At 40.6% G+C, this 110,120-nt stretch overlaps 2 protein-coding genes across 4 annotated transcripts; both read left to right on the top strand.

The window, feature by feature from the left end:
• The first annotated feature begins 8,593 nt into the window (after nt 1-8,593).
• LOC135269933 (putative G antigen family E member 3) lies at nt 8,594-62,287 on the top strand. Of its 3 annotated transcripts, XM_064364584.1 has the most exons (16): nt 8,594-8,677; nt 8,979-9,087; nt 9,838-9,963; nt 21,018-21,109; nt 21,411-21,519; nt 22,578-22,703; nt 33,754-33,845; nt 34,147-34,255; nt 35,313-35,438; nt 46,489-46,580; nt 46,882-46,990; nt 48,048-48,173; nt 59,225-59,316; nt 59,618-59,726; nt 60,785-60,910; nt 62,166-62,287. In XM_064364584.1, exons 1-16 carry the CDS (start codon nt 8,594-8,596, stop codon nt 62,207-62,209), a joined length of 1,671 nt encoding a protein of 556 aa, XP_064220654.1. In that variant the 3' UTR covers nt 62,210-62,287. The 3 variants fall into 3 exon arrangements, with proteins under 3 accessions (XP_064220654.1, XP_064220657.1, XP_064220655.1); XM_064364585.1 differs by lacking the exons at nt 8,594-8,677; nt 8,979-9,087; nt 9,838-9,963; ... (7 more) ...; nt 46,882-46,990; nt 48,048-48,173 and adding an exon at nt 58,226-58,314; XM_064364587.1 differs by lacking the exons at nt 21,018-21,109; nt 21,411-21,519; nt 22,578-22,703; ... (8 more) ...; nt 60,785-60,910; nt 62,166-62,287 and adding an exon at nt 11,219-11,281.
• Nucleotides 62,288-71,957: 9,670 nt separating this feature from the next.
• On the top strand, nt 71,958-74,648 carry LOC135269934 (putative G antigen family E member 3). The gene is made up of 4 exons (XM_064364588.1): nt 71,958-72,041; nt 72,343-72,451; nt 73,205-73,330; nt 74,586-74,648. The coding sequence occupies exons 1-4, from the start codon at nt 71,958-71,960 to the stop codon at nt 74,627-74,629; spliced, it is 363 nt and encodes a 120-aa protein (XP_064220658.1). The 3' UTR covers nt 74,630-74,648.
• The last annotated feature ends 35,472 nt before the right edge of the window (nt 74,649-110,120 follow it).

Here is a 110,120-nt window from a genome sequence, read left to right as displayed (position 1 = left end):
AAGAAGATGTTCAAGCTCTAATAGCCAGGACTCCTCGGGAAAACCAGGGACACCAGAGACCCCTTTCCTGGCCCTATTCTTCCAAGAGTTCCACCCTAAAACTAGTAATCCAATTAAGAAAATTAAAAACTGGCAAATGAAAAATCTTACAACTACTGTAGTAATCTTCTTCTGTCTTTCTGCTTAACTATATATGTGTTGTGTATAATGTTAATATAAAAGAGCTCTAATTAATTGGCTTGAACAAAAATAAGCACTTAAATCAAATATTTTAAAAGACAACAAAAACTGTAATGCCTTTTAGTTCAGGTAACTTTAGTAATCTTTGGGAAATAAAAACATCTTTAAAAATTATTGATGAAAACATTTAGTCTAAATTATTCCTGTCAGATACTGAGTTTGCTAAATGCCTTAAGGTCATAAATTGCTTCTTTAATTTTCAATAATTGTTCAACTTACCTACCTTAAAGCCATTAAATTCTAGATAAAGCCTGGGGACATGTGAAATTAGCCATGCCCCCTAGCTATACAAAGATGATTATAAAGAAAGCGATTTTATATAAGAAAGGATCTTGCATGGCAAATTATTATACTAAAGTAAAATGACTGTTTAAAAGGAGGGATGTGGCCAGGTGTGGTGGCTCACGCCTGTAATCCCAGTACTTTGGGAGGTTGAGACAGGCGGATCACAAGGTCAAGAGATGGAGACCATCATGGCCAACATGGTGAAAACCTGTGTCTACTAAAAATACAAAAATTAGCTGGTTGTGGTGGCATGCACCTGTAGTCCCAGCTACATGGGAGGCTTAGGCAGGAGAATTGCTTGAATCCGGGAGGTGGAGGTTGCAGTGAGAGGAGATTGCTCCACTGCAGTCCAGCCTGGCAACAGAGTGAGACTCCATCTCAGAAAAAAAAAAGGAGGGATGTTTGGGGCAAATCAGAAAGTCCAAAAATGTTTCAGATGGGTCACTGCACTCAAGCCTGGTGACAGAGCGAGACTCCATCTCAGAACAAAAAAAAAAAAGGAGGGATGTTTGGGGCAAGTCAGAAAGTCTGAAAATGTCTCAGATGGTCTGTGTAAGTTGTGAAAGTAAATGTGAAAGGGAATTTATGCAAGAATTGTACAATTCAAAGCTTGTTAGGCTTCCTAAATGCTTCATATAATACCACTATGACTCTTTTTTTGAGAGGGAGTTTCACTCTTGTTGCACAGGCTGGAGTTCAATGGCATGATCTCGGCTCACTGTGGCCTCCAGCTCCCAGGTTCAGGCAATTCTCCTGCCTCAGGCTCCCAAGTAGCTGGGATTACAGGCACCTGTCACCATGCCTGGTTAATTTTTGTATTTTTAGTACAGATGGGGTTTTGGCATGTTGGCCAGGCTAGCCTTGAACTCCTGACCTCAGGTGATCTGCCTGTCTCGGCCTTCCAAAATGCTGAGATTACAGCTGTGAGCCACTGCACCAAGCAGACTCTTACTCTACAACTTGCCTGCTTAAGTAGGATAAGGTCTGGGGAAATGTGGATTTAGCCATGTCCATTAGCTACACTGGAGACTCAGCTCTTATCTACACTTCTGCCTAGTGTGTCCTATGCTAGGCTCCACATCTAATACATAATTAAAATCTCAGATTTACCAAGGTTTTTACCAGAAATAGCAGTTGCTAAGAGTTAACATTGTGACACGTAGTTGAAACTACTGAAGAAGCAATTTTACGTGCAAGGTGTGTAAAGAAAGTAAAAAGTGTTTTTGGTGAAAGATTATAAGAAGTCATGGGAATGTGGATTTTTTTCTGCATAAAGTTTTAAAGGTTTGTTTTAAGTAAAAAAATGTTTAAATTATAACAAGTCATAGAAGATTTATAAAAATTAATTGTAAGCAATTCTGTGTGTGAATATATTGGGTAAAGTTAAAGGGGTATTATTCAGCTTTTCTGTAAATTAAACATTGGAATAAAAGCACAACAGGTTTTTCTCAGAGCACTGATCTGCTCTTTCACAAAAAAAATGTAAAGAGTTACAAAAGGTTTATAAGAATCTTACCTTATGGTTAAACATTAAAATTGGGATGATAGGTCTATAAGGTTTTATTAAAAATTGAGTTTAACATTAATAGTACATTAATGTAAAGATGAAATTTGGCTTATATGCTATAAAATCATACAGGAAGCATTATCAAATGTGAAATAGTGTTTTGCTTTCTTTGGACTAAATTTGCATAAATGTGTTATTGGTATATGTTCCAAAGTTATGGGAAACCCCCTATAATTCTAATATGACTTAGCATATGTCATTAGTGATTATAGTTGTTACATGAAATCATTGTATGCCACAGAGGTAACAAATTTCCTTATCAATTGTGGCTTTAATAATGGCTGTCCTAAAACTTTTTATCATACACATAAAATTGTTTTCTTGTTTTAATTTTCTTTAGAAGGTGGTTTACAATTAACTAGCAAGTGTTTTTAAATGCAGCTTTCTGATAACTTTGGAAATTGTAACATAAGAATACAGGAAACAACTTTCAGAATGCTCAGTAAGAGCTAAAATATTCAGGAATATCAAGCAAAACCAAAACAGGAGTTAACTAAATTCACTAAACTCATAAAAAACTGAAGTAATATTTTAACTTTGCTTAATATGCTACTGATCCTTTGTATTGTTTTTCAGAGTCAAGGAAACTTTTCTTTTGAGCTATTTACAGCTTGTAGAAATTGAGTAAAATATACTCCTGTGAACAAAATTTGGAGTGTATTTGTTTCTCACTATCCGATATCTCCAGAATTTGGAAAATAGTTGTGAGTATTCTTAACTTATGGCAATATAGTTATTTGCATAAGTTCAGTAAGAATCTGTTCTCTTTTGTTTAACAGGACACAGTTGGAGAAATTGGTTATTTTACCAAGGCTTCGACTGGAATGGTGTGTTTTCCTTTAGGGAATTAAAGTTGACTTATAGAACCAATAAAAGCCCCATGGGGCACTGACCTCATACTTTGCCTACAACAATCCCCGTGGTGAGGAAAGAATGTCACTTTCTGACAGGTCCAGAAGCTTCAAGTTATCTTGGGACCTCAAGAGGAAAAAATGTACCCAGCTTATAGGTATTTAAGGCTGCAAGCCTATGGTTGGGCTCGGCTTAAAAAAAAAGTCTTATCTGAAATTCCTTCTATGGAACAGAGTTCCATCAAAGGCAATTTAAAAAGAGTTTTTGTGAAAAATAATTATTCTTGCTGCACTTTATACAAATAACCATGCCAAGTATAATAACACAAATCTGTCTTACCATGATTTGTCTTTAGTAAAAATAGGAAACTGGGAAGAGAAATATTATGCTTTTAAAGCTATGGTATACTTGTTCTTAGATTCTAGTCTCATCAGTTGTTTTTAAGTTTGTTTCTGCAATTTAGGCTAACCCTGCTTATTCCTGTGAATGAACCAATGATCTCTGACTGCTGCTCAGAAGAAACAAGAGGGATGGGTAATGTAAAAAATGTATCAGTATTCTAATTCTGGGCACATCACAATCAGCTAACAATCCCATACCAGCTTAGTTTCCACAGTTGCCCAGTTCATGAAAAGCCTTCTAATTTAGTTTCCTTGGAATAATTTTACTTATTTTGCTTTAATCTTGTGGAATATATAGCTGTTATATTCTTTGTATATGAATACCAGACAAGCTTACTGAATGTTTTCTTAAACACTTATTAATCTTCCAGATATCACCTTTTGTCAAAACTCAAGAGTTATGAATGGACCTTGCCATACCGATGTTTTCTGACTGAGCTCCTCTCTACCTTGAATGCAAGAGACCCTCATTTTTAGGCAGGAATATCATAGCCTCTATTCAGCCTGAAGAAATTACAGAAGATGGACCTTCATCAGAGGTGTGTGAAGCAGAGCAACTCCATTTTAAATAGGAACTGGGTAAAATGAGTCTGAAACCTACTAGGCTGTATTCCCAGACAGCTAAGGCTTTCTAAGTCACAGGATGAGACAGGAGGTCAGCATAAAATACAGGTCATAAAGACCTTGCTGATAAAACAGGTTGCAGTTAAGGAGTGAGCCAAAACCCACCAACAGCAAAATGGCAATGAGAGCGACCTCTGGTCGTCCTTACTGCTACACACCCATAGGCTCCATGATAGTTTACAAATGCCATAGCAATGTCAGGAAGTCCCCCTATATGGTCTAAAAAGGGGAGGCATGAGTAATCCACCCCTTGTTTAGCATTTTAGCAAAAAATAACTATAAAAATGGGCAAGCGGTAGCTCTCGCGGCTGCACTGTCTGTGGAGTAGCCATTCTTTTATTCCTTTACTTTGTTAATAAACTTGTTTTCACTTTGAAAAAAAAATACAAGTGCAGAAACATACATATATGAGTACAACCATTAATTAGAAGAAAATAATCTTACATATTTAACATTATTACCATTTCTAGGGCTCTTAATTCCTTTGTTTAGATCAAAATTTCTACCTATTTTTATATTTGTTCTATAAAAAGGATGTCGCTTAACATTTCTTGTAATGTGATGTACTGGGCACTGTTCTTTTTTGTTTTTCTTTTTTCTTTTAAGTTCTGGGATACATGTGCAGAACACGCAGGTTTGTTACATAGGTATACATATGCCATGGTGGTTTACTGCACCTATCAACCTGTCATCTAGCTTTAATCCTCACATGCATTAGGTATCTGTCCTAATGCTCTCCCTCCCCTTGGACGGGGTTTTTGTGTCGGGATCCTTTTTGTTGATGTTGATATTATTGCTTTCTGTTTGTTAGTTCTTCTTCTAACAGGCCCCTCTTCTGCAGATCTGCTGCAGTTTGCTGGAGGTCCACTCAAAACTCTACTTGACTGGGTATCACCAGCAGAGGCTGCAGAACAGCAAAGATTCCTGACTGATTCTTCCTCTGAAAGTTTTGTCCCAGAGGGTCACTGGCCTGATGCCACCTGGAGCTCACCTACCTGTATGAGGTGTCTGTTGACCCCTGCTGGGTGGTCTCTCCCAGTCAGGAGGCAGGGGGGTCAGGGACCCACTTGAGGACTTGAGGAGGCAATCTGTCCCTTAACAGAGCTTGAGTGCTGTGCTGGGAGAAACTTCCTTTTGAGGATCCACTGCTCTCTTCAGAGCTGCTGAAGCTATGCCCAAAGCCGCCCCTTCCCCCAGGTGCTCTGTCCAAGGGAGATAAGAGTTTTGTTGATAAGAACCTGACTGAGGCTGCTAACTTTCTTTCACAGATGCCCTGCCCAGTGAGGAGGAAACTAGAGAGGCAGTCTGGCCACAGCCATTTTGCCATACTGTGGTGCATTCCACCCAGTCTGAACTTTCTGGCCTGCTTAACACTGTCAGGGGAAAACTGCCTACTCAAGCCTCAGTAGTGGCAGATGCCCCTCCCCCTACCAAGCTCCATAGTCCAGGGTTGACTTCAGACTGCTGTGCTAGCAGTGAGAAATTCAAAACAGTGTTTTACAGCTTGCTGGGCTCCATGGGAGTGGGACTCACTGAGTGAGACTACTTGACTCCCTGGCTTCAGCCCCCTTTCGTGGGGAGTGAACACTTCTGTCACGTTGGGGTTCCAGGAACCACTGGGGTACGAAAAAAAATTTTTTAAACCCCACAAACTCCTGCAGCTAGCTCAGTTTCTGCCAAACAGCCACTCAGATTTATGCTTGAAATCCAAGGCCCTGGTGGTGATGGCACATGAGGGAATCTTCTGGTCTGCAGATTGCAAAAACCATGGGAGAAGCATAGTATCTGGGCCATATAACAGTCCCTCATGGCTTCCCTTGGCTGGGGGAGGAAGATCCCTGGCTCCTTGCCCTTCCCAGGTGAGGTGATGCCCCACCCTATTTCTACTCGCCCTCCATGAGCTTCACCTGCTACCTAACCAGTCCGAATGAGATGAACTGGGTAACCTCAGATGGAACTGCAGAACCCCCCGCCCACCTTCTGCATTGGTCTAGCTGGGTGCTGCAGACTGCAGCTCTTCCTATTTGGCCATCTTGCCAGATCCGTCCCCCACCCCCACCCCCACATCCCTCACTGCCCCCGCAACCATCCCCTGTGAATTTGAAAATAGTTTTTTTCTAATTTTGTGAAGAATGTCATTGGTAGTTCAATAGGAATATCAATGAATCTATAAATTGCTTTGGTCACTTTGGCCATTTTATAATATTGCTTTTCCTGTTCATGAACATGAAATGTTTTTCCATTTGTTTTTGTCATCTCTGATTTATTTGAGCAGTGTTTTATAGTTCTCATAGTAGAGGTTTTTCTCCTCCCTAATTAGCTGTATTCCTAGCTATATTATTCTTTTTGTGGCAGTTGTGAATGGGATTGAGTTTCTGATTTGGATCTGAGCTTAGAAGGCTGTTGGTGTATAGAAATGCTCCTGGTTTTTACATTCATTTTGCATCCTGAAATTTCCTGAAGTTGTTGATCAGATCAAGGATCTTTTGGGCAGAGTGTCTGTGATTTTCTAGGTATAGAATCAAATTTTTTGTAAACAGAGTTTGACTTCTGTGAAAATCATAGTAGAGTGAAAGCAAACATCTGTCTGCAATTGAATAGAACAATAAAAATGCCCGAGAATAAATTTAATTTGAATGTGAACAACTAATATGAAGGAAATAACACAATCATAGCCAGGGATATGTTAAAAAGTCTTGAGGAATTGAGGAGTGGATATTTCTTAGAGAGATTCTAAAACAGAAAGATGGTTATTGTCCCTAAGTTAAGATGTAATTTAAAAGTAATAGCCAGTATCTCAACACTAGGAATATCTTAGCACCTGATGAAATGATTCTGAAGTTCATCTGAAAGACAAACGTGTCAGAAGAGATAGAAAAAGAGAAAGCAATGAGGGAGGGCAAGCATTATTTCACATTTCAAATATAATCAAGCTACAGCAATTAAAATATTACAGTAGTGGTACAGGAATAAGCAACTCAAGGGAAGAAAATTAAATGAAGAGAGTTTCATACAAAATTGAGTGGAGATGTAGGTGATGATGAATGAGTCATTTCAAAACAGTGAGTGAAACAGGGATTTCACAAATAATGTTGATTCCCTACCACTTAAATTTGTCCAGATGGATCAATGATTTTTGAATGTACAATAATGCAACAGAAAACCATGAATCTCTTATTGTACTGGAGTGGGTAAGATCATTGCAAGCATGACAGCAGAAAATGATTTTTGAAAGCATATATAAATTGGGTATTAAAATATTTGATATTTACTTCTATCATGATGAATTTTTCTGAAACACATTCTTCCCTTAGAGTAACCTGGGGCTCATATTCTCCAAAGCCACTGGAAGTGAAAGAAAGGTTGGGCGGGGGAAAAAGAAAAGTGCTTTGTAAGTTAGTTTTCGCTGTCAGGGGAGCTTGCGGTTTAGGTTCTCCACAGAGGTAGGAAAACTTCAGTCACGTGGTGAATGCCCCACTCCGTGCGCATGCTGCACAGACCTGTTTCCGCGCATGTCTGTCTGTTGCCGCGCATGTGTGTTGCCGCGCGTGTCTCTGTTGCTGCGCATGTCTGTTTGCCGCGCATGTCTGTTGTCGCGCATGCGCCTTGCAGCCCACCTTCTGTTCACGTAGAGCTCTGCGAGGAAGGGTCTTGTCTTCGTTCTTGCCGCCATCTTCATTCTTTCTCACTGACTGAGACTCAGCCGGTAGGTCCGCAGATGGGTCTTTCGGGGAATTTCGTTGTGAGTGTATGTGAAGAGGAGCCAGCGGGCTTCAGGCAGGTCCTGCCACACAGTCCGTGGCTTTTGAGGGAAAAGGGCCTCACCGTTGTTGTCCGGCTCCTCCCAGGTCTTGAGGCCGCCATGGGCCTTGTTGTGGCTGGGCTGGGACACGGGCGGAAGGTGAGCCACGGAGGGGAGAGCTCACAGGAAGATGGGGCGAGTGTTGGGAGTGCTGTTAGAGGTGTCTGAGTCCAGAAAACTTCTGGAACTCTCTGAGGGAGGACAGTTTCCAGACTCCTCGGTAGGGACGTCATGGGTGGTAAGGAAGGGGCTTGGTAACTGGGAATGCTGTGGGCTGGTGACTGTGGCCCCAAGGTCTGAGGAGTGCTTGGCCGAGGTGTCCGGTGAGGAGCATAACCTTCACTCTGTTTTACAACTTTGCACTTCTGCCATGGACGTCATGGGAGGGAATGGGCGAGACTGTGCATTCCAACAAAACTTGATTTTGGGAGTAGGTAGGTGCGGAGGGCGGGGGAGGGAATGGGCCTAGTAAATGAGAGTGGGACGAAAGCTGTGGTCACTTCAGTTTCAATTCTCAGCCCATATTTTCATAAACGTCTTCATGGTGGTGAGTCTAATTGTGAAACCAAAACTTAGGAAAGCCCTCTGTCTTTTACTATGGCATTAAGGTGATCTCTATACCCGTTAGACTATGATATAAAGAAATCTGTACTTAGTTTGATTGGAAAGTATCATACTTATTGCCCTGTGACTCATTTAGAAAATATTAAATCAAAAATTTAAAAGTACAAATTACTGTTTTGCCATGGAATGTTCATATATATATAGCTAAGTTCTTACACACATTTTCCATATAACGATATTCTATTTTCAGTGGGAAACATGAGTGAGCATGTAAGAACAAGATCCCAATCCTCAGAAAGAGAAAATGATGAAGAGTCTTCCCAGCCAGTTGAAGCTGTGACTGTGAGTCCTTCAACATTTGATGTTTTCTATTAACGATTTAGGTTTAAAAATATTTTTGAGCTAGTGTACATGAACTGATAAACGTCTTCCATGCTCATAAAAAATGATAATGGCATCTCATGAAGGAAACTTCGGTTGAGAACTATGATATTCTGGTGTTGTCTGTATTGATGTGGGTATGGATATTTTACTCTATATATAACTGTTGGAAAATGTCATTAGACTTATGATTAGATGCGCCTATGCATTGTGTGTATTCATATTATTGACTTTTTATTTGCACGTACACTTATACCCTTAGGTCCAGCAGCCCACTGAGGAAAAACGTCAAGGAGAGGAACCACCAACTGAAACTCAGGGTATTGCACCTAGTGGGGAGATCGAAAATGAAGGAGCCCCTGCTGTTCAAGGTGAAGGGAGAGTGAAGAATAATGATTATGGGCAGTGGAGGTGTATTTATGCATTATATTTTATGACATATCCGTAACAGGAGGAAAGAAAACTTTAGGAAGGAATCTTAAACATTTCCTACTGCTGCTGTGGGGAGGAGTGGGACAAGGGCGCATAAAAAGCCACAAAACTTTTCTACCGTTTTGACGGAGGCTTTTTATTGATTGGGTATTTGCATAGTTGCCAGAAACCTTTGCGTGTTTTCCAGAGCTCCTGTGTGGTTTGTTCAGTCAGTTTCTGGTTTTTTTTTTTTTTTTTTTTTTTTTTTTAATGTTTCTGTGAACGATTGGCAGCTTGCAGCTCCCTAGTCTGTCATTTGCTGACAGCTCATGTATTTTTTTAAGACACTTTTTTCACACATTTATTAATGCTTCCTCATGCCACATAATGTACTAAGTGCTGGAGATGTCAGTGCTAAATTTCTGCATAAAACTCGTAGTCTAGTAAGACTGACTCAAAGAAATCACTGATTTAATGTGCTGAGTATAACAAATGAGTACAAAATGGACAAGCAAGTTGTCTAGGGTCAACTTTGGGAAAGGAAAGGGCAATCTTTGAAAATCTCTGCTCTCCTGTTTTTCTGGCAACAGACTCCTGAAATAATTAGGTTACAGGTTTTTATTTCACAATGATGAGGGAATAAATAGTAGCATTTCCTCGCTCATAGTTTATGTTTTAATTTGTAAATTGGTGACCTTTTTATCTTTAAGAGCCTGATGTGGAAGCTATTCCACAGGAGCTAGCTCTGCTTAAGATAGAGGATGAGTCTGGAGATGGTCCAGATATCAGGATGGGGATTCTACCCACTTTTGATCTCACTACAGTGCTGGAAGCAGGTATGTTATTCAATAAGATGCAAATTATAGGGTTTCTATTTAATGTGACACAGAGATAAGATTACTAATATTTTAATATCATAACTTCACATATAAAGATTCTTCAAAGATATTTAAGACCCCAAATGCCTGCCTTACACACTATTGGAGATAGAGGGCCAGGTGTGGTGGCTCATGTTTTTAATCCCGGCGCTTTGGGAGGCCGAGGCAGAAGGATCACTTGAGGCCAGGAGTTCAAGAGCTAGAGAAAAATTGGGTCAAAGCTAATTATGATATGAAAGATAGGAAACATGGTAGGAGAGTAGATTTCGAGTGTCTTCACAGCTATTTGAAGTAATGCACATATTATTTAGCTTGACCGAGCCATCTCACAATGTATATATATTTTAATGCATCAAGTTGTACATGATAAATATATAAGATACGTGTCATTTTTAAAAGAAAGATATGAAAATGTTTCTGACTTTTGAATGTAAGGCGTTTAACCAACAGCCAATAATTTTCAGATTCTTCGTTTTGATTTTGATTTTCGGATTATTTATTTTGACCATGGCCTGTTTTTAACGAATATATAACATGTTTACAGTAAGCCATCAGTTTATATTATGTTCTTAACTGTGATGGTAATGGCTTAAAGCTAGCATGGATATTCAGTTTACTATATAAACTGAAATACTTTTAATCATGTCAAGAGGCAGGGAGTACTGGTGAAGAGAGTGACAAATGTTCACTCCACCTAAAGCAGCTATATAGTGGCTAAAGTAGTCCAAAGTACCATCTTTACACTTTTTCACAAGAGACGCAAAACAAATGTAATGCTGACTTCTCTGTTTACTTCACTTAGGCAGTTCTAAGCATATTCTATATGCAGAGTGTTACTTCATATCAACATATTTAAATGACACTTTAAAATACCTTTTTTTCTTAGGTTTTTGTTTGGTTGAAATTTTACTGAAAGTATATGTATTTTTTTGCTTTTCAGTTATAAAATAGGTTCACTTGACTTAATTCATTCTGAACTGGAACAGTCTCTCTGTTTCCTTACTGTACTAGAAAAAGTGGCATGAATTAAAAATTTGTTAATATGCCTGGAAGTCTACCTTTAGAGTTTATTCAAAGGCTAACTGGATGTAAGCTAAAGAGTCACCCTTAAGGTTCTGATTTTAACTAATCAACATTATAGTTGTATACCTCTAGTGTCATCTAAATGAAAATCTGCCGAGTAACATGCCCTGATTTTATATTTATATTATAGGTGAAGGGCAACCACAGGTTGAAATCAAAACAAATGAAGACTGAAACCAAGAATGTTGTTCTTACGCTGGAAATTTTACTGCTGACATTCTCTTAATAAAGTTTTACAGTCTTCTGCAAAGAGTGTTTGCATATTTTTGTTAAACTTATTTTTAGGTTTTTAATACTCTTGAGAATTGTGTCTATTTTGAAAGTTTAAATCCTGTGTTTGAGGTGGTATATAGAGGTAAAACGTTGGCACATTGATTTTCTATTATAGGTAGATAGTATGCTGGAAGCTTTCCTAGGGGGATGCCAGCGGCTGCATAGATAGAAAAGGCTACCTGGGGCCAGGCATGTCCACCGTGGGTGTTCCATCTCCCCTTTTTAGCGCATGCACAGTAAGAAAGAAATGAGGAACATGGAGTAGCTCAGGCTGAGGACCCGCCTGCATAATAAAAGATTAGGGTGGGGGCTGCCAGAGATTCACACCCTATGCAGATGGTACACCTGTTCCCAGCTGGTTGTTTGTACCCTGTGTAGATCGGATACTGGCTCCCCACTAGCTCTTGTGTAAAAATCCCTGCATTTTACTGCAGGATGGCATCCCTTTTTTCAGGACCCCTCTCTGTAGCAGAGAGCTCTTTTCTTTCTTTCTCCTATTAAATTTCTGCTCTAAGCCTCACTCTTGGTGGGCCCCTGTCCTTGATTTCCTTGGCTGTGAAACTAAGAACTCTTGTTGTTAACCCAGACCACGGGGCCACTTCAATACTAGCTCTGAGTCTGTCGTATATGGCTTTTCTTACATTGAAGTATGTTCTTTCTGTCCCAAGTGTCTTGAGGGTTTGTATCTTGATGACATGTTGAGTTTTATTAAATGCTTTTTCAGCATCAATTGAAAGGATTATATGGTTTTTATCCTTCATTCTGTTGATATGATTTATCGCATAAATTAATTTGCGTATGTTGAAACATCCTTGTATCCCAGGGATAAATCTCACCTGGTCATGATGAGTATTCTTTCTAATGTATTGTTGAATTTGATTTGCTGGTATTCTGTTGAGGATTTCTGCATCACTATTCATCAGCGATTCTGGCCCGTGGTTTTCTTTTTTTGGTGAGTCTTTGGTTCGGTATCAGGGTAATACTGGCCACATAGAATAAGTTTGAAAATATTTTGTCCTCCTCTAATTTTCAGAATAGTTTGAGTAGGATTAGCATTAGTTCTTTAAATGTTTGGTTGAATTCAGTAGTGAAGCCATAAGGTCCTGGGTTTCTCTTTACTGGAAGAACTTTTATTTTGGCTTGATCTCGTTTCTTGTTATTGGTCTGTTTAGGGTATGGATTTCTTCCTGGTTCAATCTTGAGAGGTTGTGTGCATCTAGGAATTAGTCCATTTGGTATAGATTTTCCAATTTATAGGCATGTAGTTGCTCACGGGAGCCAGTAATGAGCCTTTGAATTTCTGCAGCATCAGTTTTATACCTCCTTCTTCGTTTCTTTTTTTCTTTCTTTCTTTCTCCCTTTCTTTCTTTCCTTCCTTCCTTCCTTCCTTCTTCTTTCTTTCTTTCTTTTTTTTTTGTGGCAGAGTCTCGCTCTGTCACCCAGGATGGAGAATAGTGGCGCAATCTCAGCTCACTAGAACCTCCATCTCCTGGGTTCGAGCAGTTCTCTTGTCTCAGCCACCCTAGTAGCTGAGATTACAGGCACCTGTTACCACGCCCAGCTAATTTTTGTGTTTTTAGTAGACATAGGGTTTCATTATGTTGGCCAGGCTGGTCTCAAGCTCCTGGCCTCAAGTAATCCGCCTCCCTCAGTCTCTCAAATCCCTTTTCCATCTTGATTTTATTTATTTGGTTTTTTCTCTCTTTTTTCCTTAGTCTGGCTAATGGTTTGTCAGTTTTGGTTAACTTATTTTAAAACAACTTTCATTGCTCCTTTGTAGGGTTTTTTCATTTTAATTTCTTTTATTTCTGTTCTGATCTTTATTCTTCTACTGATTTTTGGTTTGGTTTGCTCGCTCTTTGCAGCTGTTTACGATGCATCATTAGATTGTTTATTTGAAGTTTTTACCTTTTTTGATGTAGACTCTTAGAACTCTAAACCCCTTTCTTAGTACTGCTTTTGCTGTATCCCAAAGTTTTTGGTATGTTGTGTCTCCATTATCATTTGTTTCAAGAAATTTTTCACTTTCCTTCCTAGCTTCTTCATTGACCCATTAATCATTCAGGAGCAGATTGTTGAGCTTTCGTGTATTTGTATGGTTTCTAAAATTCCTTTTGTTATTAATTTTTAGTTTTATTCCATTGTGGTCTGACACGAAGCTTGATACTATTTCAGTTTTTTAAAATGTTTTGTGACCTCACATACGGTCTGTCCTTGAGAATGATTCATGTGCTGAGGAAAAGAATGTGTATTCTCTAGCCGTGGGATGACATGTTCTGTAAATATCTATTAGAGCCATTTGGTCTATACCTCAGATTACGTCTGTTTTTTTGTTGTCATTGTTGAGTTTCTGTGTGGAAGATCTGTCCGATGCTGAATGTAGAGTTTTGAAATGTCCATCTACTCTTGTACTGGGGCCTATCTCTCTCTTTAGCTCCAGTAGTATTTGTTTTATATATCTGGGTGCTCCAGTGTTGGGTGCATATATTTTGAAAATTGTTACAGACTTTTGATGAATTGACCCCTTTATTATTATATAGTGACCTTTTTGTCTCATCTCAAAGTTTTTGTGTTTAAATCTATTTTTAATTCTTTCTTTATCTTTTAATTTCAGCATACATGTGTTGCAGGTTTGTTATACAGGTAAACGTGTGTCAGGGAGGTTTGTTGTACAGATTATTGTGCTTTCCAGGTATTAAGCCTGGTACTCAAGAAATATTTTTCCTGATCCTCTCCCTTGTCCCATCCTCCACTCTTTGGTAGGTGCCAGTGTCTGTTGTTCTCCTTTGTGTGTCCATTTTTGTCTCATATTTAGCTCCCACTTATAAGTGAGAGCACGCAGTGTTTAGTTTTCTGTTTCTACATTACTTTGCTAAGTATAATGACCTCCAGCTCCATCCATGTTCTGTAAGTGGATGTAATGTCATTTGTTTTTATGGCTGCATACTATTCCATGGTATGTATGTGCTACATTTTCTTTAGCCAGTCTACCATTGTTGGGCTTTTAGGTTGATTCCATGTCTTTGGTGGTGTTAATAGTGCTGCAGTGAACACACGCATGCATGTATCTTAATGATAGAACAATTTATGTTCCTTTGGCTATGTACCCTGTAATGGGATTGCTGGATTGAATGTTAGTTCTGTTTTTAGGTCTTTGGGGAATCACCACACTGTTTCCCACAATTGTTTATGGCATTTAGCGCTACAGATTTCTCTCTGAACGCTGCTTTAGCTGTGTCCCAGAGATACTGGTACGTTTTCTCTATGTTCTCATTAATTTCAAAGAACTTTGTTATTTCTGCCTTAATTTTGTTATTTATGTAGTTTTCAGTAACAAGCTGTTCAGTTTCCATGTCATTGTACAGTTTTGCGTGAGTTTCTCAACCTTGAGTTTTAATTTGTTTGAACTGTGGTCTAAGAGACTGTTTGTTATGATTTCCATTCTCTTGCATTTGCTGAGGAGTGTTTTACTTCCAATTATGTGGTCAATTTTAGAGCAAGTGCTATGTGGTGCTGACAAGAATGTATAATATTCTGTGGATTTGGGTGGAGAGTTCAGTAGATGTCTATTAGGTCCTCTTGGTCCAGAGCTGAGTTCAAGTCCTGAATGTGCTTGTTAATTCTCTGTCTTGTTGATTAGTCTAATATTGACAGTGGGGTGTTAAAGTCACCCGCTATTATCGTGCGGGAGTCTAAGTCTCTTTGTAGGTCTGTGTGAGCTTGTTTCATGAATCTGGATGCCCCTGTAGTGGGTGCATGTATATTTAGGATAATTAGCTCTTCTTGTTGCATTGATCCCTTTACCATTCCGTACTGCCTGTCTTTGTCTTTTCTGATCTTTGTTGGTTTGACGTCTGTTTTATCAGAAACTAGGATTGCAACCCCTGATATCTTTTGCTTTCCATCGCTTGGTAAATATTCCTCCATCCCTTTATTTCGAGGCTGTGTATGTCTTTGCACATGAGATGAGTCTCCTGAGTACAGCACACCGATGGGTCTTGACTCTTTATCCAATTTGCCATTCAGTGTCTTTTGATTAGAGCATTTAGCCCATTTACTTTTAAGGTTAATATTGTTATGTGTGAATTTGATCCTGTAATTATGATGCTAGCTGGTTATTTTGCACATTAGTTGATGCAGTTTCATCATTGTGTCATTGGTCCTTACATTTTGGTGTGTTTTTGCACTGGCTGGTACCACTTTTTCCTTTCCATATTTAGTGCTTCCTTCAGGAGCTCTTGTAAGGCCGGCCTGGTGGTGACAGAATCCCTTATCCCTTAGCTTGTCTGGAAAGGATTTTATTTCTCCTTTGCTTATGGAGCTTAGTTTGGCTGGATATGAAATTCTGGTTTGAAAATTCTTTTCTTTAAGAATGTTGAATATTGGCCCCTACTCTTTTCTGGTTTGTTGGGTTTCTGCAGAGTGATCCACTGTTACTCTGATGGGCTTCCCTTTGTAGGTACCCTGATCGTTGTCTCCGGCTGCCCTTAACAGTTTTCCCTCCATTTTAACCTTGGAGAATCTGAGGATTATGTGTGTCAGGGTTGCTCTTCTTGAGGAGTATTTTAGTAGTGTTCTGTATATTTCTTGAATTTGAATGTTGGCCTGTCTTGCTAGCTTGGGGAAGTTCTTCTGGGTAATATCCTGGTGTGTTTTCCAACTTGCTTCCATTCTCCCCGTCACTTTCAGATACAACAGTCGGTCGTAGGTTTGGTCTTTTCACATAGTCCCATATTTCTTGCAAGCTTTGTTCGTTTCTTTTCATTCTCTTTTCTCTAACCTTGTCTTTGTGCCTTATTTCAGTAAGTTGATCTTCAGTCTTTGCTATCCTTTCTTCCACTTGATCGATTCTGCTATTGATACTTGTATATGCTTCACGAAGTTTTCATGGTGTGTTTTTCACCTGCATCAGGTCTTTTATATTCCTCTCTAAACTGACTATTCTAGTTAGCCGTTCCTGTAACCTTTTATCAAGGTTCTTAGCTTCCTTGCATTGGGTTAGATCATGCTCCCTCACTTCAGAGGTGTTTTTTATTACCCACCTTCTTAAGCCTACTTCTGTTGATTTATCAATCTCATTCTCTGTCTAGTTTTGTGTCGTTGCTGGAGAGGAGCTGGGATCATTTGGAGGAGAAGGGGCATTTTGGTTTTTGGGATTTTCAACATTTTTGCTCTGGTTTTTCCTCATCTTTGTGGATTTATCTACCTTTGATCTTTGAGCCTGATGACCTTTGGATATGGTTTTGTGTGGGTGTCCTTTTTGTTGATGTTGATGTTCTTGCTTTCTGTTTTTTAGTTTTTCTTCTAATACTCCCCATTTCTGCCGGTCTGCTGGAGTTTGCTGGAGTTCCACTCCCGACCTTGTTCACCTTGGTATCACCAGTGGAGGCTGCAGAAGAGCAAAGATTGCTGCCTGCTTCTTCCTCTGGAAACTTTGTCTCAGAGGGGCACTGACCTTATGCCAGCCCGATCTCTCTTGTGTGAGGTGTCTGTTGACCCCTGTTGGGCAGTCTCTCCCAGTCAGGAGGCAGGAGGGTCAGGGACCCACTTGAGGAGGCAGTCTTTCCCTCAGCAGAGCTGGTGCATTGTGCTTGGAAAATCCCCCTTTTCAGGATCAGCTGCTGTCTTCAGAGCTGGCAGGCAAGAAAGAGTAAATCCACTGAAGCTGCACCCACAGCTGACCCTTCCCCCACGTGCTCTTGTCCCAGTGATATGGTAATTTCATCTGTAAGCCCTTGACTGGGGCTGCTGCGTTTCCTTCAGAGATGCCCTGCCCAGTGAGGAAGACTCTAGAGAAACAGTCTGGCCACAACTGCTTTGCTGTGCTGTGGTGACTTCCGCCCAGTCCAAACCTCCCAGCCTTCTTAGCACTGTCAGGGGAAAATGACCCACTAATGCCTCAGGGATGGCATATGCCCCTCCCCCCACCAAGCTCAATCATCCTCACACTTTAGACTGCTGTACTGGCAGTGAGAATTTCAAGCCAGTGTTTCTTAGCTTGCTGGGCTCTGTGGGAGTGGTACCTGCTGAGGAAGACCACCTGGCTCCCTGGCTTCAGCCTCCTTTCCAGGGGAGTGAACAGTTCCATGTCTCTGGGATTTCAGGTGCCACTGGGGTAAGAAAAACCTCTGGCAGCTAGCCCAGTGTCTCCCCAAACAGCTGCCTAGTTTTGTGCTTGAAAGCCAGGGCCCTGGTGGTTTAGGCACAGGAAGGAATCTCCTTATCTGTGGATTGCAAAAACTATGAGAAAAGTATAGTGACCAGTAGCAGTGTCCCTCACCGCTTCCTTGGCTGGGAGAGGGAGGTCCTCTGGCTCCTTGCACTTCCCGAGTGAGGCAATGCCCACCCTGCTGCTTCTTACCCTTCATGGGGTACACCCACTGCCTAACCAGTCGTAATGAGATGAACTGGGCACCCCAGTTGGAAATGCAGAAGTCCCCTGCCTTCTGCGTTGATCTCGCTGGGAGCTGTAGACTGGAACTGTTTCTATTCTGCCATCTTGGCCACTCCCTCAGTTTTATATTCAGAACTTTAAGGGTCTGTTGTCAGGATTGTCTAATAGTAATGAATTCCCTTTGCACTTGCTTGTATGAAAATGATTTTTTTTTTCTCCTTTGCTTATGAAGCTTAGTTTGGTGGCATATCAAATTCTTGGTTGGATTTTCTTTTCTTTAAGAATGCTGAAAACAAGGCCCAATCTCTCCTGACCCGTAAAGTTTCTGCTGAGTAAACCACTGTCGACCTGATGTGCTTTCCTTTGCATGTGATCTTTTTTGTCTAGCTGCCTTTAGGACTTTTTTTTAGCATTGACTTTTGAAAGTCTGGTGACTAAATGCCTTGATGATGTCCATGTTGTATAGCATCTTGCCAGTGTTCTCTGGATTTCTTGTATATGGATGTATATCTCCAGCAAGAATAAGAAAGTTTTCTTGAATTATTCCCTCAAGTATGCTTTCTAGAGCATACTTGAGATGAACTGGGTAACCTCAGATGGAACTGCAGAACCCCCCGCCCACCTTCTGCATTGGTCTAGCTGGGTGCTGCAGACTGCAGCTCTTCCTATTTGGCCATCTTGCCAGATCCGTCCCCCACCCCGACCCCCCATGCCTCCCACCGCCCCGTAACCATCCCCTATGACTTTGGAAATAGTTTTCTTCTAATTTTGTGAAGAATGTCATTGGTAGTTTAATAGGAATATCATTGAATCTATAAATTGCTTTGGTCAGTTTGGCTGTTTTTACAATATTGCTTTTCCTGTTCATGAACATGAAATGTTTTTCCATTTGTTTTTGTCACCTCTGATTTATTTGAGCAGCGTTTTATGGTTCTCATAGTAGGGGTTTTTCTCCTCCCTAGTTAGCTGTATTCCTAGGTATATTATTCTTTTTGTGGCAGTTGTGAATGGGATTGTGTTTCTGATTTGGATCTGAGCTTAGAAGGCTGTTGGCGTATAGAAATGCTCCTGGTTTTTACATTCATTTTGTATCCTGAGATTTCCTGAAGTTGTTGATCAGATCAAGGATCTTTTGGGCAGAGAGTCTGTGATTTTCTAGGTATAGAATCAAATTTTTTGCAATCAGAGTTTGACTTCTGTGAAAATCATAGTAGAGTGAAAGCAAACATCTGTCTGCAATTGAATAGAACAATAAAAATGCCCGAGAATAAATTTAATTTGAATGTGAACAACTAATATGAAGGAAATGACACAATCATAGCCAGGGATATGTTACAAAGTCTTGAGGAATTGAGGAGTGGATATTTCTTAGAGAGATTCTAAAATAGAAAGATGGTTATTGTCCCTAAGTTAAGATGTAATTTGAAAGTAATAGCCAGTATCTCAACACTAGGAATATCTTAGCACCTGATGAAATGATTCTGAAGTTCATCTGAAAGACAAACGTGTCAGAAGAGATAGAAAAAGAGAAAGCAATGAGGGAGGGCAAGCATTATTTCACATTTCAAATATAATCAAGCTACAGCAATTAAAATATTACAGTAGTGGTACAGGAATAAGCAACTCAAGGGAAGAAAATTAAATGAAGAGAGTTTCATACAAAATTGAGTGGAGGTGTAGGTGATGATGAATGAGTCATTTCAAAACAGTGAGTGAAACAGGGATTTCACAAATAATGTTGATTCCCTACCACTTAAATTTGTCCAGATGGATCAATGATTTTTGAATGTACAATAATGCAACAGAAAACCATGAATCTCTTATTGTACTGGAGTGGGTAAGATCATTGCAAGCACGACAGCAGAAAATGATTTTTGAAAGCATATATAAATTGGGTATTAAAATATTTAATATTTACTTCTATCATGATGAATTTTTCTGAAACACATTCTTCCCTTAGAGTAACCTGGGGCTCATATTCTCCAAAGCCACTGGAAGTGAAAGAAAGGTTGGGCGGGGGAAAAAGAAAAGTGCTTTGTAAGTTAGTTTTCGCTGTCAGGGGAGCTTGCGGTTTAGGTTCTCCACAGAGGTAGGAAAACTTCAGTCACGTGGTGAATGCCCCACTCCGTGCGCATGCTGCACAGACCTGTTTCCGCGCATGTCTGTCTGTTGCCGCGCATGTGTGTTGCCGCGCGTGTCTCTGTTGCTGCGCATGTCTGTTTGCCGCGCATGTCTGTTGTTGCGCATGCGCCTTGCAGCCCACCTTCTGTTCGCGTAGAGCTCTGCGAGGAAGGGTCTTGTCTTCATTCTTGCCGCCATCTTCATTCTTTCTCACTGACTGAGACTCAGCCGGTAGGTCCGCAGATGGGTCTTTCGGGGAATTTCGTTGTGAGTGTATGTGAAGAGGAGCCAGCGGGCTTCAGGCAGGTCCTGCCACACAGTCCGTGGCTTTTGAGGGAAAAGGGCCTCACCGTTGTTGTCCGGCTCCTCCCAGGTCTTGAGGCCGCCATGGGCCTTGTTGTGGCTGGGCTGGGACACGGGCGGAAGGTGAGCCACGGAGGGGAGAGATCACAGGAAGATGGGGCGAGTGTTGGGAGTGCTGTTAGAGGTGTCTGAGTCCAGAAAACTCCTGGAACTCTCTGAGGGAGGACAGTTTCCAGACTCCTCGGTAGGGACGTCATGGGTGGTAAGGAAGGGGCTTGGTAACTGGGAATGCTGTGGGCTGGTGACTGTGGCCCCAAGGTCTGAGGAGTGCTTGGCCGAGGTGTCCGGTGAGGAGCATAACCTTCACTCTGTTTTACAACTTTGCACTTCTGCCATGGACGTCATGGGAGGGAATGGGCGAGACTGTGCATTCCAACAAAACTTGATTTTGGGAGTAGGTAGGTGCGGAGGGCGGGGGAGGGAATGGGCCTAGTAAATGAGAGTGGGACGAAAGCTGTGGTCACTTCAGTTTCAATTCCCAGCCCATATTTTCATAAACGTCTTCATGGTGGTGAGTCTAATTGTGAAACCAAAACTTAGGAAAGCCCTCTGTCTTTTACTATGGCATTAAGGTGATCTCTATACCCGTTAGACTATGATATAAAGAAATCTGTACTTAGTTTGATTGGAAAGTATCATACTTATTGCCCTGTGACTCATTTAGAAAATATTAAATCAAAAATTTAAAAGTACAAATTACTGTTTTGCCATGGAATGTTCATATATATAGAGCTAGGTTCTTACACACATTTTCCATATAACGATATTCTATTTTCAGTGGGAAACATGAGTGAGCATGTAAGAACAAGATCCCAATCCTCAGAAAGAGAAAATGATGAAGAGTCTTCCCAGCCAGTTGAAGCTGTGATTGTGAGTCCTTCAACATTTGATGTTTTCTATTAACGATTTAGGTTTAAAAATATTTTTGAGCTAGTGTACATGAACTGATAAACGTCTTCCATGCTCATAAAAAATGATAATGGCATCTCATGAAGGAAACTTCGGTTGAGAACTATGATATTCTGGTGTTGTCTGTATTGATGTGGGTATGGATATTTTACTCTATATATAACTGTTGGAAAATGTCATTAGACTTATGATTAGGTGCGCCTATGCATTGTGTGTATTCATATTATTGACTTTTTATTTGCACGTACACTTATACCCTTAGGTCCAGCAGCCCACTGAGGAAAAACGTCAAGGAGAGGAACCACCAACTGAAACTCAGGGTATTGCACCTAGTGGGGAGATCGAAAATGAAGGAGCCCCTGCTGTTCAAGGTGAAGGGAGAGTGAAGAATAATGATTATGGGCAGTGGAGGTGTATTTATGCATTATATTTTATGACATATCCGTAACAGGAGGAAAGAAAACTTTAGGAAGGAATCTTAAACATTTCCTACTGCTGCTGTGGGGAGGAGTGGGACAAGGACGCATAAAAAGCCACAAAACTTGGCCGGGCGTGGTGGCTCAAGCCTGTAATCCCAGCACTTTGGGAGGCCAAGGCGGGTGGATCACGAGGTCGAGAGATCGAGACCATCCTGGTCAACATGGTGAAACCCCGTCTCTATTAATACAAAAAAATTAGCTGGGCACGGTGGCGCGTGCCTGTAGTCCCAGCTACTCAGGAGGCTGAGGCAGGAGAATTGCCTGAACCCAGGAGGCGGAGGTTGCGGTGAGCCGAGATCGCGCCATTGCACTCCAGCCTGGGTAACAAGAGCGAGACTCCGTCTCAAAAAAAAAAAAAAAAAAAAAGCCACAAAACTTTTCTACCGTTTTGACGGAGGCTTTTTATTGATTGGGTATTTGCATAGTTGCCAGAAACCTTTGAGTGTTTTCCAGAGCTCCTGTGTGGTTTGTTCAGTCAGTTTCTGTGTTGTTTTTTTTTTTTTTTTTTAAATGTTTCTGTGGACGATTGGCAGCTTGCAGCTCCCTAGTCTGTCATTTGCTGACAGCTCATGTATTTTTTTAAGACACTTTTTTCACACATTTATTAATGCTTCCTCATGCCACATAATGTACTAAGTGCTGGAGATGTCAGTGCTAAATTTCTGCATAAAACTCGTAGTCTAGTAAGACTGACTCAAAGAAATCACTGATTTAATGTGCTGAGTATAACAAATGAGTACAAAATGGACAAGCAAGTTGTCTAGGGTCAACTTTGGGAAAGGAAAGGGCAATCTTTGAAAATCTCTGCTCTCCTGTTTTTCTGGCAACAGACTCCTGAAATAATTAGGTTACAGGTTTTTATTTCACAATGATGAGGGAATAAATAGTAGCATTTCCTCGCTCATAGTTTATGTTTTAATTTGTAAATTGGTGACCTTTTTATCTTTAAGAGCCTGATGTGGAAGCTATTCCACAGGAGCTAGCTCTGCTTAAGATAGAGGATGAGTCTGGAGATGGTCCAGATATCAGGATGGGGATTCTACCCACTTTTGATCTCACTACAGTGCTGGAAGCAGGTATGTTATTCAATAAGATGCAAATTATAGGGTTTCTATTTAATGTGACACAGAGATAAGATTACTAATATTTTAATATCATAACTTCACATATAAAGATTCTTCAGAGATATTTAAGACCCCAAATGCCTGCCTTACACACTATTGGAGATAGAGGGCCAGGTGTGGTGGCTCATGTTTTTAATCCCGGCGCTTTGGGAGGCCGAGGCAGAAGGATCACTTGAGGCCAGGAGTTCAAGAGCTAGAGAAAAATTGGGTCAAAGCTAATTATGATATGAAAGATAGGAAACATGGTAGGAGAGTAGATTTCGAGTGTCTTCACAGCTATTTGAAGTAATGCACATATTATTTAGCTTGACCGAGCCATCTCACAATGTATATATATTTTAATGCATCAAGTTGTACATGATAAATATATAAGATACGTGTCATTTTTAAAAGAAAGATATGAAAATGTTTCTGACTTTTGAATGTAAGTCGTTTAACCAACAGCCAATAATTTTCAGATTCTTCGTTTTGATTTTGATTTTCGGATTATTTATTTTGACCATGGCCTGTTTTTAACGAATATATAACATGTTTACAGTAAGCCATCAGTTTATATTATGTTCTTAACTGTGATGGTAATGGCTTAAAGCTAGCATGGATATTCAGTTTACTATATAAACTGAAATACTTTTAATCATGTCAAGAGGCAGGGAGTACTGGTGAAGAGAGTGACAAATGTTCACTCCACCTAAAGCAGCTATATAGTGGCTAAAGTAGTCCAAAGTACCATCTTTACACTTTTTCACAAGAGACGCAAAACAAATGTAATGCTGACTTCTCTGTTTACTTCACTTAGGCAGTTCTAAGCATATTCTATATGCAGAGTGTTACTTCATATCAACATATTTAAATGACACTTTAAAATACCTTTTTTTCTTAGGTTTTTGTTTGGTTGAAATTTTACTGAAAGTATATGTATTTTTTTGCTTTTCAGTTATAAAATAGATTCACTTGATTTAATTCATTCTGAACTGGAACAGTCTCTCTGTTTCCTTACTGTACTAGAAAAAGTGGCATGAATTAAAAATTTGTTAATATGCCTGGAAGTCTACCTTTAGAGTTTATTCAAAGGCTAACTGGATGTAAGCTAAAGAGTCACCCTTAAGGTTCTGATTTTAACTAATCAACATTATAGTTGTATACCTCTAGTGTCATCTAAATGAAAATCTGCCGAGTAACATGCCCTGATTTTATATTTATATTATAGGTGAAGGGCAACCACAGGTTGAAATCAAAACAAATGAAGACTGAAACCAAGAATGTTGTTCTTACGCTGGAAATTTTACTGCTGACATTCTCTTAATAAAGTTTTACAGTCTTCTGCAAAGAGTGTTTGCATATTTTTGTTAAACTTATTTTTAGGTTTTTAATACTCTTGAGAATTGTGTCTATTTTGAAAGTTTAAATCCTGTGTTTGAGGTGGTATATAGAGGTAAAACGTTGGCACATTGATTTTCTATTATAGGTAGATAGTATGCTGGAAGCTTTCCTAGGGGGATGCCAGCGGCTGCATAGATAGAAAAGGCTACCTGGGGCCAGGCATGTCCACCGTGGGTGTTCCATCTCCCCTTTTTAGCGCATGCACAGTAAGAAAGAAATGAGGAACATGGAGTAGCTCAGGCTGAGGACCCGCCTGCATAATAAAAGATTAGGGTGGGGGCTGCCAGAGATTCACACCCTATGCAGATGGTACACCTGTTCCCAGCTGGTTGTTTGTACCCTGTGTAGATCGGATACTGGCTCCCCACTAGCTCTTGTGTAAAAATCCCTGCATTTTACTGCAGGATGGCATCCCTTTTTTCAGGACCCCTCTCTGTAGCAGAGAGCTCTTTTCTTTCTTTCTCCTATTAAATTTCTGCTCTAAGCCTCACTCTTGGTGGGCCCCTGTCCTTGATTTCCTTGGCTGTGAAACTAAGAACTCTTGTTGTTAACCCAGACCACGGGGCCACTTCAATACTAGCTCTGAGTCTGTCGTATATGGCTTTTCTTACATTGAAGTATGTTCTTTCTGTCCCAAGTGTCTTGAGGGTTTGTATCTTGATGACATGTTGAGTTTTATTAAATGCTTTTTCAGCATCAATTGAAAGGATTATATGGTTTTTATCCTTCATTCTGTTGATATGATTTATCGCATAAATTAATTTGCGTATGTTGAAACATCCTTGTATCCCAGGGATAAATCTCACCTGGTCATGATGAGTATTCTTTCTAATGTATTGTTGAATTTGATTTGCTGGTATTCTGTTGAGGATTTCTGCATCACTATTCATCAGCGATTCTGGCCCGTGGTTTTCTTTTTTTGGTGAGTCTTTGGTTCGGTATCAGGGTAATACTGGCCACATAGAATAAGTTTGAAAATATTTTGTCCTCCTCTAATTTTCAGAATAGTTTGAGTAGGATTAGCATTAGTTCTTTAAATGTTTGGTTGAATTCAGTAGTGAAGCCATAAGGTCCTGGGTTTCTCTTTACTGGAAGAACTTTTATTTTGGCTTGATCTCGTTTCTTGTTATTGGTCTGTTTAGGGTATGGATTTCTTCCTGGTTCAATCTTGAGAGGTTGTATGCATCTAGGAATTAGTCCATTTGGTATAGATTTTCCAATTTATAGGCACGTAGTTGCTCACGGGAGCCGGTAATGAGCCTTTGAATTTCTGCAGCATCAGTTTTATACCTCCTTTTTCGTTTCTTTTTTTCTTTCTTTCTCCCTTTCTTTCTCCCTTTCTTTCTTTCCTTCCTTCTTCTTTCTTTCTTTCTTTTTTTTTTTGTGGCAGAGTCTCGCTCTGTCACCCAGGATGGAGAGTAGTGGCGCAATCTCAGCTCACTAGAACCTCCATCTCCTGGGTTCGAGCAGTTCTCTTGTCTCAGCCACCCTAGTAGCTGAGATTACAGGCACCTGTTACCACGCCCAGCTAATTTTTGTGTTTTTAGTAGACATAGGGTTTCATTATGTTGGCCAGGCTGGTCTCAAGCTCCTGGCCTCAAGTAATCCGCCTCCCTCAGCCTCTCAAATCCCTTTTCCATTTTGATTTTATTTATTTGGTTTTTTCTCTCTTTTTTCCTTAGTCTGGCTAATGGTTTGTCAGTTTTGGTTAACTTATTTTAAAACAACTTTCATTGCTCCTTTGTAGGGTTTTTTCATTTTAATTTCTTTTATTTCTGTTCTGATCTTTATTCTTCTACTGATTTTTGGTTTGGTTTGCTCTTTCTTTGCAGCTGTTTACGATGCATCATTAGATTGTTTATTTGAAGTTTTTACCTTTTTTGATGTAGACTCTTAGAGCTCTAAACCCCTTTCTTAGTACTGCTTTTGCTGTATCCCAAAGTTTTTGGTATGTTGTGTCTCCATTATCATTTGTTTCAAGAAATTTTTCACTTTCCTTCCTAGCTTCTTCATTGACCCATTAATCATTCAGGAGCAGATTGTTGAGCTTTCGTGTATTTGTATGGTTTCTAAAATTCCTTTTGTTATTAATTTCTAGTTTTATTCCATTGTGGTCTGACACGAAGCTTGATACTATTTCAGTTTTTTAAAATGTTTTGTGACCTCACATACGGTCTGTCCTTGAGAATGATTCATGTGCTGAGGAAAAGAATGTGTATTCTCTAGCCGTGGGATGACATGTTCTGTAAATATCTATTAGAGCCATTTGGTCTATACCTCAGATTACGTCTGTTTTTTTGTTGTCATTGTTGAGTTTCTGTGTGGAAGATCTGTCCGATGCTGAATGTAGAGTTTTGAAATGTCCATCTACTCTTGTACTGGGGCCTCTCTCTCTCTTTAGCTCCAGTAGTATTTGTTTTATATATCTGGGTGCTCCAGTGTTGGGTGCATATATTTTGAAAATTGTTACAGACTTTTGATGAATTGACCCCTTTATTATTATATAGTGACCTTTTTGTCTCATCTCAAAGTTTTTGTGTTTAAATCTATTTTTAATTCTTTCTTTATCTTTTAATTTCAGCATACATGTGTTGCAGGTTTGTTATACAGGTAAACGTGTGTCAGGGAGGTTTGTTGTACAGATTATTGTGCTTTCCAGGTATTAAGCCTGGTACTCAAGAAATATTTTTCCTGATCCTCTCCCTTGTCCCATCCTCCACTCTTTGGTAGGTGCCAGTGTCTGTTGTTCTCCTTTGTGTGTCCATTTTTGTCTCATATTTAGCTCCCACTTATAAGTGAGAGCACGCAGTGTTTAGTTTTCTGTTTCTACATTACTTTGCTAAGTATAATGACCTCCAGCTCCATCCATGTTCTGTAAGTGGATGTAATGTCATTTGTTTTTATGGCTGCATACTATTCCATGGTATGTATGTGCTACATTTTCTTTAGCCAGTCTACCATTGTTGGGCTTTTAGGTTGATTCCATGTCTTTGGTGGTGTTAATAGTGCTGCAGTGAACACACGCATGCATGTATCTTAATGATAGAACAATTTATGTTCCTTTGGCTATGTACCCTGTAATGGGATTGCTGGATTGAATGTTAGTTCTGTTTTTAGGTCTTTGGGGAATCACCACACTGTTTCCCACAATTGTTTATGGCATTTAGCGCTACAGATTTCTCTCTGAACGCTGCTTTAGCTGTGTCCCAGAGATACTGGTACGTTTTCTCTATGTTCTCATTAATTTCAAAGAACTTTGTTATTTCTGCCTTAATTTTGTTATTTATGTAGTTTTCAGTAACAAGCTGTTCAGTTTCCATGTCATTGTACAGTTTTGCGTGAGTTTCTCAACCTTGAGTTTTAATTTGTTTGAACTGTGGTCTAAGAGACTGTTTGTTATGATTTCCATTCTCTTGCATTTGCTGAGGAGTGTTTTACTTCCAATTATGTGGTCAATTTTAGAGCAAGTGCTATGTGGTGCTGACAAGAATGTATAATATTCTGTGGATTTGGGTGGAGAGTTCAGTAGATGTCTATTAGGTCCTCTTGGTCCAGAGCTGAGTTCAAGTCCTGAATGTGCTTGTTAATTCTCTGTCTTGTTGATTAGTCTAATATTGACAGTGGGGTGTTAAAGTCACCCGCTATTATCGTGCGGGAGTCTAAGTCTCTTTGTAGGTCTGTGTGAGCTTGTTTCATGAATCTGGATGCCCCTGTAGTGGGTGCATGTATATTTAGGATAATTAGCTCTTCTTGTTGCATTGATCCCTTTACCATTCCGTACTGCCTGTCTTTGTCTTTTCTGATCTTTGTTGGTTTGACGTCTGTTTTATCAGAAACTAGGATTGCAACCCCTGATATCTTTTGCTTTCCATCGCTTGGTAAATATTCCTCCATCCCTTTATTTCGAGGCTGTGTATGTCTTTGCACATGAGATGAGTCTCCTGAGTACAGCACACCGATGGGTCTTGACTCTTTATCCAATTTGCCATTCAGTGTCTTTTGATTAGAGCATTTAGCCCATTTACTTTTAAGGTTAATATTGTTATGTGTGAATTTGATCCTGTAATTATGATGCTAGCTGGTTATTTTGCACATTAGTTGATGCAGTTTCATCATTGTGTCATTGGTCCTTACATTTTGGTGTGTTTTTGCACTGGCTGGTACCACTTTTTCCTTTCCATATTTAGTGCTTCCTTCAGGAGCTCTTGTAAGGCCGGCCTGGTGGTGACAGAATCCCTTATCCCTTAGCTTGTCTGGAAAGGATTTTATTTCTCCTTTGCTTATGGAGCTTAGTTTGGCTGGATATGAAATTCTGGTTTGAAAATTCTTTTCTTTAAGAATGTTGAATATTGGCCCCTACTCTTTTCTGGTTTGTTGGGTTTCTGCAGAGTGATCCACTGTTACTCTGATGGGCTTCCCTTTGTAGGTACCCTGATCGTTGTCTCCGGCTGCCCTTAACAGTTTTCCCTCCATTTTAACCTTGGAGAATCTGAGGATTATGTGTGTCAGGGTTGCTCTTCTTGAGGAGTATTTTAGTAGTGTTCTGTATATTTCTTGAATTTGAATGTTGGCCTGTCTTGCTAGCTTGGGGAAGTTCTTCTGGGTAATATCCTGGTGTGTTTTCCAACTTGCTTCCATTCTCCCCGTCACTTTCAGATACAACAGTCGGTCGTAGGTTTGGTCTTTTCACATAGTCCCATATTTCTTGCAAGCTTTGTTCGTTTCTTTTCATTCTCTTTTCTCTAACCTTGTCTTTGTGCCTTATTTCAGTAAGTTGATCTTCAGTCTTTGCTATCCTTTCTTCCACTTGATCGATTCTGCTATTGATACTTGTATATGCTTCACGAAGTTTTCATGGTGTGTTTTTCACCTGCATCAGGTCTTTTATATTCCTCTCTAAACTGACTATTCTAGTTAGCCGTTCCTGTAACCTTTTATCAAGGTTCTTAGCTTCCTTGCATTGGGTTAGATCATGCTCCCTCACTTCAGAGGTGTTTTTTATTACCCACCTTCTTAAGCCTACTTCTGTTGATTTATCAATCTCATTCTCTGTCTAGTTTTGTGTCGTTGCTGGAGAGGAGCTGGGATCATTTGGAGGAGAAGGGGCATTTTGGTTTTTGGGATTTTCAACATTTTTGCTCTGGTTTTTCCTCATCTTTGTGGATTTATCTACCTTTGGTCTTTGAGCCTGATGACCTTTGGATATGGTTTTGTGTGGGTGTCCTTTTTGTTGATGTTGATGTTCTTGCTTTCTGTTTTTTAGTTTTTCTTCTAATACTCCCCATTTCTGCCGGTCTGCTGGAGTTTGCTGGAGTTCCACTCCCGACCTTGTTCACCTTGGTATCACCAGTGGAGGCTGCAGAAGAGCAAAGATTGCTGCCTGCTTCTTCCTCTGGAAACTTTGTCTCAGAGGGGCACTGACCTTATGCCAGCCCGATCTCTCTTGTGTGAGGTGTCTGTTGACCCCTGTTGGGCAGTCTCTCCCAGTCAGGAGGCAGGAGGGTCAGGGACCCACTTGAGGAGGCAGTCTTTCCCTCAGCAGAGCTGGTGCATTGTGCTTGGAAAATCCCCCTTTTCAGGATCAGCTGCTGTCTTCAGAGCTGGCAGGCAAGAAAGAGTAAATCCACTGAAGCTGCACCCACAGCTGACCCTTCCCCCACGTGCTCTTGTCCCAGTGATATGGTAATTTCATCTGTAAGCCCTTGACTGGGGCTGCTGCGTTTCCTTCAGAGATGCCCTGCCCAGTGAGGAAGACTCTAGAGAAACAGTCTGGCCACAACTGCTTTGCTGTGCTGTGGTGACTTCCGCCCAGTCCAAACCTCCCAGCCTTCTTAGCACTGTCAGGGGAAAATGACCCACTAATGCCTCAGGGATGGCATATGCCCCTCCCCCCACCAAGCTCAATCATCCTCACACTTTAGACTGCTGTACTGGCAGTGAGAATTTCAAGCCAGTGTTTCTTAGCTTGCTGGGCTCTGTGGGAGTGGTACCTGCTGAGGAAGACCACCTGGCTCCCTGGCTTCAGCCTCCTTTCCAGGGGAGTGAACAGTTCCATGTCTCTGGGATTTCAGGTGCCACTGGGGTAAGAAAAACCTCTGGCAGCTAGCCCAGTGTCTCCCCAAACAGCTGCCTAGTTTTGTGCTTGAAAGCCAGGGCCCTGGTGGTTTAGGCACAGGAAGGAATCTCCTTATCTGTGGATTGTAAAAACTATGAGAAAAGTATAGTGTCCAGTAGCAGTGTCCGTCACCGCTTCCTTGGCTGGGAGAGGGAGGTCCTCTGGCTCCTTGCACTTCCCGAGTGAGGCAATGCCCACCCTGCTGCTTCTTACCCTTCATGGGGTACACCCACTGCCTAACCAGTCGTAATGAGATGAACTGGGCACCCCAGTTGGAAATGCAGAAGTCCCCTGCCTTCTGCGTTGATCTCGCTGGGAGCTGTAGACTGGAACTGTTTCTATTCTGCCATCTTGGCCACTCCCTCAGTTTTATATTCAGAACTTTAAGGGTCTGTTGTCAGGATTGTCTAATAGTAATGAATTCCCTTTGCACTTGCTTGTATGAAAATGATTTTTTTTTCTCCTTTGCTTATGAAGCTTAGTTTGGTGGCATATCAAATTCTTGGTTGGATTTTCTTTTCTTTAAGAATGCTGAAAACAAGGCCCAATCTCTCCTGACCCGTAAAGTTTCTGCTGAGTAAACCACTGTCGACCTGATGTGCTTTCCTTTGCATGTGATCTTTTTTGTCTAGCTGCCTTTAGGACTTTTTTTTAGCATTGACTTTTGAAAGTCTGGTGACTAAATGCCTTGATGATGTCCATGTTGTATAGCATCTTGCCAGTGTTCTCTGGATTTCTTGTATATGGATGTATATCTCCAGCAAGAATAAGAAAGTTTTCTTGAATTATTCCCTCAAGTATGCTTTCTAGAGCATACTTGAGATGAACTGGGTAACCTCAGATGGAACTGCAGAACCCCCCGCCCACCTTCTGCATTGGTCTAGCTGGGTGCTGCAGACTGCAGCTCTTCCTATTTGGCCATCTTGCCAGATCCGTCCCCCACCCCGACCCCCCATGCCTCCCACCGCCCCGTAACCATCCCCTATGACTTTGGAAATAGTTTTCTTCTAATTTTGTGAAGAATGTCATTGGTAGTTTAATAGGAATATCATTGAATCTATAAATTGCTTTGGTCAGTTTGGCTGTTTTTACAATATTGCTTTTCCTGTTCATGAACATGAAATGTTTTTCCATTTGTTTTTGTCACCTCTGATTTATTTGAGCAGCGTTTTATGGTTCTCATAGTAGGGGTTTTTCTCCTCCCTAGTTAGCTGTATTCCTAGGTATATTATTCTTTTTGTGGCAGTTGTGAATGGGATTGTGTTTCTGATTTGGATCTGAGCTTAGAAGGCTGTTGGCGTATAGAAATGCTCCTGGTTTTTACATTCATTTTGTATCCTGAGATTTCCTGAAGTTGTTGATCAGATCAAGGATCTTTTGGGCAGAGAGTCTGTGATTTTCTAGGTATAGAATCAAATTTTTTGCAATCAGAGTTTGACTTCTGTGAAAATCATAGTAGAGTGAAAGCAAACATCTGTCTGCAATTGAATAGAACAATAAAAATGCCCGAGAATAAATTTAATTTGAATGTGAACAACTAATATGAAGGAAATGACACAATCATAGCCAGGGATATGTTACAAAGTCTTGAGGAATTGAGGAGTGGATATTTCTTAGAGAGATTCTAAAATAGAAAGATGGTTATTGTCCCTAAGTTAAGATGTAATTTGAAAGTAATAGCCAGTATCTCAACACTAGGAATATCTTAGCACCTGATGAAATGATTCTGAAGTTCATCTGAAAGACAAACGTGTCAGAAGAGATAGAAAAAGAGAAAGCAATGAGGGAGGGCAAGCATTATTTCACATTTCAAATATAATCAAGCTACAGCAATTAAAATATTACAGTAGTGGTACAGGAATAAGCAACTCAAGGGAAGAAAATTAAATGAAGAGAGTTTCATACAAAATTGAGTGGAGGTGTAGGTGATGATGAATGAGTCATTTCAAAACAGTGAGTGAAACAGGGATTTCACAAATAATGTTGATTCCCTACCACTTAAATTTGTCCAGATGGATCAATGATTTTTGAATGTACAATAATGCAACAGAAAACCATGAATCTCTTATTGTACTGGAGTGGGTAAGATCATTGCAAGCACGACAGCAGAAAATGATTTTTGAAAGCATATATAAATTGGGTATTAAAATATTTAATATTTACTTCTATCATGATGAATTTTTCTGAAACACATTCTTCCCTTAGAGTAACCTGGGGCTCATATTCTCCAAAGCCACTGGAAGTGAAAGAAAGGTTGGGCGGGGGAAAAAGAAAAGTGCTTTGTAAGTTAGTTTTCGCTGTCAGGGGAGCTTGCGGTTTAGGTTCTCCACAGAGGTAGGAAAACTTCAGTCACGTGGTGAATGCCCCACTCCGTGCGCATGCTGCACAGACCTGTTTCCGCGCATGTCTGTCTGTTGCCGCGCATGTGTGTTGCCGCGCGTGTCTCTGTTGCTGCGCATGTCTGTTTGCCGCGCATGTCTGTTGTCGCGCATGCGCCTTGCAGCCCACCTTCTGTTCGCGTAGAGCTCTGCGAGGAAGGGTCTTGTCTTCATTCTTGCCGCCATCTTCATTCTTTCTCACTGACTGAGACTCAGCCGGTAGGTCCGCAGATGGGTCTTTCGGGGAATTTCGTTGTGAGTGTATGTGAAGAGGAGCCAGCGGGCTTCAGGCAGGTCCTGCCACACAGTCCGTGGCTTTTGAGGGAAAAGGGCCTCACCGTTGTTGTCCGGCTCCTCCCAGGTCTTGAGGCCGCCATGGGCCTTGTTGTGGCTGGGCTGGGACACGGGCGGAAGGTGAGCCACGGAGGGGAGAGATCACAGGAAGATGGGGCGAGTGTTGGGAGTGCTGTTAGAGGTGTCTGAGTCCAGAAAACTCCTGGAACTCTCTGAGGGAGGACAGTTTCCAGACTCCTCGGTAGGGACGTCATGGGTGGTAAGGAAGGGGCTTGGTAACTGGGAATGCTGTGGGCTGGTGACTGTGGCCCCAAGGTCTGAGGAGTGCTTGGCCGAGGTGTCCGGTGAGGAGCATAACCTTCACTCTGTTTTACAACTTTGCACTTCTGCCATGGACGTCATGGGAGGGAATGGGCGAGACTGTGCATTCCAACAAAACTTGATTTTGGGAGTAGGTAGGTGCGGAGGGCGGGGGAGGGAATGGGCCTAGTAAATGAGAGTGGGACGAAAGCTGTGGTCACTTCAGTTTCAATTCTCAGCCCATATTTTCATAAACGTCTTCATGGTGGTGAGTCTAATTGTGAAACCAAAACTTAGGAAAGCCCTCTGTCTTTTACTATGGCATTAAGGTGATCTCTATACCCGTTAGACTATGATATAAAGAAATCTGTACTTAGTTTGATTGGAAAGTATCATACTTATTGCCCTGTGACTCATTTAGAAAATATTAAATCAAAAATTTAAAAGTACAAATTACTGTTTTGCCATGGAATGTTCATATATATAGAGCTAGGTTCTTACACACATTTTCCATATAACGATATTCTATTTTCAGTGGGAAACATGAGTGAGCATGTAAGAACAAGATCCCAATCCTCAGAAAGAGAAAATGATGAAGAGTCTTCCCAGCCAGTTGAAGCTGTGATTGTGAGTCCTTCAACATTTGATGTTTTCTATTAACGATTTAGGTTTAAAAATATTTTTGAGCTAGTGTACATGAACTGATAAACGTCTTCCATGCTCATAAAAAATGATAATGGCATCTCATGAAGGAAACTTCGGTTGAGAACTATGATATTCTGGTGTTGTCTGTATTGATGTGGGTATGGATATTTTACTCTATATATAACTGTTGGAAAATGTCATTAGACTTATGATTAGGTGCGCCTATGCATTGTGTGTATTCATATTATTGACTTTTTATTTGCACGTACACTTATACCCTTAGGTCCAGCAGCCCACTGAGGAAAAACGTCAAGGAGAGGAACCACCAACTGAAACTCAGGGTATTGCACCTAGTGGGGAGATCGAAAATGAAGGAGCCCCTGCTGTTCAAGGTGAAGGGAGAGTGAAGAATAATGATTATGGGCAGTGGAGGTGTATTTATGCATTATATTTTATGACATATCCGTAACAGGAGGAAAGAAAACTTTAGGAAGGAATCTTAAACATTTCCTACTGCTGCTGTGGGGAGGAGTGGGACAAGGACGCATAAAAAGCCACAAAACTTGGCCGGGCGTGGTGGCTCAAGCCTGTAATCCCAGCACTTTGGGAGGCCAAGGCGGGTGGATCACGAGGTCGAGAGATCGAGACCATCCTGGTCAACATGGTGAAACCCCGTCTCTATTAATACAAAAAAATTAGCTGGGCACGGTGGCGCGTGCCTGTAGTCCCAGCTACTCAGGAGGCTGAGGCAGGAGAATTGCCTGAACCCAGGAGGCGGAGGTTGCGGTGAGCCGAGATCGCGCCATTGCACTCCAGCCTGGGTAACAAGAGCGAGACTCCGTCTCAAAAAAAAAAAAAAAAAAAAGCCACAAAACTTTTCTACCGTTTTGACGGAGGCTTTTTATTGATTGGGTATTTGCATAGTTGCCAGAAACCTTTGAGTGTTTTCCAGAGCTCCTGTGTGGTTTGTTCAGTCAGTTTCTGTGTTGTTTTTTTTTTTTTTTTTTAAATGTTTCTGTGGACGATTGGCAGCTTGCAGCTCCCTAGTCTGTCATTTGCTGACAGCTCATGTATTTTTTTAAGACACTTTTTTCACACATTTATTAATGCTTCCTCATGCCACATAATGTACTAAGTGCTGGAGATGTCAGTGCTAAATTTCTGCATAAAACTCGTAGTCTAGTAAGACTGACTCAAAGAAATCACTGATTTAATGTGCTGAGTATAACAAATGAGTACAAAATGGACAAGCAAGTTGTCTAGGGTCAACTTTGGGAAAGGCAAGGGCAATCTTTGAAAATCTCTGCTCTCCTGTTTTTCTGGCAAAAGACTCCTGAAATAATTAGGTTACAGGTTTTTATTTCACAATGATGAGGGAATAAATAGTAGCATCTCCTCGCTCATAGTTTATGTTTTAATTTGTAAATTGGTGACCTTTTTATCTTTAAGAGCCTGATGTGGAAGCTATTCCACAGGAGCTAGCTCTGCTTAAGATAGAGGATGAGTCTGGAGATGGTCCAGATATCAGGATGGGGATTCTACCCACTTTTGATCTCACTACAGTGCTGGAAGCAGGTATGTTATTCAATAAGATGCAAATTATAGGGTTTCTATTTAATGTGACACAGAGATAAGATTACTAATATTTTAATATCATAACTTCACATATAAAGATTCTTCAAAGATATTTAAGACCCCAAATGCCTGCCTTACACACTATTGGAGATAGAGGGCCAGGTGTGGTGGCTCATGTTTTTAATCCCGGCGCTTTGGGAGGCCGAGGCAGAAGGATCACTTGAGGCCAGGAGTTCAAGAGCTAGAGAAAAATTGGGTCAAAGCTAATTATGATATGAAAGATAGGAAACATGGTAGGAGAGTAGATTTCGAGTGTCTTCACAGCTATTTGAAGTAATGCACATATTATTTAGCTTGACCGAGCCATCTCACAATGTATATATATTTTAATGCATCAAGTTGTACATGATAAATATATAAGATACGTGTCATTTTTAAAAGAAAGATATGAAAATGTTTCTGACTTTTGAATGTAAGTCGTTTAACCAACAGCCAATAATTTTCAGATTCTTCGTTTTGATTTTGATTTTCGGATTATTTATTTTGACCATGGCCTGTTTTTAACGAATATATAACATGTTTACAGTAAGCCATCAGTTTATATTATGTTCTTAACTGTGATGGTAATGGCTTAAAGCTAGCATGGATATTCAGTTTACTATATAAACTGAAATACTTTTAATCATGTCAAGAGGCAGGGAGTACTGGTGAAGAGAGTGACAAATGTTCACTCCACCTAAAGCAGCTATATAGTGGCTAAAGTAGTCCAAAGTACCATCTTTACACTTTTTCACAAGAGACGCAAAACAAATGTAATGCTGACTTCTCTGTTTACTTCACTTAGGCAGTTCTAAGCATATTCTATATGCAGAGTGTTACTTCATATCAACATATTTAAATGACACTTTAAAATACCTTTTTTTCTTAGGTTTTTGTTTGGTTGAAATTTTACTGAAAGTATATGTATTTTTTTGCTTTTCAGTTATAAAATAGATTCACTTGATTTAATTCATTCTGAACTGGAACAGTCTCTCTGTTTCCTTACTGTACTAGAAAAAGTGGCATGAATTAAAAATTTGTTAATATGCCTGGAAGTCTACCTTTAGAGTTTATTCAAAGGCTAACTGGATGTAAGCTAAAGAGTCACCCTTAAGGTTCTGATTTTAACTAATCAACATTATAGTTGTATACCTCTAGTGTCATCTAAATGAAAATCTGCCGAGTAACATGCCCTGATTTTATATTTATATTATAGGTGAAGGGCAACCACAGGTTGAAATCAAAACAAATGAAGACTGAAACCAAGAATGTTGTTCTTACGCTGGAAATTTTACTGCTGACATTCTCTTAATAAAGTTTTACAGTCTTCTGCAAAGAGTGTTTGCATATTTTTGTTAAACTTATTTTTAGGTTTTTAATACTCTTGAGAATTGTGTCTATTTTGAAAGTTTAAATCCTGTGTTTGAGGTGGTATATAGAGGTAAAACGTTGGCACATTGATTTTCTATTATAGGTAGATAGTATGCTGGAAGCTTTCCTAGGGGGATGCCAGCGGCTGCATAGATAGAAAAGGCTACCTGGGGCCAGGCATGTCCACCGTGGGTGTTCCATCTCCCCTTTTTAGCGCATGCACAGTAAGAAAGAAATGAGGAACATGGAGTAGCTCAGGCTGAGGACCCGCCTGCATAATAAAAGATTAGGGTGGGGGCTGCCAGAGATTCACACCCTATGCAGATGGTACACCTGTTCCCAGCTGGTTGTTTGTACCCTGTGTAGATCGGATACTGGCTCCCCACTAGCTCTTGTGTAAAAATCCCTGCATTTTACTGCAGGATGGCATCCCTTTTTTTCAGGACCCCTCTCCGTAGCAGAGAGCTCTTTTCTTTCTTTCTCCTATTAAATTTCTGCTCTAAGCCTCACTCTTGGTGGGCCCCTGTCCTTGATTTCCTTGGCTGTGAAACTAAGAACTCTTGTTGTTAACCCAGACCACGGGGCCACTTCAATACTAGCTCTGAGTCTGTCGTATATGGCTTTTCTTACATTGAAGTATGTTCTTTCTGTCCCAAGTGTCTTGAGGGTTTGTATCTTGATGACATGTTGAGTTTTATTAAATGCTTTTTCAGCATCAATTGAAAGGATTATATGGTTTTTATCCTTCATTCTGTTGATATGATTTATCGCATAAATTAATTTGCGTATGTTGAAACATCCTTGTATCCCAGGGATAAATCTCACCTGGTCATGATGAGTATTCTTTCTAATGTATTGTTGAATTTGATTTGCTGGTATTCTGTTGAGGATTTCTGCATCACTATTCATCAGCGATTCTGGCCCGTGGTTTTCTTTTTTTGGTGAGTCTTTGGTTCGGTATCAGGGTAATACTGGCCACATAGAATAAGTTTGAAAATATTTTGTCCTCCTCTAATTTTCAGAATAGTTTGAGTAGGATTAGCATTAGTTCTTTAAATGTTTGGTTGAATTCAGTAGTGAAGCCATAAGGTCCTGGGTTTCTCTTTACTGGAAGAACTTTTATTTTGGCTTGATCTCGTTTCTTGTTATTGGTCTGTTTAGGGTATGGATTTCTTCCTGGTTCAATCTTGAGAGGTTGTATGCATCTAGGAATTAGTCCATTTGGTATAGATTTTCCAATTTATAGGCACGTAGTTGCTCACGGGAGCCGGTAATGAGCCTTTGAATTTCTGCAGCATCAGTTTTATACCTCCTTTTTCGTTTCTTTTTTTCTTTCTTTCTCCCTTTCTTTCTCCCTTTCTTTCTTTCCTTCCTTCTTCTTTCTTTCTTTCTTTTTTTTTTGTGGCAGAGTCTCGCTCTGTCACCCAGGATGGAGAGTAGTGGCGCAATCTCAGCTCACTAGAACCTCCATCTCCTGGGTTCGAGCAGTTCTCTTGTCTCAGCCACCCTAGTAGCTGAGATTACAGGCACCTGTTACCACGCCCAGCTAATTTTTGTGTTTTTAGTAGACATAGGGTTTCATTATGTTGGCCAGGCTGGTCTCAAGCTCCTGGCCTCAAGTAATCCGCCTCCCTCAGCCTCTCAAATCCCTTTTCCATTTTGATTTTATTTATTTGGTTTTTTCTCTCTTTTTTCCTTAGTCTGGCTAATGGTTTGTCAGTTTTGGTTAACTTATTTTAAAACAACTTTCATTGCTCCTTTGTAGGGTTTTTTCATTTTAATTTCTTTTATTTCTGTTCTGATCTTTATTCTTCTACTGATTTTTGGTTTGGTTTGCTCTTTCTTTGCAGCTGTTTACGATGCATCATTAGATTGTTTATTTGAAGTTTTTACCTTTTTTGATGTAGACTCTTAGAGCTCTAAACCCCTTTCTTAGTACTGCTTTTGCTGTATCCCAAAGTTTTTGGTATGTTGTGTCTCCATTATCATTTGTTTCAAGAAATTTTTCACTTTCCTTCCTAGCTTCTTCATTGACCCATTAATCATTCAGGAGCAGATTGTTGAGCTTTCGTGTATTTGTATGGTTTCTAAAATTCCTTTTGTTATTAATTTCTAGTTTTATTCCATTGTGGTCTGACACGAAGCTTGATACTATTTCAGTTTTTTAAAATGTTTTGTGACCTCACATACGGTCTGTCCTTGAGAATGATTCATGTGCTGAGGAAAAGAATGTGTATTCTCTAGCCGTGGGATGACATGTTCTGTAAATATCTATTAGAGCCATTTGGTCTATACCTCAGATTACGTCTGTTTTTTTGTTGTCATTGTTGAGTTTCTGTGTGGAAGATCTGTCCGATGCTGAATGTAGAGTTTTGAAATGTCCATCTACTCTTGTACTGGGGCCTCTCTCTCTCTTTAGCTCCAGTAGTATTTGTTTTATATATCTGGGTGCTCCAGTGTTGGGTGCATATATTTTGAAAATTGTTACAGACTTTTGATGAATTGACCCCTTTATTATTATATAGTGACCTTTTTGTCTCATCTCAAAGTTTTTGTGTTTAAATCTATTTTTAATTCTTTCTTTATCTTTTAATTTCAGCATACATGTGTTGCAGGTTTGTTATACAGGTAAACGTGTGTCAGGGAGGTTTGTTGTACAGATTATTGTGCTTTCCAGGTATTAAGCCTGGTACTCAAGAAATATTTTTCCTGATCCTCTCCCTTGTCCCATCCTCCACTCTTTGGTAGGTGCCAGTGTCTGTTGTTCTCCTTTGTGTGTCCATTTTTGTCTCATATTTAGCTCCCACTTATAAGTGAGAGCACGCAGTGTTTAGTTTTCTGTTTCTACATTACTTTGCTAAGTATAATGACCTCCAGCTCCATCCATGTTCTGTAAGTGGATGTAATGTCATTTGTTTTTATGGCTGCATACTATTCCATGGTATGTATGTGCTACATTTTCTTTAGCCAGTCTACCATTGTTGGGCTTTTAGGTTGATTCCATGTCTTTGGTGGTGTTAATAGTGCTGCAGTGAACACACGCATGCATGTATCTTAATGATAGAACAATTTATGTTCCTTTGGCTATGTACCCTGTAATGGGATTGCTGGATTGAATGTTAGTTCTGTTTTTAGGTCTTTGGGGAATCACCACACTGTTTCCCACAATTGTTTATGGCATTTAGCGCTACAGATTTCTCTCTGAACGCTGCTTTAGCTGTGTCCCAGAGATACTGGTACGTTTTCTCTATGTTCTCATTAATTTCAAAGAACTTTGTTATTTCTGCCTTAATTTTGTTATTTATGTAGTTTTCAGTAACAAGCTGTTCAGTTTCCATGTCATTGTACAGTTTTGCGTGAGTTTCTCAACCTTGAGTTTTAATTTGTTTGAACTGTGGTCTAAGAGACTGTTTGTTATGATTTCCATTCTCTTGCATTTGCTGAGGAGTGTTTTACTTCCAATTATGTGGTCAATTTTAGAGCAAGTGCTATGTGGTGCTGACAAGAATGTATAATATTCTGTGGATTTGGGTGGAGAGTTCAGTAGATGTCTATTAGGTCCTCTTGGTCCAGAGCTGAGTTCAAGTCCTGAATGTGCTTGTTAATTCTCTGTCTTGTTGATTAGTCTAATATTGACAGTGGGGTGTTAAAGTCACCCGCTATTATCGTGCGGGAGTCTAAGTCTCTTTGTAGGTCTGTGTGAGCTTGTTTCATGAATCTGGATGCCCCTGTAGTGGGTGCATGTATATTTAGGATAATTAGCTCTTCTTGTTGCATTGATCCCTTTACCATTCCGTACTGCCTGTCTTTGTCTTTTCTGATCTTTGTTGGTTTGACGTCTGTTTTATCAGAAACTAGGATTGCAACCCCTGATATCTTTTGCTTTCCATCGCTTGGTAAATATTCCTCCATCCCTTTATTTCGAGGCTGTGTATGTCTTTGCACATGAGATGAGTCTCCTGAGTACAGCACACCGATGGGTCTTGACTCTTTATCCAATTTGCCATTCAGTGTCTTTTGATTAGAGCATTTAGCCCATTTACTTTTAAGGTTAATATTGTTATGTGTGAATTTGATCCTGTAATTATGATGCTAGCTGGTTATTTTGCACATTAGTTGATGCAGTTTCATCATTGTGTCATTGGTCCTTACATTTTGGTGTGTTTTTGCACTGGCTGGTACCACTTTTTCCTTTCCATATTTAGTGCTTCCTTCAGGAGCTCTTGTAAGGCCGGCCTGGTGGTGACAGAATCCCTTATCCCTTAGCTTGTCTGGAAAGGATTTTATTTCTCCTTTGCTTATGGAGCTTAGTTTGGCTGGATATGAAATTCTGGTTTGAAAATTCTTTTCTTTAAGAATGTTGAATATTGGCCCCTACTCTTTTCTGGTTTGTTGGGTTTCTGCAGAGTGATCCACTGTTACTCTGATGGGCTTCCCTTTGTAGGTACCCTGATCGTTGTCTCCGGCTGCCCTTAACAGTTTTCCCTCCATTTTAACCTTGGAGAATCTGAGGATTATGTGTGTCAGGGTTGCTCTTCTTGAGGAGTATTTTAGTAGTGTTCTGTATATTTCTTGAATTTGAATGTTGGCCTGTCTTGCTAGCTTGGGGAAGTTCTTCTGGGTAATATCCTGGTGTGTTTTCCAACTTGCTTCCATTCTCCCCGTCACTTTCAGATACAACAGTCGGTCGTAGGTTTGGTCTTTTCACATAGTCCCATATTTCTTGCAAGCTTTGTTCGTTTCTTTTCATTCTCTTTTCTCTAACCTTGTCTTTGTGCCTTATTTCAGTAAGTTGATCTTCAGTCTTTGCTATCCTTTCTTCCACTTGATCGATTCTGCTATTGATACTTGTATATGCTTCACGAAGTTTTCATGGTGTGTTTTTCACCTGCATCAGGTCTTTTATATTCCTCTCTAAACTGACTATTCTAGTTAGCCGTTCCTGTAACCTTTTATCAAGGTTCTTAGCTTCCTTGCATTGGGTTAGATCATGCTCCCTCACTTCAGAGGTGTTTTTTATTACCCACCTTCTTAAGCCTACTTCTGTTGATTTATCAATCTCATTCTCTGTCTAGTTTTGTGTCGTTGCTGGAGAGGAGCTGGGATCATTTGGAGGAGAAGGGGCATTTTGGTTTTTGGGATTTTCAACATTTTTGCTCTGGTTTTTCCTCATCTTTGTGGATTTATCTACCTTTGGTCTTTGAGCCTGATGACCTTTGGATATGGTTTTGTGTGGGTGTCCTTTTTGTTGATGTTGATGTTCTTGCTTTCTGTTTTTTAGTTTTTCTTCTAATACTCCCCATTTCTGCCGGTCTGCTGGAGTTTGCTGGAGTTCCACTCCCGACCTTGTTCACCTTGGTATCACCAGTGGAGGCTGCAGAAGAGCAAAGATTGCTGCCTGCTTCTTCCTCTGGAAACTTTGTCTCAGAGGGGCACTGACCTTATGCCAGCCCGATCTCTCTTGTGTGAGGTGTCTGTTGACCCCTGTTGGGCAGTCTCTCCCAGTCAGGAGGCAGGAGGGTCAGGGACCCACTTGAGGAGGCAGTCTTTCCCTCAGCAGAGCTGGTGCATTGTGCTTGGAAAATCCCCCTTTTCAGGATCAGCTGCTGTCTTCAGAGCTGGCAGGCAAGAAAGAGTAAATCCACTGAAGCTGCACCCACAGCTGACCCTTCCCCCACGTGCTCTTGTCCCAGTGATATGGTAATTTCATCTGTAAGCCCTTGACTGGGGCTGCTGCGTTTCCTTCAGAGATGCCCTGCCCAGTGAGGAAGACTCTAGAGAAACAGTCTGGCCACAACTGCTTTGCTGTGCTGTGGTGACTTCCGCCCAGTCCAAACCTCCCAGCCTTCTTAGCACTGTCAGGGGAAAATGACCCACTAATGCCTCAGGGATGGCATATGCCCCTCCCCCCACCAAGCTCAATCATCCTCACACTTTAGACTGCTGTACTGGCAGTGAGAATTTCAAGCCAGTGTTTCTTAGCTTGCTGGGCTCTGTGGGAGTGGTACCTGCTGAGGAAGACCACCTGGCTCCCTGGCTTCAGCCTCCTTTCCAGGGGAGTGAACAGTTCCATGTCTCTGGGATTTCAGGTGCCACTGGGGTAAGAAAAACCTCTGGCAGCTAGCCCAGTGTCTCCCCAAACAGCTGCCTAGTTTTGTGCTTGAAAGCCAGGGCCCTGGTGGTTTAGGCACAGGAAGGAATCTCCTTATCTGTGGATTGTAAAAACTATGAGAAAAGTATAGTGTCCAGTAGCAGTGTCCGTCACCGCTTCCTTGGCTGGGAGAGGGAGGTCCTCTGGCTCCTTGCACTTCCCGAGTGAGGCAATGCCCACCCTGCTGCTTCTTACCCTTCATGGGGTACACCCACTGCCTAACCAGTCGTAATGAGATGAACTGGGCACCCCAGTTGGAAATGCAGAAGTCCCCTGCCTTCTGCGTTGATCTCGCTGGGAGCTGTAGACTGGAACTGTTTCTATTCTGCCATCTTGGCCACTCCCTCAGTTTTATATTCAGAACTTTAAGGGTCTGTTGTCAGGATTGTCTAATAGTAATGAATTCCCTTTGCACTTGCTTGTATGAAAATGATTTTTTTTTCTCCTTTGCTTATGAAGCTTAGTTTGGTGGCATATCAAATTCTTGGTTGGATTTTCTTTTCTTTAAGAATGCTGAAAACAAGGCCCAATCTCTCCTGACCCGTAAAGTTTCTGCTGAGTAAACCACTGTCGACCTGATGTGCTTTCCTTTGCATGTGATCTTTTTTGTCTAGCTGCCTTTAGGACTTTTTTTTAGCATTGACTTTTGAAAGTCTGGTGACTAAATGCCTTGATGATGTCCATGTTGTATAGCATCTTGCCAGTGTTCTCTGGATTTCTTGTATATGGATGTATATCTCCAGCAAGAATAAGAAAGTTTTCTTGAATTATTCCCTCAAGTATGCTTTCTAGAGCATACTTGAGATGAACTGGGTAACCTCAGATGGAACTGCAGAACCCCCCGCCCACCTTCTGCATTGGTCTAGCTGGGTGCTGCAGACTGCAGCTCTTCCTATTTGGCCATCTTGCCAGATCCGTCCCCCACCCCGACCCCCCATGCCTCCCACCGCCCCGTAACCATCCCCTATGACTTTGGAAATAGTTTTCTTCTAATTTTGTGAAGAATGTCATTGGTAGTTTAATAGGAATATCATTGAATCTATAAATTGCTTTGGTCAGTTTGGCTGTTTTTACAATATTGCTTTTCCTGTTCATGAACATGAAATGTTTTTCCATTTGTTTTTGTCACCTCTGATTTATTTGAGCAGCGTTTTATGGTTCTCATAGTAGGGGTTTTTCTCCTCCCTAGTTAGCTGTATTCCTAGGTATATTATTCTTTTTGTGGCAGTTGTGAATGGGATTGTGTTTCTGATTTGGATCTGAGCTTAGAAGGCTGTTGGCGTATAGAAATGCTCCTGGTTTTTACATTCATTTTGTATCCTGAGATTTCCTGAAGTTGTTGATCAGATCAAGGATCTTTTGGGCAGAGAGTCTGTGATTTTCTAGGTATAGAATCAAATTTTTTGCAATCAGAGTTTGACTTCTGTGAAAATCATAGTAGAGTGAAAGCAAACATCTGTCTGCAATTGAATAGAACAATAAAAATGCCCGAGAATAAATTTAATTTGAATGTGAACAACTAATATGAAGGAAATGACACAATCATAGCCAGGGATATGTTACAAAGTCTTGAGGAATTGAGGAGTGGATATTTCTTAGAGAGATTCTAAAATAGAAAGATGGTTATTGTCCCTAAGTTAAGATGTAATTTGAAAGTAATAGCCAGTATCTCAACACTAGGAATATCTTAGCACCTGATGAAATGATTCTGAAGTTCATCTGAAAGACAAACGTGTCAGAAGAGATAGAAAAAGAGAAAGCAATGAGGGAGGGCAAGCATTATTTCACATTTCAAATATAATCAAGCTACAGCAATTAAAATATTACAGTAGTGGTACAGGAATAAGCAACTCAAGGGAAGAAAATTAAATGAAGAGAGTTTCATACAAAATTGAGTGGAGGTGTAGGTGATGATGAATGAGTCATTTCAAAACAGTGAGTGAAACAGGGATTTCACAAATAATGTTGATTCCCTACCACTTAAATTTGTCCAGATGGATCAATGATTTTTGAATGTACAATAATGCAACAGAAAACCATGAATCTCTTATTGTACTGGAGTGGGTAAGATCATTGCAAGCACGACAGCAGAAAATGATTTTTGAAAGCATATATAAATTGGGTATTAAAATATTTAATATTTACTTCTATCATGATGAATTTTTCTGAAACACATTCTTCCCTTAGAGTAACCTGGGGCTCATATTCTCCAAAGCCACTGGAAGTGAAAGAAAGGTTGGGCGGGGGAAAAAGAAAAGTGCTTTGTAAGTTAGTTTTCGCTGTCAGGGGAGCTTGCGGTTTAGGTTCTCCACAGAGGTAGGAAAACTTCAGTCACGTGGTGAATGCCCCACTCCGTGCGCATGCTGCACAGACCTGTTTCCGCGCATGTCTGTCTGTTGCCGCGCATGTGTGTTGCCGCGCGTGTCTCTGTTGCTGCGCATGTCTGTTTGCCGCGCATGTCTGTTGTCGCGCATGCGCCTTGCAGCCCACCTTCTGTTCGCGTAGAGCTCTGCGAGGAAGGGTCTTGTCTTCATTCTTGCCGCCATCTTCATTCTTTCTCACTGACTGAGACTCAGCCGGTAGGTCCGCAGATGGGTCTTTCGGGGAATTTCGTTGTGAGTGTATGTGAAGAGGAGCCAGCGGGCTTCAGGCAGGTCCTGCCACACAGTCCGTGGCTTTTGAGGGAAAAGGGCCTCACCGTTGTTGTCCGGCTCCTCCCAGGTCTTGAGGCCGCCATGGGCCTTGTTGTGGCTGGGCTGGGACACGGGCGGAAGGTGAGCCACGGAGGGGAGAGATCACAGGAAGATGGGGCGAGTGTTGGGAGTGCTGTTAGAGGTGTCTGAGTCCAGAAAACTCCTGGAACTCTCTGAGGGAGGACAGTTTCCAGACTCCTCGGTAGGGACGTCATGGGTGGTAAGGAAGGGGCTTGGTAACTGGGAATGCTGTGGGCTGGTGACTGTGGCCCCAAGGTCTGAGGAGTGCTTGGCCGAGGTGTCCGGTGAGGAGCATAACCTTCACTCTGTTTTACAACTTTGCACTTCTGCCATGGACGTCATGGGAGGGAATGGGCGAGACTGTGCATTCCAACAAAACTTGATTTTGGGAGTAGGTAGGTGCGGAGGGCGGGGGAGGGAATGGGCCTAGTAAATGAGAGTGGGACGAAAGCTGTGGTCACTTCAGTTTCAATTCTCAGCCCATATTTTCATAAACGTCTTCATGGTGGTGAGTCTAATTGTGAAACCAAAACTTAGGAAAGCCCTCTGTCTTTTACTATGGCATTAAGGTGATCTCTATACCCGTTAGACTATGATATAAAGAAATCTGTACTTAGTTTGATTGGAAAGTATCATACTTATTGCCCTGTGACTCATTTAGAAAATATTAAATCAAAAATTTAAAAGTACAAATTACTGTTTTGCCATGGAATGTTCATATATATAGAGCTAGGTTCTTACACACATTTTCCATATAACGATATTCTATTTTCAGTGGGAAACATGAGTGAGCATGTAAGAACAAGATCCCAATCCTCAGAAAGAGAAAATGATGAAGAGTCTTCCCAGCCAGTTGAAGCTGTGATTGTGAGTCCTTCAACATTTGATGTTTTCTATTAACGATTTAGGTTTAAAAATATTTTTGAGCTAGTGTACATGAACTGATAAACGTCTTCCATGCTCATAAAAAATGATAATGGCATCTCATGAAGGAAACTTCGGTTGAGAACTATGATATTCTGGTGTTGTCTGTATTGATGTGGGTATGGATATTTTACTCTATATATAACTGTTGGAAAATGTCATTAGACTTATGATTAGGTGCGCCTATGCATTGTGTGTATTCATATTATTGACTTTTTATTTGCACGTACACTTATACCCTTAGGTCCAGCAGCCCACTGAGGAAAAACGTCAAGGAGAGGAACCACCAACTGAAACTCAGGGTATTGCACCTAGTGGGGAGATCGAAAATGAAGGAGCCCCTGCTGTTCAAGGTGAAGGGAGAGTGAAGAATAATGATTATGGGCAGTGGAGGTGTATTTATGCATTATATTTTATGACATATCCGTAACAGGAGGAAAGAAAACTTTAGGAAGGAATCTTAAACATTTCCTACTGCTGCTGTGGGGAGGAGTGGGACAAGGACGCATAAAAAGCCACAAAACTTGGCCGGGCGTGGTGGCTCAAGCCTGTAATCCCAGCACTTTGGGAGGCCAAGGCGGGTGGATCACGAGGTCGAGAGATCGAGACCATCCTGGTCAACATGGTGAAACCCCGTCTCTATTAATACAAAAAAATTAGCTGGGCACGGTGGCGCGTGCCTGTAGTCCCAGCTACTCAGGAGGCTGAGGCAGGAGAATTGCCTGAACCCAGGAGGCGGAGGTTGCGGTGAGCCGAGATCGCGCCATTGCACTCCAGCCTGGGTAACAAGAGCGAGACTCCGTCTCAAAAAAAAAAAAAAAAAAAAGCCACAAAACTTTTCTACCGTTTTGACGGAGGCTTTTTATTGATTGGGTATTTGCATAGTTGCCAGAAACCTTTGAGTGTTTTCCAGAGCTCCTGTGTGGTTTGTTCAGTCAGTTTCTGTGTTGTTTTTTTTTTTTTTTTTTAAATGTTTCTGTGGACGATTGGCAGCTTGCAGCTCCCTAGTCTGTCATTTGCTGACAGCTCATGTATTTTTTTAAGACACTTTTTTCACACATTTATTAATGCTTCCTCATGCCACATAATGTACTAAGTGCTGGAGATGTCAGTGCTAAATTTCTGCATAAAACTCGTAGTCTAGTAAGACTGACTCAAAGAAATCACTGATTTAATGTGCTGAGTATAACAAATGAGTACAAAATGGACAAGCAAGTTGTCTAGGGTCAACTTTGGGAAAGGCAAGGGCAATCTTTGAAAATCTCTGCTCTCCTGTTTTTCTGGCAACAGACTCCTGAAATAATTAGGTTACAGGTTTTTATTTCACAATGATGAGGGAATAAATAGTAGCATTTCCTCGCTCATAGTTTATGTTTTAATTTGTAAATTGGTGACCTTTTTATCTTTAAGAGCCTGATGTGGAAGCTATTCCACAGGAGCTAGCTCTGCTTAAGATAGAGGATGAGTCTGGAGATGGTCCAGATATCAGGATGGGGATTCTACCCACTTTTGATCTCACTACAGTGCTGGAAGCAGGTATGTTATTCAATAAGATGCAAATTATAGGGTTTCTATTTAATGTGACACAGAGATAAGATTACTAATATTTTAATATCATAACTTCACATATAAAGATTCTTCAAAGATATTTAAGACCCCAAATGCCTGCCTTACACACTATTGGAGATAGAGGGCCAGGTGTGGTGGCTCATGTTTTTAATCCCGGCGCTTTGGGAGGCCGAGGCAGAAGGATCACTTGAGGCCAGGAGTTCAAGAGCTAGAGAAAAATTGGGTCAAAGCTAATTATGATATGAAAGATAGGAAACATGGTAGGAGAGTAGATTTCGAGTGTCTTCACAGCTATTTGAAGTAATGCACATATTATTTAGCTTGACCGAGCCATCTCACAATGTATATATATTTTAATGCATCAAGTTGTACATGATAAATATATAAGATACGTGTCATTTTTAAAAGAAAGATATGAAAATGTTTCTGACTTTTGAATGTAAGTCGTTTAACCAACAGCCAATAATTTTCAGATTCTTCGTTTTGATTTTGATTTTCGGATTATTTATTTTGACCATGGCCTGTTTTTAACGAATATATAACATGTTTACAGTAAGCCATCAGTTTATATTATGTTCTTAACTGTGATGGTAATGGCTTAAAGCTAGCATGGATATTCAGTTTACTATATAAACTGAAATACTTTTAATCATGTCAAGAGGCAGGGAGTACTGGTGAAGAGAGTGACAAATGTTCACTCCACCTAAAGCAGCTATATAGTGGCTAAAGTAGTCCAAAGTACCATCTTTACACTTTTTCACAAGAGACGCAAAACAAATGTAATGCTGACTTCTCTGTTTACTTCACTTAGGCAGTTCTAAGCATATTCTATATGCAGAGTGTTACTTCATATCAACATATTTAAATGACACTTTAAAATACCTTTTTTTCTTAGGTTTTTGTTTGGTTGAAATTTTACTGAAAGTATATGTATTTTTTTGCTTTTCAGTTATAAAATAGATTCACTTGATTTAATTCATTCTGAACTGGAACAGTCTCTCTGTTTCCTTACTGTACTAGAAAAAGTGGCATGAATTAAAAATTTGTTAATATGCCTGGAAGTCTACCTTTAGAGTTTATTCAAAGGCTAACTGGATGTAAGCTAAAGAGTCACCCTTAAGGTTCTGATTTTAACTAATCAACATTATAGTTGTATACCTCTAGTGTCATCTAAATGAAAATCTGCCGAGTAACATGCCCTGATTTTATATTTATATTATAGGTGAAGGGCAACCACAGGTTGAAATCAAAACAAATGAAGACTGAAACCAAGAATGTTGTTCTTACGCTGGAAATTTTACTGCTGACATTCTCTTAATAAAGTTTTACAGTCTTCTGCAAAGAGTGTTTGCATATTTTTGTTAAACTTATTTTTAGGTTTTTAATACTCTTGAGAATTGTGTCTATTTTGAAAGTTTAAATCCTGTGTTTGAGGTGGTATATAGAGGTAAAACGTTGGCACATTGATTTTCTATTATAGGTAGATAGTAAGCTGGAAGCTTTCCTAGGGGGATGCCAGCGGCTGCATAGATAGAAAAGGCTACCTGGGGCCAGGCATGTCCACCGTGGGTGTTCCATCTCCCCTTTTTAGCGCATGCACAGTAAGAAAGAAATGAGGAACATGGAGTAGCTCAGGCTGAGGACCCGCCTGCATAATAAAAGATTAGGGTGGGGGCTGCCAGAGATTCACACCCTATGCAGATGGTACACCTGTTCCCAGCTGGTTGTTTGTACCCTGTGTAGATCGGATACTGGCTCCCCACTAGCTCTTGTGTAAAAATCCCTGCATTTTACTGCAGGATGGCATCCCTTTTTTTCAGGACCCCTCTCCGTAGCAGAGAGCTCTTTTCTTTCTTTCTCCTATTAAATTTCTGCTCTAAGCCTCACTCTTGGTGGGCCCCTGTCCTTGATTTCCTTGGCTGTGAAACTAAGAACTCTTGTTGTTAACCCAGACCACGGGGCCACTTCAATACTAGCTCTGAGTCTGTCGTATATGGCTTTTCTTACATTGAAGTATGTTCTTTCTGTCCCAAGTGTCTTGAGGGTTTGTATCTTGATGACATGTTGAGTTTTATTAAATGCTTTTTCAGCATCAATTGAAAGGATTATATGGTTTTTATCCTTCATTCTGTTGATATGATTTATCGCATAAATTAATTTGCGTATGTTGAAACATCCTTGTATCCCAGGGATAAATCTCACCTGGTCATGATGAGTATTCTTTCTAATGTATTGTTGAATTTGATTTGCTGGTATTCTGTTGAGGATTTCTGCATCACTATTCATCAGCGATTCTGGCCCGTGGTTTTCTTTTTTTGGTGAGTCTTTGGTTCGGTATCAGGGTAATACTGGCCACATAGAATAAGTTTGAAAATATTTTGTCCTCCTCTAATTTTCAGAATAGTTTGAGTAGGATTAGCATTAGTTCTTTAAATGTTTGGTTGAATTCAGTAGTGAAGCCATAAGGTCCTGGGTTTCTCTTTACTGGAAGAACTTTTATTTTGGCTTGATCTCGTTTCTTGTTATTGGTCTGTTTAGGGTATGGATTTCTTCCTGGTTCAATCTTGAGAGGTTGTATGCATCTAGGAATTAGTCCATTTGGTATAGATTTTCCAATTTATAGGCACGTAGTTGCTCACGGGAGCCGGTAATGAGCCTTTGAATTTCTGCAGCATCAGTTTTATACCTCCTTTTTCGTTTCTTTTTTTCTTTCTTTCTCCCTTTCTTTCTCCCTTTCTTTCTTTCCTTCCTTCTTCTTTCTTTCTTTCTTTTTTTTTTGTGGCAGAGTCTCGCTCTGTCACCCAGGATGGAGAGTAGTGGCGCAATCTCAGCTCACTAGAACCTCCATCTCCTGGGTTCGAGCAGTTCTCTTGTCTCAGCCACCCTAGTAGCTGAGATTACAGGCACCTGTTACCACGCCCAGCTAATTTTTGTGTTTTTAGTAGACATAGGGTTTCATTATGTTGGCCAGGCTGGTCTCAAGCTCCTGGCCTCAAGTAATCCGCCTCCCTCAGCCTCTCAAATCCCTTTTCCATTTTGATTTTATTTATTTGGTTTTTTCTCTCTTTTTTCCTTAGTCTGGCTAATGGTTTGTCAGTTTTGGTTAACTTATTTTAAAACAACTTTCATTGCTCCTTTGTAGGGTTTTTTCATTTTAATTTCTTTTATTTCTGTTCTGATCTTTATTCTTCTACTGATTTTTGGTTTGGTTTGCTCTTTCTTTGCAGCTGTTTACGATGCATCATTAGATTGTTTATTTGAAGTTTTTACCTTTTTTGATGTAGACTCTTAGAGCTCTAAACCCCTTTCTTAGTACTGCTTTTGCTGTATCCCAAAGTTTTTGGTATGTTGTGTCTCCATTATCATTTGTTTCAAGAAATTTTTCACTTTCCTTCCTAGCTTCTTCATTGACCCATTAATCATTCAGGAGCAGATTGTTGAGCTTTCGTGTATTTGTATGGTTTCTAAAATTCCTTTTGTTATTAATTTCTAGTTTTATTCCATTGTGGTCTGACACGAAGCTTGATACTATTTCAGTTTTTTAAAATGTTTTGTGACCTCACATACGGTCTGTCCTTGAGAATGATTCATGTGCTGAGGAAAAGAATGTGTATTCTCTAGCCGTGGGATGACATGTTCTGTAAATATCTATTAGAGCCATTTGGTCTATACCTCAGATTACGTCTGTTTTTTTGTTGTCATTGTTGAGTTTCTGTGTGGAAGATCTGTCCGATGCTGAATGTAGAGTTTTGAAATGTCCATCTACTCTTGTACTGGGGCCTCTCTCTCTCTTTAGCTCCAGTAGTATTTGTTTTATATATCTGGGTGCTCCAGTGTTGGGTGCATATATTTTGAAAATTGTTACAGACTTTTGATGAATTGACCCCTTTATTATTATATAGTGACCTTTTTGTCTCATCTCAAAGTTTTTGTGTTTAAATCTATTTTTAATTCTTTCTTTATCTTTTAATTTCAGCATACATGTGTTGCAGGTTTGTTATACAGGTAAACGTGTGTCAGGGAGGTTTGTTGTACAGATTATTGTGCTTTCCAGGTATTAAGCCTGGTACTCAAGAAATATTTTTCCTGATCCTCTCCCTTGTCCCATCCTCCACTCTTTGGTAGGTGCCAGTGTCTGTTGTTCTCCTTTGTGTGTCCATTTTTGTCTCATATTTAGCTCCCACTTATAAGTGAGAGCACGCAGTGTTTAGTTTTCTGTTTCTACATTACTTTGCTAAGTATAATGACCTCCAGCTCCATCCATGTTCTGTAAGTGGATGTAATGTCATTTGTTTTTATGGCTGCATACTATTCCATGGTATGTATGTGCTACATTTTCTTTAGCCAGTCTACCATTGTTGGGCTTTTAGGTTGATTCCATGTCTTTGGTGGTGTTAATAGTGCTGCAGTGAACACACGCATGCATGTATCTTAATGATAGAACAATTTATGTTCCTTTGGCTATGTACCCTGTAATGGGATTGCTGGATTGAATGTTAGTTCTGTTTTTAGGTCTTTGGGGAATCACCACACTGTTTCCCACAATTGTTTATGGCATTTAGCGCTACAGATTTCTCTCTGAACGCTGCTTTAGCTGTGTCCCAGAGATACTGGTACGTTTTCTCTATGTTCTCATTAATTTCAAAGAACTTTGTTATTTCTGCCTTAATTTTGTTATTTATGTAGTTTTCAGTAACAAGCTGTTCAGTTTCCATGTCATTGTACAGTTTTGCGTGAGTTTCTCAACCTTGAGTTTTAATTTGTTTGAACTGTGGTCTAAGAGACTGTTTGTTATGATTTCCATTCTCTTGCATTTGCTGAGGAGTGTTTTACTTCCAATTATGTGGTCAATTTTAGAGCAAGTGCTATGTGGTGCTGACAAGAATGTATAATATTCTGTGGATTTGGGTGGAGAGTTCAGTAGATGTCTATTAGGTCCTCTTGGTCCAGAGCTGAGTTCAAGTCCTGAATGTGCTTGTTAATTCTCTGTCTTGTTGATTAGTCTAATATTGACAGTGGGGTGTTAAAGTCACCCGCTATTATCGTGCGGGAGTCTAAGTCTCTTTGTAGGTCTGTGTGAGCTTGTTTCATGAATCTGGATGCCCCTGTAGTGGGTGCATGTATATTTAGGATAATTAGCTCTTCTTGTTGCATTGATCCCTTTACCATTCTGTACTGCCTGTCTTTGTCTTTTCTGATCTTTATTGGTTTGACGTCTGTTTTATCAGAAACTAGGATTGCAACCCCTGATATCTTTTGCTTTCCATCGCTTGGTAAATATTCCTCCATCCCTTTATTTCGAGGCTGTGTATGTCTTTGCACATGAGATGAGTCTGCTGAGTACAGCACACCGATGGGTCTTGACTCTTTATCCAATTTGCCATTCAGTGTCTTTTGATTAGAGCATTTAGCCCATTTACTTTTAAGGTTAATATTGTTATGTGTGAATTTGATCCTGTAATTATGATGCTAGCTGGTTATTTTGCACATTAGTTGATGCAGTTTCATCATTGTGTCATTGGTCCTTACATTTTGGTGTGTTTTTGCACTGGCTGGTACCACTTTTTCCTTTCCATATTTAGTGCTTCCTTCAGGAGCTCTTGTAAGGCCGGCCTGGTGGTGACAGAATCCCTTATCCCTTAGCTTGTCTGGAAAGGATTTTATTTCTCCTTTGCTTATGGAGCTTAGTTTGGCTGGATATGAAATTCTGGTTTGAAAATTCTTTTCTTTAAGAATGTTGAATATTGGCCCCTACTCTTTTCTGGTTTGTTGGGTTTCTGCAGAGTGATCCACTGTTACTCTGATGGGCTTCCCTTTGTAGGTACCCTGATCGTTGTCTCCGGCTGCCCTTAACAGTTTTCCCTCCATTTTAACCTTGGAGAATCTGAGGATTATGTGTGTCAGGGTTGCTCTTCTTGAGGAGTATTTTAGTAGTGTTCTGTATATTTCTTGAATTTGAATGTTGGCCTGTCTTGCTAGCTTGGGGAAGTTCTTCTGGGTAATATCCTGGTGTGTTTTCCAACTTGCTTCCATTCTCCCCGTCACTTTCAGATACAACAGTCGGTCGTAGGTTTGGTCTTTTCACATAGTCCCATATTTCTTGCAAGCTTTGTTCGCTTCTTTTCATTCTCTTTTCTCTAACCTTGTCTTTGTGCCTTATTTCAGTAAGTTGATCTTCAGTCTTTGCTATCCTTTCTTCCACTTGATCGATTCTGCTATTGATACTTGTATATGCTTCACGAAGTTTTCATGGTGTGTTTTTCACCTGCATCAGGTCTTTTATATTCCTCTCTAAACTGACTATTCTAGTTAGCCGTTCCTGTAACCTTTTATCAAGGTTCTTAGCTTCCTTGCATTGGGTTAGATCATGCTCCCTCACTTCAGAGGTGTTTTTTATTACCCACCTTCTTAAGCCTACTTCTGTTGATTTATCAATCTCATTCTCTGTCTAGTTTTGTGTCGTTGCTGGAGAGGAGCTGGGATCATTTGGAGGAGAAGGGGCATTTTGGTTTTTGGGATTTTCAACATTTTTGCTCTGGTTTTTCCTCATCTTTGTGGATTTATCTACCTTTGGTCTTTGAGCCTGATGACCTTTGGATATGGTTTTGTGTGGGTGTCCTTTTTGTTGATGTTGATGTTCTTGCTTTCTGTTTTTTAGTTTTTCTTCTAATACTCCCCATTTCTGCCGGTCTGCTGGAGTTTGCTGGAGTTCCACTCCCGACCTTGTTCACCTTGGTATCACCAGTGGAGGCTGCAGAAGAGCAAAGATTGCTGCCTGCTTCTTCCTCTGGAAACTTTGTCTCAGAGGGGCACTGACCTTATGCCAGCCCGATCTCTCTTGTGTGAGGTGTCTGTTGACCCCTGTTGGGCAGTCTCTCCCAGTCAGGAGGCAGGAGGGTCAGGGACCCACTTGAGGAGGCAGTCTTTCCCTCAGCAGAGCTGGTGCATTGTGCTTGGAAAATCCCCCTTTTCAGGATCAGCTGCTGTCTTCAGAGCTGGCAGGCAAGAAAGAGTAAATCCACTGAAGCTGCACCCACAGCTGACCCTTCCCCCACGTGCTCTTGTCCCAGTGATATGGTAATTTCATCTGTAAGCCCTTGACTGGGGCTGCTGCGTTTCCTTCAGAGATGCCCTGCCCAGTGAGGAAGACTCTAGAGAAACAGTCTGGCCACAACTGCTTTGCTGTGCTGTGGTGACTTCCGCCCAGTCCAGACCTCCCAGCCTTCTTAGCACTGTCAGGGGAAAATGACCCACTAATGCCTCAGGGATGGCATATGCCCCTCCCCCCACCAAGCTCAATCATCCTCACACTTTAGACTGCTGTACTGGCAGTGAGAATTTCAAGCCAGTGTTTCTTAGCTTGCTGGGCTCTGTGGGAGTGGTACCTGCTGAGGAAGACCACCTGGCTCCCTGGCTTCAGCCTCCTTTCCAGGGGAGTGAACAGTTCCATGTCTCTGGGATTTCAGGTGCCACTGGGGTAAGAAAAACCTCTGGCAGCTAGCCCAGTGTCTCCCCAAACAGCTGCCTAGTTTTGTGCTTGAAAGCCAGGGCCCTGGTGGTTTAGGCACAGGAAGGAATCTCCTTATCTGTGGATTGTAAAAACTATGAGAAAAGTATAGTGACCAGTAGCAGTGTCCCTCACCGCTTCCTTGGCTGGGAGAGGGAGGTCCTCTGGCTCCTTGCACTTCCCGAGTGAGGCAATGCCCACCCTGCTGCTTCTTACCCTTCATGGGGTACACCCACTGCCTAACCAGTCGTAATGAGATGAACTGGGCACCCCAGTTGGAAATGCAGAAGTCCCCTGCCTTCTGCGTTGATCTCGCTGGGAGCTGTAGACTGGAACTGTTTCTATTCTGCCATCTTGGCCACTCCCTCAGTTTTATATTCAGAACTTTAAGGGTCTGTTGTCAGGATTGTCTAATAGTAATGAATTCCCTTTGCACTTGCTTGTATGAAAATGATTTTTTTTTTCTCCTTTGCTTATGAAGCTTAGTTTGGTGGCATATCAAATTCTTGGTTGGATTTTCTTTTCTTTAAGAATGCTGAAAACAAGGCCCAATCTCTCCTGACCCGTAAAGTTTCTGCTGAGTAAACCACTGTCAACCTGATGTGCTTTCCTTTGCATGTGATCTTTTTTGTCTAGCTGCCTTTAGGACTTTTTTTTAGCATTGACTTTTGAAAGTCTGGTGACTAAATGCCTTGATGATGTCCATGTTGTATAGCATCTTGCCAGTGTTCTCTGGATTTCTTGTATATGGATGTATATCTCCAGCAAGAATAAGAAAGTTTTCTTGAATTATTCCCTCAAGTATGCTTTCTAGAGCATACTTGAGATGAACTGGGTAACCTCAGATGGAACTGCAGAACCCCCCGCCCACCTTCTGCATTGGTCTAGCTGGGTGCTGCAGACTGCAGCTCTTCCTATTTGGCCATCTTGCCAGATCCGTCCCCCACCCCGACCCCCCATGCCTCCCACCGCCCCGTAACCATCCCCTATGACTTTGGAAATAGTTTTCTTCTAATTTTGTGAAGAATGTCATTGGTAGTTTAATAGGAATATCATTGAATCTATAAATTGCTTTGGTCAGTTTGACTGTTTTTACAATATTGCTTTTCCTGTTCATGAACATGAAATGTTTTTCCATTTGTTTTTGTCACCTCTGATTTATTTGAGCAGCGTTTTATGGTTCTCATAGTAGGGGTTTTTCTCCTCCCTAGTTAGCTGTATTCCTAGGTATATTATTCTTTTTGTGGCAGTTGTGAATGGGATTGTGTTTCTGATTTGGATCTGAGCTTAGAAGGCTGTTGGCGTATAGAAATGCTCCTGGTTTTTACATTCATTTTGTATCCTGAAATTTCCTGAAGTTGTTGATCAGATCAAGGATCTTTTGGGCAGAGAGTCTGTGATTTTCTAGGTATAGAATCAAATTTTTTGCAATCAGAGTTTGACTTCTGTGAAAATCATAGTAGAGTGAAAGCAAACATCTGTCTGCAATTGAATAGAACAATAAAAATGCCCGAGAATAAATTTAATTTGAATGTGAACAACTAATATGAAGGAAATGACACAATCATAGCCAGGGATATGTTACAAAGTCTTGAGGAATTGAGGAGTGGATATTTCTTAGAGAGATTCTAAAATAGAAAGATGGTTATTGTCCCTAAGTTAAGATGTAATTTAAAAGTAATAGCCAGTATCTCAACACTAGGAATATCTTAGCACCTGATGTAATGATTCTGAAGTTCATCTGAAAGACAAACGTGTCAGAAGAGATAGAAAAAGAGAAAGCAATGAGGGAGGGCAAGCATTATTTCACATTTCAAATATAATCAAGCTACAGCAATTAAAATATTACAGTAGTGGTACAGGAATAAGCAACTCAAGGGAAGAAAATTAAATGAAGAGAGTTACATACAAAATTGAGTGGAGGTGTAGGTGATGATGAATGAGTCATTTCAAAACAGTGAGTGAAACAGGGATTTCACAAATAATGTTGATTCCCTACCACTTAAATTTGTCCAGATGGATCAATGATTTTTGAATGTACAATAATGCAACAGAAAACCATGAATCTCTTATTGCACTGGAGTGGGTAAGATCATTGCAAGCACGACAGCAGAAAATGATTTTTGAAAGCATATATAAATTGGGTATTAAAATATTTAATATTTACTTCTATCATGATGAATTTTTCTGAAACACATTCTTCCCTTAGAGTAACCTGGGGCTCATATTCTCCAAAGCCACTGGAAGTGAAAGAAAGGTTGGGCGGGGGAAAAAGAAAAGTGCTTTGTAAGTTAGTTTTCGCTGTCAGGGGAGCTTGCGGTTTAGGTTCTCCACAGAGGTAGGAAAACTTCAGTCACGTGGTGAATGCCCCACTCCGTGCGCATGCTGCACAGACCTGTTTCCGCGCATGTCTGTCTGTTGCCGCGCATGTGTGTTGCCGCGCGTGTCTCTGTTGCTGCGCATGTCTGTTTGCCGCGCATGTCTGTTGTCGCGCATGCGCCTTGCAGCCCACCTTCTGTTCGCGTAGAGCTCTGCGAGGAAGGGTCTTGTCTTCATTCTTGCCGCCATCTTCATTCTTTCTCACTGACTGAGACTCAGCCGGTAGGTCCGCAGATGGGTCTTTCGGGGAATTTCGTTGTGAGTGTATGTGAAGAGGAGCCAGCGGGCTTCAGGCAGGTCCTGCCACACAGTCCGTGGCTTTTGAGGGAAAAGGGCCTCACCGTTGTTGTCCGGCTCCTCCCAGGTCTTGAGGCCGCCATGGGCCTTGTTGTGGCTGGGCTGGGACACGGGCGGAAGGTGAGCCACGGAGGGGAGAGATCACAGGAAGATGGGGCGAGTGTTGGGAGTGCTGTTAGAGGTGTCTGAGTCCAGAAAACTCCTGGAACTCTCTGAGGGAGGACAGTTTCCAGACTCCTCGGTAGGGACGTCATGGGTGGTAAGGAAGGGGCTTGGTAACTGGGAATGCTGTGGGCTGGTGACTGTGGCCCCAAGGTCTGAGGAGTGCTTGGCCGAGGTGTCCGGTGAGGAGCATAACCTTCACTCTGTTTTACAACTTTGCACTTCTGCCATGGACGTCATGGGAGGGAATGGGCGAGACTGTGCATTCCAACAAAACTTGATTTTGGGAGTAGGTAGGTGCGGAGGGCGGGGGAGGGAATGGGCCTAGTAAATGAGAGTGGGACGAAAGCTGTGGTCACTTCAGTTTCAATTCTCAGCCCATATTTTCATAAACGTCTTCATGGTGGTGAGTCTAATTGTGAAACCAAAACTTAGGAAAGCCCTCTGTCTTTTACTATGGCATTAAGGTGATCTCTATACCCGTTAGACTATGATATAAAGAAATCTGTACTTAGTTTGATTGGAAAGTATCATACTTATTGCCCTGTGACTCATTTAGAAAATATTAAATCAAAAATTTAAAAGTACAAATTACTGTTTTGCCATGGAATGTTCATATATATAGAGCTAAGTTCTTACACACATTTTCCATATAACGATATTCTATTTTCAGTGGGAAACATGAGTGAGCATGTAAGAACAAGATCCCAATCCTCAGAAAGAGAAAATGATGAAGAGTCTTCCCAGCCAGTTGAAGCTGTGATTGTGAGTCCTTCAACATTTGATGTTTTCTATTAACGATTTAGGTTTAAAAATATTTTTGAGCTAGTGTACATGAACTGATAAACGTCTTCCATGCTCATAAAAAATGATAATGGCATCTCATGAAGGAAACTTCGGTTGAGAACTATGATATTCTGGTGTTGTCTGTATTGATGTGGGTATGGATATTTTACTCTATATATAACTGTTGGAAAATGTCATTAGACTTATGATTAGGTGCGCCTATGCATTGTGTGTATTCATATTATTGACTTTTTATTTGCACGTACACTTATACCCTTAGGTCCAGCAGCCCACTGAGGAAAAACGTCAAGGAGAGGAACCACCAACTGAAACTCAGGGTATTGCACCTAGTGGGGAGATCGAAAATGAAGGAGCCCCTGCTGTTCAAGGTGAAGGGAGAGTGAAGAATAATGATTATGGGCAGTGGAGGTGTATTTATGCATTATATTTTATGACATATCCGTAACAGGAGGAAAGAAAACTTTAGGAAGGAATCTTAAACATTTCCTACTGCTGCTGTGGGGAGGAGTGGGACAAGGACGCATAAAAAGCCACAAAACTTGGCCGGGCGTGGTGGCTCAAGCCTGTAATCCCAGCACTTTGGGAGGCCAAGGCGGGTGGATCACGAGGTCGAGAGATCGAGACCATCCTGGTCAACATGGTGAAACCCCGTCTCTATTAATACAAAAAAATTAGCTGGGCACGGTGGCGCGTGCCTGTAGTCCCAGCTACTCAGGAGGCTGAGGCAGGAGAATTGCCTGAACCCAGGAGGCGGAGGTTGCGGTGAGCCGAGATCGCGCCATTGCACTCCAGCCTGGGTAACAAGAGCGAGACTCCGTCTCAAAAAAAAAAAAAAAAAAAAAGCCACAAAACTTTTCTACCGTTTTGACGGAGGCTTTTTATTGATTGGGTATTTGCATAGTTGCCAGAAACCTTTGAGTGTTTTCCAGAGCTCCTGTGTGGTTTGTTCAGTCAGTTTCTGTGTTGTTTTTTTTTTTTTTTTTTAAATGTTTCTGTGGACGATTGGCAGCTTGCAGCTCCCTAGTCTGTCATTTGCTGACAGCTCATGTATTTTTTTAAGACACTTTTTTCACACATTTATTAATGCTTCCTCATGCCACATAATGTACTAAGTGCTGGAGATGTCAGTGCTAAATTTCTGCATAAAACTCGTAGTCTAGTAAGACTGACTCAAAGAAATCACTGATTTAATGTGCTGAGTATAACAAATGAGTACAAAATGGACAAGCAAGTTGTCTAGGGTCAACTTTGGGAAAGGCAAGGGCAATCTTTGAAAATCTCTGCTCTCCTGTTTTTCTGGCAACAGACTCCTGAAATAATTAGGTTACAGGTTTTTATTTCACAATGATGAGGGAATAAATAGTAGCATTTCCTCGCTCATAGTTTATGTTTTAATTTGTAAATTGGTGACCTTTTTATCTTTAAGAGCCTGATGTGGAAGCTATTCCACAGGAGCTAGCTCTGCTTAAGATAGAGGATGAGTCTGGAGATGGTCCAGATATCAGGATGGGGATTCTACCCACTTTTGATCTCACTACAGTGCTGGAAGCAGGTATGTTATTCAATAAGATGCAAATTATAGGGTTTCTATTTAATGTGACACAGAGATAAGATTACTAATATTTTAATATCATAACTTCACATATAAAGATTCTTCAAAGATATTTAAGACCCCAAATGCCTGCCTTACACACTATTGGAGATAGAGGGCCAGGTGTGGTGGCTCATGTTTTTAATCCCGGCGCTTTGGGAGGCCGAGGCAGAAGGATCACTTGAGGCCAGGAGTTCAAGAGCTAGAGAAAAATTGGGTCAAAGCTAATTATGATATGAAAGATAGGAAACATGGTAGGAGAGTAGATTTCGAGTGTCTTCACAGCTATTTGAAGTAATGCACATATTATTTAGCTTGACCGAGCCATCTCACAATGTATATATATTTTAATGCATCAAGTTGTACATGATAAATATATAAGATACGTGTCATTTTTAAAAGAAAGATATGAAAATGTTTCTGACTTTTGAATGTAAGTCGTTTAACCAACAGCCAATAATTTTCAGATTCTTCGTTTTGATTTTGATTTTCGGATTATTTATTTTGACCATGGCCTGTTTTTAACGAATATATAACATGTTTACAGTAAGCCATCAGTTTATATTATGTTCTTAACTGTGATGGTAATGGCTTAAAGCTAGCATGGATATTCAGTTTACTATATAAACTGAAATACTTTTAATCATGTCAAGAGGCAGGGAGTACTGGTGAAGAGAGTGACAAATGTTCACTCCACCTAAAGCAGCTATATAGTGGCTAAAGTAGTCCAAAGTACCATCTTTACACTTTTTCACAAGAGACGCAAAACAAATGTAATGCTGACTTCTCTGTTTACTTCACTTAGGCAGTTCTAAGCATATTCTATATGCAGAGTGTTACTTCATATCAACATATTTAAATGACACTTTAAAATACCTTTTTTTCTTAGGTTTTTGTTTGGTTGAAATTTTACTGAAAGTATATGTATTTTTTTGCTTTTCAGTTATAAAATAGATTCACTTGATTTAATTCATTCTGAACTGGAACAGTCTCTCTGTTTCCTTACTGTACTAGAAAAAGTGGCATGAATTAAAAATTTGTTAATATGCCTGGAAGTCTACCTTTAGAGTTTATTCAAAGGCTAACTGGATGTAAGCTAAAGAGTCACCCTTAAGGTTCTGATTTTAACTAATCAACATTATAGTTGTATACCTCTAGTGTCATCTAAATGAAAATCTGCCGAGTAACATGCCCTGATTTTATATTTATATTATAGGTGAAGGGCAACCACAGGTTGAAATCAAAACAAATGAAGACTGAAACCAAGAATGTTGTTCTTACGCTGGAAATTTTACTGCTGACATTCTCTTAATAAAGTTTTACAGTCTTCTGCAAAGAGTGTTTGCATATTTTTGTTAAACTTATTTTTAGGTTTTTAATACTCTTGAGAATTGTGTCTATTTTGAAAGTTTAAATCCTGTGTTTGAGGTGGTATATAGAGGTAAAACGTTGGCACATTGATTTTCTATTATAGGTAGATAGTAAGCTGGAAGCTTTCCTAGGGGGATGCCAGCGGCTGCATAGATAGAAAAGGCTACCTGGGGCCAGGCATGTCCACCGTGGGTGTTCCATCTCCCCTTTTTAGCGCATGCACAGTAAGAAAGAAATGAGGAACATGGAGTAGCTCAGGCTGAGGACCCGCCTGCATAATAAAAGATTAGGGTGGGGGCTGCCAGAGATTCACACCCTATGCAGATGGTACACCTGTTCCCAGCTGGTTGTTTGTACCCTGTGTAGATCGGATACTGGCTCCCCACTAGCTCTTGTGTAAAAATCCCTGCATTTTACTGCAGGATGGCATCCCTTTTTTTCAGGACCCCTCTCCGTAGCAGAGAGCTCTTTTCTTTCTTTCTCCTATTAAATTTCTGCTCTAAGCCTCACTCTTGGTGGGCCCCTGTCCTTGATTTCCTTGGCTGTGAAACTAAGAACTCTTGTTGTTAACCCAGACCACGGGGCCACTTCAATACTAGCTCTGAGTCTGTCGTATATGGCTTTTCTTACATTGAAGTATGTTCTTTCTGTCCCAAGTGTCTTGAGGGTTTGTATCTTGATGACATGTTGAGTTTTATTAAATGCTTTTTCAGCATCAATTGAAAGGATTATATGGTTTTTATCCTTCATTCTGTTGATATGATTTATCGCATAAATTAATTTGCGTATGTTGAAACATCCTTGTATCCCAGGGATAAATCTCACTTGGTCATGATGAGTATTCTTTCTAATGTATTGTTGAATTTGATTTGCTGGTATTCTGTTGAGGATTTCTGCATCACTATTCATCAGCGATTCTGGCCTGTGGTTTTCTTTTTTTGGTGAGTCTTTGGTTCGGTATCAGGGTAATACTGGCCACATAGAATAAGTTTGAAAATATTTTGTCCTCCTCTAATTTTCAGAATAGTTTGAGTAGGATTAGCATTAGTTCTTTAAATGTTTGGTTGAATTCAGTAGTGAAGCCATAAGGTCCTGGGTTTCTCTTTACTGGAAGAACTTTTATTTTGGCTTGATCTCGTTTCTTGTTATTGGTCTGTTTAGGGTATGGATTTCTTCCTGGTTCAATCTTGAGAGGTTGTATGCATCTAGGAATTAGTCCATTTGGTATAGATTTTCCAATTTATAGGCACGTAGTTGCTCACGGGAGCCGGTAATGAGCCTTTGAATTTCTGCAGCATCAGTTTTATACCTCCTTTTTCGTTTCTTTTTTTCTTTCTTTCTCCCTTTCTTTCTTTCCTTCCTTCTTCTTTCTTTCTTTCTTTTTTTTTTGTGGCAGAGTCTCGCTCTGTCACCCAGGATGGAGAGTAGTGGCGCAATCTCAGCTCACTAGAACCTCCATCTCCTGGGTTCGAGCAGTTCTCTTGTCTCAGCCACCCTAGTAGCTGAGATTACAGGCACCTGTTACCACGCCCAGCTAATTTTTGTGTTTTTAGTAGACATAGGGTTTCATTATGTTGGCCAGGCTGGTCTCAAGCTCCTGGCCTCAAGTAATCCGCCTCCCTCAGCCTCTCAAATCCCTTTTCCATTTTGATTTTATTTATTTGGTTTTTTCTCTCTTTTTTCCTTAGTCTGGCTAATGGTTTGTCAGTTTTGGTTAACTTATTTTAAAACAACTTTCATTGCTCCTTTGTAGGGTTTTTTCATTTTAATTTCTTTTATTTCTGTTCTGATCTTTATTCTTCTACTGATTTTTGGTTTGGTTTGCTCTTTCTTTGCAGCTGTTTACGATGCATCATTAGATTGTTTATTTGAAGTTTTTACCTTTTTTGATGTAGACTCTTAGAGCTCTAAACCCCTTTCTTAGTACTGCTTTTGCTGTATCCCAAAGTTTTTGGTATGTTGTGTCTCCATTATCATTTGTTTCAAGAAATTTTTCACTTTCCTTCCTAGCTTCTTCATTGACCCATTAATCATTCAGGAGCAGATTGTTGAGTTTTCGTGTATTTGTATGGTTTCTAAAATTCCTTTTGTTATTAATTTCTAGTTTTATTCCATTGTGGTCTGACACGAAGCTTGATACTATTTCAGTTTTTTAAAATGTTTTGTGACCTCACATACGGTCTGTCCTTGAGAATGATTCATGTGCTGAGGAAAAGAATGTGTATTCTCTAGCCGTGGGATGACATGTTCTGTAAATATCTATTAGAGCCATTTGGTCTATACCTCAGATTACGTCTGTTTTTTTGTTGTCATTGTTGAGTTTCTGTGTGGAAGATCTGTCCGATGCTGAATGTAGAGTTTTGAAATGTCCATCTACTCTTGTACTGGGGCCTCTCTCTCTCTTTAGCTCCAGTAGTATTTGTTTTATATATCTGGGTGCTCCAGTGTTGGGTGCATATATTTTGAAAATTGTTACAGACTTTTGATGAATTGACCCCTTTATTATTATATAGTGACCTTTTTGTCTCATCTCAAAGTTTTTGTGTTTAAATCTATTTTTAATTCTTTCTTTATCTTTTAATTTCAGCATACATGTGTTGCAGGTTTGTTATACAGGTAAACGTGTGTCAGGGAGGTTTGTTGTACAGATTATTGTGCTTTCCAGGTATTAAGCCTGGTACTCAAGAAATATTTTTCCTGATCCTCTCCCTTGTCCCATCCTCCACTCTTTGGTAGGTGCCAGTGTCTGTTGTTCTCCTTTGTGTGTCCATTTTTGTCTCATATTTAGCTCCCACTTATAAGTGAGAGCACGCAGTGTTTAGTTTTCTGTTTCTACATTACTTTGCTAAGTATAATGACCTCCAGCTCCATCCATGTTCTGTAAGTGGATGTAATGTCATTTGTTTTTATGGCTGCATACTATTCCATGGTATGTATGTGCTACATTTTCTTTAGCCAGTCTACCATTGTTGGGCTTTTAGGTTGATTCCATGTCTTTGGTGGTGTTAATAGTGCTGCAGTGAACACACGCATGCATGTATCTTAATGATAGAACAATTTATGTTCCTTTGGCTATGTACCCTGTAATGGGATTGCTGGATTGAATGTTAGTTCTGTTTTTAGGTCTTTGGGGAATCACCACACTGTTTCCCACAATTGTTTATGGCATTTAGCGCTACAGATTTCTCTCTGAACGCTGCTTTAGCTGTGTCCCAGAGATACTGGTACGTTTTCTCTATGTTCTCATTAATTTCAAAGAACTTTGTTATTTCTGCCTTAATTTTGTTATTTATGTAGTTTTCAGTAACAAGCTGTTCAGTTTCCATGTCATTGTACAGTTTTGCGTGAGTTTCTCAACCTTGAGTTTTAATTTGTTTGAACTGTGGTCTAAGAGACTGTTTGTTATGATTTCCATTCTCTTGCATTTGCTGAGGAGTGTTTTACTTCCAATTATGTGGTCAATTTTAGAGCAAGTGCTATGTGGTGCTGACAAGAATGTATAATATTCTGTGGATTTGGGTGGAGAGTTCAGTAGATGTCTATTAGGTCCTCTTGGTCCAGAGCTGAGTTCAAGTCCTGAATGTGCTTGTTAATTCTCTGTCTTGTTGATTAGTCTAATATTGACAGTGGGGTGTTAAAGTCACCCGCTATTATCGTGCGGGAGTCTAAGTCTCTTTGTAGGTCTGTGTGAGCTTGTTTCATGAATCTGGATGCCCCTGTAGTGGGTGCATGTATATTTAGGATAATTAGCTCTTCTTGTTGCATTGATCCCTTTACCATTCTGTACTGCCTGTCTTTGTCTTTTCTGATCTTTGTTGGTTTGACGTCTGTTTTATCAGAAACTAGGATTGCAACCCCTGATATCTTTTGCTTTCCATCGCTTGGTAAATATTCCTCCATCCCTTTATTTCGAGGCTGTGTATGTCTTTGCACATGAGATGAGTCTGCTGAGTACAGCACACCGATGGGTCTTGACTCTTTATCCAATTTGCCATTCAGTGTCTTTTGATTAGAGCATTTAGCCCATTTACTTTTAAGGTTAATATTGTTATGTGTGAATTTGATCCTGTAATTATGATGCTAGCTGGTTATTTTGCACATTAGTTGATGCAGTTTCATCATTGTGTCATTGGTCCTTACATTTTGGTGTGTTTTTGCACTGGCTGGTACCACTTTTTCCTTTCCATATTTAGTGCTTCCTTCAGGAGCTCTTGTAAGGCCGGCCTGGTGGTGACAGAATCCCTTATCCCTTAGCTTGTCTGGAAAGGATTTTATTTCTCCTTTGCTTATGGAGCTTAGTTTGGCTGGATATGAAATTCTGGTTTGAAAATTCTTTTCTTTAAGAATGTTGAATATTGGCCCCTACTCTTTTCTGGTTTGTTGGGTTTCTGCAGAGTGATCCACTGTTACTCTGATGGGCTTCCCTTTGTAGGTACCCTGATCGTTGTCTCCGGCTGCCCTTAACAGTTTTCCCTCCATTTTAACCTTGGAGAATCTGAGGATTATGTGTGTCAGGGTTGCTCTTCTTGAGGAGTATTTTAGTAGTGTTCTGTATATTTCTTGAATTTGAATGTTGGCCTGTCTTGCTAGCTTGGGGAAGTTCTTCTGGGTAATATCCTGGTGTGTTTTCCAACTTGCTTCCATTCTCCCCGTCACTTTCAGATACAACAGTCGGTCGTAGGTTTGGTCTTTTCACATAGTCCCATATTTCTTGCAAGCTTTGTTCGCTTCTTTTCATTCTCTTTTCTCTAACCTTGTCTTTGTGCCTTATTTCAGTAAGTTGATCTTCAGTCTTTGCTATCCTTTCTTCCACTTGATCGATTCTGCTATTGATACTTGTATATGCTTCACGAAGTTTTCATGGTGTGTTTTTCACCTGCATCAGGTCTTTTATATTCCTCTCTAAACTGACTATTCTAGTTAGCCGTTCCTGTAACCTTTTATCAAGGTTCTTAGCTTCCTTGCATTGGGTTAGATCATGCTCCCTCACTTCAGAGGTGTTTTTTATTACCCACCTTCTTAAGCCTACTTCTGTTGATTTATCAATCTCATTCTCTGTCTAGTTTTGTGTCGTTGCTGGAGAGGAGCTGGGATCATTTGGAGGAGAAGGGGCATTTTGGTTTTTGGGATTTTCAACATTTTTGCTCTGGTTTTTCCTCATCTTTGTGGATTTATCTACCTTTGGTCTTTGAGCCTGATGACCTTTGGATATGGTTTTGTGTGGGTGTCCTTTTTGTTGATGTTGATGTTCTTGCTTTCTGTTTTTTAGTTTTTCTTCTAATACTCCCCATTTCTGCCGGTCTGCTGGAGTTTGCTGGAGTTCCACTCCCGACCTTGTTCACCTTGGTATCACCAGTGGAGGCTGCAGAAGAGCAAAGATTGCTGCCTGCTTCTTCCTCTGGAAACTTTGTCTCAGAGGGGCACTGACCTTATGCCAGCCCGATCTCTCTTGTGTGAGGTGTCTGTTGACCCCTGTTGGGCAGTCTCTCCCAGTCAGGAGGCAGGAGGGTCAGGGACCCACTTGAGGAGGCAGTCTTTCCCTCAGCAGAGCTGGTGCATTGTGCTTGGAAAATCCCCCTTTTCAGGATCAGCTGCTGTCTTCAGAGCTGGCAGGCAAGAAAGAGTAAATCCACTGAAGCTGCACCCACAGCTGACCCTTCCCCCATGTGCTCTTGTCCCAGTGATATGGTAATTTCATCTGTAAGCCCTTGACTGGGGCTGCTGCGTTTCCTTCAGAGATGCCCTGCCCAGTGAGGAAGACTCTAGAGAAACAGTCTGGCCACAACTGCTTTGCTGTGCTGTGGTGACTTCCGCCCAGTCCAGACCTCCCAGCCTTCTTAGCACTGTCAGGGGAAAATGACCCACTAATGCCTCAGGGATGGCATATGCCCCTCCCCCCACCAAGCTCAATCATCCTCACACTTTAGACTGCTGTACTGGCAGTGAGAATTTCAAGCCAGTGTTTCTTAGCTTGCTGGGCTCTGTGGGAGTGGTACCTGCTGAGGAAGACCACCTGGCTCCCTGGCTTCAGCCTCCTTTCCAGGGGAGTGAACAGTTCCATGTCTCTGGGATTTCAGGTGCCACTGGGGTAAGAAAAACCTCTGGCAGCTAGCCCAGTGTCTCCCCAAACAGCTGCCTAGTTTTGTGCTTGAAAGCCAGGGCCCTGGTGGTTTAGGCACAGGAAGGAATCTCCTTATCTGTGGATTGCAAAAACTATGAGAAAAGTATAGTGACCAGTAGCAGTGTCCCTCACCGCTTCCTTGGCTGGGAGAGGGAGGTCCTCTGGCTCCTTGCACTTCCCGAGTGAGGCAATGCCCACCCTGCTGCTTCTTACCCTTCATGGGGTACACCCACTGCCTAACCAGTCGTAATGAGATGAACTGGGCACCCCAGTTGGAAATGCAGAAGTCCCCTGCCTTCTGCGTTGATCTCGCTGGGAGCTGTAGACTGGAACTGTTTCTATTCTGCCATCTTGGCCACTCCCTCAGTTTTATATTCAGAACTTTAAGGGTCTGTTGTCAGGATTGTCTAATAGTAATGAATTCCCTTTGCACTTGCTTGTATGAAAATGATTTTTTTTTTCTCCTTTGCTTATGAAGCTTAGTTTGGTGGCATATCAAATTCTTGGTTGGATTTTCTTTTCTTTAAGAATGCTGAAAACAAGGCCCAATCTCTCCTGACCCGTAAAGTTTCTGCTGAGTAAACCACTGTCGACCTGATGTGCTTTCCTTTGCATGTGATCTTTTTTGTCTAGCTGCCTTTAGGACTTTTTTTTAGCATTGACTTTTGAAAGTCTGGTGACTAAATGCCTTGATGATGTCCATGTTGTATAGCATCTTGCCAGTGTTCTCTGGATTTCTTGTATATGGATGTATATCTCCAGCAAGAATAAGAAAGTTTTCTTGAATTATTCCCTCAAGTATGCTTTCTAGAGCATACTTGAGATGAACTGGGTAACCTCAGATGGAACTGCAGAACCCCCCGCCCACCTTCTGCATTGGTCTAGCTGGGTGCTGCAGACTGCAGCTCTTCCTATTTGGCCATCTTGCCAGATCCGTCCCCCACCCCGACCCCCCATGCCTCCCACCGCCCCGTAACCATCCCCTATGACTTTGGAAATAGTTTTCTTCTAATTTTGTGAAGAATGTCATTGGTAGTTTAATAGGAATATCATTGAATCTATAAATTGCTTTGGTCAGTTTGACTGTTTTTACAATATTGCTTTTCCTGTTCATGAACATGAAATGTTTTTCCATTTGTTTTTGTCACCTCTGATTTATTTGAGCAGCGTTTTATGGTTCTCATAGTAGGGGTTTTTCTCCTCCCTAGTTAGCTGTATTCCTAGGTATATTATTCTTTTTGTGGCAGTTGTGAATGGGATTGTGTTTCTGATTTGGATCTGAGCTTAGAAGGCTGTTGGTGTATAGAAATGCTCCTGGTTTTTACATTCATTTTGTATCCTGAAATTTCCTGAAGTTGTTGATCAGATCAAGGATCTTTTGGGCAGAGAGTCTGTGATTTTCTAGGTATAGAATCAAATTTTTTGCAATCAGAGTTTGACTTCTGTGAAAATCATAGTAGAGTGAAAGCAAACATCTGTCTGCAATTGAATAGAACAATAAAAATGCCCGAGAATAAATTTAATTTGAATGTGAACAACTAATATGAAGGAAATGACACAATCATAGCCAGGGATATGTTACAAAGTCTTGAGGAATTGAGGAGTGGATATTTCTTAGAGAGATTCTAAAATAGAAAGATGGTTATTGTCCCTAAGTTAAGATGTAATTTAAAAGTAATAGCCAGTATCTCAACACTAGGAATATCTTAGCACCTGATGTAATGATTCTGAAGTTCATCTGAAAGACAAACGTGTCAGAAGAGATAGAAAAAGAGAAAGCAATGAGGGAGGGCAAGCATTATTTCACATTTCAAATATAATCAAGCTACAGCAATTAAAATATTACAGTAGTGGTACAGGAATAAGCAACTCAAGGGAAGAAAATTAAATGAAGAGAGTTACATACAAAATTGAGTGGAGGTGTAGGTGATGATGAATGAGTCATTTCAAAACAGTGAGTGAAACAGGGATTTCACAAATAATGTTGATTCCCTACCACTTAAATTTGTCCAGATGGATCAATGATTTTTGAATGTACAATAATGCAACAGAAAACCATGAATCTCTTATTGCACTGGAGTGGGTAAGATCATTGCAAGCACGACAGCAGAAAATGATTTTTGAAAGCATATATAAATTGGGTATTAAAATATTTAATATTTACTTCTATCATGATGAATTTTTCTGAAACACATTCTTCCCTTAGAGTAACCTGGGGCTCATATTCTCCAAAGCCACTGGAAGTGAAAGAAAGGTTGGGCGGGGGAAAAAGAAAAGTGCTTTGTAAGTTAGTTTTCGCTGTCAGGGGAGCTTGCGGTTTAGGTTCTCCACAGAGGTAGGAAAACTTCAGTCACGTGGTGAATGCCCCACTCCGTGCGCATGCTGCACAGACCTGTTTCCGCGCATGTCTGTCTGTTGCCGCGCATGTGTGTTGCCGCGCGTGTCTCTGTTGCTGCGCATGTCTGTTTGCCGCGCATGTCTGTTGTCGCGCATGCGCCTTGCAGCCCACCTTCTGTTCGCGTAGAGCTCTGCGAGGAAGGGTCTTGTCTTCATTCTTGCCGCCATCTTCATTCTTTCTCACTGACTGAGACTCAGCCGGTAGGTCCGCAGATGGGTCTTTCGGGGAATTTCGTTGTGAGTGTATGTGAAGAGGAGCCAGCGGGCTTCAGGCAGGTCCTGCCGCACAGTCCGTGGCTTTTGAGGGAAAAGGGCCTCACCGTTGTTGTCCGGCTCCTCCCAGGTCTTGAGGCCGCCATGGGCCTTGTTGTGGCTGGGCTGGGACACGGGCGGAAGGTGAGCCACGGAGGGGAGAGATCACAGGAAGATGGGGCGAGTGTTGGGAGTGCTGTTAGAGGTGTCTGAGTCCAGAAAACTCCTGGAACTCTCTGAGGGAGGACAGTTTCCAGACTCCTCGGTAGGGACGTCATGGGTGGTAAGGAAGGGGCTTGGTAACTGGGAATGCTGTGGGCTGGTGACTGTGGCCCCAAGGTCTGAGGAGTGCTTGGCCGAGGTGTCCGGTGAGGAGCATAACCTTCACTCTGTTTTACAACTTTGCACTTCTGCCATGGACGTCATGGGAGGGAATGGGCGAGACTGTGCATTCCAACAAAACTTGATTTTGGGAGTAGGTAGGTGCGGAGGGCGGGGGAGGGAATGGGCCTAGTAAATGAGAGTGGGACGAAAGCTGTGGTCACTTCAGTTTCAATTCTCAGCCCATATTTTCATAAACGTCTTCATGGTGGTGAGTCTAATTGTGAAACCAAAACTTAGGAAAGCCCTCTGTCTTTTACTATGGCATTAAGGTGATCTCTATACCCGTTAGACTATGATATAATGAAATCTGTACTTAGTTTGATTGGAAAGTATCATACTTATTGCCCTGTGACTCATTTAGAAAATATTAAATCAAAAATTTAAAAGTACAAATTACTGTTTTGCCATGGAATGTTCATATATATAGAGCTAAGTTCTTACACACATTTTCCATATAACGATATTCTATTTTCAGTGGGAAACATGAGTGAGCATGTAAGAACAAGATCCCAATCCTCAGAAAGAGAAAATGATGAAGAGTCTTCCCAGCCAGTTGAAGCTGTGACTGTGAGTCCTTCAACATTTGATGTTTTCTATTAACGATTTAGGTTTAAAAATATTTTTGAGCTAGTGTACATGAACTGATAAACGTCTTCCATGCTCATAAAAAATGATAATGGCATCTCATGAAGGAAACTTCGGTTGAGAACTATGATATTCTGGTGTTGTCTGTATTGATGTGGGTATGGATATTTTACTCTATATATAACTGTTGGAAAATGTCATTAGACTTATGATTAGGTGCGCCTATGCATTGTGTGTATTCATATTATTGACTTTTTATTTGCACGTACACTTATACCCTTAGGTCCAGCAGCCCACTGAGGAAAAACGTCAAGGAGAGGAACCACCAACTGAAACTCAGGGTATTGCACCTAGTGGGGAGATCGAAAATGAAGGAGCCCCTGCTGTTCAAGGTGAAGGGAGAGTGAAGAATAATGATTATGGGCAGTGGAGGTGTATTTATGCATTATATTTTATGACATATCCGTAACAGGAGGAAAGAAAACTTTAGGAAGGAATCTTAAACATTTCCTACTGCTGCTGTGGGGAGGAGTGGGACAAGGGCGCATAAAAAGCCACAAAACTTTTCTACCGTTTTGACGGAGGCTTTTTATTGATTGGGTATTTGCATAGTTGCCAGAAACCTTTGCGTGTTTTCCAGAGCTCCTGTGTGGTTTGTTCAGTCAGTTTCTGTTTTTTTTTTTTTTTTTTTTTTTTTTTTTTTAAATGTTTCTGTGGACGATTGGCAGCTTGCAGCTCCCTAGTCTGTCATTTGCTGACAGCTCATGTATTTTTTTAAGACACTTTTTTCACACATTTATTAATGCTTCCTCATGCCACATAATGTACTAAGTGCTGGAGATGTCAGTGCTAAATTTCTGCATAAAACTCGTAGTCTAGTAAGACTGACTCAAAGAAATCACTGATTTAATGTGCTGAGTATAACAAATGAGTACAAAATGGACAAGCAAGTTGTCTAGGGTCAACTTTGGGAAAGGCAAGGGCAATCTTTGAAAATCTCTGCTCTCCTGTTTTTCTGGCAACAGACTCCTGAAATAATTAGGTTACAGGTTTTTATTTCACAATGATGAGGGAATAAATAGTAGCATTTCCTCGCTCATAGTTTATGTTTTAATTTGTAAATTGGTGACCTTTTTATCTTTAAGAGCCTGATGTGGAAGCTATTCCACAGGAGCTAGCTCTGCTTAAGATAGAGGATGAGTCTGGAGATGGTCCAGATATCAGGATGGGGATTCTACCCACTTTTGATCTCACTACAGTGCTGGAAGCAGGTATGTTATTCAATAAGATGCAAATTATAGGGTTTCTATTTAATGTGACACAGAGATAAGATTACTAATATTTTAATATCATAACTTCACATATAAAGATTCTTCAAAGATATTTAAGACCCCAAATGCCTGCCTTACACACTATTGGAGATAGAGGGCCAGGTGTGGTGGCTCATGTTTTTAATCCCGGCGCTTTGGGAGGCCGAGGCAGAAGGATCACTTGAGGCCAGGAGTTCAAGAGCTAGAGAAAAATTGGGTCAAAGCTAATTATGATATGAAAGATAGGAAACATGGTAGGAGAGTAGATTTCGAGTGTCTTCACAGCTATTTGAAGTGATGCACATATTATTTAGCTTGACCGAGCCATCTCACAATGTATATATATTTTAATGCATCAAGTTGTACATGATAAATATATAAGATACGTGTCATTTTTAAAAGAAAGATATGAAAATGTTTCTGACTTTTGAATGTAAGTCGTTTAACCAACAGCCAATAATTTTCAGATTCTTCGTTTTGATTTTGATTTTCGGATTATTTATTTTGACCATGGCCTGTTTTTAACGAATATATAACATGTTTACAGTAAGCCATCAGTTTATATTATGTTCTTAACTGTGATGGTAATGGCTTAAAGCTAGCATGGATATTCAGTTTACTATATAAACTGAAATACTTTTAATCATGTCAAGAGGCAGGGAGTACTGGTGAAGAGAGTGACAAATGTTCACTCCACCTAAAGCAGCTATATAGTGGCTAAAGTAGTCCAAAGTACCATCTTTACACTTTTTCACAAGAGACGCAAAACAAATGTAATGCTGACTTCTCTGTTTACTTCACTTAGGCAGTTCTAAGCATATTCTATATGCAGAGTGTTACTTCATATCAACATATTTAAATGACACTTTAAAATACCTTTTTTTCTTAGGTTTTTGTTTGGTTGAAATTTTACTGAAAGTATATGTATTTTTTTGCTTTTCAGTTATAAAATAGGTTCACTTGACTTAATTCATTCTGAACTGGAACAGTCTCTCTGTTTCCTTACTGTACTAGAAAAAGTGGCATGAATTAAAAATTTGTTAATATGCCTGGAAGTCTACCTTTAGAGTTTATTCAAAGGCTAACTGGATGTAAGCTAAAGAGTCACCCTTAAGGTTCTGATTTTAACTAATCAACATTATAGTTGTATACCTCTAGTGTCATCTAAATGAAAATCTGCCGAGTAACATGCCCTGATTTTATATTTATATTATAGGTGAAGGGCAACCACAGGTTGAAATCAAAACAAATGAAGACTGAAACCAAGAATGTTGTTCTTACGCTGGAAATTTTACTGCTGACATTCTCTTAATAAAGTTTTACAGTCTTCTGCAAAGAGTGTTTGCATATTTTTGTTAAACTTATTTTTAGGTTTTTAATACTCTTGAGAATTGTGTCTATTTTGAAAGTTTAAATCCTGTGTTTGAGGTGGTATATAGAGGTAAAACGTTGGCACATTGATTTTCTATTATAGGTAGATAGTATGCTGGAAGCTTTCCTAGGGGGATGCCAGCAGCTGCATAGATAGAAAAGGCTACCTGGGGCCAGGCATGTCCACCGTGGGTGTTCCATCTCCCCTTTTTAGCGCATGCACAGTAAGAAAGAAATGAGGAACATGGAGTAGCTCAGGCTGAGGACCCGCCTGCATAATAAAAGATTAGGGTGGGGGCTGCCAGAGATTCACACCCTATGCAGATGGTACACCTGTTCCCAGCTGGTTGTCTGTACCCTGTGTAGATCGGATACTGGCTCCCCACTAGCTCTTGTGTAAAAATCCCTGCATTTTACTGCAGGATGGCATCCCTTTTTTCAGGACCCCTCTCTGTAGCAGAGAGCTCTTTTCTTTCTTTCTCCTATTAAATTTCTGCTCTAAGCCTCACTCTTGGTGGGCCCCTGTCCTTGATTTCCTTGGCTGTGAAACTAAGAACTCTTGTTGTTAACCCAGACCACGGGGCCACTTCAATACTAGCTCTGAGTCTGTCGTATATGGCTTTTCTTACATTGAAGTATGTTCTTTCTGTCCCAAGTGTCTTGAGGGTTTGTATCTTGATGACATGTTGAGTTTTATTAAATGCTTTTTCAGCATCAATTGAAAGGATTATATGGTTTTTATCCTTCATTCTGTTGATATGATTTATCGCATAAATTAATTTGCGTATGTTGAAACATCCTTGTATCCCAGGGATAAATCTCACCTGGTCATGATGAGTATTCTTTCTAATGTATTGTTGAATTTGATTTGCTGGTATTCTGTTGAGGATTTCTGCATCACTATTCATCAGCGATTCTGGCCCGTGGTTTTCTTTTTTTGGTGAGTCTTTGGTTCGGTATCAGGGTAATACTGGCCACATAGAATAAGTTTGAAAATATTTTGTCCTCCTCTAATTTTCAGAATAGTTTGAGTAGGATTAGCATTAGTTCTTTAAATGTTTGGTTGAATTCAGTAGTGAAGCCATAAGGTCCTGGGTTTCTCTTTACTGGAAGAACTTTTATTTTGGCTTGATCTCGTTTCTTGTTATTGGTCTGTTTAGGGTATGGATTTCTTCCTGGTTCAATCTTGAGAGGTTGTATGCATCTAGGAATTAGTCCATTTGGTATAGATTTTCCAATTTATAGGCATGTAGTTGCTCACGGGAGCCAGTAATGAGCCTTTGAATTTCTGCAGCATCAGTTTTATACCTCCTTCTTCGTTTCTTTTTTTCTTTCTTTCTTTCTCCCTTTCTTTCTTTCCTTCCTTCCTTCCTTCCTTCTTCTTTCTTTCTTTCTTTTTTTTTTGTGGCAGAGTCTCGCTCTGTCACCCAGGATGGAGAGTAGTGGCGCAATCTCAGCTCACTAGAACCTCCATCTCCTGGGTTCGAGCAGTTCTCTTGTCTCAGCCACCCTAGTAGCTGAGATTACAGGCACCTGTTACCACGCCCAGCTAATTTTTGTGTTTTTAGTAGACATAGGGTTTCATTATGTTGGCCAGGCTGGTCTCAAGCTCCTGGCCTCAAGTAATCCGCCTCCCTCAGCCTCTCAAATCCCTTTTCCATTTTGATTTTATTTATTTGGTTTTTTCTCTCTTTTTTCCTTAGTCTGGCTAATGGTTTGTCAGTTTTGGTTAACTTATTTTAAAACAACTTTCATTGCTCCTTTGTAGGGTTTTTTCATTTTAATTTCTTTTATTTCTGTTCTGATCTTTATTCTTCTACTGATTTTTGGTTTGGTTTGCTCTTTCTTTGCAGCTGTTTACGATGCATCATTAGATTGTTTATTTGAAGTTTTTACCTTTTTTGATGTAGACTCTTAGAGCTCTAAACCCCTTTCTTAGTACTGCTTTTGCTGTATCCCAAAGTTTTTGGTATGTTGTGTCTCCATTATCATTTGTTTCAAGAAATTTTTCACTTTCCTTCCTAGCTTCTTCATTGACCCATTAATCATTCAGGAGCAGATTGTTGAGCTTTCGTGTATTTGTATGGTTTCTAAAATTCCTTTTGTTATTAATTTCTAGTTTTATTCCATTGTGGTCTGACACGAAGCTTGATACTATTTCAGTTTTTTAAAATGTTTTGTGACCTCACATACGGTCTGTCCTTGAGAATGATTCATGTGCTGAGGAAAAGAATGTGTATTCTCTAGCCGTGGGATGACATGTTCTGTAAATATCTATTAGAGCCATTTGGTCTATACCTCAGATTACGTCTGTTTTTTTGTTGTCATTGTTGAGTTTCTGTGTGGAAGATCTGTCCGATGCTGAATGTAGAGTTTTGAAATGTCCATCTACTCTTGTACTGGGGCCTCTCTCTCTCTTTAGCTCCAGTAGTATTTGTTTTATATATCTGGGTGCTCCAGTGTTGGGTGCATATATTTTGAAAATTGTTACAGACTTTTGATGAATTGACCCCTTTATTATTATATAGTGACCTTTTTGTCTCATCTCAAAGTTTTTGTGTTTAAATCTATTTTTAATTCTTTCTTTATCTTTTAATTTCAGCATACATGTGTTGCAGGTTTGTTATACAGGTAAACGTGTGTCAGGGAGGTTTGTTGTACAGATTATTGTGCTTTCCAGGTATTAAGCCTGGTACTCAAGAAATATTTTTCCTGATCCTCTCCCTTGTCCCATCCTCCACTCTTTGGTAGGTGCCAGTGTCTGTTGTTCTCCTTTGTGTGTCCATTTTTGTCTCATATTTAGCTCCCACTTATAAGTGAGAGCACGCAGTGTTTAGTTTTCTGTTTCTACATTACTTTGCTAAGTATAATGACCTCCAGCTCCATCCATGTTCTGTAAGTGGATGTAATGTCATTTGTTTTTATGGCTGCATACTATTCCATGGTATGTATGTGCTACATTTTCTTTAGCCAGTCTACCATTGTTGGGCTTTTAGGTTGATTCCATGTCTTTGGTGGTGTTAATAGTGCTGCAGTGAACACACGCATGCATGTATCTTAATGATAGAACAATTTATGTTCCTTTGGCTATGTACCCTGTAATGGGATTGCTGGATTGAATGTTAGTTCTGTTTTTAGGTCTTTGGGGAATCACCACACTGTTTCCCACAATTGTTTATGGCATTTAGCGCTACAGATTTCTCTCTGAACGCTGCTTTAGCTGTGTCCCAGAGATACTGGTACGTTTTCTCTATGTTCTCATTAATTTCAAAGAACTTTGTTATTTCTGCCTTAATTTTGTTATTTATGTAGTTTTCAGTAACAAGCTGTTCAGTTTCCATGTCATTGTACAGTTTTGCGTGAGTTTCTCAACCTTGAGTTTTAATTTGTTTGAACTGTGGTCTAAGAGACTGTTTGTTATGATTTCCATTCTCTTGCATTTGCTGAGGAGTGTTTTACTTCCAATTATGTGGTCAATTTTAGAGCAAGTGCTATGTGGTGCTGACAAGAATGTATAATATTCTGTGGATTTGGGTGGAGAGTTCAGTAGATGTCTATTAGGTCCTCTTGGTCCAGAGCTGAGTTCAAGTCCTGAATGTGCTTGTTAATTCTCTGTCTTGTTGATTAGTCTAATATTGACAGTGGGGTGTTAAAGTCACCCGCTATTATCGTGCGGGAGTCTAAGTCTCTTTGTAGGTCTGTGTGAGCTTGTTTCATGAATCTGGATGCCCCTGTAGTGGGTGCATGTATATTTAGGATAATTAGCTCTTCTTGTTGCATTGATCCCTTTACCATTCCGTACTGCCTGTCTTTGTCTTTTCTGATCTTTGTTGGTTTGACGTCTGTTTTATCAGAAACTAGGATTGCAACCCCTGATATCTTTTGCTTTCCATCGCTTGGTAAATATTCCTCCATCCCTTTATTTCGAGGCTGTGTATGTCTTTGCACATGAGATGAGTCTCCTGAGTACAGCACACCGATGGGTCTTGACTCTTTATCCAATTTGCCATTCAGTGTCTTTTGATTAGAGCATTTAGCCCATTTACTTTTAAGGTTAATATTGTTATGTGTGAATTTGATCCTGTAATTATGATGCTAGCTGGTTATTTTGCACATTAGTTGATGCAGTTTCATCATTGTGTCATTGGTCCTTACATTTTGGTGTGTTTTTGCACTGGCTGGTACCACTTTTTCCCTTTCCATATTTAGTGCTTCCTTCAGGAGCTCTTGTAAGGCCGGCCTGGTGGTGACAGAATCCCTTATCCCTTAGCTTGTCTGGAAAGGATTTTATTTCTCCTTTGCTTATGGAGCTTAGTTTGGCTGGATATGAAACTCTGGTTTGAAAATTCTTTTCTTTAAGAATGTTGAATATTGGCCCCTACTCTTTTCTGGTTTGTTGGGTTTCTGCAGAGTGATCCACTGTTACTCTGATGGGCTTCCCTTTGTAGGTACCCTGATCGTTGTCTCCGGCTGCCCTTAACAGTTTTCCCTCCATTTTAACCTTGGAGAATCTGAGGATTATGTGTGTCAGGGTTGCTCTTCTTGAGGAGTATTTTAGTAGTGTTCTGTATATTTCTTGAATTTGAATGTTGGCCTGTCTTGCTAGCTTGGGGAAGTTCTTCTGGGTAATATCCTGGTGTGTTTTCCAACTTGCTTCCATTCTCCCCGTCACTTTCAGATACAACAGTCGGTCGTAGGTTTGGTCTTTTCACATAGTCCCATATTTCTTGCAAGCTTTGTTCGCTTCTTTTCATTCTCTTTTCTCTAACCTTGTCTTTGTGCCTTATTTCAGTAAGTTGATCTTCAGTCTTTGCTATCCTTTCTTCCACTTGATCGATTCTGCTATTGATACTTGTATATGCTTCACGAAGTTTTCATGGTGTGTTTTTCACCTGCATCAGGTCTTTTATATTCCTCTCTAAACTGACTATTCTAGTTAGCCGTTCCTGTAACCTTTTATCAAGGTTCTTAGCTTCCTTGCATTGGGTTAGATCATGCTCCCTCACTTCAGAGGTGTTTTTTATTACCCACCTTCTTAAGCCTACTTCTGTTGATTTATCAATCTCATTCTCTGTCTAGTTTTGTGTCGTTGCTGGAGAGGAGCTGGGATCATTTGGAGGAGAAGGGGCATTTTGGTTTTTGGGATTTTCAACATTTTTGCTCTGGTTTTTCCTCATCTTTGTGGATTTATCTACCTTTGGTCTTTGAGCCTGATGACCTTTGGATATGGTTTTGTGTGGGTGTCCTTTTTGTTGATGTTGATGTTCTTGCTTTCTGTTTTTTAGTTTTTCTTCTAATACTCCCCATTTCTGCCGGTCTGCTGGAGTTTGCTGGAGTTCCACTCCCGACCTTGTTCACCTTGGTATCACCAGTGGAGGCTGCAGAAGAGCAAAGATTGCTGCCTGCTTCTTCCTCTGGAAACTTTGTCTCAGAGGGGCACTGACCTTATGCCAGCCCGATCTCTCTTGTGTGAGGTGTCTGTTGACCCCTGTTGGGCAGTCTCTCCCAGTCAGGAGGCAGGAGGGTCAGGGACCCACTTGAGGAGGCAGTCTTTCCCTCAGCAGAGCTGGTGCATTGTGCTTGGAAAATCCCCCTTTTCAGGATCAGCTGCTGTCTTCAGAGCTGGCAGGCAAGAAAGAGTAAATCCACTGAAGCTGCACCCACAGCTGACCCTTCCCCCACGTGCTCTTGTCCCAGTGATATGGTAATTTCATCTGTAAGCCCTTGACTGGGGCTGCTGCGTTTCCTTCAGAGATGCCCTGCCCAGTGAGGAAGACTCTAGAGAAACAGTCTGGCCACAACTGCTTTGCTGTGCTGTGGTGACTTCCGCCCAGTCCAGACCTCCCAGCCTTCTTAGCACTGTCAGGGGAAAATGACCCACTAATGCCTCAGGGATGGCATATGCCCCTCCCCCCACCAAGCTCAATCATCCTCACACTTTAGACTGCTGTACTGGCAGTGAGAATTTCAAGCCAGTGTTTCTTAGCTTGCTGGGCTCTGTGGGAGTGGTACCTGCTGAGGAAGACCACCTGGCTCCCTGGCTTCAGCCTCCTTTCCAGGGGAGTGAACAGTTCCATGTCTCTGGGATTTCAGGTGCCACTGGGGTAAGAAAAACCTCTGGCAGCTAGCCCAGTGTCTCCCCAAACAGCTGCCTAGTTTTGTGCTTGAAAGCCAGGGCCCTGGTGGTTTAGGCACAGGAAGGAATCTCCTTATCTGTGGATTGCAAAAACTATGAGAAAAGTATAGTGTCCAGTAGCAGTGTCCGTCACCGCTTCCTTGGCTGGGAGAGGGAGGTCCTCTGGCTCCTTGCACTTCCCGAGTGAGGCAATGCCCACCCTGCTGCTTCTTACCCTTCATGGGGTACACCCACTGCCTAACCAGTCGTAATGAGATGAACTGGGCACCCCAGTTGGAAATGCAGAAGTCCCCTGCCTTCTGCGTTGATCTCGCTGGGAGCTGTAGACTGGAACTGTTTCTATTCTGCCATCTTGGCCACTCCCTCAGTTTTATATTCAGAACTTTAAGGGTCTGTTGTCAGGACTGTCTAATAGTAATGAATTCCCTTTGCACTTGCTTGTATGAAAATGATTTTTTTTTTCTCCTTTGCTTATGAAGCTTAGTTTGGTGGCATATCAAATTCTTGGTTGGATTTTCTTTTCTTTAAGAATGCTGAAAACAAGGCCCAATCTCTCCTGACCCGTAAAGTTTCTGCTGAGTAAACCACTGTCAACCTGATGTGCTTTCCTTTGCATGTGATCTTTTTTGTCTAGCTGCCTTTAGGACTTTTTTTTAGCATTGACTTTTGAAAGTCTGGTGACTAAATGCCTTGATGATGTCCATGTTGTATAGCATCTTGCCAGTGTTCTCTGGATTTCTTGTATATGGATGTATATCTCCAGCAAGAATAAGAAAGTTTTCTTGAATTATTCCCTCAAGTATGCTTTCTAGATTGTCTAGTTTTCCTCATTTTTTCTCAGGAATGCCAGTAATTAATCAATAATTTATAAGTTTCATTGATTCACACAATGCCATATTTCTTGACTTTGCTCATTTTTTTAAATCCTTTTTTCTTTATTTTCATCTGACTTGGTTAGTTAGAAAGACCAGTCTTCAAGCTCTGATATCCTTTCTCTGCTTTGTCCAGTCGATTGGTAAATCTTTTAATTGTATTTTTTTAATTTTTTAGGTAAGTTTTTCAGTTACTTTAGGAGTTTCTTTGTGTTGATTTTCCACCTTGTCTTGGATATCATTGAGCTTCTTTGCAATCCATGCTTCGAATTATTTATGTGTCATTTCTGAGTTTTCATTTGGGTTAGGGACCATTTCTGGAGAGCTATTGCAAGCTTGTGGTGGTGTCACTACATTTGGATTTTTTTATGGCACCAGAATTTTTACAGTGGTTCCCTCTCATCTGGAGATTCTGACACTTCAGTTATTTTTAATTATTTTTGTACAGGTAGAATTTTTTTCTTTTCTTTCTTTTCTCTATTAATTTTTTTACTATTTTTCTTTCTCTTTCCCCCTTTCCTAGGTTGTGTGACTATAGAGAATGTTCGGTCGGGTCTTTTGGCTTTGCTTCTATATCTCTATGCAATTCTTTCTGCAGATTTTATATTGGGCTGTGCAGTTCAATCTGTAAGACAGTAGATGGCAGGCATAGGTCAGAGCCAACTGTGGCCAGCATGGCTGAGTATATACTTCTTCGTTTATGGAGAGGAGTCCTCGGTTGCTTCAGGCAATTGGTTGATTTGTGGAATGCCAATTGGTCTGAGCTTCATGCTCAGCCTCAGGAGAGTGGGGACCATGAAGTGGGGGATCCAGACCAGGCAAGGCCTGCTTACAGGTCTCCCAGTGGCAAGTACAAGCACCAGTGGCCAGGGAAAATCCGGTGGATGGCCACCAAGTACCCAGAAGTTTGCCTGGGTATGTAGCTGGGAAACCTTGGCCTCAAGTTCTCTACATGGGGATGGGGAGTGGCCTAAGCTCTACATCCAGGAGATTGAGTGTTGCAGATGCTTAGAGATGTACCTGGGCATGTAGTGGAGAGCCCCAACCTCGACACCAAGATTTCTGCATAGGAAGGGTGGAGTGACTGAGGCTGCTGCTTTTGGTGAGCAGATGCTCTGGATGCCCGGAGATCTGCCTGAGCATGGAGCAGAGGGCCTCCTGCAACACTATCTATATCCAGGAAGGGTGGGGTGGCTCAGGCTGCTGAATCAGATGAATACCTCCAATTTTCATTTGCTGCTTTCATCAATTTATCTGTAAAATTTATGGAAATACCCCCTGCAAACCCACTCATCCTACCACAATATCTGCCCCAACATACATTTGCAGTTTCATTATTCTCTAATACCTGCACCAGGATTTATCCAAATGTGGTTCTGAGACCACTTTTATTTGACTGCCTTCAGGAGAGCTTGTTAAAATGCACCCTCCTAGGGTCACACTTCTGATAGGTTGGGCTACAGTCTCTTGGGTGGGGAGCAGGAATCTGCATTTTGACAATTTTGGAATGCTTTAAGTCCTGACCTTGCCAGTTGGATGCCAGTTCTGTTCCCCTCACAGGCCATATGAATCCTGTCCTTTCTGCCTCAGAATGCCCATCCAGAGCCTCTGCATTGATTAGTTTACCCTCCCTTCCAGAAAAGTTCAAAGGCTATCCTCTCCTTAAAGTCTTCACAGATACTTTGATCTAACTGTTTATAACCCTCTGCCATCATAGCACTGTACAAAATACATAAACTTGGGGTTAGAACATCATCAGTTTTAATGTAAGGATCATCCTTTCAAGCTGTAGGGACCTCCTGAGTCTTAATTCTTACATCTTTAAAATGGAACCAACTCGACAAGCAGAAGGATGTAGCAAGAATCAAGAGATTGTATATGCAGCACCTGGCAGGTGGTAAGAGCTTGGTCATCACAAGTTATATTCACCCTCTACCTTGTGTGGCACTGTTTCTTCTATGACCTTGACTTCTCTCTGCACTGATTTGGGAGTTCCCTGGGAAAAGGTGCCTTCTTTGTTGTTAACCTCCCAGGAGCACCATGAATGATGCTCTACTTGTAGTATACCCTGAAATGATTATTCTTAAAGACTAGCTCTCATGATTTGAGAGTTTGCCCTGTGTTAGGTACCATTCTAACACTGGATGTTGACTATGTTATTTAATACTTCCATCAACCTCATAATGTAGGGAGTATTATTATGCCCATTTTAAAGATGAGAAATTGAGGCACAAAGCGGCTAAGGGAAATTGTCCAAAATCTCACTTCTGGATGGTATTGCAAATATTTGAATCCAAGCAAACTTATTAGCCAGTACATTATATTCCTTTCCGAGAGAGTGGACTGCTATGACTAACTTATTGGCTGGTACATTGTATTCCTTTCCAAGAGAGAGTGGACTGGGCTATTGGCGTTATGCAGAGGTCAGTAGCTGGGCAGAGGTAGGAGAACAATTCTCTCTGCAGATCCAGTGTCTGCACTTTTTCTGTTGTTCCACGCTGGATCTGCTCAGTCCCTCTCTAGATCATGCTCAATTAAACAATGTTTTATTTAGCTTTTTCCAGTGCTACTCAGGAGCTGACAGGCCTAGTGGTATAGTTTCTCTTCTTAAGTTTTTTCCTGAGGAAAAAGAAATAAGCAGCATAAGTCAAACAACTGGAGACTGCAATTGTCACCAGCTCTGTCTAGGGCTGGTGATAGGAGGGACAGAGTGAAATAGACCTGAGCTATTGTGGCAATCAAGGCTGTTGAATGTCAACATCAATTTGCCTCTGTGATGCCAATAGCGGAGGGTTTTCCAGTAAACATTAGATGGAAATCAATGGTCATGACAGAGGCAGTGGGGGCTCTTGGAAAGGAGAAAGGCGAAGGGTACCAATATCAAAAAGCATAGCTTCCTATGTCAGCTCTGCCAACAGCCCAGGCCTCCATCTCCTTATCTATAAAATAAAAACATTGAAACTAACCCATTGGGAGCCTCAAATAAAATCCAGGAGCAAAGCTGGGTGAAGAAAGAAGCCAGGCCTATGGTCAGTGCCCTTGGGGTCTTCTCCCAGTCTTGTAGCTCCAACTTGCTTTGAGAACTTGAGCAAGCTGTTCCCATGTTCCTGAGATCACTTCCACTTCATCTGGTTTTCTTCACCCTAAGTCTTTATAAGAGTGCAGACCACAATCCTGGCCTGGTGTGCCTTGCACGGTCTCTGGCTACGTGACAAAGTCAGCCAAAGAAAGAATGACACTAACAATAGGAATATTAATAGGTGGAATTTTCTGAGTATTGACTAGGTGCCAATCAACTTGCAGTGCCCCAGTTAATCCTCATAACAATCTACAAGATAGATACTCTCATTGATCACGTTTTACACCTGGAGAGACTGATGCCCAGGAAAGTCAGAATCTTACAGAGAATAAGTAAGTCGGATTTAAAACCAAAACAAAACAAAATCAGCTAATCCAATTCCTAGAGCCTGTGCTTTACTGTCTTCTTACAGAAGCTGGGGTATGAAGAGCTGTCATAGCAGGCTTCCCTGTAGGGAGTTCAGAGGAGCCTCGGTGACTTGTGCACATCTCTGCATGTTTATCTCTCTCTCTCTCTCTCTCTGTCTGTCTGTCTGTCTCCACCTCTTTCCACTTGTCTCTTAGTTTTTGTGTTGGCCTCATTATCTATACAGAACGTTTTCATAAGCAGGAAACAAGGCATCGCTCAACCCTTATTGTAGAAATTTCTGCAAAAAGCAGAGATTTTTTCTTCCCCATGTCTAAATCTCAGTCCCCAAAACGGGTTCTTATTGGCTCTACCAGGACTACTTGCCTGGTAAATCAATCCCTTACACCTAACAGTGGGGTCCATGATAGCCTAGGCCTCAGCATGTGCCAATGCTGGAGGCTGGAAGAACATGCCTATGAGCTGAATGAGGCATTTGGGAGGCAAGAAAACCTCTGTGCAGAACCTTGGCCATTTAATTAACAGTCTAAATGATGCATCAATTCCAAGGGTTCAGTAGAACAGGAAAATCAAGATGCAGTAAATAGGAGGCAGTCTGGATAGTACTGACAAAAGTTCTGGCCCAGTCCAGAGGGACACATACCCATTGTCTCAAGTGAGGACAGGAGGGAAGTCATTACCCCCAGCATGGGCAGTCCAACTCACTTAATTTACCTGCAGCATACGAAGGGACTGGTCTTCTTGAGCTCCATATATCTATCTGCCCTCTTCCACTAGCATTGCATACTATAAAACTCAAGATGATAAATCAAATTAACTGTCTATCGATTATAATGTGTAGGACCATCTCCAGTCCTTTGAAAGGTCCTTTCCATGACACTAATTGTGGGAGTTGACATGTTTTAGCATGGGACTTGGAGCACAGGGGCCCTGCCTGGTAAAATGACACCAGAACCAGAGAGGGTGGCTTGACAAATGGTGACTAACTGCTCTGTCAACAACTGCACTGAATTAAATAGTAATGGCAGAGGGGACCACTGAAGACAGCATATGCAATTATTAGGAACATTTCAGAACATGGAAAAAGCTGCCATCTAAACTTGGAGAAAATAACTTTATTTAATTCTGCTTCAGTCAGCTGAAACATCCCATCAAAATTTAAGTTACTTTGTCGAACAAGTGAAATATCCTTTCGTTTTCAAGGAGATGAGCCTTTCCCTTCATGAGTCCAGCCGGAGATGGCTAGGTTTACTAACCTCGCATATCATTCAACTTTGAGTTCCACAGGGAGGAGAAAAACAAAGTTTATCTCACCCCTGAGGCTAGCGAAACAGTTGAAACAAAAAACCTTCACAAATAGAAACGATTTTCTGCCCCAGTCATCTCAGCATCCAGTAGCCTGCCCTTGCAAGGGGCCGGAAGAGGTCACCAGAGGGTTTACAGGCTGAGGTCTGCTCCAAGTCCTTAAGGGTAACTAACCTGTGGAAAGGGACTACCCCTTGGAGCAGGAGCTAGTTCCCTCTATTCTGGGGACCATAGCTGCCCTGAAGAAGAGGTAGGTGGCATTCTCTGAACCATGACAGCCAGTCTCATCACATCTAGGCTCCTTTTTGAATCTAGACCTGGTAGAGAAGCCTGATGAACAGACTAGAGGCCCTGACAGCTGGAGTTTCAGGAGTGGTCTGTGTGGCTCAGCTTCTAGGTCCAGGCCTGATTCTCATAGCTTCCCTTCTCTAGCCTACAGCTTTCTCACCTATTCAACAAAGAGGACAGGCTAGATTATGTCCAGAAACAACATTCTAAGATTTTAATCCTACAACCAATGATGTTAATAGCTTAGATTCCAAAAAATTCAGGGGCCAAGGCCCAAAAAGAAGTGAGAAAGAGAAGGAATATTAGCATACAGTTTCTTCGTAATATGCCATGGGGGCGGAGTGAAGGTAACAGGATGAGCTTGGATGGTTTCCACTGTCTCCACCAAGCATTCCCTGCAAGTGGAGCAGTGGGCTGGAGTTGGATTTCAAGGCCTGCCTGTCTCTTTCTTACTCTATGATCTCAAGCTGACCTGGTTTTTCTATTTGGGCAATAGGCACAATAGACTTAGCTCCAGAGTTTTGGTGAGGATAAATGTGAGGGTCTAGCCTGGATCGGAGTTCAATGTGATTAGTCAGGGTTCCCCAGAGGAAAAAAAAACTGAGGTTTGTTTATAAAAGCGTATACCCTCTCAAGAAAGAGTAAGTGAGCATCTTTTTTTATATGAATAAATGAGCAACAGAATGAAATGTGATACACTAATGCACACACATTTGTCACAAATATATTATCTCAAACACACATGTTAACAAACATGGACACACCCATGCCTTTGGAGAGATACGTTCACACACTCACAAAGCAGGCATGCTTGTGGAGGATTTATTAATGGAAATGTATCTCTCCCTTTACTTGATTTCTTTTGTCAGTCAGAGTATACATGAGATAATAAGTATGGGGTTTTTTAAGGGCCCACTTATGTAGTGTCTAAACTTCACTTCTTCCCGAACTATAACATTTTTATGAGTAATGAAAATGGCTCTGCTTCAGGGTTTGTGATCTTCCATATGTATCAAGATGAGAGATGCCCTAGGGGTAAGCTCTCTGCATGATACTGAGTCATGTCCACATCAGTAATTCAGACTGGCTCCTGGGGCCCTTTAGGATAGTGCCTGGACAGAGGAAAAGAAGGTGCTCATCCAGGGGGTCAGGATGAAGCTCAGGGTCCTTGTAAGGCTAGTTGATAGAGGAATACTAAGGACTTAGTTACAAATACCTTATTCAAGGTAGAAAAGCCCTGGAGAACTAGGGAGTCTGCAAGGCTTGTCTTTGGAGCCCTGCCCCTGTAACTAGGGTCAGACCCTTCTTTAGTTCTTCCCCTCTACAACTGTAGGCTTTCAACCTGCCTCCTCTTCTACCTTATCTATCAAAGCTGTGCCTCACCTCCTTTTCAAGGATGTTATGGGAATCAAATTCATAGGAAACATAGGACAGTGCCAGCACGTGGCTGCCACAGGATAAATGGCCATAACATTTACAATGTAAACTAGATTTTTGGTACCCATTCATACATGCCACAAATTTTGGTAGTTACAGCTCTTAACTGTCTGTCTTCAAAAGGTTCTCCCTCCTGTATTCCTTACTGATCCATTACCCATTCACCAAATTAGGCAACTTCTGTTATGTGAACAGGACCCCAAATTCCCACTTGAAGCCCTTATTCAGTTACTGTTCCCCATATCTGAGACCTGCTTCCTGCAACCCTATCCCATGGCACTCTATCTCTGTGTGTTGACATCCTACTAGTGGTGGACAGACTCTTGGGTGACTCCTATGATCTTGGCCTCTTGATATTTACAACCTTGTATAATCTTCTCCCCTTCGGTGTGGGCAGGATATATGACTTGCTTGTTTAAAAAGCATTTTAATTAAATAATTTATTTTTTGAGATTCACATGCAGAGAGATCCCTATACCCTTCACCCATTATCCCTCAATGGTAATACCTTGCAAAACTGTGGTACATTATTACAGTTATGGTATTAACATTGATACATTCAAAATGCAAAACATTTTATTTTTATTTTTTCAATAGACTTTTGGGGAATAGGTGGTGTTTGGTTGCAAGGATAAGTTCTTTAGTGGTGATTTCTGAGATTTTGGTGCACCCATTACTTGAGCAGTGTACACAGTACCCAATGTATAGTCTTTTATCCCTTAACCCCACTTCCACCCTTTTCCTTGAGTCTCCAAAGCCTATTGTATCATTATTATGACTTTGCATCCTCATAGCTTAGCTCCCACTTATGAGTGAGAATAGACAATGTTTGGTGTTCCATTCCTGAGTTACTTAGAATAATGTTTTCCAATCCATCCAGGTTACTGCAAATGTCATTATTTCATTCCTTTTGATGGCTGAGTAGTATTCCATGGTGTATTTATACATTTTCTTTATCCATTTGTTGATTGATGGGCATTTGGGCTGGTTCCATATTTTTGCAATTGTGAACTGTGCTGCTATAAACATGCATGTGCAAGTGGTCTTTTTCATATAATGACTTCTTTTCCTCTAAGTAGCTATCCTGTAGTGGGATTGCTGGATCAAATGGTAGATCTACTTTTAGTTCTTTAAGGAATCTCCACACTGTTTTCCATAATGGTTGTAATAGTTTACATTCCCATCAGCAGTGTAAAAGTGTTCTCTTTTTGCTACATCGATGCCAACATCTATTATTTTTTGATTTTTTTGATTATGACCATCTTGCAGGAGTGAAGTGTTATCTTATTGTGATTTTGATTTGCATTTCCCTGATAATTAGTGATGTTGAGCATTTTTTCATGTTTGTTGGCCATTTGTATGTCTTCTTTTGAGAATTGTTTATTCATGTCCTTAGCCCACTTTTTGATGGGATTTTTTTTTCTTGCTCACTTGTTTGAGTTCCTTATATATGCTAGATATTAGTCCTTTTTCAGAGGTATAGATTGTGAAGATTTTCTTCCACTCTGTGGGTTGTCTGTTTACTCTGCTGATTAATTCTTTTGTTGTGCAGAAGCTTTTTAGTTTAATTAAGTCCCATCTATTTATCTTTGTTTTTGTTGCATTTGCTTTTGGGTTCTTGGTCATGAAGTCTTTGTCTAAGCCAAATGCCTGGATGGATTTTTCTGATGTTATCTTCTAGAATTATTATGGTTTCAGGTTTTAGGTTTAAGTCCTGGATTCATCTTGAGTTGATTTTTGTATAAGATGAGAGATAAGGATCCAGTTTTATTCTTCTACAGGTGGCTTTCCAATTATCCCAGCATCATTTGTTGAAGTGGGTGTCCTTTTCTCACTTTGTGTTCTTATTTGCTTTGCTAAAGATCAGTTGGCTGTAAGTATTTGGCTTTATTTCTGGGTTCTCTATTCTGTTCCATTTGTCTGTGTGCCTATTTTTATACCAGTACCATGCTGTTTTGGTGACTATGACCTTATAGTATAGTTTGAAGTTGGGTAATGTTATACTTCTAGATTTATTCTTTTTGCTTAGTCTTGCTTTGGCTATGTGGGCTCTTTTTTGGTTTTGTATGAATGTTAGAATTGTTTTTTCTAGTTCTGTGAAAAATGATGATGGTATTTTGATGGGAATTGCATTGAATTTGTGGATTGCTTTTGGCAGTATGGTCATTTTCACAATATTGATTCTACCCATCCATGATCATGGGATGTGTTTTCATTTGTTTGTGTCATATATGATGTCTTTCAGTAGGGTTTTGTAGTTTTTCTTGTAGAGGTGTTTCACCTCCTTGGTTAGGTATATTCGTGATTATTTTGGTTTTTTTTTGCAGCCATTGTAAGAGGGGTTGAGCCCTTGATTTGATTCTCAGCTTGGTTGCCATTGGTGTATAGCAGAGCTACTGATTTGCATACATTAATTTTGTGCCCTGAAACTTTGCTGAATTCATTTATTAAATCTAGGAGATTTTGGATGAGTCTTTAGGGTTTTTAGGTATAAGATCATGTCGTTGACAAACTGTGACAGTTTGACTTCCTCTTCACCGATTTGGGTGCCTTTTCTTTCTCTTGTCTAATTGCTCTGGCTAGGACTTCCAGTAGTATGTTGAATAGAAGTGGTGAAAGTGGGCGTCCTTGTCTTGTTTCAGTTCTCAGGTGGAATGCTTTCAACTTTTCCCTGTTCAGTATAATCTTGGCTGTAAATTTGTCATAGATGGCTTTTATTACCTTAAGGTATGTCCCTTCTATGTCCATTTTGTTGAGCGTTTTAATGATAAAAGGATGCTGGATTTTGTCATATGCTTTTTCTGCATCTATTGAGGTGATCATGTGACTTTTGTTGTTAATTCTGTTTTGTTTTTAATTCTGTTTATTGACTTGCAGATATTAAACCATCCCTGCATCTCTGCTGTGAAGCCCACTTGGTTATGGTGGATTATCTTTTCGATATGCTTTTGGATTCAGTTTGCAGTATTTTATTGAGGGTTTTTGCACCTGTGTTCCTCAGGGATATTGGTCTGTAGTTTTCTTTTTTTGTTATGTCTTCCTGGTTTTGGTACTAGGGTGATACTGGCTTCATAGAAAGACTTCAGGAGGATTTTCTGTTTATCCTTTGGAGTAGTGTCAATAGGATTGGTACCAATTCTTTTTTGAATGTCTGATAGAATTCAGCTGTGAATCCATTTGGTCCTGGTCTATTTTGTTGGCAATTTTTAAATTACCTTTTCAGTCTCATTGCTTGTTATTGGTCTGTTCAGAATTTCTATTTCTTTCTGGTTCAATCCAGAAAGGTTGAATATTTCCAAGAGTTTATCCATCTTCTCTAGGTTTTCTAGACTATGCACATAAAGGTGTTCATAGTAGCCTTGAATGATCTTTTGTATTTCTTTGGTATTGGTTGTAATATCTCCTGTTTTGTTTCTAATTGAGCTTATTTGGATCTTCTGTCTTCTTTTCTTGTTTAATATTGCTAATGGTCTACCGATTTTATTTATTCAAGATGTAAAACATTTGCATCACTACAAGAATCTATTATGCTTTCCTTTTATAGGCACACTCATTTCCCTTCCATACTCACTCCTTCCTTCAATCCCAGAAACCACTAATCTGTTCTCCATTTCTACAGTTTTGTCATTTCACAAGTGTTAAAAAAATGGAATTATACAACATGAAATAATCATTTTGACTCAGCATTATTCTCTGGGGATTGATGCCAGTTGTGTATATCAATAATATCTTCCCTTTTTATTGCTGAGTTGTATTACATAGCATGGATGTACCAGTTTTTTTAATTAGTTACCCATTGAAGCACATCTGGTTTGTTTCCAGTTTGGGGTTGGTGATTAAGTCCACTCCACCAGGCAGTCATGGAGCCTGGGTTTGCAGAATTTAGTCTGTCATAATGGTGGACCTGGAGGATCAGTCTACATGTACCAGTCTAGAGTCTGGAGTGTCAGGGCCTGTCTGCTACTGGGTTTTAGTGGGACAGACCTGATAGTGGGCTCTGAGGCAAAGTACAGTGCTCACTTTGCTCCTCCTCCAAGAAAAGAGTACCTCTCTCCATGCTGTGCTGCCTGTGGTTGGGGAGGGGGCAACATGGATAATGTAGAACTGTCCTTGCTACCCTTTTTAATGTGTCTTTTCTTATTTCTGTGCTATACTCAGGTGCTATAATCTCTCATCTGGTTTCCTTAGCTCTTATTAAGACATTTTCATGTGTGGATAGTTGTTCAAATTTATGTTCGTGCAGGGGAATGAGCACTGAAAAGTCCTATTTCACCATCTTGCTGATGTTACCCTTCCTCTGTAGTTTTCTTTGGTGAGAGTTTTTTATTAATCACAAAGTACTTTTCTAATGGGGCTATTCAAGTTTTGTATTTCATATTGAGTGAGTTGTGGGAGTCTGTGTTTTGTCAGGAACTGGCCCATTTCATTGAAGTTGTCAAATTTATTTGTGTAGAGTTATTCGTATATACCTTATTATCCTTCTGACGTCTTTGTGGTCTATGTTGATATCCTCTGTTTTATTCCTGGTGTTGATGTCTTTTCTCTTTCTTTGTCAGTCTTGCTAGAGGTTTGTCAATTCATTGATTTTTTTTCAAGGAATCAGCACTTTCTCTCATTGGCGTTTTTTCTATTTTTAAAATTTTTAATTTCATCAATTTCTGCTCGTATTCTTATTTTTTTCTTCCTTCTACTTGCTTGAGATTTATTTTGCTGTTCTTTTTTCTAGGTTCTCAAGATGAAAACGTAGATTATTGATTTGAGACCTTTTCTCTTTTCTAGTGTATGCATTTAGTGCTATAAATCTATTAGGACTGCTTTAGCTGAGTCCCACATATTTTGATGTGTTGTATTTTTACTTTCATTCAGTTTAATGTATTTTATATATTTTCTTAATATTTCCCCTTTGACTCATGTATTATTTGGAACTGTGTTGCCGAGCTTCCCTATGTTTTAAAATTTTTCTGTTATTTTTCTGTTATTGATTTCTAGTTTGATTCCACTGTGATGATCAGAGAATATTCTCTGTATGATTTCAAAACTGTTAAATTTGTTAAGGCTTGTTTGGTGGCTAAGTGTATTGTTTATCTTGGTATATGATTTTTGGACACTTGAAGAAAATATGAATTGTACTGTTGTTGAGTGGAATACTCTATTAATGTTAAGTGGATCCTGCTGTTTGATGGTATTGCTGAGTTATTCTCTATTCTTGCTGATTTTCTGTCTAGTTGTTCTATTATCATTGAGAGACAAGTACTGAAGTCTACAACTGTAATTGTAGATATGTCTATTTCTCATTTCAGTTCTATTAGTTTTCACTTCATATGTTTTCCAGCTCTGTTGCTTGGTGTATACCCATTTTGGTTGCTATGTGTTTTGGCGGATTGACCTTTTAGAAATATAAAACATGTCTTTCTCTAATACATCTGGCAATTTTCTTTGTTCTGAAGTCTACATTATTAGATAATATAGTTATGTCTGCTTTCCTTTCCTTAATGTTTTCATTATATATCCTTTTCCATCCTTTATTTTCAACCTGCCTATATAATTTTACTGGAAGTGAGTTTCCTGTAAACAGTATATGGTTGGGTCATGTTTTTGAATCTACTTGGCCAATTTCTGTCTTTTATTGGTATATAAAGACCATTCACAATTAATGTAATTGTTAATTAGGTAAGGCTTAAAGTGAACTACCATTTTCTTTTTTGTTTTCTCTTCATTTCTGTGTGTTTCTTGAATATTTTTCAATTTCATTTTAATTTATCTACAGTGTTTTTAGTGTATATCTCTGTATGGCTTTTATCATAATTACTATAGGAATTATATTGTATAAAATTACTAAGCCAAGTCTACTGGTGTCATCATTTTACTGGTTCAAGTAAAATGTAGGGAACTTATTTCTCTTTGTGTCTCTCTACACTTTTGTATTTGTAGTATAATTGTTTTTATTTTCCCTATACACATTTAGAAAAAATATTAGACAATATTATATTTGGTTCAACCATCAAACATAATTTAGGAAAATCAAAAGGATTTTAAAAGCCTACTGTATTTACTCACTTTTTGTTTACTGTACATTTTATTATTTAATTTTCAAGATTCTTTGTCTGACAATATCTTGATTTTTCCTTCATTCATGAAGGCTGTTTTCACTGGGCATAGGATTTTGGGTGGACGATTCTTTTCTTTTAGCGTTAAAAAAAAATCGTGCCACTTCTTTTAGTGCTCCATGGCATGGTTTTTCTGTGGTTGCTTTCAAGATTTTTATCTTATATTTAGTCTTCAAATGTTTAATCAAGATGTGCTTTGGTAAGGCTTTCTTTGAGTTTAGTCTGTTTGGGGTTCACTCACGTTCTTGAATTTGTATGTTTATGTCCCGTGCCAAATTTGGAAAGTTTTTATTCATTATTTCTTTGAGTAGTCTTTCAGCTCCTTCTCCTTTTTCCTCTCCTGAGACTCCAATGACATTGATGTTCTGTCTTTTATTATAGTGCCACTGGTCCCTGAAGCTCTGTTCATTTTTTTTTAAGTATTTTCTCTTTGTTATTCGTGTTGGGTAATTTCTCATTATATTCCATCTTTCAGTTCATTGGGATTTTTTTGCCCTCTATTCCCCTGTTCAGCTGTTGAGCCTGTCAACTGAGCTTCTTATTTTGGTAATTGGATTTTCTAGTCCTAACAACTTGCATTTGATTCTTTTTCTTATTGTCTGTTTTTTGTTGTTGTTGTTGAAGCTTTATATTTTTTCTGAAGCTTTCCATTTTTATAATTTGTTTAAAAAATGTTAGTAAATGCTCATTTAAGCATTTTTATCATGGATGCTTTAAAAATAATTGTCAGATAATCCTAACATCTCTGTCATTTTGATGTTGAGATCTATTAATTGTCTTTTAGAATTCAGTTTGAAATCTTTCTGGTTCTTATTAAGACAAGTTACATGTTGTTGAAACATGCATGTTTTCATATTCTGTTATAAAACCCTAGATCTTATTACAAGCTTCTATTTTAAATGACTTTCTCTGACTACACTCTAGCAGGTAAAACAGAGGGTACCAGTCTTGTTATTGTCAGGTAGAGGTGGAAGTCCAGTTTCTCTATTTGGCTTTCACTGACATCCAATGGAGGACTCATTATTATTGCTGGGAAGTTTCCACCAATACCACATTATAGCTGGATGGTTTTTACTAGCAGCACAGTAGGGATTCATTACTTCATTACTGCTTTGCAGTGGTGAAAGTCCTGACTCTCAATTAGACTTCCTCTGACATCACCCTAGAGGGGAGAAAAGTGCTTTTTTACTGCCATGTGGGAGTGGAAGCCCAAGCTGCCCACCTGGACTCCACTGGTAACGCTAAGGAAGGAAAGGGCTAATTACTTGCTGGTGGGGATGCAAGGCCTAGTTTCCTACTCAGTTTTCCTCAGTACCACTCTGACAGGGTTGCTGCATTTCTCATTATATCCTCTCAAGGAAGTAAATCTAGGCTTCCTGCTCAGGCTTTGCTAGTGTGGGTGAGGTGGGGCAGTTTTGTGTTTGTGTGTGTGTGTGTGTGTGTGTGTGATTTGGTTCGAGTGGCGCACTTACTGTTAAAGTTTTCTGCCTTGCTAGGCTGCCCTTCCCTGGTTCTTTGGCTAGAAAAAGCAGACTTCTGTTTGGACTTTTTTTTTGTCTGTCCCCTGTTGGTGTTTCTAGGTCACTGTCTTCTTCAGCTTCAAGTCCAGGATATATAAAACAAAAAGAAAACTCAGAGTATACACCACCGGGTAGTTCCCAGGGTTCTGAGGTCCATAATTCGTCTACTTTCTTCTTTTCTGCCTTTCAGAGTCTTGTGTTTGTTTTATTTAATGTCTAAGGGTTTTAGTTGTACAGTGGAAGAAACAGGAGAAAGTATGCCTGTTTTCTCTTCCCAGAAGCATACATCCACTTGCTTTACACTGTTAGACTATAGCACAGGTTATAAGTGTCACTTAGATGGTGACATGTTATATAAGACTCCATCTTGCTAGAAGACATGTTCCAGAGACTCTTGAGGTGGCCATGTTGGGGAAGTCCACATGGCAAGGAACTCCCAGACTCTAGCAACTTCAGCCTCCAATGACTACCAGCAAGCATCCAGCACCATCAGCCCTATGAGCAAATGAATTTTACCACTAACCTAAGTGAGATTAGAAGTGAGTTCTTTTCCAGACAAGCCTCCAGATAAGAACACAGTCATGGTTGAAGCCTTCATTACACCCTTATGAGACCCTGAGCTGGGGAACCATCTAAATCATGTTCAGACTCTTGGCCATCAGAAACTGTCAGATAATGAATGTATTTTGTTTTAACCTGTTAAATTGGTGGTAATTTGTTATGTAGCATAGATAAACAATATACTACCCATACTCTAAGTCCCTAAATGACGTTTCCTCCTGGTAGCCTCCACTGTATCAGATAATTTCCTTTCCTTGGAGTCAATCCCAGTTTTTCTCTTCCAATGCACAGCTGTCATTTACTCACAGTCTTTTTAGTTCCAGCCAGGCTTGCTGTTACTCAGACTGTCGGAGTAGACCCATAGCTCACTGAGAACAGGGATTAAGCCTTACCCATTACATCTTCCTATGCAGGAACAAGCACATTTCAGGGACTTTAGACCTTTGGCATGTGGATAATGGGTGTACAGGCCACTATCCTGTGGGAAAAAGTCAATTCAGTCCCCATTCATGTTCAGACTTTGAAGTCGGCCATGTGCAAGCACAAAGAGGTGACTATAAAATCTGCTGGAAAAGCATATTTAGACAGCTACTTCTGATAAGACTGTGGTTAGTGACAAAGACAAGGAGCAGGCAAAGAGGAAATCCATTTCTTACATCTGACTAGGAGGTAGTGACATTTGGTGTGGACATTAGAAGACAAGAAGATAAAAAGAGGTCACAGCAGGCAGGGGCCAGCATGAACAAAGGTAGAGAAACATGGCTGGGGAAAAGCTATTATTCTGATGTAGTTGAAGTGTAATAATGAAAGGAAGAGGGTGCCAGATGGAGAGAGGAAAGAGAAATTGTTTGAGAAAGGTCTGAGTTCATCTTCTTTCCTCTTGGCTCTCTGTAGTGTATTTTTTTTTCTTTTCTAAATACTAATTTTATTTCCTTTGAGTATATATCTGGAAGTGGAAGTGCTGGGTAATGTGGTAATTCTTTTTTTTTTTAAATTGTACTTTAGGTTCTGGGGTACATGTGCAGATCATGCAGGATTGTTGCACAGGTACATACATGGCAATGTGGCTTGTTGCCTCCCTCCCCCCGTCACCTATATCTGGCATTTCTGCCCATGTTATCCCTCCCCAACCTCCCCATCCCCCACTGTGCCTCCCCTGGCACCCCACAACAGACCCCAGTGTGTAGTGCTCCCCTCCCTGTGTCCATGTGTTTTCATTGTTCAACACCCACCTATGAGTGAGAACATGCGGTGTTTGATTTTCTGTTCTTGTGTCAGTTTGCTGAGAATTATGGTTTCCAGATTCATCCATGTCCCTACAAAGGACATGAACTCATCGTTTTTTATGGCTGCATAGTATACCATGCTGTATATGTGCCACATTTTCCTTGTCCAGTCTATCATCAATGGGCATTTAGGTTGGTTCCAGGTCTTTACTATTGTAAACAGGGCCACAACTAACATATGTGTGCATGTGTCTTTATAATAGAAGTATTGATAATCCTTTGGGTATATACCCAGTAATGGGATTGATGGGTAAAATGGAATTTGTATTTCTAGGTCCTTGAGGAATCGCCACACTGTCTTCCACAATGGTTGAACTAATTTACACTCCCACCAAAAGTGTGAAAGTGTTCCTATTTCTCCACATCCTCTCCAGCATCTGTTGTCTACAGATTTTTAATTATTGCCATTCTGACTGGTGTGAGATGATATCTCAATATGGTTTTGCTTTGCATTTCTCTAATAACCAGTGATGATTAGCATTTTTTCATATGTTTGTGGCCTCATGTATGTCTTCTTTTGAAAAGTGTCTATTGATATCCTTCCCCCACTTTTGAACGACTTTGTTTGTTTTTTTCTTGTAAATCTGTTTTAGTTATTTGTAGATTCTGGATATCAGCCCTTTGTCAGTTGGATGGATTGCAAATTTTTTTTTCCCATTCTGTTGGTTGCTGGTTCACTCTAATGATTGTTTCTGTTGCTGTGCAGAAGCTCTGGAGTTTCATTAGGTCCCATTTGTCTATTTTGGCTTTTGTTGCCAATGCTTTTGGTGTTTTAGTCATGAAGTCCTTGCCTATGCCTCTGTCCTGAATGGTTTTGCTTAGGTTTTCTTCCAGGGGTTTTATGGTGTTAGGTCTTATGTTTAAGTCTTTAATCCATCTGGAGTTAATTTTAGTGTAAAGTGTCACGTAGGGGTCCAGTTTCTGCTTTCTGCACATGCTAGCCAGTTTTCCCAACACCATTTATTAAATAGGAAATCCTTTCCCCATTGCTTTTGTCGTGTTTGTCAAAGATCAGATGGTTGTAGATGTGTGGCGTTGCCTCTGAGGCCTCTGTTCTGTTCCATTGGTCCATATCTTTGTTTTGGTACCAGCACCATGCTGTTTTGATTACTGTAGCCTTGTAGTATAGTTTGAAGTCAGGTAGCATGATGCCTCCACCTTTGTTCTTTTTGCTTAGGATTGTCTTGGCTTTGCGGGCTCTTTTTTTGGTTCCATATGAAGCTTAAGGTGTTTTTTTCCAGTTCTGTGAAGAAGGTCATTGGTAGCTTGATGGGGATAGCATTGAATCTATTATTACTTTGGGCAGTATGGCCGTTTTAGCGATATTGATTCTTCCTAACCATGACCATGGAATGTTTCTCCATCTGTTTGTGTCCTCTCTTATTTCGTTGAGCAGTGGTTTGTAGTTCTCCTTGAAGAGGTTCTTTACATCCTTTGTTAGTTTTATTCCTAGGTATTTTATTCTCTTTGTAGCTGTTATGAATGGGAGTTCGCTCATGATTTGGCTCTCTGTTAGTCTGTTATTGGTGTATAGGCATGCTTGTGATTTTTGCACGTTGATTTTGCATCCTGAGAGTTTGCTGAAGTTGCTTATCAGTTTAAGGAGATTTTGGGCTGAGATGATAGGGTCTTCTAAATATACAAACATGTGGTCTGCAAATAGAGACAATTTGACTTCCTCTTTTCCTAATTGAATACCCTTCATTTTTTTTTCTTGCCTAATTGCTCTGGCTAGAACTACCAATACTATATTGAATAGGAGTGATGAGAGAGAGCATCCTTGCCTAGTGCCAGATTTCAAAGGGAATGCTTCCAGTTTTTGCCCATTCAGTATGATATTGGCTGTGGGTTTGTTGTAAATAGCTTTTAGTATTTTGAGATACGTTCTGTCAATACCTAGTTTATTGAGGTTTTTCAGCATAAAGCTCTGTTCCATTTTCTCAAAGGCCTTCTCTGCATCAATTGAGATAATCATGTGGTTTTTGTCTTTGGTTCTGTTTATGTGGTGGATTACGTTTATAGACTTCCTTATGTTGAACCAGCCTTGCATCCCAGGATACAGCCTACTTGCTCGTGATGGATAAGCTCTTTGATGTGCTGTTGTAATCGGTTTGCCAGGATTTTATTGAAGATTTTTGCATCTATTTTCATCATGGATATTGGCCTGAAGTTTTCTTTTTTTGTTGAGTCTCTGCCAGGTTTTGGTATCAGGATGATGTTGGTCTCATAAAATGATTTGGGAAGGATCCCCTCTTTTTGGATTGTTTGGAATAGTTTCAGAAGGAATGGTACCAGCTCCTCTTTGTACGTCTGGTGGAATTTGGCTGCGAACCCGTCTGGTCCTGGACTTTTTTTGGTTGGTAGGCTATTAATTGCTGCCTCAACTTCAGTTCTTCTTATTGGTCTGTTCAAGGTTTCAACTTCTTCCTGGTATAGACTTGGGAGGGTGCAAGTGTCTAGGAATTTATCCATTTCTTCCAGGTTTACTGGTTTATGTACGTTGAGTTGTTTGTGGTAATCTCTTTTTTTTTTTTTTTTTTTGAGACGGAGTTTCGCTCGTTACCCAGGCTGGAGTGCAATGGCGCGATCTCGGCTCACCGCAACCTCCGCCTCCCGGATTCAGGCAATTCTCCTGCCTCAGCCTCCTGAGTAGCTGGGATTACAGGCACGCGCCACCATGCCCAGCTAATTTTTTGTATTTTTAGTAGAGACGGGGTTTCACCATGTTGACCGGGATGGTCTCGATCTCTTGACCTCATGATCCACCCACCTCGGCCTCCCAAAGGTTAATCTCTTATTGTAGTTTGTATTTCTGTGGAATCAGTGGTGATGTCCCCTTTATTGTTTTTTATTGCATCTATTTGATTCTTCTCCCTTTTCTTTTTTATTAATCTGGCTAGCAGTCTGTCTGCTTTGTTGATCTTTTCAAAAACCAGCTCCTGGATTCATTAATTTTTTGAAGGATTTTTTGTGTCTCTATCTCCTTCTGTTCTGCTCTGATCTTAGTTATTTCTTGTCTTCTGCTAGCTTTTGAGTATTTTTGATCTTGCTCCTCTAGCTCTTTCAATTTTGATGATAGGGTGTCAATTTTAGATCTTTCCTCGTTTCTCATGTGGGCATTTATTGCTCTAAATTTCCCTCTAGATACTGCATTAAATGTGTCCCAGAGATTCTGGTATGTTGTCCTTTGTTCTCGTTGGTTTCAAAGAACATCTTTATTCTGCCTTCATTTCACTGTTTATCCAGTTGACGTTCAGGAGCCAGTTGTTCACTTTCCATGACATCATGTGGTTCTGAGTTAGTGTCTTAATCCTGAGTTCTAATTTGATTGCTCTGTGGTCTGAAAGACTGTTTTTTATGATTTCCATTCTTTGGCATTTGCTGAGTAGTGATTTGCTTCCAATTATGTGGTCAGTTTTGGAGTAGGTGCAATGTGGTGTTGAGAAGAATGTATATTATGTGGATTTGGGGTGGAGATTTCTGTAGATGTCCATTAGATCTGCTTGGTCCAGATCTGAGTTCAAGTTCTGTATATCCTTGTTAATTTTCTGTCTTGTTGATCTGTCTAATTTTGACAGTGGAGTGTTAAAGTCTCCCATTATTATTGTGTGGGAGTCTAAGTCTCTTCATAGGTCATTAAGAACTTGCTTTATGTATCTGGGTCCTCCTGTATTGGGTGTGCATATATTTAGGATTGTTAGCTCTTCATGTTGCATTGATCTTTTTACCATTATGTAATGCCCTTCTTTGTATCTTTTGATCTTTGTTGGTTTAAAGTCCATTTTATCAGAGACTAGGATTGCAACCCCTGCTTTTCTTTTGCTCTCTGTTTGCTTGGGAAATCTTCCTCTATCCCTTTATTTTTAGCCTATGTGTGTCCTTGCACATGAGATGGGTTTCCTGAATATAGCACACTGATGGGTCTTGACTTTTTATCCAATTTGCCAGTCTGTGTCTTTTGATTGGGGCATTTAGCCCATTTACATTTAAGATTAATATTGTTACGTGTGAATTTGATTCTCCATTTTGATGCTAACTGGATGATTTGCCCATTAGTTGATGCATTTTCTTCATTGTGTCAATGGTAATTACCATTTGGTATGTTTTTGGAGTGGCTGGTACTGGTTGTTCCTTTCCATGTTTCATGCTTCTTTCAGGAGCTCTTGTAAGGCAGGCCTGGTGGTGACAAAATCTCTCAGCAATTGCTTGTCCATAAAGGATTTTATTTCTCATTCACTTATGAAGCTTAGTTTAGCTGGATATGAAATTCTGGGTTGAAAGTTCTTTTCTTTAAGGATATTGAATATTGACCCCCACTCTCTTCTGGCTTTTAGGGTTTCTGCTGAAAAATCCACTGTGAGTCTGATGGGCTTCCCTTTGTGGGTAACCCGACCTATCTCTCTCTCTGCAGCATTTTTTCCTTCATTTCAACCTTGGTGAATCTGACGATTATAGGCCTTTTGGTTGCTCCTCTTGAGAAATATCCTTGTGGTATTCGCTGTATTTTCTGGACTTGAATGCTGGCTTGCCTTGCTAGTTTGGGGAAGTTCTCCTGGATAATATCCTGAAGAGTGTTTTCCACCTTGGATTCATTCCCTCCGTCACATTCAGGTACACCTATCAAATGTAGATTAGGTATTTTCACATAATCCCATATTTCTTGTAGGCTTTGTTCATTTCTTTTCACTCTTTTTTTCTCTAATCTTTCCTTCTCACTTTGTTTCATTGAGTTGATCTTCAATCTCTGATATCCTTTCTTTTGCTTCTTTGATTCAGCTGTTGAAACTTGTATATGCTTTGTGAAGTTCTCATGCTGTGTTTTTCAGCTCCATCAGGTCATTTGTATTTTTCTCTAAGTTGTTTATTCTAGTTAGCATTTCATCAAACCTTTTTTCAGGGTTCTTAGTTTCTTTACATTGGGTTAGCATGTGTTCTTTCAGCTCTGAGAAGTTTGTTATTATCCACCTTCTGAAGCCTGTTTCTGTCAATTCATCAGATTCAATCTCCATCCAGCTTTGTTCCCTAGCTGGTGAGGAGTTGTGACTCCTTGGAGGGGGAGAGGTGTTCTGGGTTTTGGTGTTTACATCCTTTTTGTGCTGGTTTCTTCCATCTTCATGGCTTTATCTACCTGTGGTCTTTGTAGTTGGTGACTTTTGGATGGGGTCTCTGAGTGGACATCCTTTTTGTTGATGTTGAAGCTATTTCTTTTTGTTTCTTAGTTGTCCTTCTAACAGTCAGGCCCCTCTGCTATAGGACTGCTGGAAGTCCACTCCAGGCCCTGCTTGCCTGGGGATCACCTGTGACGGCTCAGAACAGCAAGGGTTGCTGCCGGTTTCTTCTTCTTTTATCCTCGTCCCAGAAGTGTGGGCAGACTACCTGGTAGACTACTTGGTAGACTACCCACCGGATGTCGGCTTGAGCTCTCCTTTATGAGTGGGTATATGGGGGTTGGGGAGCTGCTTGAGGAGACAATCTGTCCCTTATAGGAGCTCAAGTGCTGTGCTGGGAGCTCCGTTGTTCTGTGCAGAGCTGCTGGGCAGGTACATTTAAGTCTGCTGCGGTGGAAATTGTAACCGTCTCTTTTCCCAGATGCTCTGTCCTAGGAAGGTCGGACTTTATTTATAAGTTCCTGATGTGCTGCTGCCGTTTTTCATAGATGGCCTGCCCCACATGGAGATAGTCTAGTCACAGTCTGCCAGCAGAGGCATTGCTGAGCTGTTGTCATGGGCTCTGCCTAGCTGCTGTGCGAACTTCCTTGAGGCAGTTAGAACTGCCTCGGTATTGGTGGACTGCCTTGGTAGTGGCGGATGCCCTTATCCCCACAGAGCCGAACCATCTCGGGTCCAGCTGTGCTTGCTGCAAAACTCTCAATCCAGAGCATTTCAGATTGCTTGTTTTGTGGGGGTGTACTCGCCTAGCCAGATCACTTGGCACCCTGTCTCAGCCCCCTCCCTTTCAGTTGAATGAGTGGCTCTGTCTCCCAGGTGTTCCAGGTGCTAGTTGAAATAGCCGCCCAGATTTGTGTGAGTTTCTGTGCGCCAACCCATGGCACCAGCTGAAGCAGCCATGCTGGAAACTTGTGACTCTTTTTGGCCCAGGAGTCTCCTGGTCTGTGGGCAGTGAAAACTCATTTGGAAATGTGGTGAACACTCACCCTCTGCGTTGTTCTTTCTGGGAACTGCACTTCGGAGTTGTTCCTGTTTGGCCATCTTGGATCCCCCCGTCTGTAGTGTATTTTTTATTTACTTGAGTAGCACTACCAGGTAGTCTGTCCCAAACTAGATACCATATGTCTCTGTAGCTTCCTCCCTTTGTGTCCTTCCTGATATCCAGTTGATCATTGCAGTTCATTGTTTCTACCTTCTAAGTACAAATCTTGCTCCTCTTTTCTACCCCATGATGATAGGCCAAGTTGGAGCTTTTCTACTGAAAAAGTCAGTGCCATCTTCCATTGCCTTCATTCTCATCTATTTACTGACTCCTACAATAGAATTCTAATGATCTCGCAGCCTCCACTTCCATTTGTATACAACTCACCGTTCATTCCACCCTCTCACTGCATACAGAAGGCTCCTCAAAAGGCAAACTAATCATGTCACTGCCTCCTGCTTAAAATCTTCCATGAGCACCCAAATCCTTTAGAATAAAATCTATGCTCTTGACTTGGCATATGTATCTCTTTGTGGCCTGGTCTCTGATAGCTTCTTCACTCTCATGACTACTTCCTCCTCACTCCCATTGTCTGCACCAGAGTAATTGCAGTTCCCTAAGATCAAACAACTTCCCCTTCTCCAGACTGAAATTTTGTCAGACTTCCCCTCCCCATTTGCATATGCTAGCCAAATCTTCCTCAGCATCTGGATCTCAACCTTTTGTGTCAACCCATCACTAGGCTGGCCAGGTGAGGCACTCTGCTCTGTGCTCCTAGATAGCGCACTTATCATCCTTCATTACAACTTTCCGATTACCTACTTGTCTCCTCTATGATGCCCAGAGCTTCAGCGGAGCAGAGTCTTACAGAAGGGGTTTAGGGGTGGGTTGTATATGTGTGTTTGTTTGTGGGGTATGTGTTTGGGTGTTTGAATAAGAGAATGAATAAATGGACTTGCTTACTAAGAAGTTTGAACTGACAATAAGGAGGATAATTGGATTATGTAAATTACTTCCACAAGTAATAGTTGAAATTTAAGAGAGGAGAGCATCCTTGGAGAGGCTAGGCAATCATAGAAGGAGCGATCATGGGATATGTATCTGTGAAGCTCTTTCATTCTGTCTAGTTCTGGGTTAGGTTCAGGAGATAATATGGTGGAAATGGATGGAACTCTTGCCCCAGGAATGTTACGTGAGAAACAAGACATTTTTGGGACAGATCTTGACACCAGCCAACATTGCTTAACAGTGCTTTGTGGCAAACACTGTTCTCGGGACTTGACATAAACTACATCCTTGAATGCTCATAACCCCTCTATGAGATTATAACATTGTTATCCCAATCCTGCAGGTGATGACACTGTGGCATAGAGGAATTAACTATTACTCCAATATCAGGCAGCTAATATGTGGTAAAGCTGAGATTCAAAGAATGGCCACATGACTCATGAGCTAAGGCCTAAAATGCCAACAAGGGGTCAATGCACATTGCACTGGGATAAGGAAGGGCACTGGAAGTCACTCTGTAGATAGCCTCCCTCTCCATCCTCCCACTGTAGCCGCCTCACACTGCAGTCAAACTGGACTGCAGACAGCTTAGTATCTCTAGGCCTTTGCACTTGCTGTTGCAATTGCCTGAGTGGTCCTTTCCTTCCTTCTACCCATATTTTGTCAGACCAAACTCCATTACTTCTGAAATTGTATTGTTTCTCAAATGACCCTCCTCTGGATGAGTCAGAAAGCCCCTGCTCTGGTACCTCATTCTCAGTAACTTTGAAGAAAACAAGGGCAGGGAGGCTCATCAACTTACAAAGTCCACACAGTAAGCAAATGGTTAGCCTGGCATTTGAAGTAAATTGTTCAACACCAAAATTATTTTGTCTGTATCAGAGAGGGCATATGTTTGGCATAGGGACCTACACTTATTACTGAGAGTTTATGACATCTGTGATGGTTAACTTTGTGTGCCAACTATGCTGGACCATGGAATGCCCAGATATCAGGCCAAACATTATTTCTTGGTGTGTTGTGTGGTGTTTACAGAAAAGGTTAACATTTGAATTGGTGGACCAAGTAAAGCAGATCCTCCCCAACATGGGTGGGTATCATCTAATCCACTGAGGGCCTGAATAGAACAAAAAGGTGGGGGAAGTTTGAATTCTATCTCCGCTTGAACTGAGATATAAGTTTTCTCCTGCCCTAGGACTGGGAATTATATTATTTATGCTCCTGGTTCTTAGGCTTTGTACTTAAACTGGAATTTTCCTGTTTCTCCAGTGTGCAGATGGCAGATTGTAGGACTTCTCACTGTCCATAATTACATAAACCACTTCCTTAAAACAAACCAGCACCCCATCCCTCCCATATCTCTTAGTGCTGCCAAATTTGTCATGCAAATGGCATCTTCAACCTGTCAGCAAGAGCCAGTCTTGCCACTGAAGGTGCTATGGTTCATCCGGGTGCAATGCAACATATTCTTCTTTGGGAGTACTCAATGGCAAGCACCTTGGAGGCTCTGCCCAGGCCACTACAGACTGGAGCAAAGAATGTTAGGCATCTATCAGCTGGGTATCCGACTGAAAAGACATGAGGGTAGAGGGCAGATGCCAGATGGTGGGAGGAATAGTGAACATTAGGAAGACAAAAGGGATCAGGAAATAGGACAAGACTTTATTGGCTACAATTATATTCTGTTGAATGTATTATTTATTTATTTATTATTTTTTTGAGATGGAGTCTTGCTGTGTTGCCCAGGCTGGAGTGCAGTGGCATGATCTTGGCTCACTGCAACCTCCGCCTCCCGGGTTCAAGCAATTCTTCTGCCTCAGCCTCCAGAGTAGCTGGGACTGCACAGGCGCACACCACCATGCCCAGTTAATTTTTGTATTTTTAGTAGAGATGGGGTTTCACCGTGTTGGCCAGGCTGGTCTCAAACTCTTGACCTCAGGTGATCTACCTGCCTCGGCCTCCCAAAGTGTTGGGATTACAAGTGTGAGCCACCGTGCCCTGCCACATTCCATAAGGTTTCTATCACTTGCTAAACTTTTCCTTGATCAAAAATAGTTCTAAACTTCTCCATCTTCACAGCACTCAGTCCAGTGTTGGCCCTCAGCAGTTGTTGACATTTTTGTTGCATGAATTATTATTTCCTGACTCTGTGGTTACCAGAGTGGATATGTTTGTTTCCCAAGAGAATTGCCAAGTGGCAGTGAGGCTTAAGAGAATGGAAACAGAATTTCCAATATGCAGGAGGTGTGGGTCATGCCGAGACTGCATGTCTAGCACTGCCCCTGGAATTCCTTCAGCACCAGACTGCATCAGAAGACATATGAAATAGGGGTGAAGGTGACCTGTGCTGATGATGGTGATAATAACTTGCACGACTGGAACTAGATCTTTCTAAATGGAAGGGAAGGAAATAGACTAGATTGAGCACCAGCTACGTACCAGGTGATAAAACATTTTAATGCTTATTTTCCTAGTTGATTCTTTTTTTCAGTTTTAATTTTTATTGTAAATTGACAATTTGTAATTGTATATATTTATGGGGTACAAAGTGATATTATAATTTATTAATACAATGTGAAATAAATCAAGCTAGGTAACATATCTATCACCTCAAATACTTTAAGATTTCTTATGATGAGAACATTTGAAATTTATACTTCGTAATTTTGAAATGTAGAAAACTTCATTATTAGCTATACTAACCATGCTGTGCAATAAATATAAAAGAAACATATTCTTCCCATCCAACTGATAATGCATACCCTTTAATCTATCTGTGATTATCTCGTTTTTATACTTGAGGACATTAGGTATGTATGTATTTAGAGTTAACAGGCAAACAATAAATAAGGTGGCAGCCAGATGATTGACAAGAAGCTTGCTGTATGACAGGATAGGCAAGGAAGAGAGTGGACAGAACGCAGAGGATCTTTAGGGGTACAGTTTGTGCTACCATGATGCCTAGTAGAAGACGCTGCAAAACCATCCAAGCAGTACAGCCAAGGTTTTCAACATGTTACAAAGTTGAATAACAGGGTAATTGTGGAAAAATATATTTCCCAAACATGATCATTTTATCATTCTCACAGAAAGTTGTGGCTTCTATTTCCTCTCCTCTTGAACTTTGGTGACTTGTGACCCCTGCAACTGAGAGAGTACCCAGGAGATGATGCTAAGTGACTTCTTAAACTAGATCATCAAAAGGGTACAGTTTCTTCTTGGTTCTTTTTCTCTTTTTCTTGGAATGCTCACCCTGAAGTCAGCCACCAAGTTATGAGGAAGCTCAGGCCACATGAAGAGAACATATGATTGTTGCAATCAACAGCCGTAGCACAGGTCTCAGATGGCAGCCAATATTTACTAGGAGACATATGATTGAGTGAACCTTCAGATGATCCTGGCCTCCTGCCTTTAAGCAACCCCAGTAAAATCTAAGAGGAGCAGAAGTTAGCTATTCCTAAAATGTCCTGTCCAAATGCCATATTTGACAGCATTGTCACTGTTTTAATCCACTACATTTGGTGTGATGGTAATATTGAATGTCAACTTGATTGGATTGAAGGATGCAAAGTATTGTTCCTGGGGGTGTCTGTAAGGGTGTTGCCAAGGGAGATTAACATTTGAGTCACTGTGAATGGAGTGGGAAAGGCAGACCCACCCTCAATCTGGGTGGGCACAATCGAATCAGCTACCAGTGTTGCCAGAATAAGAGCAGATAAAAGAACGTGGAAAGTCTAGACTGGTTTAGTCTTCAGGCCTACATCTTTCTCCCATGCTGGATGCTTCCTGCCTTCAAGGATCAGACTCCAGACTCCAAATTCTTCAGCTTTGGGACTCGGACTGGCTTCTTTGCTCCTCATCTTGCAGACGGCCTATTGTGGGACCTCACCTTGTGATCATGTGAGTCAATACTCCTTAATAAATTCCCATTTATATATACATCTAGCCTATTAGTTCCGTCCCTCTAGAGAACCCTGACTAACATATTTGGGATTATTTATGATGCAGCCATGTTAACTGCAATAGGAACTAATACTTGTGTTTATGTTCTTTATTGTAAATTTAGTTAGTCCACTCCATTTATTTCTACTCCCTAGACCTTTCACCAGTCCCCTTCACTATTACATAGGCTGTATTGGAAGTAATTAAATTTGTTACTTAGTTCATAAGTTGGAGAATAATAAAGTGGCCTGGGACAACACTAGAATTGGAATGGGCGTCACCTGAATGTCTTAGAGTAATAGCCATTTTTGCTGAAAAGTTGTGCCGTGCTAAGTGGAAGTGTTATTCAACTTGTGTATATGAGAAGGTGAGCAGATGTAGATTTCAGGCAGCCAAGCAGTGGACTGTAGTGGACATCTGTGGGGTTTGTTTGCCCAATATCTATACCCCCATCCCCTTTAATGCAGTCTCAGTGGTACAGTCAATTGAAGTGCTAGAATTCCTCTAGCCAAAAGGAGGGCCAATGACACAAGTGGGGACAAGCAGACTCTCTTCCTTGGAATTTGAATCTTCGTTAAAGTAACTTGAGAACTGAAAATGACTGTAATTGATTCATGCCATCAACCTAGATTTTGATCCTGTGAGCTCTCCCATGGCCTTGCAGTATGTTTTTTTTGTTTGTTTTTGTTTTTTGCTTTGGATAGCCAGAAGTAGTTTTTCTTGTTTGAAATCAAAGGCCCTAGCTGAAGTCTTGTTTTAGAAAGACTGCTTACGGCATGGATGTGGAGACTGGGTTGGAGGCTGAGAGGCTGGGCCCAAGACTGTGTATGAGGGGGCTGGTGCACTTAACTAAGTGCACAAGTAAGGGAAGGCAAGACCTGAACTGTGGCAGTGGCTACCAGGGCAGAAGGAAAAGACTGAGTCAATGAGGCAGAATCCAGAAGATAAGGGAGCTCCTTGGGGTTGGGGGAGGGAATGAGGTGAGAAAGAGGGAGTTGTCCAGGTTGGTTTCCAGGCTCCTTGCTGCTTGATGCATTGCAGATGTCAGTCAACAGCACAGAGGACCCATTAGAAAGGGTTCCTGTCCCAGGATTAGGGGCTCATCAATGGGAGAAGCTGTGCTCAGATTCTTTACAAGGCATCCAAACAGAAGTCTAGAAGTGAGAAATCTGGGCTAACCATAGGAGCAGAGGGCTCTCGTTAGCATGTCAATAGAGACTGAGGCCTGAAAGTGGGCAAGATCACCTAGGAGAGAGGAAAGGGTGAGAGAAAGGAACAGGACTTAAGACCAGGAGGAGAGGTTTCAAGATGTTTGACTAGGGA

Source organism: Aotus nancymaae, unplaced genomic scaffold (assembly GCF_030222135.1).
Source record: "Aotus nancymaae isolate 86718 unplaced genomic scaffold, 86718_ANA_hifiasm-v0.15.2.pri h1tg000058l, whole genome shotgun sequence".
Classification (NCBI taxonomy): domain Eukaryota; kingdom Metazoa; phylum Chordata; class Mammalia; order Primates; family Aotidae; genus Aotus; species Aotus nancymaae.
The sequence above is the reverse complement of the archived record's forward strand: the minus strand, read 5'-3'. Positions and strand labels throughout refer to the sequence as shown.

Excerpts from the sequence above, each read along its gene's own strand:
- LOC135269933 (XM_064364584.1), top strand. The coding sequence starts at position 8,594 with ATGAGTGAGCATGTAAGAACAAGATCCCAATCCTCAGAAAGAGAAAAT. Across the intron at positions 46,581-46,881 it reads AGCCAGTTGAAGCTGTGATT|GTCCAGCAGCCCACTGAGGA; the intron begins GTGAGTCCTTCA and ends TTATACCCTTAG. Across the intron at positions 60,911-62,165 it reads CACTACAGTGCTGGAAGCAG|GTGAAGGGCAACCACAGGTT; the intron begins GTATGTTATTCA and ends TTTATATTATAG.
- LOC135269934 (XM_064364588.1), top strand. The coding sequence starts at position 71,958 with ATGAGTGAGCATGTAAGAACAAGATCCCAATCCTCAGAAAGAGAAAAT. Across the intron at positions 72,452-73,204 it reads AGGAGCCCCTGCTGTTCAAG|AGCCTGATGTGGAAGCTATT; the intron begins GTGAAGGGAGAG and ends TTTATCTTTAAG. Across the intron at positions 73,331-74,585 it reads CACTACAGTGCTGGAAGCAG|GTGAAGGGCAACCACAGGTT; the intron begins GTATGTTATTCA and ends TTTATATTATAG.